At 47.3% G+C, this 136,840-nt stretch overlaps 14 protein-coding genes, 1 long non-coding RNA gene and 2 other non-coding genes across 21 annotated transcripts; 9 read left to right on the top strand and 8 right to left on the bottom strand.

Moving 5' to 3' along the window:
• Window positions 1-26,243: 26,243 nt before the first annotated feature.
• Window positions 26,244-30,372, bottom strand: LOC136493104 (ATPase GET3B-like). Of its 2 annotated transcripts, XM_066489148.1 has the most exons (11): window positions 30,227-30,372; window positions 29,720-29,928; window positions 29,578-29,637; window positions 29,169-29,267; window positions 28,639-28,704; window positions 28,488-28,556; window positions 28,331-28,396; window positions 27,468-27,530; window positions 27,282-27,380; window positions 26,887-27,021; window positions 26,244-26,646 (listed from the first exon to the last, which is right to left on the bottom strand). In XM_066489148.1, exons 1-11 carry the CDS (start codon window positions 30,342-30,344, stop codon window positions 26,509-26,511), a joined length of 1,122 nt encoding a protein of 373 aa, XP_066345245.1. In that variant the 5' UTR covers window positions 30,345-30,372; the 3' UTR covers window positions 26,244-26,508. The 2 variants fall into 2 exon arrangements, 1 of the variants encoding a protein (XP_066345245.1); XR_010768301.1 differs by lacking the exon at window positions 26,244-26,646 and having other exon boundaries at window positions 26,983-27,021; window positions 27,468-27,754.
• Window positions 30,373-30,464: 92 nt separating this feature from the next.
• On the top strand, window positions 30,465-30,545 carry TRNAL-CAG (transfer RNA leucine (anticodon CAG)). The gene has a single exon. It is a non-coding gene; the product is annotated as a tRNA-Leu (tRNA).
• A 4,173-nt stretch (window positions 30,546-34,718) lies between these two features.
• On the bottom strand, window positions 34,719-35,449 carry LOC136491144 (uncharacterized). The gene has a single exon (XM_066487375.1). It carries the CDS (start codon window positions 35,253-35,255, stop codon window positions 34,899-34,901), a length of 357 nt encoding a protein of 118 aa, XP_066343472.1. The 5' UTR covers window positions 35,256-35,449; the 3' UTR covers window positions 34,719-34,898.
• Window positions 35,450-36,898: 1,449 nt separating this feature from the next.
• Window positions 36,899-43,625, bottom strand: LOC136490714 (protease Do-like 8, chloroplastic). Its single transcript, XM_066486914.1, has 13 exons — window positions 43,365-43,625; window positions 42,787-42,911; window positions 42,553-42,635; window positions 42,359-42,457; window positions 42,148-42,214; window positions 42,000-42,075; window positions 41,843-41,909; window positions 41,108-41,325; window positions 39,962-40,029; window positions 38,272-38,351; window positions 37,624-37,710; window positions 37,409-37,516; window positions 36,899-37,301 (listed from the first exon to the last, which is right to left on the bottom strand). The coding sequence occupies exons 1-13, from the start codon at window positions 43,505-43,507 to the stop codon at window positions 37,173-37,175; spliced, it is 1,350 nt and encodes a 449-aa protein (XP_066343011.1). The 5' UTR covers window positions 43,508-43,625; the 3' UTR covers window positions 36,899-37,172.
• An 89-nt stretch (window positions 43,626-43,714) lies between these two features.
• LOC136490713 (ATP-dependent RNA helicase SUV3L, mitochondrial-like) lies at window positions 43,715-50,028 on the top strand. Its single transcript, XM_066486912.1, has 2 exons — window positions 43,715-45,952; window positions 49,164-50,028. The coding sequence occupies exons 1-2, from the start codon at window positions 43,812-43,814 to the stop codon at window positions 49,198-49,200; spliced, it is 2,178 nt and encodes a 725-aa protein (XP_066343009.1). The 5' UTR covers window positions 43,715-43,811; the 3' UTR covers window positions 49,201-50,028.
• Window positions 50,029-51,331: 1,303 nt separating this feature from the next.
• On the top strand, window positions 51,332-52,507 carry LOC136491939 (NAP1-related protein 1-like). The gene is made up of 3 exons (XM_066488132.1): window positions 51,332-51,577; window positions 52,209-52,331; window positions 52,442-52,507. The coding sequence occupies exons 1-3, from the start codon at window positions 51,446-51,448 to the stop codon at window positions 52,505-52,507; spliced, it is 321 nt and encodes a 106-aa protein (XP_066344229.1). The 5' UTR covers window positions 51,332-51,445.
• Window positions 52,508-52,694: 187 nt separating this feature from the next.
• LOC136493091 (uncharacterized) lies at window positions 52,695-54,299 on the top strand. The gene is made up of 6 exons (XR_010768299.1): window positions 52,695-52,737; window positions 52,827-52,940; window positions 53,028-53,090; window positions 53,961-54,022; window positions 54,115-54,171; window positions 54,261-54,299. It is a non-coding gene; the product is annotated as an uncharacterized lncRNA (long non-coding RNA).
• A 2,199-nt stretch (window positions 54,300-56,498) lies between these two features.
• Window positions 56,499-61,868, top strand: LOC136493090 (uncharacterized). 3 transcript variants are annotated; one of them, XM_066489133.1, is made up of 8 exons: window positions 56,499-56,774; window positions 56,859-57,003; window positions 57,270-57,471; window positions 57,598-57,756; window positions 57,869-58,024; window positions 58,127-58,284; window positions 58,411-58,528; window positions 61,327-61,868. In XM_066489133.1, the coding sequence occupies exons 3-8, from the start codon at window positions 57,340-57,342 to the stop codon at window positions 61,357-61,359; spliced, it is 756 nt and encodes a 251-aa protein (XP_066345230.1). In that variant the 5' UTR covers window positions 56,499-56,774; window positions 56,859-57,003; window positions 57,270-57,339; the 3' UTR covers window positions 61,360-61,868. The 3 variants fall into 3 exon arrangements, with proteins under 3 accessions (XP_066345230.1, XP_066345231.1, XP_066345232.1); XM_066489134.1 differs by lacking the exon at window positions 61,327-61,868 and adding an exon at window positions 58,639-59,056 and having other exon boundaries at window positions 56,499-57,003; XM_066489135.1 differs by lacking the exon at window positions 58,411-58,528 and having other exon boundaries at window positions 56,499-57,003.
• A 1,597-nt stretch (window positions 61,869-63,465) lies between these two features.
• Window positions 63,466-66,089, bottom strand: LOC136493089 (amino acid transporter AVT1I-like). Its single transcript, XM_066489132.1, has 3 exons — window positions 65,580-66,089; window positions 64,832-65,472; window positions 63,466-64,318 (listed from the first exon to the last, which is right to left on the bottom strand). Exons 1-3 carry the CDS (start codon window positions 65,773-65,775, stop codon window positions 63,779-63,781), a joined length of 1,377 nt encoding a protein of 458 aa, XP_066345229.1. The 5' UTR covers window positions 65,776-66,089; the 3' UTR covers window positions 63,466-63,778.
• A 14,142-nt stretch (window positions 66,090-80,231) lies between these two features.
• Window positions 80,232-84,362, bottom strand: LOC136493190 (ATPase GET3B-like). Its single transcript, XM_066489243.1, has 11 exons — window positions 84,217-84,362; window positions 83,709-83,917; window positions 83,567-83,626; window positions 83,158-83,256; window positions 82,628-82,693; window positions 82,477-82,545; window positions 82,320-82,385; window positions 81,456-81,518; window positions 81,270-81,368; window positions 80,875-81,009; window positions 80,232-80,634 (listed from the first exon to the last, which is right to left on the bottom strand). The coding sequence occupies exons 1-11, from the start codon at window positions 84,332-84,334 to the stop codon at window positions 80,497-80,499; spliced, it is 1,122 nt and encodes a 373-aa protein (XP_066345340.1). The 5' UTR covers window positions 84,335-84,362; the 3' UTR covers window positions 80,232-80,496.
• A 92-nt stretch (window positions 84,363-84,454) lies between these two features.
• On the top strand, window positions 84,455-84,535 carry TRNAL-CAG (transfer RNA leucine (anticodon CAG)). The gene has a single exon. It is a non-coding gene; the product is annotated as a tRNA-Leu (tRNA).
• A 4,162-nt stretch (window positions 84,536-88,697) lies between these two features.
• On the bottom strand, window positions 88,698-89,428 carry LOC136491142 (uncharacterized). Its single transcript, XM_066487374.1, has one exon. It carries the CDS (start codon window positions 89,232-89,234, stop codon window positions 88,878-88,880), a length of 357 nt encoding a protein of 118 aa, XP_066343471.1. The 5' UTR covers window positions 89,235-89,428; the 3' UTR covers window positions 88,698-88,877.
• A 1,453-nt stretch (window positions 89,429-90,881) lies between these two features.
• LOC136490711 (protease Do-like 8, chloroplastic) lies at window positions 90,882-97,608 on the bottom strand. The gene is made up of 13 exons (XM_066486910.1): window positions 97,349-97,608; window positions 96,770-96,894; window positions 96,536-96,618; window positions 96,342-96,440; window positions 96,131-96,197; window positions 95,983-96,058; window positions 95,826-95,892; window positions 95,091-95,308; window positions 93,945-94,012; window positions 92,250-92,329; window positions 91,604-91,690; window positions 91,389-91,496; window positions 90,882-91,281 (listed from the first exon to the last, which is right to left on the bottom strand). The coding sequence occupies exons 1-13, from the start codon at window positions 97,489-97,491 to the stop codon at window positions 91,153-91,155; spliced, it is 1,350 nt and encodes a 449-aa protein (XP_066343007.1). The 5' UTR covers window positions 97,492-97,608; the 3' UTR covers window positions 90,882-91,152.
• Window positions 97,609-97,698: 90 nt separating this feature from the next.
• On the top strand, window positions 97,699-103,937 carry LOC136490709 (ATP-dependent RNA helicase SUV3L, mitochondrial-like). Its single transcript, XM_066486909.1, has 2 exons — window positions 97,699-99,936; window positions 103,149-103,937. The coding sequence occupies exons 1-2, from the start codon at window positions 97,796-97,798 to the stop codon at window positions 103,183-103,185; spliced, it is 2,178 nt and encodes a 725-aa protein (XP_066343006.1). The 5' UTR covers window positions 97,699-97,795; the 3' UTR covers window positions 103,186-103,937.
• Window positions 103,938-105,329: 1,392 nt separating this feature from the next.
• LOC136493087 (NAP1-related protein 1-like) lies at window positions 105,330-108,908 on the top strand. Its single transcript, XM_066489131.1, has 10 exons — window positions 105,330-105,568; window positions 106,196-106,318; window positions 106,430-106,480; window positions 106,652-106,723; window positions 106,813-106,926; window positions 107,014-107,075; window positions 107,949-108,009; window positions 108,101-108,157; window positions 108,248-108,289; window positions 108,641-108,908. The coding sequence occupies exons 1-10, from the start codon at window positions 105,437-105,439 to the stop codon at window positions 108,686-108,688; spliced, it is 762 nt and encodes a 253-aa protein (XP_066345228.1). The 5' UTR covers window positions 105,330-105,436; the 3' UTR covers window positions 108,689-108,908.
• Window positions 108,909-128,150: 19,242 nt separating this feature from the next.
• LOC136490707 (uncharacterized) lies at window positions 128,151-132,230 on the top strand. The gene is made up of 7 exons (XM_066486908.1): window positions 128,151-128,499; window positions 129,287-129,322; window positions 129,424-129,561; window positions 129,827-129,913; window positions 130,472-130,519; window positions 130,603-130,679; window positions 131,187-132,230. Exons 1-7 carry the CDS (start codon window positions 128,425-128,427, stop codon window positions 131,332-131,334), a joined length of 609 nt encoding a protein of 202 aa, XP_066343005.1. The 5' UTR covers window positions 128,151-128,424; the 3' UTR covers window positions 131,335-132,230.
• A 3-nt stretch (window positions 132,231-132,233) lies between these two features.
• LOC136490706 (glyceraldehyde-3-phosphate dehydrogenase A, chloroplastic-like) lies at window positions 132,234-134,172 on the bottom strand. 2 transcript variants are annotated; one of them, XM_066486906.1, is made up of 4 exons: window positions 133,932-134,172; window positions 133,708-133,824; window positions 132,974-133,529; window positions 132,234-132,862 (listed from the first exon to the last, which is right to left on the bottom strand). In XM_066486906.1, the coding sequence occupies exons 1-4, from the start codon at window positions 133,974-133,976 to the stop codon at window positions 132,360-132,362; spliced, it is 1,221 nt and encodes a 406-aa protein (XP_066343003.1). In that variant the 5' UTR covers window positions 133,977-134,172; the 3' UTR covers window positions 132,234-132,359. The 2 variants fall into 2 exon arrangements, with proteins under 2 accessions (XP_066343003.1, XP_066343004.1); XM_066486907.1 differs by having other exon boundaries at window positions 133,708-133,821; window positions 133,932-134,170.
• Window positions 134,173-136,840: the final 2,668 nt, after the last annotated feature.

Below are 136,840 nucleotides of genomic sequence, written 5' to 3'. Positions count from 1 at the left end.
GGCTGGCATGGCTCTTAATTAAGATAAATGAGCTGTTTGAGCAATGCTGCTTTATTAAAAACTTTTCTAGGTAAAACTCATCTTTGTAAGAAACCCGAGAAAGGAAAAAAGAGTGTGGCATAGCTCTTAATTAAGTCTTAAACCATTGTTCAAAGGTTTCAGTCACAGATACAGATAAGATAACAGATCACTCTCAAGTCTCACAAGTCACAACTCTCAAGTCTCACACAGACACTAAGCACCAGCAGAAGCCACAGATCTAGATGTGTCAGCCCTAGATGTGTCAGCAGTAGCAGCAGACCTAGATGCATCTTCATCAAGATACAGATTCTTGAAGAAGTCTTCGAACACTTGGTTGTCAACACATGTTGTAACCTTGTTTCTCCTAACTCTCAATCCTTTATGTAAGCCAGCATCTCCATAGTTTCAGACAACAAGCATCGTCGCTGCTCTTCAATTATCATTCCTGTCAAGCTGAAACATGATTCTGAAGAGATAGTAGAAATAGGAACAGACATAATATCTCTAGCCATTATAGATAGGATATGATAGGTTAGTTTGTGGTCATGCCATCAAAGAAGTAAATCGAAGTTATCCTTATATGAAGTGACAATGTCACTGTCCAGATAAGTTGAGAGCTCAGAAGCAGCTGCAGAAGTAGATTGAGATAAAGTGTGGGCAGAGGCAGGGGAAGGACCAACAACACTAGATGATCCAGGGCCTTCAAAGATTCTTTTCCATGCCTGTTTTTTCTTACATATATGGCTTGTAGGCTGTGCAACCCTTTGAGACCTAGCTGCACCAAACTTTCTCTAATATTTGTTAAACAACTTATAAATTTTAGTTTTCACATCAGCGTAATATGAACTGTAATCACAACCAGTGTTCTCTTTAAGTATTTGCAGAGCATTAAATAAACTTCTCAACTTAGCTCTAGGATCAAGAATGAATGCAAATGAATATAATAGAGGTATATCCTGCCAGTATTTAAGAAATTTAAGCTTCATAGGATATACAACAACTATTAGATTTTGATCTTTTTTACTTGCATGCAAATGAGAAGCAATGTCTAGCAGATGATGCAGAATAAGTTAACTAGTTAAAAAGTACGCACCAGAAAAGAACAACTATGGATTCATAAAATACTTATAGGAACTCCGATACCTTTTCAGCTATATACCAATGCCTTGCAGTCAACAATATTGAGCCATAATTAACATTAATGAACACAGAAAAAACATCCTTATATGGAACCAAGTGTTTAAGCATAAGGTATGTAGCATTCCATTTAACATCCATATCTAAGCCAAACTTTCTAGGTCTAACACCCTGAGCAGTACAGTGGTTCTTAAACATAGTAATTCTTTGATTAGAAAAATTTAAGAAATTAATAGCAGCTCTAAAATCTTCTTTGTAAGGTTTGAATCCTTTTAAACCAGATTTTACAATTTTACAATTAGATTAATGATATGACAAGCACAACATTGATGCACAAGACTATACTTACGCTTATTAGGATCTAAAGGCTCTGATGAAGGATCATAACCCACATAACCAACAAACTAGGTGTCAAAGTATTCATAGCCTTAGCGTTAGAAGAAGCATTGTCTAGAGTTACAGAGAAAATCTTGTCAATCAAAGCAAATTCCTCAACTACACAAATAAAATTTTCAGCAATATTTTCACCAGTATGCTTCACCTCAATCAACCTTAGACCAATAACCTCTTTATGTAACTTTCAATCAGCACTCACATAATGAGCAACAACACTAATGTAGTTCTCTTTAGCATTACTAGACCAAATGTCTGATATTAGAGCAACAGAGAAAGCAGCAGACAACACAGAATTCTTAAGCATATTACGACGTTCAGTAAATAGCTTACTAAGATCTTTAGTGGTGGTCTGTCTAGAAACCTTAGTAAACCTAGGGTTATGAACATGAACAATGTACTCCTCCCAGACCTCTGTCTCACCAATACCCAAAGGCAAATCAAGTCTAGCAATCAAGCGACACAATTTAGATCTAGCAACATCAGGTTTATAGTTCTAGTTATGCACAGAACCATCAGGATTATAAGCAAGCCTAGACTGAACCCTAGTGTCGGTGTTTCAAACCGGAGGGTCCTCAACCAACCAGTGAATTTGAACTACGTGCCCCTAATCCCGGATGGTGATGTAAAGAGACACAAGGTTTATACTGGTTCAGGCAATCGATGCCCTACGTCCAGTCTGAGAGATCGATCTTGTATTCCTTGCACCGAAGTGCTCGTAGTAGGGGGTTATAAGCTAGGGGAGAGAGGGAGCTAGTCCCAGGTCTCGGCAAGGTGTTGTGTGGGTCATCTGAGACGTTGCTCTCAGGCAGCTGGGATGTGTGCGTGTGTTACAATGTGTTCCTCTGTCTCTAAGTGGCCCAAGTCCTCTCCTTTTATAGTTGAAGGGAAGACAAGGATAGTACATATGTTAACTATGCGACATCGTGCCAATAGGGGCGGCATGTCCAAGCCCTGTAGCCTATTCCTGTAGCGGCGTGGTCGTCAGAATGGTCCGTCCTTAGAGCACTGGGGCGGCGTGCCAGTCCCATCCGATCCTATGTGTCGTGAGAGCCCTGGGACTGCCTCGGAGTGGGTGCGGCGGTGGACGTGCAAGCCGGTGTGGACGGACTATGCGCGAGGCCGAGGCTTGGTCGGTGCCAAGGCTGCACCGCAGTGGGGGGTCTTGGCGGGCACAAACCCCGAGATAGCCGAGACCTTGGTGCACAGTGCCGAGGCCCCAAGTGGGTGGCTGACCTAGTGCGCCGGCTTGGAGGCAATGATAACCTGGGCCAAGTTGTCCATGTCGCGTTGTTTTCGAGGCAGGGATCGCGGGGCACAGTGCAGTATAGGCGTTGATCGTGGGCACAGCGTCAGAACACAGTGGCCGGTAATCCCCGCCGTGCCCTATCCCAGCCGGTATGGCGTTGATGCGACCTCAGGTCCTGTCGGCCATTCTGTGGCGTCGAGCCATCGTTCGACTGAGATTGTGGGAGTGGTTGAAGTATTAATGAGACATGACATGCTATCGGGAAGATCGGCCGAGGTGGGGGCGACGGACTATGGATAAGCTGGTCTCGCGTGATACGGGGAATGAGGCCTCGCGTGAGACAGAGAGCAGAGCCTCGCGCAGGATAGAGATCGGCTTCCTTGCTGAGGCCTTTCGTGAGAAGCCTCGCGCGATATAGAGAAGGCACCCCCCGCCGAGGCCTTCCGTGGAGAGCCTCGCGCGAAGCAGAGATCGTGTTCCCTGCCAAGGCCTTCCGTGGAGAGCCTCGTGTGAGGCAGAGATTGCGTCAGGACGCCGAGACCTCCTGCGCAAGGCTCGAGGCAAGGCGGAGGGCCTGGTGGGCTCGAATGTGGTGGGTGAGGGGCCCACGGCTTACCTTCCAGCTTTGTTTTTTGATGGGACTTAAGTGACCCCTTTGATTGTTCGCTCGGGGTACCCCGTTCTAAGGTACCCGATTGAAAGCTCTAGTTTGGTTCTGGTGAATTGATGAAACCCTAAGTGCTAACCTAGTTTATCAAGTGCTCATGACATAGGTAGCACACTTCAAGTAGAAGAAGCTAATGAAGATCATAGCATGACAATGGTGATGGCATGGCGATGATCAAGGGCTTAAACTTGAAATGAAGAAAGAGAAAAACAAAAGGCTCAAGGCAAAGGTATAAACCATAGGAGCTATTTTGTTTTGGTGATCAAGACACTTAGAGAGTATGATCACATTTAGGTTTGATAGCCGTACTATTAAGAGGGGTGAAACTTGTATAGGAATGCGGTTATCAAAGTGCCACTAGATGCTCTAACTCATTGCATATGCATTTAGGATCTAGTGGAGTGCTAACACCCTTGATAACATTTGTGAAAATATGCTAACTCATGTGCACAAGGTATTTGCAGGGTTCGACGCTTTTGGAAAAATGAAATGTCTATTTTCTATTGCGCCGGATGCAAAATTCTTGGTGGTTGGCACATTTGAGCAAGGGTGAAGAAGTTAGAGTTGAAATGGAGTTGGTCGAAATGATGCTGGCGTCGGTCTACTGACCGGACGCTGGGTCACTTAGCGACCGAACGCTGAAAGGCTGCGTCTGGTCGAGCTGTCAGACGGCACAGTGGGTAGGGTTGAGCACCGGATGCTGGTCTGCGTCTGGTCAAGGTGGACCGGACGCGTCCGGTCGAAAAAAACATGCCTCGGGGAGCTTACTGGAAACGACCGGACGCTGGGGCTTCAGCATCCGGTCAGTTTTGATCGGAGCGTCCGGTCAGCTTCGTAGCCGTTGAAATCTGACGAACAGCGTTTGAAGGGGATGACACATGGCGTCCATCGGGCGACCGGACGCTGAGGGCCAGCGTCCGGTTAGTGTGATCGGAGCGTCCGGTCAGAGCGCGTTTTGCCCAGTGAAGGGGTATAACGGCTCTATTTGATTAGGGCTCTATTTATAGCCCCATGGCCGGCTGTGGCTCATATCTTTGGCCATTTTTCATTGACATAGCAACCTTGTAAGCTAAGCCAAAGCCCTCCCACTCATCTACATCATTGATTCATCATCATAGTGAGATTGAGAGTGATCCAAGTGCATTGCTTGAGTGATTGCATCTAGAGGCACTTAGTGATCGTGTTTCGCTGTGGATTTCGCTTGTTACTCTTGGTGGTTGCCGCCACCTAGACGGCTTGGAGCAGCGAGGATCGTCGAGCGGAGGTGGTGATTGTCTCCGGCTCCGATCGTGGTGATTATGAGGGGTTCTTGACCTTTCCCCGATGGAGCGCCAAAAGGTACTCTAGTGGATTGCTCGTGGCTTGTGTGATCCTCATCTTGTGTTGGTTGTACGGCACCCTATTGAGGGTTTGGCGTGTGAAGCCAATTAGCGCGTGAACCTCCAAGTGAGTGAATCGCCACAACGAGGACTAGCTTGCCGGCAAGCAAGTGAACCTCGGTAAAAAAACATTGTGTTCATCCTTTGATTCTGAGGTGATTAGTCTCCATTGTTATTCATCCTTGTGATTGATTGGTTCACTCCTCTACACGACGGTATAACTATCCTAATCACTCTCTTTACTTTACCGCAAAATAGTTGACAAGCTCTTTAGTGTAGCTAGTTGTGAGAGCTTGCTTGCTTGGTTGGTGTGGCTCTTTAGTTAGTCTTTGAGAGCACACTAACATAGGATAGTGTCTTTGCTATTGTGTGAATAGACACTATCTAAACTAGAATTGTGGTAGGTGGTTTGCATTTTAAGTAGGCTAGCGCAACACTCGCTTCGCCACATAATTATCTAACCACTTTGTTAAGTGTTGTTGTAGAAATTTTATTTGGCTATTCATCCCCCCTCTAGCCATTAGGACCTTTCACCGATAGTAGCCCCTGAGCCTCCGGGGGAGTGCGTGCACTCTCCCTGAGGGTTTGCCGAGGCTTGGTTTATACCCGCCCCCGTAGGAGTTGGGTTTTGTTTCTTGAGGTTCTGGTGGGTGTGCGCGAGCGCACCCGCCGGGTGTAGCCCCCGAGGCCCTAGAGGAGTGGAGTTACTCCTCCAGGGGCTTTTTTCATTTTCGTGTTTAAGCAAGTAGTTTTTTATCGCATTTGCCGAGCCCATAAGCGCAAGTTCGGGTTGCGGGGGTCTCGGTGAGGCTACAGGAAAAGCCCTCTAGCCTCCGCACAGAGCGAGAGGTTCGTCAGGGGTCCCCTGACTTTGGTTACGTCCCTCATGCTTCCTTTTTGCTCGGAAGGAGGGGCGGAATGTGCTAGGCTACCCTCGATGGGCACGAGCGTGGACACTTCCGATGAGCTGTTATCGGGTGAGTCCGAGTGGAGGCCCGTACCCCATTCACTAGGGGACGGCTAGTGGTCCAGAGATGCACTCCAAGAGTACCAAAGGGTTTCTCTAGTGGGTGTCGAGGCCGTTCACTGGGCCTCGGTGGCTCAGTGCCTCCCTACGGTGGGATCCCATTCGGAGACTTCCCTACCGGTCTCGAACACAACTTAGGACACCCCGAGCGACTGTTCGCTCGGGCCTCGGCCATTCGTAGGCTCGCCTCGAAGTCGTCCTTGACTCTATTGCCCTAAGGCGGCTGTCGAAACCTCTTGGATGCCCAGCCTTCGAACCCCTGGACCGTAACAGGCTCGACGCCCTTTATCGTGTTTTGTAATGAAACCTCTAGCGTGGGCTTGGACCGTTTGTCTTGGTTTTGGGTGCAAGAGGAGCCCCCGAGCCTCCGCCTAGAGCAAGAGGGTGGTCGGGGGTCCCCTGACTTTTTCATCTGACCCTCACATATCCTTTTTGTTCGGACGAAGGGTTTGTTTGCTGAGCCCATTCTGGTCTCGGCAAGGTTGCAGGAAGAGCCCCTAGCCTCTGCATGGAGTGAGAGGGCCGTCGGGAGTTCCCCTAGCTTTTTATACGCCCCTCGCGCGTGATGGTTTGTTTGCCGAGACCCCTTTTGGGCATGAGCCCGGGTTGTGGGGTCTCGGCGTACTTGCAGGAAGAGCCCCCTAGCCTCTACACAGGATGAGAGGGCCGTCAGGAGCTCCCCTATCTTTTTGTATGACCCTCACGCTTCCTTTTCGCTTGGAAGGAGAGTTTGTTTTGCCGAGCCCCTTTGAGTGCCAGTCGGGGTCGCTGGGTCTCGCCAAGGTTGCAGGAAGAGCCCCTTAGCCTCTACATAGAGCGAGAAGGCCGTCGGGGGTTCCCCTGACTTTTTGTGCGACCCTCATGCTTCCTTTTCGCTCAGAAGGAGGGGTGGAATGTTCCTTGCTACCCTCGGTAGGCATGAGTGGTGGCACTTCCGGTGAGCTGTTATCGGGTAGTCCGAGTGGAGGCCCGAACCCCGTTCGCTAGGGGATGGCTAGCGGTCTAGAGACACACTCCAAGAGTACTAGAGGATTTCTCTAGTGGGTGCCAAGGCCATTCGCTGGGCCTCGGTGCCTCCCTACGGTGTGATCCCATTCGGAGACTTTCTTGCCGGTCTCGGACACGACTTTGGGCGTCCCAAGCGTTTCGCTTGCTTGGGCCTCGGCCCCATATAGGCTCGCCCACGGTTGTCCCTGACTCTGTTATCCTGGGGTGGCTGTCGAAACCCTTTGGGGCCCAGCCTTCGAACCCCTGAATCGTAATAGGCTCAGAGCCTGGTTCCTTCATACGAAAGGAATAGGCCATGGGGAATATCTTCCCTATTGGCTCGGCAACGGGTGGCATGCCTTTTGAGGCGGTTTTCATGGGGAGACAAAATGATGCCTGCTGCCGTAGCGGTCGAGCGTGATGCAGTGGATGGGACGTAACTATCCTCGCATTTAATCCGGGGGACATGGGCATGTGGGCCGACGAAATCGGCTCGTGGTTAACTGTGCCGGATCAGGGGGAAAACCTCCCCGATTTCATCGCCCGTTCGTTTCACCTCCTTCCTGCATAAATACCCGATGAGTCTCGCCCCTCCTCATCTTACCTTGCCTGCATTAGCACCGCCTCTGTCGAGCCGTCGCTAGAGCAGCGGGTGCCGGGAAGAAGAGGAGAGAAGAGCGAGCCTAGGGAGAAAGCGAGAAAAAAGCGAGACCGTGGGAGAGAGAGAAAAAACTCATCGCCGCACCCGATTCCTCCATCGCACCCATGGCCAGCGACATCATCGTTGTTGAGGCGAACCCCTAGGATCCATTGGACATCACCGAGGAGATGCCTCAGTTGCTTGTCGACGGTGGACTCCTTCGCCCGGTGACGGACCCCACCAGGCCAGAGTGGATTGCTCCGTACGGCGAGCCAAAGCCGAGGCCTCGCGACAGCTACGTCGTGAGCTTCGTCTCCTTTCATAAGCGCGGCCTCGGCGTCCCGGTGGACTGGTTCATGCGGGCGCTCCCGCACTACTACGGTGTGGAGCTCCACAACTTCAATCCCAACTCCATCGCTCAAGCGGCTATCTTTATTGCCGTCTACGAGGGGTATTTGGGGATTACTCCCCATTGGGAGTTGTGGCTCCACCTATTCCGGGCGGAGCATACTACCAAGCCGACGGGCACGTCAGGTAAGAGGAAGGCGACGAGGGCCGGTGGCTCCACTCTCCAAGTGCATCAGGACTGCCTGCACCTCTATATCTCGGCCCAACTCGCGTCCTCCAATCGCCGGTGGTACACGAGGTTGTTCTACCTCCACAACAACAATGGAGGACTTCCCCCCTACACTGGGCGGATCGTGGAGAGTTGCCCGGAGAGATGGAAGTACGGTGTCTCGAAGGATGACCAGCCCAAGCTGCAGCCGCTTCTAGAGGGGCTGGCGAGGCTGCAGGGCCACGGTCTCACGGTGGCTGTGGTCGTGGCCGCCTTCCACCACTGGAGGGTGCTGCCACTAATGGCTCGGCGGCGGTGGCTGTTCAAGATGAAGCCAGGTGAGCCTATTGATGGCACCCGAATGTCCTCCTCTACCCTTTCCGATGAGGAAATTCTTCGCCAGGTGGGGGAGATGGTAGAGGCGGAGCTGAGGAGTGGCAATTTGACCCCTATCGCGATGCGGCTGTCGCGGGGGTTCCTTTCGCTGGTAAGTCATGTGCCGCTGTAGCCTCCGAGCCTCCTCAATCTCCCCTTACCCCTTGTTTCCTTATGCGCGTCTGTCGTTCCTGCAGGGTATGAGGGACGTGCGCTCCTCTCCGCCACTCGTCCCCGAGGACGCGAGGCAGCGGGCGATCAACCGCGTGCATGCCAATGCATAGAAAAAGCGGAAAGACGCCAAGGCGGCAAAGCGCATGAAGCAAATCCTCACGCGCGAGGAGCTGGATAAGCGTCGCCACCAACAACGGAAGGATGGTCTCCCGTTGGAGGAATCCCCGTTGACGTCGCTGTCGACGGAGGCCTCGGATGGGGATGATGGGGGCAAGATAGGGCGAGGTCCCCTGGACCACCTTCCGGACGTAGTGGAGGTGGCGCCCAGGGCGTCGGCAAGCAGCCCAGCACTCCTAGGAGGAGGAGGAGAAGCGAACCCGGGGCCGGTGATCGCTCGCTCCGGGGCCGAGGCCGACACGCCCGAGGCGCGGGCGTTGGGCAAACGCGTCGTTAGCCCAGTGGGCTCAACGGCCATGGTGGAGCGAGTGGCGGTGGAGACGATGCCACCTCCCCCGCAGAGGACCGAAGGGGCGCCGGGGTCCATTGAGGACCGACCGGTGCCGATGGATACGGAGGCGACGCCTCTTCCGCCACCTCCGCCGTTGCGGATGAGGTTTGCCGTGGCAAAATGGTTGCCGCCCCATTCAAGGTAAGTGTATTTTTGGCGGGGTCATAGTGCATTCCGTTTGCCTTTTTGGTCTCGCGCTGACCCTGTAGGTTATTTTTCCTTAGTCGAAAGTGGCCTGCGGACGAGCTCCCCTTGGCGCCCCTTAAGGCACTTAAGGCGAGCCCCGGCTCCTCCGCCCACTGGGTGGTGGAGGCACAAGCCGCTATCCAATGCGGCGCAGCGTCGGCGAGGGTCGACCCGAAGGAGCCGGCTGCCCAAGGAGGGGCTATCGAGGCGGCCCCTACCTAGACAAGGGAGGGAGCGCTTCCGCCCAGCGGGGGCGAGGCTCATGGGTTGGATGGGGCTGGCGTGCACTTGGTTGTCGAGGCCCCCGGGGTCTCCGAGGCTGAGGCGACGGAGGACAGGGCACCCAAGACCACCGAGACCGCAGTGGCCGCGGTCGGTGTTTCTACGTCCTCCAAGGCCGCGATGGTGGAGGTTGGAGCCCCTAAGGCCACTGCGGCCATCGTAATGGCAGCGAGGTCATCTGTCCAGGAGGCGAAGATGAAGGCGGTGGAGGCTACGGTGGCGCCCTTGGTTCAGGGATCGCCGCTGTTGTGATAGAGCGCCCGGGAGGCGGAGGTCTATCCGATCTCCTCCGATGATACTTCCCGGGCGCGGGAGGTGGTCGACGCCGAGGATGCCGGTGCCATGGAACAGCCGGCGCTAGTCTTGGACGAGGGAAGCTCGGCCCTCGTGCGGGCATGACCCGAGCCTTGCGGGTGGGATCACCCGCGAGTACTGTGGCGGAGCCAGGACGATCCTAAGGGGGAGCCTCTATTCGCCCTTGAGGACGCAGCCGAGGGCAGGCGCTGGGGCACCTTCGAGCAATACCGCCAGCTGGCGGAGTGGTCGCTACGGATGGCCCTGTCCGTGGTGGCCGACGAACGGCCCGGAGTCGCCTAGGTTCGCGTTTTCCTTTCCCGCGTGATGTCGTCCTTTTCTGGTTTTGTTGCAATCAATGACCCCTATTCTGCTTCCTCAAAAGCTCGAGACCTGGTCCCTTAGGAAGTCGGTCTTTCTCCGGTGGGAGAGGGGCGTCTAGGACCAGCTTCAGCGGCAGAAGGGTCTTCTTGCCGGCACCAACGAGCTCCTGTCGGCGTGGAGCACGAAGGTAGAGGACCTCCGCCTTTGTTGTGCTGACGCGAAGGTCGAGGTGGCCATGGCCCAGACGCAACTCGCCCCTCTAGCGGCGCAGGTTAAGGAGTTGGAGGAGGAGCTCACCCGCGTGGACAGCGACCGGGATGCCTTCAGGGGCCGAGCCGTTGAAGCTACGGCCTCGGCCACGGCTCACGCGGGGCAGCTAGGGGCGGAACAGAGGGCGCACCAGCTGATGAAAGGTGCCTTGGACGAGGCCCTTGCTACAGCTGAGGCCTCACGGACCGAGGCTGTAATTTGGAGGGGGGCGGTCGAGGGTGAGTTCTAGTCCCCTCATTTTGTTTTCTTTTCCTTGTGTTCGCTCCCTAACTCCCTTGTGTGATGCAGAGCTGGGGAGCGAAGCTTCTAGGGTGGCCGAGGCTTCTCGGGTCGAGGCCCAGCGCTTGAAGGAGGAGGCCGAGGCTTCCCGGGCTGAGGCCCTGCGCTGGAAGGAGAAGACCGAGGCCTGTCAGGTCGAGACCCAACGCTGGGAGCAGAAGGCCAAGGGTGAGTTTCGTGGGCTTCCACCCCTAACTTAGGTTGTTTTTTCCCTCGCTCGACCTCATTCCATTTTCCGTGGTGCAGAGTCAGAGGCGGAGATCACTCAGGCCGCCGAGGCCTCCAGCGTGGTGCAGATGGTGCTCGAGACCAAGATTGGGGAGCACAAGGCGCTGAAATGTGCTACCCTTTCCACCTGCGAGGCCTTGGAGGTTGAAGGGGTTCAGTCAGGCAGCTCCCTGGGGAGCCGTTTGATCACGCTGAGCAACCAGATGCGCGAGCGACTCCGAGGGGCGCTACACACGGGTGTCAAGCGCGTGTTGGCCATCATCTCTTCTCACTACGTCGGCGTCGACCTCTCGGCCATCAGTGATGGGTATGTCCTACCTGATGATGACGAGGAGGCTGACGCGGCGGTCACGAAGCTGATGGAGGTGGCAGAAGGCCCTAGCACGGCGCTGGCGACGCTCTTTGAAGAGGAGGTGGTTCCTCCCCTACCACCCACCGGTGTTGAAGGCTCTGAGCCTTGATCTGGGCCCCAGGGGCTTATGTAAAAATAGAGTAGGAGTTATTTTTGTATCATAACGCTTGTGGCCATCGAGGCCTTTATTTCTGAAGTATTTGTATTTCTTATGTTTCCGAACCTCTACCCTCTGTTGCTCCTGATCAGATTTCATTTGCAAAACACCCCCTTGGGGCCTAAGCCATCCCTTGGGCGAGAGGTAGTGAGGGAGTGCCGTAGCCCGAAGGCGTAGGCCGTCTCGCAGCTCTATCGGCCTCTTGCTTAGGAAACAGACCTTGGTCCAAGGAGTTTTTACAACTGATTCGTCAGATCCTGCTAGAGTCTTGGCATAGGAATTTTTACGAAAAACAACTGAAGAATGGTGCATGGGACCTAGGGGGGAGTCCCCCATTTAGCCCCTGAGGGAGGCTTGGTTCTGCCAAGGCAGAGCCGAGTCTCCCTTGCCATGTTATCGAGTTGCCGAGACCTACGATGGGCTCGGGGGGTTTCTCAAAAAATTAGACCGACTAAAGAACGCTTTTTAATTGTATTTCGAGAAATGACATATACAAGGCTTGGAAATTTAGGGATAAAAGCAACGTAGCTGTTCTATGTTCCAAGCATTGGTGAAGACTTCGCCCTTCTCATTGGCCAGCTTGTAGGTCCCGGGCTTCAGTACTTGGGCGATGATGTACGGTCCTTCCCATGGCGGGGTCAGCTTGTGGCGGCTCTTGTTGCTCTATGCTAGCCTCAACACCAGGTCGCCTACCTTCAAGTCTCAGCCTCGGACGCGTCGGGCCTAATAGCGTCGTAGGCTCTGCTGGTATTTGGTCGAGTGTAGTAGCGCGATGTTTCAGGCTTCCTCTAGCTGATCAAGGGCGTCCTCTCGAGTGGTGTGGTTACTTTGTTTGTTATAAGCTTGTAGCCTTGGGGAACCATATTCCAAGTCGGTGGGGAGGATGGCCTTAGCCCCATAGACCAGGAAGAAAGGCGTGAACCCTGTGGCTCGGCTTGGAGTGTTCCTCAGGCTCCAGATGACCGACGGGAGTTCGGCAAGCCATTTCTTACCAAACTTTTTCAACCGGTTGTGAATTCTTAGCTTGAGGCCTTGTAGGATCATGCCGTTGGCACGCTCTACTTGGCCGTTGGTCCTTGGGTGTCCTACGGCCGACCAGGCCACACGGATGTGGTGGTCATCGCAAAACATCAGGAACTTTTTGCCGGTGAACTGTGTCCCGTTGTCGGTGATGATGGTGTTGGGGACCCCAAATCTGTGGATAATGTCAGTGAAGAACAGCACCGCCTGCTTGGATTTTATTCGATTGATCGGACGAGCCTCGATCCATTTGGAGAACTTGTCGATTGATACCAGTAGATGGGTGTAGCCCCCGGGGGCCTTCTGTAGAGGCCCGACCATGTCGAGCCCCCACACGGCGAACGGCCATATGATGGGGATAGTTTGTAGGGCTAGGGCCGGGAGATGTGTTTGGCGAGCATAGTACTGGCATCCTTCGTAGGAGCGTACTAGCTTGGTAGCGTCGGCGACCGCCGTCGGACAGTAGAACCCTTGGCGGAAAGCGTTCCCTACGAGTATCCGAGGCGCCGCATGGTGCCCGCAGGCGCCTGCGTGCAAGTCCCAAAGCAGGGCTTGGCCCGCCTCGGCAGTGATACATCGTTGGAGGACACCTAAGGGACTTCGCCTGTACAATTCGTCATTGTAGAGGGCGTAGGTCTTGGCTCGGCGCATAAGCCGTCGTGCTTCGGTTCTGTCGCCAGGAAGGTCCCCTCGATCAAGCCAATCGAGGAATAGGATTCACCAATCTGTATCCTGATCAGTCTATGGAGGCTCGGTGTTGACTTCCATGGTGTCGGACTCGGTCGAGGGGGTCCTAGCAGCAGAGGGGGCGTCGAGCTTTGCCATGGGTTCCACAGGTGGGCCCTCCTCTGTTGTGTACCCAATAGAAGGTTTGCGGAGGTCTCTAGCAAAGATGTTCGAGGGGACCGGGGCCCGTGCCAAGGCCATCTTTGCTAGCTCATCAGTGGCCTCATTGTACTTCCGCGTGACGTGATTTAGTTTGAGACCGTCGAACTTGTCTTCTAGGCGTCGTACCAACTTGTAGTAAGCCTCCATTTTGGGGTCGAGGCAATTTGACTCCTTCATCACTTGATCTATGATGAGCCGCGAGTCACCTCGGACGTCGAGGCGCCGTGCCCCAAGTTCGATGGCGACTTGTAAGCCCTTGATGAGGGCCTCATACTCTGCCATGTTGTTGGAGGTGGCGAAGTGTAGCCGCACCATGTAGCGCATGTGTACTCCGAGGGGCGAGATGAACAGCAGACCCGCGCCTACCCTGGTTTTCATCAGGGATCCATCAAAATATAGGGTCCAGCACTCCGTCTGAGTTTGAGTCAGCGGCAGTTGGGTGTCTGTCCACTCGACCATGAAATCAGCCAAGACCTGAGACTTGATCGCTTTTCGAGGCGCAAAAGTCAAAGTTTCCCCCATAAGCTCGACGGCCCACTTGGCTATCTTGCCCGAGGCCTCCTGGTTATGAACTATCTCTCCCAGGGGGAAAGATGATACCACAGTCATTGGGTGAGACTCAAAGTAGTGACGCAGTTTGCGTCGGGCCAGGACCATGGCGTAGATCAGCTTCTGGATGTGGGGGTAACGTGCTTTGGTCTTGAAGAGCACCTCGCTGATGAAATAAATAGGTCGTTGGGTGGGCAGAGTATGTCCCTCCTCTTGCTTCTCTACCACTACGGCAGCGCTGACCACTTGGGTCATTGCGGCGACGTAGAGTAAGAGGGCCTCGTCCCTGGCCGGGGGTACTAGGATGGGAGGATTTGTGAGCAGCCTCTTGAGTCTGTCGAGGGCTTCTTCAGCCTCGGGGGTCTAGGAAAAACGCTCGAATTTTCTCAAGAGTCGGTACAGAGGCAAACCTTTTTTTGCCAAGGCACGAGATGAAGCGGCTCAGGGCTGCAAGGCATCCCATGACCCTCTGTACTCCCTTGAGGTCTCTGATTGGTCCCATGCTGGTTATGGCTGAGACCTTCTCTGGGTTGGCTTCAATGCCACGCTCCAAGACTATGAATCCCAAGAGCATGCCTCGGGGGACCCCGAACACACACTTCTCGGGATTGAGCTTGATGCCCTTCTCTCTAAGGCATTTGAAGGTTATCCTCAAGTCATCGACGAGATCCTTGGCCTTTTTGGTCTTGACCACGATGTCGTCCACGTAGGCCTCGATGGTCCGCCCGATGTTGTCGCCAAAGACCTAGATCATGCACCGCTGGTACGTGGCACCTGCATTTCTGAGGCCGAAAGGCATAGTCACGTAGCAGTACATGTCGAATGGTGTGATGAAAGAAGTCGCAAGCTGGTCTGACTCTTTCATCTTGATTTGATGGTAACCAGAGTACGCATCAAGGAAAGACAAGGTCTCGCACCCTACCGTGGAATCAACGATTTGATCGATTCGGGGTAATGGAAAGGGGACTTTTGGGCAGGCTTTGTTCAAACCAGTGTAGTCCATGCACATCCTCCATTTCCCATTTTTCTTCTTGACTAACACGGGGTTAGCTAACCACTCGGGGTGGGACACTTCTTTGATGAATCCGGCCGCCAAGAGTTTCTGTATCTCCTCACCGATGGCCCTATGCTTTTCCTCGTCGAAGCGGTGCAGGTGTTGCCTCGCTGGCCTAGATCTAGCCCGGATGTCCAGGGCGTGCTCGGTGACCTCCCTTGGTATGCCTGGCATGTCTGAGGGACTCCATGCAAATATGTTGGCGTTTGCACGAAGAAAGTTGACGAGCATGACTTCCTATTTGATGTCGATGGTGGCGCTGATCCTCAGCGCTCGGTCGTCGGGGCAGGCGGGGTTGACCGGGACAAGTTTGATGGCTTTCGCGGGCTTGAACGCCCCCGCACAACGCTTGGAGTTAGGTGCCTTGCCACTGAGTTGGTCAAGGTGGGCGATGAGGGTCTCGGCCTCCACAAGAGCCTCGGCGTACTCGATGTACTCGATGTCGTAGTCGTATGCATGCTCGTACGTGGACTCAATCGTGATGATACTGCTGGGGCCTAGCATCTTGAGCTTGAGGTAGGTATAGTTGGGGACTGCCATGAACTTGGCGTAGCACAGCCGCACCAGGATGGCGTGGTAGGCTCCCCCGAACCCGACTACCTCAAAGGTAAGGACTTCCTTGCGGTAGTTGGAGGGAGTGCCAAAACAGACGGGAAGGTTGATGCGTCCGATGGGTCACGTGCGCTTCCCTGGCATGATGCCGTGGAAGGGGGCGACGTCGCCTTGGAGCCTCGACCGGTCGATCTCCAAGAGCTCCAGGGTATTGACGTAGAGGATGTTGAGGCCGCTGCCTCCGTCCATCAACACCTTGGAGAGTCGGGTGTTGCCGATGATCAGGTCGACAACCAATGGGTACTGCCCGAGATTCGGAACATGGTTAGGGTGGTCATCTCGATCGAAGGTGATCACCTCTCGAGACCAGTCGAGGTACTGGGGGGTGGCCACCTTGATCGAGAAGACCTCTTGGCGTTCCCTCTTGCGCTGCCATGCCGTAAGGCACACCGAGGGCCCACCGAAGATCATGAAGGCGTTGCGTACCTCGGGGAACCCATCGTCCTTGTCTTCGTCCCGGTCGTCGGCGCCCTTCTTCTTGGCATCATCGTCGGGGGGCCCGAGCCTAGCGTAGTAACGTCGTAGCATGGAGCAATCCTCAAGGGTGTGCTTGACCGGGCCTTGGTGATACGGGCATGGTTTCTTGAGCATGTCGTCGAAAGGCATAGGGCCTCTGGGGCCTCGAGGATTCTTGCGTTCTACGTCCCCAACCAGATCAGCCTCCAGGACCTCCTGCTTCCCTAGGTGTCCCTTTTTCTTTCTCTTAGGGAGGTGGGAGGTCGGGGCCTCGGGGGCCTCGTCCCTCCGCTTTCCCTTGGAGTCGCTGTCGGGGAAGATGGCTCCGACAGCCTCCTCGCCCGAGGCAAAGTTGGTGGCGATATCGAGGAGCATAGCAGCGGTGCGTGGTATGTTTCAACCTAACTCTCGAACCAGGTCTCGGCAGGTGGTGCTGGAGAGGAAAGCCTGGACGATCTCCGAGTCGCCGACGCTAGGCAACTCGGTGCACTATTTGGAGAAGCACCGGATAAAGTCTCGGAGAGACTCATCCGGCTTCTGGCGACAGCTTTTAAGGTCCCAGGAATTCCCAGGGCGCATGTATGTGCCTTGGAAGTTCTCAATGAAGATCCTAACCAAGTCGCGCCAGTCGTGGATTTGTGAGGGAGGAAGGTGCTCAAGCCAGGCTCGCGCTGAGTCTGACAAGAGCAAGGGGAGGTTGCGGATGATGAGCAGGTCATCATCCATGCCACCTAGCTAGCAGGCTAGGCGGTAATCGGCAAGCCAGAGTTCGAGGTTGGTCTCACCGCTATATTTCACGAGATTGGCTGGTTGCCAAAACCAGGCCAGGAAAAGGGCAGCGTGAATGGCCCTGCTGAAGACCCGAGGGCCTGGTGGTTTAGGATAAGGACTGCAGTCCTCCTCACTATCGTAGCGACCGCCTCGGTGTGGATGGTAGCCCCGAGCAGGCCCCTCATTGTCATGGCATCGTCGCCTGCTGACCACCTCATGGTCTCCCTGCACCTCGCAGTCCAAAAGCACGGGGACCCTGTGGGCTATCGACGCTCGAGCGAGCTCAGGACGAGCCAGGGCTTCCCTGTCCTGCCGAGGTGGTGCTGCGGGTAGGTTCGAGACACCCCCGTGCCATCGGGAGGCGGAACTCTCGGCCTGCTGAACTGCGGCGGTCTCTAGGAGATCCCAGAGCTCACCACGGACCCGCTGTCCCTCCGTGGTAGAAGGCTCAAGCATTGCGCGGACCAGCATTATCGCAGCCGCGACATTCTATCTAGCGCGATTGAAGACTAGGGGTTGCTCACTCCCTTCGTCGTCATGGATGCGGTGGTGCACATCATGGGCCCTCCATCGGGCTCCCCTGCCTTCGCCGCGACCTCGCTGTTCCTGTTTGAGAGTATCTCGAAGCTGCTGCAGAAGGAGTTGGTCTTGTTCGACCTTGGCCTAGAGCTCACAGAGTTGTTCCAGGTCTAGGCGTTGAGGTCGCGCAAGGGTAGGGGTCTCGTTTCATGCGACCGGTAGGACAATGCGTGGAGGTGTGGCAGCGCCTGTACCTGGGCGAAGCGGGGAATGGCTACCTGCCCCCTCGTCCTCCTCGCCCGCTCTCGGCATCCCAAGCCTGACGTGAAAACAGTCACGAGTGGGGTCATAGGTGCCTTCGTTGTCGAAGTCAAAGTAGCCTAAGCAGTAGTCGCTTGCGGCCAAGAATTGGCGCATAGCCTCAGGGTCGTGGAGTTCAGAGAAATCCACTCTGGGCCATGCCTTGTCCTCCTTCGAGGAGTCAGCATGGGTGCTTAGGTCAAGAATGAAGCGCTGGCGGCGTTCTGAGGGATCTTCGTGAGCGGCAGTGTAAGCGTAGGCGTAGGAGGCAGCGGCATTTCTCAACCCAAAGGGGTATGGGGATGGTGCTGTCGCCCGACTCTACTCCGCCGGGATCGGCTCCTTAGGGAGTGGTGGAGCGGATCTTGACAATTGGGCATCACCGCGTGCCACTGGCGATTTTTCTTTGTCCAAGCTCAGGCTAGATAGGCCCCCAGCCAGGGACCCTATGCCAACAGCTGGTCATAGGATATCGGCGAGGAGCGGCGTGCCACCTTGGATTCGCGTAGCGTCGGGGTGGTCTTGCTCGCGTCGTGCCTAGCGAGCGCGGCGAGAGTGGCCGCTCGGGCGCCGCCTGCACCTGGGCTGCCGGTGCGTGACTTCATCATCGGTTGGTGGGGCTTGAGGAGTGAGGAGTGCCATGTCATACTCATGCCCTAGGGACATGAACTCTAGGCTCCCAAACCAAACCACCGTGCCGAGACGCAATGGTCGTATGGGGTCTGCCATCTGGGACCTGTTGGGATGACGAAACTGACACACAGAGGCCCCTACCTGGCGCGCCAACTATCGGTGTTTTGGACCAGGGGGTCCTCAACCAACCAGTGAATTTGAACTGCGTGCCCCTAATCCCAGATGGTGATGCAAAGAGACATAAGGTTTATACTGGTTCAGGCAATCGATGCCCTACGTCCAGTCTGAGAGATCAATCTTGTATTCCTTGCATCGAAGTGCTCGTAGTAGGGGGTTACAAGCTAGGGGAGAGAGGGAGCTAGTCCCAGGTCTCGACAAGGTGTCGTGTGGGTCGTTTGAGACGTTGCTCTCAGGCGGCTAGGATGTGTGCGTGTGTTACAATGTGTTCCTCTGTCTCTAAGTGGCCCAAGTCCTCTCCTTTTATAGTTGAAGGAAAGACAAGGACAGTACATATGTTAACTATGCGACGTCGTGCTAATAGGGGCGGCATGTCTGAGCCCTGTGGCCTGTTCCTATGGCGGCGTGGTCGTCGGAGTGGTCCGTCCTTGGAGCACTGGGGCGGCGTGCCAGTCCCATCCGATCTTGTGCGTCGTGAGAGCCCTGGGACTGCCTCGGAGTGGGTGCGGCGGTGGACGTGCAAGCCGGTGTGGACGAACTGTGCGTGAGGCCGAGGCTTGGTCGGTGCCGAGGCTGCACCGCAGTGGGGGGTCTCGGCGGGCACAAACCCCGAGATAGCCGAGACCTTGGTGCACAGTGTCGAGGCCCCGAGTGGGCGGCTGACCTGGTGCGCCGGCTTGGAGGCGATGATAACCCGGGCCAAGTTGTCCATGTCGCGTTGTTTTCGAGGCGGGGATCGCAGGGCACAGTGCAGTGTGGGCGCTGATCATGGGCACAACGTCAGAACACAGTGGCTGGTAATCCCCGCCGTGCCCTGTCCCAACCGGTATGGCGTTGATGCGACCTCAGGTCCCGTCGGCCATTCTGTGGCGTCGAGCCATCGTCTGGCTGAGATTGCGGGAGTGGTTGAAGTATTAATGAGACATGACGTGCTGTCGGGAAGATTGGCCGAGGCGGGGGCGATGGACTATGGATAAGCTGGTCTCGCGCGATACGAGGAATGAGGCCTCGCGCGAGACGGAGAGCGGAGCCTCACGTGGGATGGAGATCGGCTTCCTTGCTGAGGCCTTTCATGAGAAGCCTCGTGCGATACGGAGAAGGCACCCCCTGCCGAGGCCTTTCGTGGAGAGCCTCGCACGAGGCGGAGATTGCGTCAGGACGCCGAGACCTCCTACGCGAGGCTCGAGGCAAGGCGGAGGGCCTGGTGGGCTCGGACGTGGTGGGTGAGGGGCCCACGACTTACCTTTCAGCTTTGTTTTTTGATGGGACTTAAGTGACCCCTTTGATTGTTCGCTCGGGGTACCCCGTTCTAAGGTACCCGACACCTAGCAACTTGATTAGTTTTATGCCTACAAGATTTCTGGTGCCTCTTCAAGTGGCCAGTGCCAGCATTAGATCTAGTAGCCAAAGTATGCTTACACATTTTATAGGTAGCTTTAGTGCAGATTTTTCTACCATTCATAGTCTCATAGATCTCATTAAAATCAGCCCACATAATAGATTTACGCTTACCAACACCAGGTCTAGAAGAGGTACCAGTACCAGCAACAGATAGAGTTGAGCCATTAGAGCAGACCGGGGTCCCAGTCACCGTCACCCCTTCACCAATGCCGCCGTCTAGATCGATCAGAGCAGTAGAGCCGCTACTGACATCGATACCGAACAAGGCATCAGCGTCCTCACGAGTGTCGTTGTCGTCCTTAGGGGCTTGGCCTGCCGTGATTAGATCATCATTGCTGGTGAGTGGCCAGATGATATCGTCATCAACAACAGCCATGGTGCCCTCGACCGTGGAGGGCTCTCCAGCACCATTCCTCAATGGTGCGTGGGGCCGCCTTGGTCACTCTATGCCATAGCTAGAGGACGACGCATCGGCTACCGACCTACGCAAAGAGATGAAGGAAGAAAAGAATAGATCAGTATAGATCAATGGAAGAAGAGGGGGGTTAGGGTTACCTGTGCAATCGGAGCCCCAGTGCCAGAGAAGACGAGGGCCACCCAGAGAAGACGACACACCGGTTAAAAGGACGGCGAGCGGCAGAGGAGGGACAGACGGGGACATAAACTCATATAATCACCGAGATCTAGAGGGGAGATAGGGAGATAGAGAAGGAAGAGGCACAGAGAGAGAGGGGGGATCAGGTAGGAGGAGAAGAGAGCGGCTCGCCCGCAGCAGGCGGATCGAGGTCACCAGAGTCGGGGAGGTCGGGCGCTAGCAGACGAGACGGCGAGGCGAGAGCGGCGCGGCGGGGGGAATGGAAATGAATTAGGGTTCAGGGGGAGGGAGAGGGCGCCGCGGCCGCTCGCTTATATACGAGGGGGGAGGCGGGGAGCCATTGGGGTTGGCTGGCTGGGCCACTGTGCCGTTGGGCCTTGGGGGACTGGGGGTACCGGGCCACTGCTGAGCCGACCATTGTAGGCCGGGCCGTGCCATGTCAGCCCACGGGCCTAAGCAGCGGCCCAGGCATGGCCTGCTCCCCCAGGCCAAGCCGGCTTGAGCCCGCTGACCATCGGGTTGTGCCGTGCTTGGGCCGGGCCAAAAATACGGGCTTCGTACCGGGCCACCGTGCCTCGGGTTGCATGGACATTTATAATGCCGGCACGCTTGCCACCGCCCGCCGAGCTGAAAGCAATGCCGGCCCTAGGGACAGAGCACGGGGTGCGACGGCCGAGGGCCCCAGCGGAGGAGGGGCCCAAGCCTAGGTATACAAACCCCTAGGCCCTATAGTCCATTAGACATCAGCAAACTACGTAATAAGAAGAGAGGCATAGAATTGGTCAACCAGCCCAAGAAGACAACGTCGGTCTTTCTGGCTTTCTTTTCTAGTTTTCACCACGGCCCTCGAGCAGAGAGGAGGCGAAGAGCTGCAACGCACCAACGCTTGATGCACATACGCGGAGCCAGCGACGAGCCACGCCGCCACGGAGAGGCGGACTGCCGGAGAACGACGAACGACGTCGGCGACTAGGCAGGGCTCCACAACGACGACATCTTGATTCTTGACTTCTTGAGAATTGCGATCACCGTTCAGTTGTTTCAGTTCATATCAAGCCCTAGATATTTTTTTCCTTGTTCATTTTTAATCCAAATTAATTATTTATACAGTATTTCAAACTTCTAGTACTTTGTACTCATATAGTCATGCTAGTTTTAAAAGTACAAATATATTACTTTTTTAATCTACGTTGTTCCTCAATAATTATCAGAGATGATGAATTAAAAATATATTATTAAATTTATTTTCACTTTGCAAGTAAAATTGATATATATATATATATTATAAGATTTTTATACACAGTCCAGAAGAACCATCCTGACGAGTTCGTCCGAGGGCTCTTAAAATCGTAGGACCGGCCCTGGCTGAAAGCATCAGATGCAAAACTCAATTTGGCCGCCATCGCCTGGTATTCGTGGACGAGGAAATCACCAAGCTAGTCAAACAACGGGTTCTTAGAGCCGAGATAGCATGTCGAATCGTCGATGAGCATGCATGACGACGGCAACGTGGCGCACTGTGGCAATAGGTCGATGTGGTCACCTCCGGCGGCCGTCCTGAGTCCTGAGAAGGGAGTGGATGGAAGGGACCGCGTCGATTGGACGTGCGGCGGCGGCTAGCCCAAAAGATGAGAACAAGCATGGAAGATTTTAAATTTGTGGCGATATGATTGTATATATATAGTTTGGGTGAACATGCAGGGTGTTATTGGAAGCTAGTAGCCAGTTTTTCTAGGGCAATAGGCCATACAAACGTTTGGCATGCAATAGGCGATGGACATTCCTGTGGCGTAAGATGTGGGCTGAAGATGAGAGAGTCTGGATTTACCTCCCAAGAAAACAGGAAGCGGCCGGTGATTCGATGAGGAAATGTTTCGGGCTTCCTAATCTTTCTCGGTTGGCAGTGGCAACAGGCGATGTCACCAGAGATCGGTCAGTGAATCAATGCAATGCAATGCAATAGGACTGGGGTAAATATGAACAATGGACCCTGACGGGCGGTCCAAGTGCTGGTGGTGGTGGACTACACCCGTAGTATCTGGGAGTCCAGCTGCAGCAAAACGTGCCAGATAGTCTTGTCTGCCGTGTTGGTCCGGTACTCCGGTGATGGGAAGTACTCGCCTACTCGGTAGCATCGCCCTACAGCTGGCTACATGTTTTCTTCCTTGTGCAGATAAGGTCAGAGGTCACAGGTGCTATGCTAGGCTACTCTAGAAATCTTGTGGACCACCGAGAGTCAAATCCTTCTTTTGGCTATTGTTATTCATAAACACACAAACATATGGTTTGCAGGATCGTGATAACTGCTTGCTTATGTGATCAAGCCCCTGAGTGGCTGAGTCTGTCGACCACCTTCTTCTTTCTTGCGCCTTCTCCAAGGTCCAAGGAACCGTGATTCTGCAATGGATTGGCCTGCTGAGCAATCTAGTGGTTGGACGATGAGAAGGTCCACTGGCTGATTATTAATTGGTGGTTAGCCAAACACAAAGCTGTGCCAAAACAAATTCACAAAAGGATTCGATGTGCTGGTGCTTCTCATGGCTTGCTAATTTTTTTACTAGTAAAGATAGAGCTTTATTAACTTTTTTTTTTTGAGCCTTAGAGCTTTATTAAGGCCCTGTTTGGCATGGCTCCAACTCTGGGTGGAGTTGCTCCACTCCAGAACTCCAGGTGGAGCCAGCTCTAGGTGGAGTCGTAGCTCTAGGTGGAGCCAGCTCTAGGTGGAGTCGGAGCTGTAAAAGAGGTGCTCCAAAACTCCACCTCCATTTGCACTACAGCTCCATGGAGTTGGCAACTCCATGGAGTTTTGGAGTTGGGGTGTTTGGCTGGAAAATTAGCTGGAGTTGCTGGAGTTCAGCTCCAGAGCCATGCCAAACACCCCCTAACTAGGCATGAAGTCGGGGGGGCGGCTATAGTTGTGCTCGAAGGAGATTGCGCTAGAACAAGCTATGCCAATCGAGGCCTAGTGTAGTCTCTATATTTTCTTTCCTTTTTTTACAATGCCCATGTGCACTGTCTCGTTATAGAGATCAAAACTTTGTTTTTTATATATAAATATTCTTTTTTTATATATAAAATAGTTAAGTCAAAACTAAAATCAGTTCGACGGTCGATACGGTCAACCAACTGCCTCAGGCCCTGTCGCGCCACCAGCAGGTAGACGTGCTAACATGCCTATGTTGTGTGCCATGACCGATCATGGGCCAGAGAAGTAGAGTGAAACCATCTAAGTCATTAGCTTTGGTTTCTGATTGACCGTTGTTTGATGGCAGGTGACGGGACCAGTGAGATGGTGACATCCGCTTCGGCTACAATAAGATCCTTCAGGCACTTCTTCACCTTGACGGCTGTCTTTGTTGACGCCCGACAGCCTAATGAGCAAAGCAAGGGTTTTGCATATCTTAAGTTTCAGGCTCTTCAGTTTAATGAGCAAAGCAAGGGTTGTGGCAATGGTAGAAATCGATCAAGCCTGTGTTATTTGGGGTGAAACTCCAATTGATTCTCTTCCAGCAGTTGCACGATCTTGTCGTCAATGGCATGTGGCTATTACGATCTTCATTTGAAGAGAAAATCTACATCTATTACCTCACCAGTATGCTTTTAAATCTCTAGCAAGCAACGTGTTTCTGAAAGAAAACAATCTCAGAAGGCCTCTTTGTATTTATTTTCTTTTTTATTATTGGTCGATGCTTGTCAAAATGTTTATTTTCCTTGATATTAATATATATCATATCCGAGACATTTTTAGTCTCTTTTCAAAAAAGAAAAAGTGTTTGACTAGAAAGAGTGTTTTTCGTGAGTTGCGTCGACGGTCCAGGCACCTCATGGGACGAGATGAGGGCAAACAGCCAACACATGAAAACTGGTACGTGTTGAGTGCGCAAAAAATGGACTTCCGTCTGGACTTCCCACATTCTTTCAAAAAGAACGACCACATGATCCTTGTGGCTTGTGAGAACTGACACAAAAAAGACCAATGCTGAGTCCATTCCATCTTATCCCTTCGCATTTCAGAGAACAAATATACTAACAAAAGTGTCAAGCCAGGATAATCCTTGGTGTGCTGGTGGTACTGATAAGATCTGTCTATCTCGTTATCACTCTCTCCCATCCTGTCCATCTCTTTACTTCCACCATTCTTCTACCATCTCTCCATCCGATCCGACAACAATTCATTAGTCTTAAGCTTCAAAATTTCATTAGCTCCACATAGCTCAGCGCACAGGGAGACATATTCCACCTCTCTTAACCTCACAAGAGATGCACATAATAGCCACCTTAAGCCAATCTCCATTTCATTTCTCATTGAAAGGATCAAGATGTCCAAGAGGGGATGTGAATTGGACTAATTCTAAATTTTTTTTGTAATAATTAAATCCTATGGATAGCCCAATTAACCCCTTGTGCCTAGAAAGGTGTTTCTATCAAACTAACGCACAAAGGACTTGCAACCTATGTTCCAAACTTACTCTAGCATGGCAATTTTATAAATGTAAAGACAAGTATTGAATTGCACAAAGTAAATACTCAAAGTAAATGCTCAAAGTAAAGAAAGAGGAACGCGGCGATGTTTTGCCGAGGTATCGGAGAGTCGCCACTCCCCACTAGTCCTCATTGGAGCACCCGCGCAAGGGTGTTGCTCCCCCTTGATCCGCGCAAGGATCAAGTGTTCTCTACGGGTTGATTCTTCGACACTCTGTCGCGACGAATCACCCAAAGCCGCTCACAACTTGAGTTGGGTCACTCACAAGCTCCGCCGGATGATCACCAAGCTCCCAATCACCACCAAGCCGTCTAGGTGATGGCGATCACCAAGAGTAACAAGCACGAACTCTCACTTGACCACGCGAAGCCTAATGAGAAGATGGATGCACACTTGGCTACTATTGATTCACTAATGAGGCTACTCTCTTGGATTCTCAAATCTCAATCGCCTCACTAGGACCTTGCTCTTCTTGGCATTCACAAACGTGTTTCTCAGCTGTTGGAATGAGCAAAAGTGACTCCACACACGAGTGGAGCTTCTATTTATAAGGCAGCCTGAAAAACGAACCGTTATGAGCTTCTGCGGGGTGACCGAACGCTCCGGTCAGTTCAACCCGCGAACCAGTAAAAATGAGTTGACCGAACGCTGGCAGGGTCCGGTCAGCACTGACCGGACGCGTCCGGTCGCATGAAACCCTTACTGGAACCTTACTGGACTCGACCGGACGCTGAACCCTCAGGGTCCGGTCAGTACTGACCGGACGCGTCCGGTCGCAGATTCCCTTCTCTAGAACCTTACTGGAGTCGACCGGACGCTGCCTTTTAGCGTCTGGTCACTTGACCTCTTCAGCGTCCGGTCGCACCGAACGCAGACTGCTGATCAAATGAACTGACCGGACCCTGCGGCTAGCGTCCGGTCAGCATTTGACCCTCCATTCACTTCCAACTCTCGAACATATGTGAATGAAGTTTGCTCCAAAGGATCTTAGGCATTCATAGGAGCTACCTAGAGCTAGTTTTAACAAGTGTGCACCACACCTAACTCACTAGACTCAACTAGATCAAGCTACCCGTTCATACCCCCCTTAATAGTACGGCCAAAGAAAAAAACAAAGTCCTATACTACTCTAAGTGTCACTCCAACTCCAATCGACACTTAGAACTAGTCGTCCTTAACCTTGTCGTCCTTCCTTTAAAAACCAAAACGATTTCCATCGTAGGGGCATGACCTCTTTGATTGCCCAATCGATCTCCATTACCATGACCTAACTTAATTGCCTCTGTAAAACACACGTTAGTCATAGTAATCTTATATTGTCATTAATCACCGAAACCCAACTAGGAGCCTCTCATAGAGACTAATCTTTTATTTCACCTAACATTTCTTATGGGCCTTAGAATTTATTCAACCTAATTGAAATATGGTTAACCACGTCATTAAATCTATCAAAGATAGCTAACTCATTATAATTAGCTCGGACAGATCCAAGTAACCACGTTACCACGCAATGAACTATGCAGGGCACGTTTGCTAGTGAGATACGGGCAACGGTTTGTACGTCGCTACTTCCACACTGAATCGCTGAGGAATCGGAGTGCAGGGACGCCTTTCACCTCCATATCAAGGAGCTGAGCCTGGATCAGCTTCAGGCCGCCAAGTTCATGGTCCTCCAGTATCGCACGGAAGGCACGTGCTTCTTCCTGAAATTGTAAGGTTTGCACTCAGACAGCTGCATCCTGATCCAAATTCAGAAAGCAAGGCTACAAGGGATGTGAATAAGCCTTCGATAATAAATAATGAAAATATATGCTACACTAATATCCATTGAAACGCAGTAGACAGTAGACTTGTGCATGGAGCCATCCTGTCCAAACCAAGTGGCTACAAGTCATGGTCTCATGGGCAACGCTGAGTAGCCAGAACAGCAGAAGTTTGCTTACCCTCCGTTTTGCAGCACAGAATCTGCAGTCGGATGCAGATGGTGGCAACACCTGATTTACGATGAGCCTTCTTGCATCCACACCATCCTTCATTAATGACGCGTGAAATCTTGATGACTCACTAACTGCCATCATCTGAGGAAACAAGCACCCACAAGATTAAACTGGCTCCTAATCTGCAGCTAACCTTATATGACTTCCATGACCTGTTGATGGTTTTTTTCTTTCTTTCTTTCTTCTGAATCAGATTGTTAATATACCAAGCAGCATAATTTCTATTGCCCATGGAAGTCTATGAATACAATAATAAACATGCCTCCAAATATCAACAGGGTAACACTACAGATAAAATAAGTAAATGTTGCTGCCATTGCAAAAATTGTGGTAGCTTTTACCGTTGGAATTGTCACAATGATGAATTCTGTTGATTGTGGATCAAACAAAATCTCACGCACTCTTGCAATTTGCTTCCTTAGTTCCTCTAGCCTGGCAGACTTGATGAAACAAGGAAGATGATAAGCTCGCAGTTTTCTTTTCAGCCCACATTAAAACAAATCAACTGGAAACTGTTGCACACTTACGATTACTTGCACGTTCTTAAGAGACATATCAGAGGATGGCATGGACAAAGCGACATTAATGCCCTGAAATAAAAATGTGCAGCACCATGCATCACACATTTGCATAACCAAAAGACAGATTCCAAGGTTCTAGAAAAACTCAAAGGGAAGAATGCAGCAAGACAAATTTCCAAGCTTGCAGAAGTTTTGTTGTACGGCCCCGTTCGCTTCGTTGAAAAAACAAGCTGAAAAGTACTGTTCGCTGATTTGTTGTGAGAGAAAAACACTGTTCCGGCTGAAAAGACAAGCTGAAAAGTACGGATTATAAGACAAGCATGTAACTTGTAGCCTTTAATGCCTAGTACACCCTATCTGTTTTGTCTCTCTTTAACAATTAAATATCCCCAACTGCATTTGCAACAAAAGTATACTACAAAATGCTATATTGAAGCGTATTGTGATTTTTGGAGCACATGCTGCATGGAATTTACTGCCCTCTAGTATGCGGATAAAGAAATTCAGTGAAGCACAATTAAAAGCATTAACTCCATAACACGATAGAGTCAAAAGGACTCATAACAGGGGAACCTAGACAAACAATTTGGTGTTACAGTCTACAGTCTCAAAGAGGCGCACTGTCCAAAACTCCAAATTGAAACCATGCGACAATTTTCGCAGTGACAGTATCTCAAGTGCATCTGCGCATGATTGTAGAAACTCCCTAATCACGTTACTGATACCACTCGTCCTTGCCACTATATCATAATAATTTATAATATCACAAGGAAAAATAAGTGTCAAGCTTAAACATATACAAATGAAATTCATGAAGGTATCATAGAAATAAAAACAGGTAAGCTAACTAGATATATTAAAGCTCTCACCTTGATGCTCAAAACGAGGAACTTTTCAATCCAATCAGAAGCTGACAGAAGCTTAAGTGTATGTCCCTATACAAGACGCATGTGGTCAAATAACTGTCAGTGGATGAAACGAAGAACATAGTCAGATTAGAACTATTGTGGTGAGAAGGGGACAAACAGTGGATGGAGCATCCAGCACTATACGCCTAAGTTTATTGGGCCCTTGCACTTCAATGGATTTTATCAGCTGCAAAGGATACACATCAAGTGATGAGTAATTTTGGAAAATGCATAAGCAAACAGTAAAGCAAGTAAATTTCGATTGATACCTCTGATAGTAAAAACGCTTCTTCAAGTCCAGGGGGCATTCCACCGAGAATCTCATTAAGCATAGACTTTGCAACCATCAAAGGACAAATGCATGCACAGGTAATGTGATCTATAAAGAATTTAAAAGAAAGAAAACTTCTTTTCTTGAGCAACAGCAAATAAATACTTTATTTGGGACAATCTCCTTGGCATTAGACAGCATCAAACCAAAAGTGTAAGTGCCATGCTGGATCAACTGACCACTAAACTACAACGCTGAAGAAATGATAAGTTGATACGTGCTAAAGAACAAAAACAAGGATATGAAGCTAATAGCCCCGTGGAAAGTTCAAGCATCTCCATTTATCTCAGGTCACAATACCAATAAAAAGAAGATCAGTGCAACAATCAATATACACTTGGTCAACAAAGAAATATAGCTTGAACTTTATAGTTGCTGCATTCACCTAGTGTGGAGATTAATAATTTATTGGAGGGCCATTCAAAAGAAAATGAAGAAGGGAAATGCAAATTTCTAGGTAGTTTATACCATAATATCAGAATGTGTTCCAAGCCCCATCTTTCCAAGTACATTGTTGATAAAAGATCCAACATCTTCTGGTTTTCCCTTTAACTTCAGATGGCCAATCTGCAAAAGAATGTGTTGCGGACAATGTAACAGATAGTTAAAGCCAAGCCAGCAGGACAAGAAAGAGATCTGTAACGTAAGAAAACACAATGCATCGTCGCCCTTGGGAGCTGTCCAGCCAGGAGTGAAATGATTTGGATGATCTTTGACCATTTCTTACAAAACCAAGCGTTTGTTTTATCATGTTACCTACCACCAAATACAATCCAAGGCTTTCATTTCCCAACCGGGCAGCACCTGCTTAATCATGATAGCACAGAGAATAAAATTTGAAGTAGAATGGCAAAAGCTCTAGCATAGCATATCCTACCTCAACTGCAAAAAGAGAGTCAAATCCATCGACGCGTACAGTTTTGCCATCACTCATGTCCTATAAACAGCACAAGCAAGACATTCAGCAAAGATACTAAAGAGACAGTTTTTTCGAGAAGGTGACAGAGGCTTTCAGATACTTGTTCAAATAAATCACCCAGTGACCGAGATGGTTCCGTCGATGCAATAAGTGTTGGTTCACCATGGTTGGCAAACTTCACAGCAAGCGACCCCGCCATGCTTGTTTTCCCCACACCACCTTTGCCTCCAAAGACATAGTACCTCTGTGTAGAGGCAAGCATCTCGCCGAATCCTCCACTCGCATCCACCAAACTAGAATTGTGTCTTTCTGTACAATATTTCAGCAAGAGCATAGTCAGCGTTTCCCTTTCTACTTCAGGGGAGCATCTCAGGTTGTGAGTAATAATCAAATAAATATGAAGCAGGAGTATCGGGGGCAGCGAGATTGTTGGGATCCCTCAAAATCTAAGATTTAGAACATTCCAGAACAATAAAACATGAACAGACCATGAATTAGCAACGATCACTGACTCTAAATCGCCAAAAGAAAAGGCTGGTTAAAGCACCCAAAAATTCGCACGCATTAGCTTAAGCTAAATGAGAAATGGATTAACAAGAGGACAAACCCTGGAAGCTAAGGTGATACATGAGGGGCAGCAGGGTCTTCTCTACCGCCGGTGTAGAAATCCGGCGGCGGCCCACGACGGCGAGTCGCCGGTACATAGGGTTTAGAAGCGCCGCCATTTTGCTCCGGCGCAGGGTTCTGCTGGCCTTCTTCTGCGCGTTTTGGCGTCCAATTGGAATCGCATAGGTCATGTCTTATACTGTAAGTTATATATAATCATTGTTTAAACACAAACATAGGTCAAGATGGCCGAGTTGGTCTAAGGCGCCAGTTTCAGGTACTGGTCCGAAAGGGCATGGGTTCGAATCCCATTCTTGACAATATTTTTGAAGTTTTTTCTATTTTTTTTTCATTTTGATTTTGAAGCATTTCTCATTCTTGACGATATATTTTTTTAATTTCTAAGTGTTTCCATTTTGAAGCACTTTTATTATCTTCTAATGGTTTTGAAGTTTTCCTATTTTTTCATTCTGATTTTGAATCATTTATATATCATTTGACAATATTTTTTTGTAAGTGTCTCCATTTTGAAGCATTTTTTATTATCTGCTCATGGTCTAATCGCCTCAGTTTTTCTTTGCCTTTATGGCGATTTAGTCCAACAATAGCAAATCGTGCAACAGAAGTTATTCCAGATAGTCTTCCGTGTTATCGCATTTTACCTCTTTTGTTGCACATGAAACATGGATAGCGTACAACAATTATATGCTGGGACGGAGATAAAAAAAAATATATGAGGACGAGAACCATTTATCCATGGCTGTTTTTTTTTAAATTACACAGTGCAATGTAGGGTCTACTTGGTTGGCTTCCAATTCTTGCTCAACCAAAATCATGGTAAGCTTTATTTTGTTTATTAAAGCTTGTTGGTGAATTGGAACAAGAATTGGTTCTAACGATAGCTTCTTTCACATTGTTGCATCATTCGCTAAGGCAAGATAGGCTCCTGATGTTACATGCAAAGCTGCAAATTTCTAGAACTTTTTTGGCTACTATAATATGAAAATGTATCCTTAGGATGTTATTGATTTATGGTGAGAATTTGTTTCTTGCTATATCCCGTTATCAATTACTTCCTCTGTCCTAAAAGAATGTAATTATGGAAAACGTGTCGGTCAAATTAGTTCAACTTTGATCAAGTTTATAGTAAATAATATTAGCATTTATGTCTCTAACTAAATTCATTATAAAAATATATTCTATAACTAATCTATTGATATTTATTTTGTTCTATGAGTATTATATATAGTGCATTTTCATATAATTTTAGTCAAAGTTTAAACTGTTTGACTCATCAAAATGCGAGAATTGCATTATTTTGTGGACAGGGGTAGTAATTCATAAAAAAGATATTGTCCATGTTTGTTTTGATATCTTGCAGATACCTCACCACAGGCCTGTTGTGTACAAAAGATCCAGATTATCCAGGAAAAGGTGGACTATGAACTGTCCATGTATGTGCGAGACCACAGCGACGAGTGAGTCGCTAGTGCGAGTTTGAGTAAAATGCACCCAGAGTCCTTAAATTTTTTGGGTTTTCCCATCTGGGTCCTCAAACTAAAAAAGCGACTATCTGGGTCCCTGAACTATTGTCACCATGCACCAATGGTCTAAAACCTGCCATGTCAGCACTAACATCTAACGTGGCAGTGCCAGAGTGACAGCTGGACGACGTGGCCATACTACCTTCTAAAACAAACCCTGCCACGTACTCTTACTCACTCCCAAGTCCCTCCTCTCCATCCGGGCGGCGTCGGGGCGGGCCACGAAGGTGCTGTCGCCCTTGCAAGGCTGCAACCATGGAAGCGTGGTCGGCGCCGACGTCTCCGGGCTGGTATCTGCCCGCGAGGGCCACGGTCATGGAGCAGAGCGGCAGCAGCGGGCATTGGCTATACAACCCGAAGACCGACACCAGCGATCCTCTCGGTGTCGGCGCTGCCGGCGTGCACACAGCGGCGTCTCCGCCTCAACGTGCCTAGGGATAGCATATGGGCTTCTCCGACTTCCGAGTTCCGACTCCATCCCGGCGTTGAGCAAGGAGCACAAGGGCAGGTTCCCGGGTAACTACTCGCATCGGGACTTCACGTTCCGATTCTTCCTGGAGAAACAAGGAGTGACCGGGTATGCCTGGTTAGTAGCCATTGGCTCCGCCTTGGTTGAAACGGCCGCCGCCGCCGGTACCCGGGTCACGGCGAGTACCTCAGGTACATCAGGGACTTCTGTGATGCGTTCGGGCTCATGAACGACGTCGTCAGGCTCAACACCAAGGTCCTGCACGTCGGCCTGGCGGCGCGGCGCATAGCTGACGATGGCATGATGCGCTGGACGGTGAGGTGCTCGTCGAGACATGGTGATTGACTGTGACGGCGAGGTGGTCATCGCGGAAGAGGTGTTCGACCCTGTCGTCATGGCCTCCGGCCAGTACGCCCAGCCAAGACTCCCAACCATCAGCGGTATGGACAAGTGGACGAGGAGGCAGCTGCATTCCCACTCGTACTGCGTCCCGGACTCCTTCAGCGTCGTCGGTCTCGGAGAGAGTGACAAGGAGATCACGCTGTAGCTCCGCGAGGTGGCGAGAGAGGTGCATATCAGCGTCAAGTTCATGGACGATGCCACCGTTGTCTCCGACATGAGGAAAGCTCTGTCCAGGAACCACAACTTGCACCTGATCTGGCTAGCATCCTGGTGTCACCTGACCTGACTAATGTGATCGATCTTTGCTTTGCATTTCGCAGATCGAGTGCTTGTGTGAGGATGGGCAGGTAACGTTCGCCGATGGCTCTCATCGCGGGCACGTTCGCCATGGTCGCTGGGCGCCATGGTCGCTGGGCGTGAGCTCACGATGTGCCACCGCCGGGCTCGAGCTCACGATTTGCCGTGGACGCCGTGGGGCGTGCGTGCCCGGGCAGCGGCACTCTGCCCGTCGCCGTGTCCCCGCAGCTACCACCTCCGTGCTGCCGGCAGCAATCTCCATGATTGTGCGTGGGCAAGCGAGCACGGGCTGGATGCCGCAGCCGCCAGGTGGGCGCACGAGCAAGTGCCGCCGCCAGGCGGGCGAGGGGCAAGGCGCCATGCCATGCGGACGAGGGAGCAACAGACGAATGAGGAGGCAGGTTTTTTTAGAAGATAGCATGGCCACGTCGTCGAGCTGCCACTGTGGCACCACCACTTTGGATGCTGTGTGCGGACGTGGCAGGTCTTGGACCATTGGTGTATGATGACAATAGTTCAGGGACCCAAATAGTCGTTTTTTAGTTTGAGGACCTAGATGGGAAGGAGGTAATAATTTAAGAACCATGGATGCATTTTACTCGCCGAGTTTTTCGGCCTCATCTTTCCTCCATGTCGGATGAAACATGATGTCAGCTAGCTACGTCGCTGATCCGTTGAGGACGCCGGAGAGTTGGAATATAACCCAGGTCGGCTGCACGCGAGAGCATGAAAGAAGTGATGGACAAAATTTGAGTGGGAGAACCTTTTAATATTAACAACATGCAGTACAATTTGATTTTTTTTAGCCTGGACTTCTAGTGTATAAATTGTAGGATCTGTACTCTACGCAACACACTCACACCGCCACACACACGCACACACCTAGAAGCTACAACCTATACACCTCAAACGTCCTTCTGGAAATCACCGAAGCTACACAAGCCTCGTAGACGACGGACACGTCGTAGTCCGCGCAACGCGAAGCTTTGCTACTGCGCTACACGCGCGTATGCAGTACAATTTGAGTTGAGTGTATGCATAAATGGCGTTATTTCAAAACTTCCTCATGCATGGGTTGTACAGATCGCCAGCCATGGGCTATGGCATGTGGCCCGTTAGCGTTTTCCACGGACTACTCCCTATGGGGCTATGGGCTACAAGGTCGATGCAACAGCAACAGGGCTCGTCGCGCTTCCTTCCGCACCACCGCATCACTCTGCCAAGTGCCAACCGCTTGACTCGCCGGTCGCCGCTCGCCGCGGCCGCGAACAACCGGCTGCACTGTCCGCAACCCACCGTCCCGATCTTACCGATTTTGCGGCGCCGACCATCGCTCTGAATCGACCCCCAACGGGGAACGGGCCTGCTGTTGTGCTGCACTGCTCCTGGTTGAGAAACGAGAACACGCGACGACGCGCGCGGGAGCATGGCCGGTTTTTGCTTGCTTCCCCGGCCCTGTCACTCTCAAGTCTCAACTAGTCAACAAGACGTACGGTACCGGAACTGTCTGTCATCAAATCAAATTGTTCATACCATGGCAAGCTGAGTTGCAGCCGGCCGGCAGGGTCGAAACTCGATCGTGTCTGATGAACTTATTAGTACACATTGTGCAAAGTGAGTAGCTCTGAGTTACACACAAGTTTACATACACACGTAGTACGTGGATCTCCACTCGCGAGCTGCGGCAGCGTGTCCATTCGACATTCACCTTTCATTGGCATGCAAGATCATGCATCTCTGTACAAGTATTTCTGTAGCACAAAATCGTTCGCACCCTAGAACAGTAGGTAGCAGAACGTGCAGCTCAAACCTCAAAGAGAGAAAAGAAAAAGTGCTAACGAAAGAAATAAAGAGAAAAAAAAAAGCGCGAGAGGAGAAGATTAAAAATCGAGAGACGAAAACAAAGCAAGAGAATTGACACTTTCGATTGCACTGGAACGCCACGGATGTACTCCGGATGATCAGCACTTGTTGTGTATGGGGTCGGAGCCTCTCCGGACGCGGCGCTTGCTCATCCTGTCGGGGTCGAACACCGTCGACGGAGGGGAGGAGGAGCCGCCGAACGACGCGGCGGCCTTCCAGCTGGACGCGTCGAGCCTGGCGCTGCTTGCATCGGCGCCGGGGGCGGCGTTATCGCCCGCCGCTTTGTTTGGTTGCTCGTCGGCCGGTGATGATGACGAGGCGCCACGCCGGCTGCTGCTCGTCTGGTCCGCGAGAGGGGCCGCCGGGACTCTGACGGCAGAAACCTCGGGGGTGGAGCTCAGAAGAACAGCGAGGACAAGAGCCGCCGCCACCAGCGCGAAGCCGACGAGTCTCATTCTCTTCTCCTCCGATCCCTCTCTCTCGCGCGCTCTTGCAATGAGAGCCGGCGGGCCGGGGGTGGATACCACCCGCTGCCTACGCGCCTATGCCACTACCAAGCTTATTAGCTTTGCGGCAGGAGTAGCGTGCGGGCAGCAGAAGCTGCGACGGCCATGTCTGTTGCTGGTTTGCAATGCCAATGCCCGGCTTGTGCGCCTTTGTTCCGGTAGATATAGGAGGCAGGAGGCCCCTCGTCCTCGTCTGGCCGCATCTGTAACAGAGACGGGTGAGGTTGAGAGCGAGCGTGAGATCTCGCGGTGGTCCAAAAGCAAAAGGAGACAAAGAGAGGGACACCCCCAACAAGGCAACACGTCGCTTTTTGCGTACTTGAGGTGGTGTAGTAGAAGTAGATTGGCATTATGTACGTAATCCCCGGGCGTGGCCTGGCTAGCTTGCTACGTACTAGTAGTAGTACAAGTGAAAATTAAAAGAAACAAAGCGTTCGTGTATCGCACACACATCAGTACATCACTGCGTAGTTACGGGAGGATTTGCACTGACGAACGTACGACAACAAGGAGAAAAAGAACAGGCATACAGGTGAGCGTGCCCGCGAAGAAAAGAAGAGAGTAGAGTGCATGCGGCTGTATCGTACTACTCGTATTACTGTGGTCTTGTCCACTGTGGGGGAGGGGTTACTGTTGAACGCTGTTTTGGAAGATTCTTCCAGGTGGAAAACAAAGCGGCCGGCACTAGCCAGCGGTACGCTTTTGGTCTTTCTAGGTTTGGATGCATCGACCGCAGATCATCCAATCCTTTCGCACCTGCGTACTCTGGCTGGCGAGCCGAGCCGAGGCTAGCGCGCGGCGTTCCCCCTGCCGCGAGAGCTAGCAGCGCCGAGAGCGCGGACGACCGAGGGGACACGCGCTCCTGTGCGCCGTGCTGGACAAAGAGAACGAGGCGAGCTCATGCTGCTTCCTGCTTTATGGATTAGTAGTACGTTGCTTCCTCTCCCCGGCTCGTTAAGTTGTTCCCCATCGACGTCGCGTGCCGTGCCGCCGTTCCTGTGCATGTGCCGCCGGCCTTGGACTGGGGTGGTGGGACCGGTGCCAAAGCTCGCTCGCCTACGGGCTACCCCGTTCAAAGATCCAAAGCGAGCAGGAAGCCGAATCCCGCCCGCCAGCCACTGCCACGCCGCGCAGCGAGAAAAGCAGCGGGGGAGGCTCTGCCACTGTTGCCGCGCGCAGGGACATTCCCCTTCTTGCCTTCTCCTTCCTCCCTTTCGCTTTCTCTGGGTAATCCCCTTCGTCCGGTTTTAACTTAAAGCGCGCCGGCGAAGCAAAAAGCACGAGCGAATCCACACTGCCCATTCGCTAAATCACCACCGTGACCGGGCGACGGCCGTGGCGTACCATCGACCATCGTGCACGCCCTTGCCCTCCGCGGGCGCGCCACCTCCGGGCCAGAGCGCGACGTGAGCTAACGCACCGCGACGTCACCTCGGCTGCGGCCTGCGGGGCTTCGGCCACGGGCTCTCTCTCCGTTGCATCCGGTGCGGACGAGCGGTCACCACAAAACACTGACTGACCGCGTGCACACCATCGCATGATCTTGCCAACCAAGAAAATGAGAACAATTCCAACCAACAGGTGAGATGAACTGATGGAAATCAGGCGATAACAAATTCAACCAACAGCTCAGACTTCCAGCGAGTTCTCTAACATGATAACATCAGGCTGGTTCAACAATAATCTTAAGATAATAACAAGCACGGGAAGTGCAGCTCATGCTCATATACATGTGCAGGGAATGTCTACAGCGAAAAGGATATCTGAATATTCCTAGTGAAATTGGGGGCATGGACAGCTTGGCCGGTGCGATAAACTTACACCGCGACAGCTTGGAATATGTGTGTTCTATTTCTCGGAAATTGATCAGACGTTTGCCTCTTCCAAAGGCAAGGTTGCCTCAAGGGTTTCAGAGCCTCGCCGGATTGTCAAGGTCACCTGATCCCCGACGCCATAGTCATCCAGAACCCTCAGCAGGTCAGATTTGCCCTTAACCTGTTCCCGAAATGACGACACAAGAAACACGAGCAAGGTTCAAAAGACTATCCGGATCTCTTAAATGCCTACACAAAGACGACCACATTAATGAAAATGGAACTCACAGGTTTGCCATCCACGGCAACGATGATATCACCGAGAACAATATTACCAGCGAAACCCCTGCCGGTCGGAGCAAGACCTGCTTTGGCTGCAGCACTGCCCCGAGGTACCTACGGAGGAACAGCCGATAGGAAAAAATGGGGATGCAAGTGCAGGCAAACATCTACAGCATCCTGTTTGGATAACAAAATAGAAGGGTACCAGTGATTCAGTTTACCTTAAGTATAAGAGCTCCGTTGCGAACATTAAGCTGATATGCAATTGGATCTGGAGCAAAGTCCACATTCAAGCCAGCACGACGAACCTTAAGAAAGAAATGTTAACCTAACTTAGGATAGGATAAAATAAAATACAGAACGTAGACAGATGTATCAGAGTTGAACAAAGCGTAACATTAAATGAGAAAAGCAACCCAATTTGCTTATCTGTGCTATAAATTTTGTGAAAAAAAAAATCCTTCAAGAGACAGCAAAATATATAGTGGACGTGATCTCGAGGGAAGGATAGTTAGTCCTAGCTAGGCAAACTGAGACCAAAATAACTTCCATTTTCACTGAAAAAAGGTTAATATACCATTCAAAGAACCTGATCAGCTGAACCTTAACCTCCTACTGCAAATTTTCCATATCTTGCATAAAAAAAAAGGAAAACGCCATATCTTACAAATAATTGCATGCTTGTTCAGAGCATCTGATCTACTGTTAGTATGTTATGCTAACCGTACATACTAGGGACAACTGGAATTAAAAAAAAATTAATAAAAGCATCTTAAACAGTAACAGTTCATTGATAAATCTCTCTCAAGGCATTGTTTAGAAAACTTTGGAGTATGAAGTTGGTAATGAAAGACATCCATGCAACATACTTTTCCGAACTGAATTAACTGAGGAGTGATTTTAAGTACAGTTGATGATGGGATAGCAAAGCCAACACCAGCAGATGTTCCTGAAACAGCGAAGAAACAGTCACATCTCAGACTAACTGTTGAAACAGCATAAACTTAAGTCATATATTGGATATGAGGCAATCTGATTTATGCACTACCAGGACAACACAAACAGAATAAAATAAACTTATGGTCTGTACAGAAGCTAGGATCTAAAGAGTATAAAACTATTACCAATCCATTTTAAAGAGAATAATGACATGTAAAAACTTAGGCCCCCTTTGGATTGAAGGATAGGAAAAATGTAGGGATAGGAAAAACATAGGAATTGATGTGCCATGTTTCTTCAATCCTATAGGATTACCAAACGCAGGAAAATAAATGAGAAGCTCTTTGGTAGCACCACAGGAAAACCAAAGGAATTCTGTACAACAGTTTGGATTTGAACAGCTAGCCATTGCATTCGAAACAGCAAACTTGCCGTTACAGTGCTTATACATATATGCAGCAGCGTTGAAGGAACTGACACATTCTTTGATTTGCCTTTGCCAGTCCTGTGCGCATGATAATTTGGTAGATAGAAGCAGCACGCTAATTAGGCTTAGGGGCGCCCCAAACTGCACCTTTTTCAGGCCTACTACTGCAATCTTTTGGGTGGATCTGAGTACTAAAATGTCGATCCTCAGTTAGGGAAAAGGAACGTACTTGGAAGCAGATGGGGAAAAGATAGCGCACCTGGACGACGGAGGAACGCGCGGATGAATGGACCCGCTGCGTTTGTGGTTGCAAGCGATGGACTAGATGGCCGGAGATGGGGTCAGGCAGATTCCGTGGTCGGCGTTGGGGCAGGCCGACTCTCCCTACATAGCTAGCGATGGGGAGGGCGTCATGCTGTCCCGTGCAGCGGTGCAGCGGTGATGCCGCGGCCGTCGCGCGAGCCGGCGATGGGGCGTCCGCCAGGTGCGCCAACGACAGGCGACCGCCGCGCGAGCCAGCGATGGGGCGGCCGTTTGTCTTTGGCGCGAGCACGAAGATGACCGAGAAAGAGCGAGGCGCGCGACAAGTCCGATTTCGCGCCAGGAAAGCTTCCAAGAGGTCTGACCTCATGTTTATTTTCCTCTGGAATCAGGCCATAGGAATGCAATCCTAAGGAATTATTCCTTTACTTTCCTGTGAACCAAAGGGCTAGATAGGAAAAAATTCCTTAGGAAGATGAATCCTCCAAAAATCCTGTGCCAATCCTTCAATCCAAAGGGGTTAGCCTCTAGGAGACTAGGATGCAAGCCAATGCCAAACTAAAGAAATGATTTTAAATACAGTAACACCAACTCAGCATTCCATCCTATATAGGAAGTCAATAAATGTCATCACTCATCACAATAATACAATGAACAAAGAAATCTAGAAAATGAATCAGAAATATATGTAGTTATTAAACTTTACGATAAGCTAGTTAAGATCATGACAACAACACTTGTGAAATATTGTTACATGTGTACTTTTCACTGATGATGGCCAGATAGCATAGATGTTGAGGTATGTGTAGCTGTTTATGCATAAAAAACAGAAACATCTGCAGCAACATCTCAGCATAAGGACTATTTTATGGATGGAGGTATCGAATCATATGTTTTGCTAGCACTGTTTTGAGAAATGGGATTAATCTTACCAGTCTGTGTGAAAATTGCTGTATTAATACCAATCATATGCCCCTTTGAGTCAAGCAAAGGACCACCACTGCATTGAGGTTCATAAAATACATGGTTAGCAAAGTGCTTTGTAGTACCTTTTCAGTTGAGGGAATCATAGTGCATCATATTTAATGAAAAAGATATGACACAGTAGAAATGCTTAACAAAGCAAGACCTAATGTATGTAAATCACTAGTTGCAATGTACTTAAGTAATCGGGTATGGATAGGATAAAGGTCGAGCTTGTATAATGAATGCAGTAGGCTAAACATCTGAGTGCAGAGAAATAGTTAACTCAAAACAGGTTATCAATTAAAGCTTGTCAGGCTCCCAACTTGACTATAGTGATCCCAAGTTCCAGAGTAGTAACATGCTAACCACTGATATAATCATTATGCAAACTGCTAGAGCAGAAATTTATCTCCAAATTCGTGCATCATAATGTTCGATGCTAGTCACTTAAATAAAGTACCAATTAATAGTCTGTATACTGATCACTGATGTAAAATCTGATTCACTATTTTGCACTTTTACAATCGGCAACGATCCTCGCTATTCTACAATGTTTGAAGTGGTATCGAGTATAAAGTATAAACCATATATGGTACTCCATCCGTCCAAGAATGACAATCATATTTTGATCAAGGAAAAATCAAAATTTACAAATTTTGGTCCACAGTTAGCCTATGAGATGATATTGATTCTCTCAACAATTGACAACATATTGTAAGAGAAATTAAGGGTCAAAATCTACTTTGTATGACATTTCCTTAGCCAAAATATTCTTAGGATTGTCTAAGTGCTAAGTTCAGTACAACAGAAGCATTAATGCTAGGTGATCTTAAGAAAAAACCATTAATGCTAAGGTGAATCCAGAATAGAGAACAATTGATGTCACTAGTGTTCAAAAGAATGATTATTGGTCTTGTTTTCTCTTAGATCAACAACAGTTTAGCCTTGTATTTAAAACTCATTGTTGTGAAGTGACAACATCAAAATAGCCTGGCTCCATCCCTGCTAGGTGCTAACAGTATCTTCGAAAGTAAGCCTGAAACCTAAGCTGCAAAATTTCGTTCGGATAAGATAATCAATGTAGAAAAGCATTTTGAGCCATATCTACAAACCTGTTACCAGGGTTAATAGCTGCATCTGTTTGAATTCCACCTCCAATTGTCACCCCAGCCTGACTGAAAATATCTCGATTTAAACCACTGATAACACCGACAGTTAGAGTATGGTCAAAACCAAAAGGATTTCCAATTGCTAAGCATTGCTGACCAACTCTTAGGGCCGAGGATTGTCCCACATTAATTGGCTTCAAGAGATCTGTAGGAGCATCAACCTATTACATGTCAATGTATTAGGTACTAAAAGAAACTGATTGACAAGACCTTTTCAAATGCAAAGGATAGTGAAAGTTAATAAACACAACTACTGCACTCAGGTGAATACCAAAAACAGACTTTGATTAAATTGGTTGGCAAACATGAGATGAAATTTTCTAGTGACAATAAAGGCTATCAAGCATTCCACCCTCTTTTCACTTTCTACCTTTTCTAAGATTGGCATTCCTTGGACCATGCCATATGCCATGTAATTAATCTAAGTAACTAGACAGATAATTCAATGGTTAGTGATAAAAATAATAGATTGAGATGCATGTAGAAGACTGAGATGATATGCAAATATGAATAACAATCATGATGACATATATTGGAATGAGACAAAGGTGAACTATGTTGACATTGAAGACTGTTCGAGAAAAATGTTGACATTGTAGACTATCTTCAATTCTTCATATACGGCATTATGAATCAAGTGCTGATACTTGACTCAGAATCAGTCAAAATACATCTTACCTTAAGAACAGCAAGATCTTTAGCACGATCTGCACCAACCAATTTGCCTTCAAAATTTTTCTGTATCCTTTCAAGTAGATACAATAGGCCATTAGTTGGCTTGCATATACAAGAATGCTGGTATCTTCGTCATACTTAATTCATCAAAATGTATTACCCTTCGGCAGCAAGAATGTTGACACGTGCAACAACATCACCAGGCTTCGGATTTTTTGAAAGAGCACTGCCAACAACTGTAAAGCACAGAAAAGATGTAAGGTAATGCTCATATACAGTAGAAATTTGATCATCTCAGATCAACATACCATGATAATTTGTAACAATATGTCCAGAATCATCCCACACTACACCAGAACCATTTCCTTCAGGGATCTAAAATGAATGAAAAGTTTCACTCAATCAAGTGCTTCTCACACCTTTATATTATTAAAAATCTGTCATTAAACGCTATCTGCAAAATATACTGATGAGAACAGAATACTCTTGAGCCTGAACTTAGAGCATGTAATTCTTTACCTCCACAACACCAGTAACATTAAGCTGTGGCCGTAGTGTTGCATCAAAAATGTTGACGACTGAGTAAGTATTTGTTTCGAATAGTTCTGCGATCCGTTTCTGCCATTCAGGAGCATGACCCAAAGAAGCGTAAAGATATCTTGAGAACAAGCTTATAGGATAAACCAAGCAAGTAGGTCCAACTGAACACTGACCTCAGTTGGAAATAATGGCCCAGATGGAAAAATCTTGGGAGTCACATCCTCGATTTTGACAGATGTATCACCCAAAGCAAGTGCTGCAGTAAGAAAACGCCAAATTAAAAGAGACCATATACCATGGACAATTAAAAAGCAACCTATTGCAAAGAGGAAATTGTCTGGTCACTGTGAAAGGTACTGAGAGTATTTCTAAGAACACCTAAATTACCGATGTCACTTGGTCCGAACCTGGAAAGTACCTTGAAGAATATAAGCTAAGACAAAAGGCTGACAAACCAATAAGCTTCCTCTTTGACACAAGCAATAAGGCTTTGCTTGACATTGCACCAAGATCACATGTTGTCCTCATTGACCTGGAAGATTCGGAAACAAAAATAAAGAGAAGAATCCAGTGACCAGCTAACAAGTAAAATCAAATGATAATAAAACTAAAGTCTATGCAAACCGTTAGCAACTGCAGAGAGTGAGAAGAAGTAGAAATGGTATGTCGAGTATTATATATATATTATATAATATAACAGAACATGAACACGCTCTTATCTTGTAGCAACCACAACCACTTAACAGATGCCAAACTTAAGTACGGAACTAGTATATGTATATCCCAGGTGGTACAGCACAGCCCACAGCACACTTTACACGGAGACGAACAAAAAGAATGAGAATTAAAAGTTGGAATGCAAACACCAAGTACAAACACGAGCAAAGTATGTAGCAACCCAGAACTGCTTGATTCTGCCGATCAAAATCTTGTTGCCCAAAAGAAGAAAAAAAACATCCTGGTGGGTGGAAACAAGTTGTCAGACCTTGGAGGCGCTTCCTCGCTGTCGTCAGTGTCGTGGGTTGCCGAGGCGACGCCCTCGACGACAACCCTCCGGCGGCTGACGCTCCTGGCCGCGGCATGCGCAGCGGGAGCGTTGGTGGACGGTCCGCAGGGTAGGCACTGCATCCCAGGCGGGGGAGGATTCGTGTCCGTGTGTGGCGCACGAGCTGCAATCTGTGGGAGTTTAGGGATAGAAGCTGGAGGGCGGCGTTTGGCACCTCTGTTCTCTTGCCTCCACGGCCCCACCGCTTGCACCTGTGGCTGATCCTGGGCTGCAATGGGCTTCTAGGCCGAGATTATTTGCTACCGTCGGATGCAAAGGATAGCATCGGACGTTCCTATGACGTAGGGAACTCAAGTTCAGAGGAACTCTGGATCCCTCTCGTTCTTCCCCCTCGCCCCCATGCCGCCGGCCTAACCGACCAACCCCATGGTCGCCGCCACCGCCATTGCCGCGGCGCTTCTCCGTCGCTCCACCTCCACCACGCACCACCGGCTCATACTCCCTCTCCTCTCTCACCTCCACCGCCCCTTGCCGCAACCCCCGTCTCCATGGCTCCCACCCCAGCACTGCTTCTTCTCCACCGGCGACGCAGCCGGCGATCCCACCCAGAAACCGCCGCCGTCTCTTGACCCGAAGCAGCTATGGCGCGAGCTATCCGCCTCGGACTCCGCCGCTGGCTCCTCCCGCCTGCCGAAGGCCACGTGGGACGCCGTGGTGGGCCTCGTCCGCGACTTCGCCAAAAGTCCGGCCATGTCCGACCAGGCGCTCGCGCTCTACGTTCCCTCATCCGCCTTCCCCTCCTACGCCCGCCGCTTCCGCGCGTTCCTCCTCCCGCGGCTCTCCCGGGAGTCCGCGGCGCACCTCCTCTCGCTCCCTGCGGAGGACGCGCACGAGCTCCTCCTCCCGGCCTTCGCGGAGTTCTGCGTCTCCAACTTCGCGGACGAGCTGAGGCAGCACAGGTCGGTCATGGCCGCGGCCGACCTCACGGCGCCGCACACCTGGTACCCCTTCGCGCGCGCCATGCGCCGCCGTATCGTGTACCACTGCGGGCCCACCAACAGCGGCAAGACGCACAACGCGCTCACCCGCTTCGCCGCAGCCAAGTCTGGGGTCTACTGCAGCCCGCTCCGTCTCCTCGCCATGGAGATCTTCGACAAGGTTAATGCCCTCGGTGTCTACTGCAGCCTGCGCACTGGACAGGAGGTTAAGGAAGTGCCTTTCGCCAACCATGTCGCCTGTACCATTGAAATGGTGTCCACTGAGGAGCTCTATGAAGTCGCCGTGGTTGATGAGATACAGATGATGGCTGACCCTGTCAGGGGCTTTGCATGGACGCGCGCTGTGCTTGGGCTCAAGGCAGATGAGATACACCTCTGCGGTGACCCTAGCGTGCTCAAGCTTGTCCGGAAGATTTGTGCATATACTGGGGATGATTTGGTGGTGCATCAATATGAGCGATTCAAGCCTCTTGTTGTTGAGGCAAAGACGCTTCTTGGGGACCTCAAGAATATCCGCTCTGGTGACTGCGTTGTTGCTTTCTCACGCAAGGAGATATTCGAGGTGAAGCTGGCAATTGAGAAGTTTACAAAGCACAAGTGTTGTGTTATTTACGGAGCTCTGCCACCAGAGACACGGCGAGAACAAGCAAAGCTGTTCAATGAGCAGGATAATGAGTATGATGTGCTTGTAGCAAGTGATGCAGTTGGTATGGGGCTGAACCTTAACATTAGGAGGGTTGTGTTCTATAGCTTGGCCAAATACAATGGGGAAAGAATGGTACCAGTTCCTGCTTCACAGGTAAAGCAGATTGCTGGTCGTGCTGGTCGGAGGGGCAGTGTTTACCCAGATGGACTCACAACAACTTTCTTGAAGGATGATTTAGATTATTTGATTCAGTGCCTGCAGCAGCCATTTGAGGAGGCACATAAAGTTGGTCTTTTTCCTTGCTTTGAGCAAGTGGAAAAGTTTGCCAGCCAATTCCCTGACCTTGCTTTCAATGATCTGTTGGATAAATTCCGTGATACTTGCCGCATGGATAAGACATACTTCATGTGCCAGCAGGACGGTATCAAGAAGGTTGCTAATATGCTTGAGAGGGTGCAGGGGCTATCCCTCAAGGATCGCTACAATTTTTGCTTTGCTCCAGTAAATATAAGGGATCCAAAAGCCATGTACCATCTTCTAAGATTTGCCACTAACTATTGCCAAAGCCGTCGTGTTAGCATCGCAATGGGAGTGCCAAGGGGTTCTGCAAGAAATGACGCTGAGCTTCTGGACCTTGAGACAAAACATCAGGTCCTATCAATGTATCTATGGTTGTCACATCATTTTGAGGAAGATAACTTCCCTCATGTGGAGCAAGCTGAGAACATGGCAATAAATATTGCTGATTTACTTGGCAAGTCACTTGCTAAAGCATGCTGGAAGCCTGAATCAAGACAGCAAGCTAGGGGGCGACGAGAAGACAAGGATGAGTACAAGGAGGAACAGGCATCAAATGACAGTGCAAAAGATGTTTCTACAGATGGTTATGAACGGCCAAGAGCCCTTGCTAAAACAACCGTAAGGTATCCAACCCATCCTAACCCCTAAATCCTGCATTAACAAGTGACTTGCCAAGTAATTCAATGTGGAAAATATACTCGTAAGTTCTCTTTCAGATATTCTGGATTTTGTTCTTCGCCTCTCCTTTGATTGGAGAATTATCTTTTGTGAACTTACCAAGTATGTTAAAATGTAGCTAGTACCCCCCTCCCCCCATCCTGACATCCCTTTTAGCTGGAAATTGTCCTTTGCCTTGCAGTATGTTCAGAGCTTGTACCTTTTATGATCCCTTGCTTGTGAAGTTGCTCAGTGCTCCCAGAAAAACAAACACTTATAACAAATTTGAGTGCATCTTTAGGTAAACGAGTTAATTTGAAGCCCACATATGTTTCTTGCCAATGCTCATGAGTTTTATTGTGGTATATAATGCATATCTTTGAGCAAGTATTGACATATTTTATAACCATTTTTTCACACCTGCAAAATAATCACACCATGAACCACCAAGAGAAGTCCATATATCCTTGTCGGCTTGTTGCTACAATATCTCACAAGGACAGACAATGTATTGATTTCATGAACCTGTATTTTTTTTGAACGTAATGGCAGGAGCTCTGCCTTTCAATTAAGATAGGAAAGAGAGGTTTATGTACAGAGCAAAAAGGGCATGGCCCCCAATAGGATTACAGAATGCCTCCCGTGATATTGCCCCCTCCCCAAGCTAAAGCCCTCTTTCTTTGCTCGATATCCTCTTTTACCCTTAAGGCCACCTGCAATGCCGACTCATGGGTGTTGTTAAAAATTCTCCTATTCCTCTCTTTCCATATGTTCCACAGCGTGTAGATCACCATTCCGTTGAAACACCTTTTTTCTTGTTTCGCTATCTTGGTTGCGGCTTCTTCCCACCATGACTTTAGGTGAAGTAGATCTTGAGTGGGTTGGATCAGCTGCACATCAAGCTCCCATGATAGAATCTGGCTTCACACTGCCTTAGTGAAAGGGCAAAGGAGTTATAGATGAAGGCATGTTTCCAAAGGTCCGTTACATAGGGCGCATTGCTCCTGATGAGGCCAACCTCTCTTCTGTAGATTATCCGCCGTTAGGATTTTTTCTTGCACCAGGACCCAAACAAACACTTTACCTTTGTTTTCCGTATGTGCTTTCCATATGAGGTCATTTCGGATTCCGCTGTAGGAACCTTTGAACTGGATCCTATATGTTGAGCGGGTGGAGTAAGAAGCATTAGCTGTCCATCTCCAAATTATAGAGTCGCGAACGCCCGGCGTCAACTAGATGTTCTGGAGCCTTATCCAAAGGGAGACAAACTCCTCAACTTGGGCGGTGGTGGTGATTCTGCCACTTAGCGATCGGATCCAACTGTTGTTTCGGAGTTCCTGCTGAACTGACTTGTTTTTCCTTCTAACCAGCTCGAACAAATGGGGTGCTAAATATTTGGGGGCCGCACCCTCCAGCCAGCTGCTGTGCCTGTGCCAGAAACGGGCCTTTGCGCCATCGCCAACTGTGACCTTGGTTGATAAGTTGAAGAGCAGCCGGTCTGTCTCATTACAAGGTAGTTCCGTGCCCGCCCAAGGTTTGGACTCCTCCACCCAATCTTGCCAAAGCCATCGTAGTCAAAGTGCTCTACCAAATTTTTCTAAATCTGGTATCCCCAAGCCGCTAAGGTCTTTGGGCCTGGCCACTAGCCAGTTCCCGAGATAGTGGCCCCCATTTGCATTTTCCTCACCTTTCCATAGGAATGGTCTCCTGATTTTGCCGATTTTCTTCCTAGCCCAAGCCGCAAGGGGGAACACTGTGAGGTGGTAGGTCGGCATGGATGAGAGGACCGAGGAGACTAGAGTGAGGCGACATGCTCTGTTTAGCCATCTCCCTTTCCACCCAGGTAGTCTTTGGCCAATATGCTCAATAAGAGGTTGCATGTGAATTTTTCGAAGTTTACGGATGTGCAGCTGCAGCCCCAAATACCGGCAAGGGAAAGCACCTCTGATTCCCTCAAAAGAAGACAGGACGTGTTCCAAGTCCCCTCACGGTGTCTTTAGATTTGTTCTGGATGGGTCATGAACTCATGATAACTGTGTATTATTATGTGACATTAATGAGCATGTCAATTCTGAAAACAGATTCAGTGGACAAGTTCAAACAGAAAAATCCTGTGCTCATCTACTGTTGTCAAACTTCAAGTTGCTAGTGTGCTAGATTTTCTTAGTGGTACTTGTCTGTAGAATGAAGTGGTGGATGAAGTGGCGGCAAGCGTCTGGTGTCCTATGTGACAAAAGGGTACCACAGAAGCTAAAAGGCAAGTTTTATAGGACGGCGATTAGACCTGCTATGTTGTATGGTGCAGAATGTTGGCCTACGAAAAGACGACATATTCAACAGCTAAGTGTCGCGGAAATGCGTATGTTGCGTTGGATTTGCGGTCATACAAGAAGGGATCGAGTTCGGAACGATGATATACGTGAGAGATTAGGGGTAGCGCCAATTGAAGAAAAGCTTGTCCAACACCGGTTGAGATGGTTTGGACATGTGCAACGGAGACCTCCAGATGCACCGGTGCGTAGTGGAATCCTAAGTCAGGATAGTAACGTGAAGAGAGGCAGAGGAAGACCGAAGTTGACTTGGGTAGAGGCAATAAAAGGAGACTTGAAAGGATGGAATATACCCAAAGACTTAGCCTTAGATAGGAGTGCTTGGAAGACAGCTATTCACGTGCCTGAACCTTGATTGTTTCTGTTGGGTTTCAACTCTAGCCTACCCCAACTTGTTTGGGACTTAAAGGCTTTGTTGTTGTTGTTGTTGTTGTACTTGTCTGTAGAATGGAGATGATTGATGATTCAGTTATTTTTGTACAGTTGTCATGCTTGTAGTATCTTAGCCAATTTATATTAGCTAATAAAATTAGTTGCAATATGCCAAATTCCCTGTCCTATACACTTTACACTTTTCAGTGTGCACCATGCAGTGGAACAGCGAACAGTTAATAAACAGGGTTATGTTTTTTTATTATTTGAAAGCTGCTTGCGGTGATTAAGCTCACTTAAGTTCTCTGATTATATTTCCCCAAAAGGAGAACATTCATTAGCATTTCCTGTGATCGTAGTTCCCTGACTAGAATAAGGTGCCTCAATATTTTGTTGTGTCGATTGTGGATGTCTTGTAGTTCCATGAGTTTTCATTGAGATATCTCAGTTATCTATGTTTTGTTCCATTTTGCAGGAAATGGCAAGATAAGGTCAACCTTGTCCTTCCTTGAACTTTGCGGCATGAAATTCTCATGGGGTGACCAAACCCAAATGGATGCTACGAAAACACCCTCTTGAGCCAAGTTAGGACAACTAGATCAACTGCAAACGCCTGGAAAGTTTAATGCTATGGCATGCCGTGGCCATTTTCTCAGATTTGACCTAAGCGAATTTTGTCTGTTCGGAGCTTGGGTTTGGCATCCTGGAAAGACACTGAAGCCTGCAAGTTGTGCTGCAGCATTTGCATCAATGGACCCTATTCCAATGGCACCACGGGAGATTTATGTTAACTTGCTGTTGTGCAAGAGTAGATTGCACGCCAATGAACAACCTGACGCAGGCCAATAAGTTAACAACAGTTAAATTAGTTTTTGTCTCTGCTAGTACATTAGATTTGTGGTATACGACAGTTTTCATTGATTATTATCCAGGATGTTTGTGGTTATGCAGTGAGCCTCGATGCTTCTTATCCTGTAACATTTGGAGAGCACAATAGTCTTATATGCCTTGCAGCATTTTCACTTGGTGTGTGTTTTTTGGATTTTATAGAAAGGGTTTTTGTAACTGTAGTTCTATATATATGGTTTTCTATAACCAATAAAACTGTCAAACTGATGGGTTTGGATGGGATCCTGCACTGTGTGCATTTAGTTGTTCGGCTTATGGTTTTTATGGTTGATAAGTAGGTTGTCGTGAGAGAAAAACACTGTACCATGGCTGATAAGCCGATCTGATGTTGTTTTGTTGTGAGATTTATTTTTCTTGTTTGTAAGGATAAATGGCATGTGTTAGGACATAATTAGTATGCATATGATGGTGTAAACCCTTGCCCATTGAGACTACAAGAAGTGATTTGACTGGAGTTTAAACTGTTTTTTTGTTGATCCGAGTTCAGTGTCTCATGGCAAGTCAATTTTTGTTTGTTTGTGAAATTCTGTCCCATGTCACTAATAGTAATACTGTAATGTTTTGAACCGAGCGTTCGTCCGTCTACGCTTTGATGCTGGTCTGCGACGCTAGCCCAACAATCCACGCTCCTTCATTTCTAAAAAAAAAAACTGCTCATCCACTCGTTCCTATTCGCTCGTTTCTCTTCCTATCGTTTTTATCCGCTCGTGTGCGGCCTTCGAGCGCACAGTCGCTGGCCTTGCTAGGCATTGCGTGCGACGGCCTCCAAGCTGCAACGCTCGCCTCCTAGCCTTGCCAGGCATGGCACGTGGCCACCTCCGAGTCATGGCGCTCGGCTACCGGCCTTAGCAAGTGCGGCGTGTGGTTGCCCTCTCCAAGTCGTGCAGTCGCGGCCTCCCTATCACTCGTGCGGCCGATGTCTCCTTTCCGCGACGTGCAACCACTGCCGTCACCCTGCCGCCTACAAGCGCTGCCGACCCGCTACCTCCGGTGAACACCACACATCGACGAGCCTCCATTCTACCGAGTAGCAAGAAGATATTGTGTTGAAAGCGCATGTTGCAAGATCATATTGCAAGAAGATGCGGCTTTTCAATGTTGCAGTACACATTTTTTATTGCAGTAGATATTTTTCATTGTCGCGGTAGATTTTTTTCGATATTGCAGTGCATGTTTTCCAACGTTGCACTACATATTTTTTCGATGTTGCAGTACATATTTTTTTTATTGTTGCAGGAGATATTTTTCGATGTTTGCAGTGCATATTTTTTGTTGTTGCAGTATTTACAACACGATGTTACACTATATAGTTTTTCTATATGTTTTTGTAATGTTACAGTAAAAGTATTTCATGATCTTTTGGGGACAGTTGTGCGGTAGGGGAACGGGGAGCCTAGCCGTCGTCGGGGTCACGACGGGGTGGGGGTGCTCCCGCGGGGACGAGGCAAACCGATGGGGCTAGGGACAAGAATGGGGATGGAGATGGAGATAAGGTTCGGGGGCGCGAGTTGCGAGCGTGTTGGGCGTGTGCGAGGGCATTCCAATAAAAATGGGCTCTCATGTATGCGTGTGGGGAACGAATTGGCTATGCACATAAAAAAACAGCAGCGCGATCGGACTTGTGGACGCTAGCAGTTCCGTATTAAAAAAACCCGCAATTAACCAGGCCACCACCAGTCCACCACCTGTCCACCCGACCCGCCTCCGCCCGCCCACCGCGCGTAGCCGCGCACGCCAGTGGCAGCAGCCTTCCCTTTTCTAAAAAAAAAACAGCCTTCCCTTTCCCTAGGACAAGGAGGGACTGAGGAAGCGCTAAAACCCTAGAGGGGGTTTTCCACTTTGCTCGCGATGCGGACCGCCGAAGAGAAGGGCAAGAAGGCGAGGACCGACGACGCTGAGGAGGACGGGGGACAGCCCATCGACCGCGCCCTCCTCCTCTCCATCGAGAAGCTCCAGGAGATCCAGGACCAGATCGAGAAGGTGAGTTGCTTCGCTTTCCAGGTGATTTGGAATTTTTCCCGCCTCGTTTGACGCGCTGTGATGGCTCAGCCATTGGCTCGCTGGGCTTCGTCAGCTGTAGGTTTTTGTTGGACTTTCGTGTGGTTCCTCTTGAAATTCAGTAGAGGTTTTGCTGCCGGTTCAAAGTGACCTGTGCGATGGTTTCGGCGTTTGGCTGTGCTGCAGCGTTGTGTATCGGGTGATTGATTGGTTGATTGCAGCCTGAGGAAGAATTGCTTGTTTTGTGGAGTTGGCACGGAAGGGGGGGGGGGGGGGGGGGGGGGGGGGGGGGGGGGTTCGCTCGAAGCCCTATTTAGTGCTGAGGATTCGATGCTTCCTCTGCTCCCTAAACAAAATTAGATCGGCACTACCCTCGTATTAATATCCAGCGGTCTCTGATGTCAGAATTGACTTGATTTTACGAGATTTCATCAGTGAATCTTAGAAGCTTCCTATTGCTAATGGTGAAATGCGATGGTGGAAACACACTGGCTAAATCTATGCTACTCATGTACAGGACGAGTGGCTAAACCATAGTGTGCATTTTTTTAAGTTGCCTGTTTCGATGTATTTTAATGTGAAGGCTGTCTCTCATAGCTTTAATTCATTACAGGTTAATGAGGAAGCAAGCAATAAAGTATTGGAGGTGGAACAGAAATACAATGAAATTCGCAGACCAGTTTATGTTCGACGTAATGAAATGATCCAGAAGATTCCAGACTTCTGGCTAACAGCGGTTTGTAATATATTCTATGGTTTATGTTACATCTCTTTTTGAGGGTTGGTGTTGCGTATGGGCTCATCCTTTAATTAGTAACGTGACAGTGCTGTGTACTGTCCCTGCAGTTTCTCAGCCATCCTATGCTTGGCGATCTTCTAACTGAGGATGATCAACAGGGTACCTTTATTTGACATGGTTTTAGCTGCTCGAACATTTGCAATAAATTTTCAGGAAGTAATAGAATCAATTAAGCAATAGACCTATATATCCTGTAATACTATCAGAAACCAATCGGTAAATTGTCATCTCTTATTAACTCAGGAACTTACAATGTTCATTCTGTTATAGATTTTTAAACACTTGGAGTCTATGTTTGTGGGATGAGTCTGAGGATATTAAATCGGGCTGCTCTATTACTCTGGTAAGATTTCTTTGAACCTGCAAGCTACAGTTTCTTCTTGATATTTTTAAAAACTTTGTTTTTACTGTCTTTTGACCTTGAATTGGTAGACATTTTCTCCCAATCCATATTTTGAAGATCAAAAGCTTACGAAGGCATATTCCATCAATGATGACGGAACAGTTACAGTAAAGGCTACCTCCATTAAGTGGAAGGCAGGAATGGTATTGTGCCTTGACTATCACACTATGTGTTTAACATACCAAGTTTTTGCTAGAGAACCTAACGATTTTTTCTAATTTGTACATTAGGATATTGTCAATGGAAAGACATGCAACAAGAAGGGGGGACAAGCGACTACTGGTTGATGAAAGGTATCTGATTTCAGGTTTCTATTTGAGCACAAAATTTTCCCATTTCTAGTTTCCTATTAGTGATGCACAATTATATAATCAGACAATCTATGCTTGCTAGCTTCTTTCTTATGTCAATGTTCTCCATGCTTTCTTTCTGTCATTCTTGTTCACTCTAGACTAGTCTACGCTACTCTATACATTCTGTTGGCTCCATTTTGATTTTACAATGTAGCACATTTCCATTTATGTCTTATTTATCAACAGTCACGAAATTGCTGAAATGTTTCAAAATGGTGTTTTTTTTAACTTAAGTCTGGCATGATTTTGCCAGAATTATATTAATAAAGAATAACAGTTTGGCCTAAATAAAGCCCAAAAAGGGAACAAAACAAAATATGTTGTATGCTAGTTCCTAGTGGTGGTTTAATGGCTCTTGGTCTTGTGATTTAGCATACAAAATATGCTTAAACTAATACCTTGACATGTTGGAGAAGGCATGGCTTTTTTAATAGCTTTTCTTTTTCCTTTTGGTACATGCATTATACTCTCTCAGGTCACAAATATATGACACTTCGACTGAAATCCAGTCAAACTTTTGAAACTTTGACCACTACTAATAGCTCTCAAAATATTTGGTTTGGAGATATAGATATGATATGGGTGGATTTGTCTTGAATAGCGCTTTCATGGCATACATTATTGGGCACTATAACTATATGTTTTAATAGAAATATTTTGGTCAAAGTCGCACCTCAAAGATCCAAAAACTCAAAATGTCATATATTGTGACTGGAGGGAGTGATGTTAATACAGTAAATACTAAATAGTAATAAATATCTCAATTGAGCTGTTGGTTGGAGGTTCTGTAAAGTTCTGTTCCTTTTGCAGTTTTTTTCACTTGGTTCAGCAATACAGAGGACAAAAGTTTCGCTCATGGTGAGATGGATCAGGTATAAACAGTTTCCAGGTCTTACAGCTGAGGTTGAGGTTGTGGCTTCAAAAATATATTCCTGTTTGTTCTCTGATGACCTCAATTACATAGGTGGCAGATGTCATCAAGGAAGACTTGTGGCCTAATCCTTTGAAGTATTTCAACAATGTTAGTTGTTCTTTTGTGATGAATGATTTTGTTCATTTATTTATAGTTTTGTACTATATTGTATTCTGTGCTGAAATCTCTCACTGCAGGAGCTAGAAGGCGAGTTTGAACTAGAGGATGATGAGGGAAGAGGTAATCCACGAATCCAGTTCTTTAATGTGCAATTTCTATTCAAGTTATTCCTTAGGTAAAAGCGCATTGCATTCTTTTCTATCCTGATGATATTGACTTTTTAGTAGCAGTAACTTTTCATGTTAATATCATGACTGTTTTGCTGCACCTAGCTTTACTGTTACTCATACTGTTTTCTGCCACGTGCTGATTGGTTTATTATTTAGGCATTTACTATGCACATTTGAATGCCAAGTCATGCACCTTGTTATTGCCCCTATTATTTGCGCACACAATTGGAGATGTACACAATTATTTCATTGTGTCCATTCTTTTCCCTCTGTTTATTTATGACCCCTGCAAATATTTTTAGGATCTGATGAGGAAGCGAAGACAAGGAGGATGAAGAGGAGACCTGAGCCTTGTTCCACTTAGGTCAGGTTTGACAAGTTGTCTGCAGAATGCGTGAGACCGAGCCTCCAGATGGCTGATGAAACAAGGCGTCCCCTTTTGCGGTGTTTCAGTACTTGACTTGGTTGGAGTTTTAGGGCCTATTTTCAGAACTTAAGTTTATGGAGTTTGGTATTTGACAGATTTCTTTATGTGCAATCCATTATGTACCGTGGAAGTTCTGCTTGGCCTGGTCGTCTGCTGTGCGTATTCTTGCAAATTCATGTCTAGTATCGTGGGTATGTTTTATGACCTGATGGCCAAGGCCTCCCAGGTTCAGTTCTGTCTGATCATTATATAGTAAAAAAATAACTTTTAAAACTTTGGATCCACTCAGCAAGAGAGACAAGAGAGACAACATGACAACATCCAAGGAGCTAACCAATAGAGATAAATAGTACTCCGTACTGAATTAACAAAAACACAGATTCCCTGATCAATTTGTCGATAATAGAACATGATAATATACAGATCAACCATCACTAACATGGTGGAAGATTTCTGGCTGTTGGACGTCGCAGATCAGATAGTCTTCAACTCCTAAGTGGGAAGCACACGCGACGAAGCCACGGTCCCACCCCTTCCCTTCCCGGCGGAGGTCTCTCGGCGGCGTGGTCACCCCGTCCTCGAAACGGTAGGCGCCGAAGCCGCGAAGGTGCTGCAAGAGGTAGTTCAGGTACACCGCGTTGGCAGCGACCTTTTTTTTTTTTTTTTCTTTTGCGGAACGGCAGCGACCTTGGGAACTCTAGTTCGGCGGCCAGCATGACGCAGCTGCGTGTCGCCGACGAACACCGAGTGGTCTCCGATGCCGCTCACGGGATCAGCCGCCTCCCGTCGACGTCCACCTCGGACACCTCCACACGCAGGGATGCACCGCGGGACATGAATGTATCTGCAGGGTACAAGCGATCATCCGTGAGCGGGAGCTTGTTGTCGCTGCGGCGCAAGACATGAATAGCGCACCATGGAGCCATCCGGCTCGTCGAGGGACCGTAACGAAGGTTAGGATGAAAGAGCAGAGCGTATGCGGGTCAGAGCGTCCTATCCCGGAGCCCCGTCTCCCTGAGCAGGTAAACGACGCGAGGGCTTCAATGTGCAGTCAGGCTGGTCCATCGGGCCCATGTCCAGCGCCATGACGTCCGTCCGCGCGGCGTCACGTCAGTAGCCGCGAATTTTTTACAATTTAGTGTTTTTTTTGTTTGAAGTTTCTCACAGAGACATACCCTGACGGAAATAATTTAGAAAATTGACCCTTAGCTCGGTCGTATTGAAACTGACGGACGAAGCTAACACGTCTCGGCGGTCAGCGTCACTAGCCGCCGAGACGTGGATGACATGGCAGGGAGCTCGGCGCCTACCTATGCTCCGCGCCTCTCTTCCTCTTTCTCTCCTCTCTCGCCCGGGCAGAGCCGAGCCGAGGTTTGCCGCCACTGCCACCGTCCGAGCCTACGCCCGCCGCCGCCTCCACCGGCTGCCACCGCCACAGCCCGCGCCGCCCCACGCCGCGCCGCGCCAGCGGCCGCGCCGCGCCACCCGCGTGCGCGTGCCCGTCGCGCCCGCGGCCACGCCACCGCGCCATCACCGCCCCACGCCGCCTCAGCGCCACGCGCGCCACCGAGCGTGCTCGCGTGCCGCGCCGCGCCCGCGCCCGAGGCCGCCTAGCGCCACCGCCACGCCCGAGGCGTCCTGCGCCTCGCCGCCGCCGCGCGCGACCATTGAGAAACCATATATTTTGATCAGATATGATGGTCAGATGTTAGCAAATAAGGAACAGATAAAATATTACCCAGATACATTTCGACTCCTGGTTGCTTGAATGTATGCAACTATCTGCGGATGCCATCTATTTGTGATTGATTTCCGTGCTGGGATTGTTGGACCCTTTTGATGTTTCATATTCACTGATCAAAGTGCACACTCGAGGAAAATATCTAGCTATATGTTTGCCTTGGCAGGCTGCAAACTACCTCGACATCAAGGGGCTGCTGAACCTGACCCGCCAGACCATTACAGACATGGTCAAGGGTAAGATGCCTGAGGAGGTCTGCAAGGTCAAAATCCAGAAAAAATTAAGCACCTCTTCCACGTCGGCCCTGACCACCACAATGTCCTCTAAGCGAAAGCAGATGGAGGCCGGATTCGACGCCTATTTGGCCCAGATAAAAGCAACTGCCATGGAACTGTTGACTGGTTTTGCTGTTCGCGGTGAAGAATGCAGAACGCTTGGTCGTCCTCCAGAACAACCACCGTTGGATATTGTTAATTACCCAGGTCCATCTCCCTGTGCTTATCCTCTCTTGGAATTGAAAGTGGAATTGGAGTTAATTGTTAACTATGCATTCCACTTGTGATTTATGATCCAATTATTTTACCTCTGTAGTTTGGTTTGTTGCTTTGTACCCTTCCAGTTCCATTTCCTGTAGCTTTTATTTCTTTATTACTATTATTGCTATGATGTCATTTCTAGTTCTCCCTAAGGTAATTAATTGCCAATTTTGCTTGCTTCTAATATATACATTGCTTGCTGTCCGGTGCAGAACTGATGAAAGAGCATGGGGGTGGGATTCGATACTGCCGTACTTTCCTGTGCATTATTGGTCCCTATACATGATTTACCTACAGGAATATTATAAGCGCAATTCTCCTGAAGTGTTGGCACGTCAAGTGGAAGCCAATGCTGCCACTGTTCCTGATCTCAATGGAGATGATGGGAATGACGTGACAACCCTGTTCAACTTGGTATCTTCCTGCCTGACTTTCTCCCTCTCTCCAAAACCTTTGTCATCCCGCTTAGCTTTTACTACATGTAGCCTGATTTCCTAATTTAATTAATATTTGCACAAACTGTGAAATGTTGGTATCAAGTGTATCAATCTGGAGGATCAACTTTTGAATACGCTGAGCTCCTGTGATAAAAAACACAATGTTGATGAGATCAGCCTGAAGGACAAGCTCACCAGCTTTGCCCATCAAACAACTATCGTGGAATATGCTGGATTTACGACCACCAGCGTTGCCTTAAAGGTGTGTCCTTCCCTGCTAACAAACGTAGCCAGACTGCCTCCTTAACTTATAGATATATTGCTCATTGAAGTTTATTAACTTTCTTGTGTCAATTGCAAACCATGGTTTCAAGTGTATTATGGCGGAGACTTATTTGTTGTTCGAGTTGCTAAAATCCAAGACTGGAATGGTACGCGAAGTCATCGTCTGCTCCAGGATTCGGAAGTTGGCCTTCGGATTTATGACCTACAAAGGACCTCGATGTGTTGAAGCTGCTGCCACCATGATGGTACAAGCTTTGGCTTTGCCAGATTGTTACCTACTTAATCTGTAGTTATATTTCTTTGATATGTGTATTTGAACTCCGTGTTGTCTGCAAACTAATCTCTAGGCCGTCACAAAGGAGGCCAAGTTGATGCGTGAGTTGCTGAAGAACAAGTGTGAGGAAAGTATTGGTCCATTTTCATGGAGCGTCTTTGTCAGGGAACGAACCTTTGATGCCATGTTCAGAATATCGAAGGAATGTTCTGTTGTGGAAGAGTCCACGGGGTATGATATGCACAACAGCAGTTTTTATCGCATACATTATTGTTTTATCTCATTATATACAAGTTTTATCTGCAAAATCAGTTTTCTTTGCTGAGAAGCTAATGCATTGTTATGCGCAATAATCAGGGGCAACACTGCTTCTAAATTGATATATGATGAATCTTTTGACAAGAATCCTTCCAAGAAGGAACTAGTTAATAAGGATAACCTGCTGCAAAGGAACAAGATGAACCAAAATACCAAGGTAGGGGGGGGGTGGGGGCTTCTCTTAAAATCAGCTGGTACCTCAAATAAGTTGGTACATTTGTTTTGCGTTTGTGGAACCCTGTACTAATGAGCATTGAATTATGACAGAGACAAGATTTGCTCTAAGGAGGAACTACCTAAAGAAAAAGCTACTGAAAGTATATACTTTACATGTTGAAAAATATTGGTCTTGTGTTTATATAATATCATGTTTCCAGATCAATGATAAATTTGATGTACTCTATTATCGCTGGAGCTATGTGCATGCACAGAATACACGTGGACCTGTAACCTGTGTATCATGGATCCCTACAGTGAGTTTTTCTTATTGCTTCTCCTAGAAGCAAGCAATATTGCTTTCTCCTATAAGCATTTACCTTAAACTATTTTCACCATGTTCAATGTTGGCATTAGTTGGCAACGATGGCGTAGTAATTGTATGGGAACTCAAGAGCCCTGAGGTACCAAACCTTCATGATCGAAACTAGGAAATCAATTATTTTTACCCTGGGCGCAAAAGCTCCATGGGTGAGGCAGCTCAAGAATTTGATGTGGCTTCAATCGAGTCAATCATGGCCACCCATAGCGATAGTCAATTATGGCCACCCAGAGTTTATGGCCACCCAGAGTGATTCTGAAGGTGAGGGCACATCTGGTGCCAATGAGGATGGTGAGATGAGGCAGAGCAGACTCCTGTGACTTCCAGAGTTCGGAAAGTTCTAGAGACGCAAGCAGACTTGCAATCTGCGATGTCTGAAGTGGTTAACAATGTCCAAGATATTATAGTAAGGTTGTTTTGCTCTAACTATAGCTGCTGATGAAGCTAACGATAAGATATCTGATTTGACTGTTGCTAGCAATGATACTAAGGAGAAGCAATAGAGACTAACAGAACTAAATTGGATTCTGTTGTTAAATAAGTTATTCTTCCTAGATTGACTACTCTTGAGGCAGCAGTGACAAAAGGTGTCCAGAAACCAGTGGACAATGCAGAAATGACACAGAAGGAGAAGCTTGAATTGCTGCTTTCCAAAGCTGATGCCATTGACAATCAGTTAAAGTCCATCGTATTTTAGTATTACAAGGTGGACACAACATTGCTCCAGAACAAAAAAAAAAATCATTTGGAACGGAGTGTCATAGATAGGATAACAAAGATGGACAACGCTATGCATTCGAAGCAAAGTGATGTGGAACAGACTCTCACAGATAGTTTGAGGCAGGCAGAGGAATGTATGCAACCATGCCTAAACGCAATTAAGAAGGAGAATCAAGAAAAACATACTGAGATGATTTCGAGGTTTGATACATTGACGAAGCTCTTGCAGAATTTGGGAAACAAAGCATGACATCCATAATGAGGTATGGAAATTTGTGAGTCAAATTTGTGAGCTACAATATGTTTGAGTCAGCAGGACTATGGTAAAGAATCTGAGGACCTTAACAAAAATCATTATGGATGTCATGCTTTGTTTCCTAAATTTTGCAAGAGCTTCGTCAATGTATCAAACCTCGAGATCATGTTAGTACGTTTTTTTTTATTCTCCTTCTCAATTGCGTTTAGGCATGGTTGCATACATTTCTCTGCCTGCCTTAACCTATCTGTGAGTCTGTTTCACATCACTTTGCTTCGAATGCACAGCGTTGTCCATCTTCGTTACCCTATCTATGATACTCCGTTTCAAATGATTTTTGTTCTGGAGCAATGTTATGTCCACCTTGTAATACTGAGATATGATGAACTTTAACTGATTGTCAATGACATCAGCTTTGGAAAGCAGCAATTCAAGCATCTCCTTCCGTGTCATGTCTGCATTGTCCACTGGTTTCTGGACACCTTGTGTCACTGCTGCCTCAAGAGTAGTCAATCTAGGAAGAATAACTTCTTTAACAACAGAATCTAATTCAGTTCTGTTAGTCTCTATTGCTGCTTCGATGGCCTGCAGTTTCTCTGAAATCTTCTCCACTGAATCTTCGATGCTTTCCAGCTTCTTCTTAGCATCATTGCTAGCAACAGTCAAATCAGATATCTTATCGTTAGCTTCATCAGCAACTATAGCTAGAGCAGACAACCTTACTATAATATCTTGGACATTGTTAACAACTTCAGACACCGTAGATTGCAAGTCTGCTTGCGTCTCTAGAACTTTCCGAACTCTGGAAGTCACAGGAGTCTGCTTTGCCTCATCCTCCATCCTCATTGGCACCAGATGTGCCCTCACCTTCAGAATCGCTCTGGGTGGCCATGATTGACTCGATTGAAGCCACATCAAATTCTTGAGCTGCCTTACCCATGGAGCTTTTGCGCTCAGGGTGAAAATAATTGATTTCCTTGATGTAGTTTCGATCATGAAGGTTTGATGCCTCAGGGCCCATGAGTTCTCATACAATTACTACGCCATCATTGCCAGCTAATGCCAACAATGAACGACGGTTCTGCAGGGAAAATAGTTTAAGGTAAATGCTTCTAGGAGGAACCAATATTGTTTGCTTTTAGGATGAACCAACAATAAGAAAAACTCACTTGCACATAGCTCCAACGATAATAGAGGACATCAAATTTATCATCGATCTGAAAACATGATATTATATAAACACAAGGACCAGTATTTTTCAACATGCAAAGTATATACTTTCAGTAGCACAGAGGTTTATTACATTTTTATCCTGTATGTGAAGTGCATGGACACACATGGTCCCCATGGTAGAACCTGGCCGCACAAGTGAAATCGTTGTAGATCGTTAAAGTTACAGAGTTTTTCAACTCCAAATTCTGCTCCGTTTCTGTGTTTGCAGGATTTGTACAAACTAGGACAATTGACCATCTGAATGTCTCAAGAGCAAGTCGAGAGCAGTAAGCAAGTTCAGTCAGAAGTTCTGCTCGGAAATTGTCATCCCACGCTTCCCAAACTTGAAAACAGCACCCTGACCTTCCGAACCCTTCCCCCTCATCAGCGCCACAGCCCTTGACTTTTCTGCTTTAATTCCCCATCCCCAGCTCCCAAATCCTTCATCTCGTCGTCTGCACACGCAACAGCATCCAAGCAGAGAAGCTAGAGAGCAACTGGCAGCGAGGACAGGAGGCAAGAAGCGGCAGCGGCGGCGGCATGAACCGGAACCTGAGCGGGTTCCTGATCGGTGCGTGGGCACCGCCGTGACGCTGCTGGCGTACCAGCAGACGGTGGTGACCAGCACTTCGCCGCGGGCTTCGTCGTCCTCCTCTTCGTCAAGGAAGGATTCCTCTCTGAACCTTTGGTGCGCCTGAGGCCTGAGCCATGCGTGAGGCATCATAGCCCCTTCCTCTCCGCTGCTTGTATTTCTGCTGCTTGCTAGTTCAGTCCCGCAGCTGCCGCTGTGTGTGCTGCTCAGGTTCTTGGAAAACACCGTAATAAGTACTGTAGTAACTTTTATGTAGTGCATGGTTGAGTCATGTGACACGGATGATTGTTGCTGGTTGAAGGGTCTACTCTGTCGGAATCGATGTACTATCTTAATTCTTACTAGTATGTACCTGAAGAACAGCAGACTGCAGACCAGCGTAGTTCTTGCTTGCCTTCTTTAGCTAATTATTGAAGAAAAGTTCAAATTTACACGAATCCTGATTGTGTTGAGCCTTGTGTTGCCGTTGTTCCTTTCTTACTGACACTTTGGCTTGCCAGTTCATCTATATTTTTACTTTATATAGGAGTACAAGTATTAGTAACTGCTTGTAAGTCAGTGAGTTTGTTCTCCCTTGTTGAGCTAATAAAATTGGCATGAATTCAACCAAAAAGATTGATGCTGTTTCCCACAAGCTTTTAGACTCAGCTACAGGAACCAGGGAGCGACTGCAGTTCTTCTCACAACTCCAATGAAACAAAGTTTCTCAGTTTTTCTTTTTTTTAAGGTCGTTTCTCAGTTTACCTACTTACCTGTCGCAGCTAGCAGCAGATTCGTTTGAAGTGTCCTACGCAAAATGACTGCATCCTTCTCTTAGAGGGTGGTTGGTTCATGAAATGAGATAGTCTATCATACAACTCAGTTTTTATTAGGTTTATGAAATAAAATGAGTTGATCTACGACAACTTCATTCCTCATAAGTTAATAATTAGTACAAATACGAGAAATGTCTCGTTCTTATAAAGCTAATAATTAATACTAGTATAAGTAATAAAGTGATTTCACTAAATTTAAGACTTTGTTACTATGCTTGGGAGCAACCATCAGTTCCTCTTCGTAAACTCTCCCCTAAGACTAAAGGGTAGTTTAGTATTTTTCGTTTTCTCTTCTTCCAAACATACAGATACTCACGAATAGGAAGTAATTCGCCGGCGACGGCCACCCGCCGCCCCGTTAAATCGCCGGCGACCGGCGCCCACTGCCCGTCGTAATCCAACCAAGGGGAATAGGAGTTCGTTGCTGCTCGTGCGCGATCTGCAAGTATGCTGCTGCTCTCCTCGCCACCAACCACCTCCCCGTATCTGCAAAAGGCATGCATTCAGCCATTCAGGAAGCCATTCGGTGGAGCCGATTCATACATCTGGACACGACCTGCGCGGCTGCGCCTAGAATCCGATTGGAAGTGCCGCTGGCCTGCTGACTGCCGCCCACTGCCGGAGCCCGCCGGCCTCCCACAGTGCGCCCCGGCTGCCGGTTCCTTGCCTCGGCTGCCGTCGTTTTGTCTCGAACAGTCGAACTCTGAACCAGGGGTTGCGGAGCCCACCGGCGCTAGGAAAGGGAGGCAACTGCAGGAGAGGAAGAGAGCGGTAAAGTTACCTTGCTGCCCTTCGAATTTATTTTGAAATTAGTTCCTAACCCACATATTTTAGGTTCGTGTCCACAACTTAAGTTCTTTTGTAAGTTCTTCCTATTTTGTAACCATTAGATCTATCTAAACGGGGATGGCTCTCTCTTTTTTTGCAAGCACTTTAAAATTTCTCAATTTAAGATATTGACTCGTGATGCATTACCTCGCCTAGAATGGGTTGATTCCCTGAATCAAATACTCTGTTACAAAAGAAGTCAATTGCTAATGCTCAGTCATACATGCCTCATGATAAAATAGTAGCACACGCCCATATATAAACAGAACACCCTATGATCTTGTCAGTACACCACTGCTTCCTCCATCTCCTTGCCTCGTCTACCAACATCACCTTCTAAATGGTTCAAACTAATCTGCTGATGTTGAGACATAGTTCTGCTGATCGTGGCGAAAGAACGCTGACTCGGACACTGGCACCGACATTTTCAGACGTGCATCTCTTCTTCAGTAGTCGAGAACAATCTTCTTCACAGAAGCGTACGTGCCAGTCGCAGCAACCACGGAACCCAGAACAATAATGGTGGCGATGAGCGCGACCTCCGCCCTGCTGCAGCGCGCCACGCCGAAGATCTTGAGGTAGAAGATGCAGGGGAGCAGCATCGCGGCCATGACGCTGAGGAGTGAGCCGACGAGCGCCATGAGGTGTCCAAAGAAGGGCACCGCGAGCGCGACGACGACCGTGCTGACGACCAGCAGGGTCCTGACCAGCACGTTGATGGACCTCTTGCTGCTGCCGCGGCCAGAGCCGGAGCCGGCGGCGAGCAGCAGCCTCTCCTCCACCGCCGTCGCGAGCGGCGTCACCATCAGGGCGTACTTGGAGAAGGGGCTGATCAGCGTGGTGTAGATCGCTAGCTTCGAGCCTATCTTGCCCTCGGGCAGGTTCAGCGTCACCTGGGACTTGACGTCGTCGCCGTACATGAGGTAGCCGAGGATCGCCATGGATCCGTAGTTGAAAGTGCACAAGACGAAGCATATGACAAGCACCTATATGCAAGCAAAAGAGACACGTACAGACTTCAGTCTAGTCTTGCATACTGTAATGTATAACTGCATATGCATAGGGATAAAGTATACTACTGTCCAGTCACTATCATATATTTTTACGCCTCCTATTGTTTAATAGTGAACCATTGTGGTAGAAGACAAAGCATTTGACGCATCAGTTTGGAACCACACATTGAGATGGCAGCGCAGCTGACTCCGAGGCACCAGATGCAGTATCATACTCGGCCATGACAGCTGCTACTGAAGGCTAGTGTTTGTTTTTCTAAGGAAACCTATACTGATTGTTACTTCACAGCCAGTCAGTCAGGCATTGAGTTCCCTCTTTTGGTATCTGGAACTTTTGCTCAGGACAAATGTTAATTTCACTTTCAACACAAAAAATGCAGTAGTGGAAGACTGGAAGTAGAATGAACTAAGGAAGCAAGCATTCTGTTTTCAGTTATGTCTTAATCTTTGGTGCCATGACCATGAGAATAATGCACAGCTACTCACCCTGGAGAACCTTTTCTTCTCCTTCATGGAGTTGCAGAGCGTCGGGAAAATGGCATGGCCGCAGTAGCAGAAGGTGTAGAGGCCCAGAGCAGTGGGGAGGCCACTGACGTTGAGCATCCTCCCCTTCGCGCGGAACCCGACGCCGTCGGCCACCGCGGTCCACAGCACGCAGACGACGACGACGGCCGATGCGAGCACGCCGCTGGCGGACACGTAGGCGAGCACGCCGAGGCTCCGGAGCCACGTGGTGGGCAGGATGACGAGGGCGACGAGCACGACGAAGAGCTGCTTCCCGGAGACCACGAGGGTTGCGGCGCCACCGCCGTCGCCGCCGCGGCCGAGGCCGAGGCTGATGCTGGTGCCCGGGAACAGCTTGTCCAGGTTGTCCCCTTCCAGGATGAGGAAGCCGATGGCGACGAGGTAGAGCTCGGCGTAGAGGAACGCGGACGCGGCGAGGCGGCCGCCGCGCCCGAACGCGAGCGCGCCGATGTCCGGGTAGCCCCGCACGGCCGGGGACGCGTCCATGCACCGCTGCAGGAGCAGGCCCGTGTAGCAGCACGCCGTCGCGACGACGAGCAGCAGCGCCAGGCTCAGCCACCCGCCCTCCGACAGCGCGTACGGGATGGACAGCAGCCCGACGCCTGAGAGAAACCAAGAACAACCAACATTGGCATGGCAACGCCCTGTATAACTCCAGTAGAAACGAAGCTGGCAACGCAGGCCACAAACGCGACGTGTACACACTCACCGGAGAGGCCGTTGAGGCCATTGAAGGAGGTCCACACGAAGCTCGCGCCGCCGTCGGGCTCCGCCGGGCCGAAGCCGCGCGCCTCCGGGTCCTTGCGCGCCTCGTAGGCGTGGAGGAGGGGCTGCTGCACCAGGCCCCGCAGCGCGGCCGGCGAGCCGTCGGGCGGGCCGCGCGACGCCGTCCCACCATTGGCCATATCTTATCCGGCTGCCTCCGCTGCAGCTAGCAAGCTGGCGCCGCGCGTGCACGCACGCACACGCACCCGATGGAGCAGAAGCGAACCGAGCACAGAGCAGAGCAGAGCACCGCCGCGCGAGCCGTAAATAACAAGCCTGCGTTGTTTATGGGGAAAGCTAACGGCTCGTTTTTCTGCCCGTGGCCGTGGCCCGTGGGCACGGTGCCACGGTGACGACTGACGAGACGAGCACGGCGCCACGAGTTGGCTGCGTCTGGTAACAACTCAGTCTCCCCTAATACGTCATCTATATTGTTGCTTCTCATATCCTCACTTTGCGACCAACTTTACCATCCTGCTGCTGCTAATAGCTCTGCAGGCGCGGCCTCACCGTCTCACATCGTACAGGCACCACCCATCGGCCATCGTTGTGCCGCGACCACCGCTCTAAACCTCTCCTCTAGGCTTTGCCAGGTGACACGAAGGCACTAAAAACTCTTGAACCCTAGTCATAGACCTAACCCAACGCCCTCTCACCTTCTTCTCCGATGCCCCTCAAACTCTTCTTTGATGCCCCTAAAATCTGTTTTCTTTGAAAAGATATTTAGTTATGGTTGTGACTAATAAGATATACTACTACAATAATACTACAACGAGAACGATCATGGTGGAGACTGGAGAGTCGGCGTCGTCCTTGCCTTTGAGTTTGCGGGCGGCCATGTGCTCGGCGAGAGGCCGAGAGAGAGAGAGTCAATCCAGATCCCCTGGTCGGATTGGCTGTTCCACGAATCATAGTGTTTCGTCGCGATCGCCCCACATAACGCAGATGTTTTGTCTACGAACGAGATCCATGTGGTATACTGGTAGTTTTTATACCTATCTACTGTACAAAAAAATGTTTATTCACGACGCACGGAGCTCGATGGAGACTGTTGAGAAGAACCCAAGTGTACGTGAATGAAGACACTGCTGCCTGCTGGAGAGTGTAGGGCGGCGACCTCACGTGGTGCCACTGCCACCTCAGTCCTCATCCAATCCATTTCCACACTCCACAGTCGCATACTCGCATGTGGTAGATAGAGAGCGAGGAAGAAAAGACGGGAACTGCTTCGCTTACAAGCACAAACCATTTGTCTGCAACCACATCCCTATCGGTTGTAAATTGTAGCCGGCCTGATGTACGTCTTGGGCCCAAGAGACCTGGCCCTGTTCTGCTTCGGTGAGCTCGGCCCGAAGGCCCAACCACCAAAAGCATTGCAGCCTGTTACGCTAACAGAGAGGAGTCGATCGACCAGCAGGCGTCCAGTCGAGATCGCCGGCTAGTCCCGTCCGTCAGCCAGGTCAAAGAGGTCTGGCGGCTAGAGGCTAGAGCCTAGAGGCGGGCAGGCAGCCAACACGCGAGGCCACGTTGATCGTACGAGACTGAATCCTTTGGTTCCTTTGGTTCTTGTGGAGTTGTACAGTAGATGGCACAACCAAAAGCTTTCCAGGCTCTTAGGCTCTCCCACGTCAACCCCTAAAAAAAACATATTCGTCCATTGTGTAGCGCTACAGACAAAGGGTTCAATACATATTCGATATCTTCTCCAACAACAGGACACAAAAGAGAATCATTTCTGCAAATGAGTTTCCAGAAGAGAGGATGCCCATATTTGGGTTGTGCCTCTCAGACAACCTAAAATAGGTCTCTCGTATATGTACTCTGTTGGAGGCAGATTTTAGATCTCTTACTACTCATTTTAGGTTTGGGTGTCCATATAGGTTTTTTTTGTTGGAGACAGTCTTAGCAATCGGCAAACCGATAATGCCGATTATAGGTGGCCATCGGGCTAGCATGGCCCGCCCGGCACGCCGTGCCTCTCCAGGTCTCGTGCCTGGCCTTCAGTCCAAGCACGGTACTATGGGCCAAAATTCGTACCGTGCCGGCCCGCTAAGCACGTCCAAATCCGTGGGCCATGCCAGCTCATAGCCCGGTGACCTTAAGACACCTCAAACTGCTTCTCTCATCCAATATTTCTTCATTTTCACAATCACAATCACAATCACAATTCATTCACATTTCACAATCACAATTCACAAGTAATAAATTGATCATCACAGATTCTAATTTCTAACAAAAGCCACCTAAGGCGATAAAAGAATTAAGATAAATGAGCTATTTGAGCAATGCTGCCTCATTAAAAATATTTCTATGTAAAACTCATCCTTATGAGAAACCCGAGAAAGGGAAAAAGAGTGCGGCATAGCTCTTAATTAAGTCTTAAACCATTGTGAAAGGATCAAGATGTCCAAGAGGAAGGTGAATTGAGCTAATTCTAAATTTTTTTGCAATAATTAAACTCTACGGTTAGCCCAATTAACCCCTTGTGCCTAGAAAGTGTTTCTATTGATCTAACGCACAAAAGTTTAGCACCCTAAGTTCCAATCCTACTCTAGCATGATAATTCTAGGAATGTAAAAGACAAGAATTGAATTGCTCAAAGTAAAGAGAGAAGGAGGAACGCGACGATGTTTTGCCGAGGTATCAGAGAGTCGCCACTCCCCACTAGTCTTTGTTGGAGTACCCGCGCAAGGGTGTAGCTCTCCCTTGATCCGCGCAAGGATCAAGTGCTCTCTACGGGTTGATTCTTCGACACTCCATCACGGTGAATCACCCACAACCGCTCACAACTTTAGTTGGGTCATCTACAAGCTCCGCCGGATGATCACCAAGTTCTCCAATCATCACCAAGCCGTCTAGGTGATGGCGATCACCAAGAGTAACAAGCACGACCTCTCACTTGACCACGACAAGCCTAATGAGAAGGGTGGATGCACACTTTGCTACTCTTGATCTCACTAATGAGGGCTCTGAAGGGTCGAGATGGCGGACTAGAGGGGGGTGAATAGTCTTTTCTAAAATTAATCGTGTCGGCTAACCGAAACAAGTGCGTAATTATAACTATCGGTCTAGCCAAGACTACACCCCTCTATATATGTTCACTAGCACCTTGCAAAGATAACAATTATGCAACAAAGGTGCCGGACTAGTTAGAGCTCTCCTAAACAATTCTAGGAGCAAGGTTACACAAACCTATGCCACTAGTACTTTAAGCAACAAGGGAGCTCCTACACATGCTAGTAAGCAAAAGCACAAAGCTAACAAAGCTCACTAGCAATGCTCAATAACAAGGCAACCAATGCCTAATTAGAGAGCGCAAATATTTAGCTACACAAACTAAACAATATGACTAACAAGGTTACTAAAACCAAATTAGCCATGCAAGGGAGCCACTTCTATGCACAAGCAAGAAGATAATTAGCAAGCTACACAAACTAACTAATTACTAAAGCAACAACACAAGCTCAATGTATATGAAAGTAATTGCAAGCTTGTGTAACGGAGATGCAAACCAACGGGAAGAACAAAGGTTGACATGATGATTTTTCTCCCGAGGTTCACGTGTTTGCCAACACGCTAGTCCCCGTTGTGTCGACCGCTCACTTGGTGGTTTGGCGGCTAATTAGCATCACCCGCTAAGCCCGCACGTCGGGCGCCACAAGAACCTACCCCTTGAGTGAGGGTAGCTCAATGACACGCTTTACTAGAGTTGCTCTTCGCGGCTCCCACGGGGCGAGCACAATGCCCCTCACAAGCACTTCTCCGGAGCGCCGCACAAGCTTCTTGCGCGCTTCGACGGAGACCACCAAGCCATCTAGGAGGTGGCAACCTCCAAGAGTAACAAGCACCACCAGCTTGCAACTCGATCACCTAGTGCCACTCAATGCAACCTTATGATGCAATCGCACTAGAATCGCTCACTCACACAATCGAATAATCACTATCAAGTATATGTGTGATGGAGGGCTCCCAAGCACTCACAAGCATGGACACTAAGTCCCTTGAGGTGCTCCACACCAGCCATGGCCGAAGGCCACTTCTATTTATAGCCCCAAGGGCTAAACTAGCCGTTACCCCTTCACTAGGCAACGGTCGGGCCGATCGGACGCTCCGGTCGTGTTGACCGGACGCTGGACCTCAGCGTCCGGTCGCTCACAGACAACCATGTGTCCCGATTCCAATGGTCACTTGTCTTGACTGGACGCAGCAGCACTCAACTGACCGGACGCTGAACCCCTAGTGTCCGGTCGTTTCCAGTAAGGTACCGACCTCGACCGGACGCGTCCGGTCATACTTGATCGGATGCAGCCAGCGTCCGGTCACACTCCAACTTCTGCGTCATCGTACGTCAGCCTGACCGGACATAGCCTGCCAGTGTCCGGTGCATTCAGATCCAGCGTCCGGTCAGTTGACCGACGCTAGCATCTTTACGACCAACGCGTTTTCACTTCTAACATCTTCACCCTTACTCCAATGATATAACCACCAAGAATTTGCATCCGGCGCAATAGAAAATAGGCATTCCATTTTCCCGAAAGCGCCGAATCCCACCGAGAGGGACCCAAACCCATCTCAATTCTGCAAACACCACCTCCTTTATAAATGTGCCAACACCACCAAGTGTACACCATCATGTGTATGTGTGTTGGTATTTTCACAATCATTTCCCAAAGGATGTTAGCCACTCAACCTGCCACGCCACTCGATCCTAGCGACAATGCAAAGTTATATCACTCGAGTGGCACTAGATGACCGATATGCAAACAAGTTTGCCCCTCTTGATAGTACGGCCATCTATCCTAAACCCGGTCATAAACTTCTCTACACACCTATGACCAGTGAAATGAAATACCCTAGGTTATACCTTTGCCTTGTGCATTCCACTCCATCTCCTTCAATGTCGATGCAACACATACACCAACACAATCAATAATGATATGATCCACTTCATATCATCACATGATCATATTGGTTCATCGATCTTGACTCTACTTGCTCTTCACTGTTGCCATCGTCCATCAGCGCCAAGTCTTGCTCAAGCTTCACCGCCACGTGGTCCATCATTCCAAAGCCTTTGACTTGCCCTTCACGCTTGCAACCGGTCCATCAAGCCAAGTCTTGTCTTGATCTTCTTCACCTTGATCACATGACTCAATATCATGTCTCATGTGCATTTAAGCTCCTTCATCATCACATGTGTGCGCTTTGCAACATCTCTAAGCTATTTTCACCTTCATGGCATATGTTGCTCACACACATATATCTATGGACTAATCACCTGTGTATCTCACATAAATACAATTAGTCCACCTAGGTTGTCACTCAATTACCAAAACCAAGCAAGGACCTTTTAGGCTCTCTTTAGGATTCTCAAATCACAATCATCTCACTAGGACCTTGCTCTTCTTGGCACTCTCAAAGATGTTTCTCAGCTATTTGAATGAGCAAAAGTACCCCCACACACGAATGGAGAAAGTATTTATAATATGGGCTGAAAATGAACCGTTATGTGCCTCTATGGGGTGATCGGACGCACCGATTAGTTCACCCTGAACTCCAGTGTTTACAGTGTGACCGAACGCTGGCCAGCATTCGGTCAGCACTAACCGGACGCGTTCGGTCATGATTTTCTCTCTCTAGAACCTTACTAGAGTTGATCGGACGCTGGCTCTCAGCGTCCGATTGCACTAGACAAAAATATCTCAGTCAAATGAACTGACCAGGCCCTGAGCCAGCATCTGGCCACACCAGAGCCAGCGTCTGGTCAGTATTTGACCCTTCATTCATTTTCAACTCTCGAACGTACGTGAATGAAGTTTGCTCCATTGGATCTAAGGGCTATTTTGGAGCTACCTAGTGCTAGATTTAACAAGTGTGCACCACACCTAACTCACTAGACTCACCTAGGTCAAGCTACCCGTCCATACCCCCTTAATAGTACGGTCAAAGAAAAAACAAAGTCCTAAACTACTCTAAGTGTCTCTTCAACTCCAAACGACACTTAGAATTAGTCCATCCTTAACCTTGTCGTCCATCCTTTGAAAACTAAAATGATTTTCATCGTAGGGGCATGACCACCATGATTGCCCAATAGATCTCCATTACCGTAACCTAACTTAATTGCCTCTACAAAACATACGTTAGTTATAGTAATCGCGTATTGTCATTAATCACCGAAATCCAACTAGGGGCTTAGATGCTTTCACATTGTTCAAAGGTTTTAGTCACAGATACAGATAAGATAATAGATCACTCTCAAGTCTCTCAAGTCTCACACAGACACTAAGTACCAGCAGAAGCCACAGATCCAGATGTGCCAGCCCCAGATGTGTCAGCAGCAGCAGACCTAGATGCATCTTCATCAAGATACAAATTCTTGAAGAAGTCTTCGAACACTTGGTTGTCAACACATGTTGTAACCTTGTTTCTCCTAACTCTCAATCCTTTATGTAAGCCAGCATCTCCATAGTTTCAGACAACAAGCATCGTCGCTGCTCTTCAATTATCATTCCTGTCAAGCTGAAACATGATTCTGAAGAGATAGTAGAAATAGGAACAGACATAATATCTCTAGCCATTATAGATAGGATATGATAGGTTAGTTTGTGGTCACGCCATCAAAGAAGTAAATCGAAGTTATCCTCATATGAAGTGACAATGTCATTGTCCAGATAAGTTGAGAGCTCAGAAGCAGCAGCAGAAGCAGATTGAGATAAAGTGTGGGCAGAGGCAGGGGAAGGACCAACAACACCAGATGATCTAGGGCCTTCAAAGATTCTTTTTCATGCCTGTTTTTTCTTACCTGTATGGCTTGCAGGCTGTGCAGCCCTTTAAGACCTAGCTACACCAAACTTTCTCTAATATTTGTTAAATAACTTGTAAATTTTAGTTTTCACATCAGCATAATATGAACTGTAATCACAACCAGTGTTCTCTTTAAGTATTTGCATAGCATTAAATAAACTTCTCAACTTAGCTCTAGGATCAAGAATGAATGCAAATGAATATAACCGAGGTATATCCTACCAGTATTTAAGGAATTTAAGTTTTATAGGATATACAACATCTATTAGATTTTGATCTTCTTCACCTACATGCAAATGAGAAGCAATGTCTAGCAGATGATACAGAATAAGTTAACTAGTTGGAAAGTAAGCACCAGAAAAGAACAACTATGAATTCATAAAATACTTATAGGAACTCTAATATCTTTTCAGCTATATACCAATGCCTTGCAGTCAACAATATTGAGCCATAATTGGCATTAATGAACGTAGAAAAAACATCCTTATGTGGAACCAAGTGTTTAAGCATAAGGTATGTAGCATTCCATTTAACATCCATATCTAAGCCAAACTTTCTAGGTCTAACACCCTGAGCAGTACAGTAGTTCTTAAACATAGTAATTCTTTGATTAGAAAAAATTAAGAAATTAATAGCGGCTCTAAAATCTTCTTTGTAAGGTTTGAATCTTTTTAAACCAGATTTTACAATCAGATTAATGATATGACAAGCACAACATTGATGCACAAGACTATACTTACGCTTATTAGGATCTAAAGGCTCAGATGAAGGATTACAACCCACATAACCAACAAACATAGGTGTCAAAGTATTCATAGCCTTAGCATTAGAAGAAGCATTGTCTAGAGTTACAGAGAAAATCTTGTCAATAAAAGCAAATTCCTCAACTACACAAATAAAAATTTCAGCAATATTTTCACCAGTATGCTTCACCTCAATCAACCTTAGACCAATAACCTCTTTCTGTAACTTTCAATCAGCACTCACATAATGAGCAACCACACTAATGTAGTTCTCCTTAGCATTACCAGACCAAATGTCTGATATCAGAGCAACAGAGGAAGCAGCAGACAACATAGAATTCTTAAGCATATTACGACATTTAGTAAATAGCTTACTAAGATCTTTAGTGGTGGTCTGTCTAGAAACCTTAGTAAACCTAGGGTTATGAACACGAACAATGTACTCCTCCTAGAACTCTGTCTCACCAATACCTAAAGGCAAATCAAGTCTAGCAATCAAGCGACACAATTTAGATCCAGCAACATCAGGTTTATAGTTCTAGTTATGCACAGAACCATCAGGATTATAAGCAAGCCTAAACTGAACCCTAGCAGCTTGATCAGTTTTATGCCTACAAGATTTCTGGTGCCTCTTCAAGTGGCCAGTGCCAGCATTAGATCTAGCAGCCAAAGTATGCTTACACATTTTATATGTAGCTTTAGTGCATATTTTTCTACCATTCACAGTCTCATAGATCTCATCAAAATCAGCCCACACAATAGATTTACGCTTGCCAACACCAGGTCCAGAAGAGGTACCAGTACCAGCAATAGATGGAGTTGAGCCATTAGAGCAGACCGGGGTCCCAGTCACCATCACCCCTTCACCAATGCCGCCGTCTAGATCGATCAGAGCAGTAGAGCCGCTACTGACATCGATACCGAACAAGGCATCAGCGTCCTCACGAGTGTCGTTGTCGTCCTTAGGGGCTTGGCCTGCCGTGATTAGATCATCATTGCTGGTGAGTGGCCAGATGATATCGTCATCAACAACAGCCATGGTGCCCTCGACCGTGGAGGGCTCTCCAGCACCATTCCTCAATGGTGCGTGGGGCCGCCTTGGTCACTCTATGCCATAGCTAGAGGACGACGCATCGGCTACCGACCTACGCAAAGAGATGAAGGAAGAAAAGAATAGATCAGTATAGATCAATGGAAGAAGAGGGGGGTTAGGGTTACCTGTGCAATCGGAGCCCCAGTGCCAGAGAAGACGAGGGCCACCCAGAGAAGACGACACACCGGTTAAAAGGACGGCGAGCGGCAGAGGAGGGACAGACGGGGACATAAACTCATATAATCACCGAGATCTAGAGGGGAGATAGGGAGATAGAGAAGGAAGAGGCACAGAGAGAGAGGGGGGATCAGGTAGGAGGAGAAGAGAGCGGCTCGCCCGCAGCAGGCGGATCGAGGTCACCAGAGTCGGGGAGGTCGGGCTGCTAGCAGACGAGACGGCGAGGCGAGAGCGGCGCGGCGGGGGGAATGGAAATGAATTAGGGTTCAGGGGGAGGGAGAGGGCGCCGCGGCCGCTCGCTTATATACGAGGGGGGAGGCGGGGAGCCATTGGGGTTGGCTGGCTGGGCCACTGTGCCGTTGGGCCTTGGGGGACTAGGGGGTACCGGGCCACTGCTGAGCCGACCATTGTAGGCCGGGCCGTGCCATGTCAGCCCACGGGCCTAAGCAGCGGCCCAGGCATGGCCTGCTCCCCCAGGCCAAGCCGGCTTGAGCCCGCTGACCATCGGGTTGTGCCGTGCTTGGGCCGGGCCAAAAATACGGGCTTCGTACCGGGCCACCGTGCCTCGGGTTGCATGGACATTTATAATGCCGGCACGCTTGCCACCGCCCGCCGAGCTGAAAGCAATGCCGGCCCTAGGGACAGAGCACGGGGTGCGACGGCCGAGGGCCCCAGCGGAGGAGGGGCCCAAGCCTAGGTATACAAACCCCTAGGCCCTATAGTCCATTAGACATCAGCAAACTACGTAATAAGAAGAGAGGCATAGAATTGGTCAACCAGCCCAAGAAGACAACGTCGGTCTTTCTGGCTTTCTTTCCTAGTTTTCACCACGGCCCTCGAGCAGAGAGGAGGCGAAGAGCTTGCAACGCACCAACGCTTGATGCACATACGCGGAGCCAGCGACGAGCCACGCCGCCACGGAGAGGCGGACTGCCGGAGAAAGGACGAACGACGTCGGCGACTAGGCAGGGCTCCACAACGACGACATCTTGATTCTTGACTTCTTGAGAATTGCGATCACCGATCAGTTGTTTCAGTTCATATCAAGCCCTAGATATTTTTTTCCTTGTTCATTTTTAATCTAAATTAATTATTTATATAGTATTCCAGGCTTCTAGTACTTTGTACTCATATAGTCATGCTAGTTTTAAAAGTACAAATATATTGCTTTTTTAATCTATGTTGTTCCTCGATAATTATCAGAGATGATAAATTAAAAATATATTATTGAATTTGTTTTCACTTTGCAAGTAAAATTGATATCTATATATATTATAAGATTTTTATACACCGTCCTGAAGAACCATCCTGACGAGTTCGCCCGAGGGCTCTTAGAATCGTAGGACCGGCCCTGGCTGAAAGCATCAGATGCAAAACTCAATTTGGCCGCCATCGCCTGGTATTCGTGGAGGAGGAAATCACCAAGCTAGTCAAACAACGGGTTCTTGGAGCCGAGATAGCATGTCGAATCGTCGATGAGCATGCATGACGACGGCAACGTCGCGCACTGTGGCAATAGGTCGATGTGGTCACCTCCGGCGGCCGTCCTGAGTCCTGATAAGGGAGTGGATGGAAGGGACCGCGTCGATTGGACGTGCGGCGGCGGCTAGCCCAAAAGATGAGAACAAGCATGGAAGATTTTAAATTTGTGGCGATATGATTGTATATATATAGTTTGGGTGAACATGCAGGGTGTTATTGGAAGCTAGTAGCCAGTTTTTCTAGGGCAATAGGCCATACAAACGTTTGGCATGCAATAGGCGATGGACATTCCTGTGGCGTAAGATGTGGACTGAAGATGAGAGAGTCTGGATTGACCTCCCAAGAAAACAGGAAGCGGCCGGTGATTCGATGAGGAAATGTTTCGGGCTTCCTAATCTTTCTCGGTTGGCAGTGGCAACAGGCGATGTCACCAGAGATCGGTCAGTGAATCAATGCAATGCAATGCAATAGGACTGGGGTAAATATGAACAATGGACCCTGACGGGCGGTTCAAGTGCTGGTGGTGGTGGACTACACCCGTAGTATCTGGGAGTCCAGCTGCAGCAAAACGTGCCAGATAGTCTTGTCTGCCGTGTTGGTCCGGTACTCCGGTGATGGGAAGTACTCGCCTACTCGGTAGCATCGCCCTACAGCTGGCTACATGTTTTCTTCCTTGTGCAGATAAGGTCAGAGGTCACAGGTGCTATGCTAGGCTACTCTAGAAATCTTGTGGACCACCGAGAGTCAAATCCTTCTTTTGGCTATTGTTATTCATAAACACACAAACATATGGTTTGCAGGATCGTGATAACTGCTTGCTTATGTGATCAAGCCCCTGAGTGGCTGAGTCTGTCGACCACCTTCTTCTTTCTTGCGCCTTCTCCAAGGTCCAAGGAACCGTGATTCTGCAATGGATTGGCCTGCTGAGCAATCTAGTGGTTGGACGATGAGAAGGTCCACTGGCTGATTATTAATTGGTGGTTAGCCAAACACAAAGCTGTGCCAAAACAAATTCACAAAAGGATTCGATGTGCTGGTGCTTCTCATGGCTTGCTAATTTTTTTACTAGTAAAGATAGAGCTTTATTAACTTTTTTTTTTTGAGCCTTAGAGCTTTATTAAGGCCCTGTTTGGCATGGCTCCAACTCTGGGTGGAGTTGCTCCACTCCAGAACTCCAGGTGGAGCCAGCTCTAGGTGGAGTCGTAGCTCTAGGTGGAGCCAGCTCTAGGTGGAGTCGGAGCTGTAAAAGAGGTGCTCCAAAACTCCACCTCCATTTGCACTACAGCTCCATGGAGTTGGCAACTCCATGGAGTTTTGGAGTTGGGGTGTTTGGCTGGAAAATTAGCTGGAGTTGCTGGAGTTCAGCTCCAGAGCCATGCCAAACACCCCCTAACTAGGCATGAAGTCGGGGGGGCGGCTATAGTTGTGCTCGAAGGAGATTGCGCTAGAACAAGCTATGCCAATCGAGGCCTAGTGTAGTCTCTATATTTTCTTTCCTTTTTTTACAATGCCCATGTGCACTGTCTCGTTATAGAGATCAAAACTTTGTTTTTTATATATAAATATTCTTTTTTTATATATAAAATAGTTAAGTCAAAACTAAAATCAGTTCGACGGTCGATACGGTCAACCAACTGCCTAAGGCCCTGTCGCGCCACCAGCAGGTAGACGTGCTAACATGGCTATGTTGTGTGCCATGACCGATCATGGGCCAGAGAAGTAGAGTGAAACCATCTAAGTCATTAGCTTTGGTTTCTGATTGACCGTTGTTTGATGGCAGGTGACGGGACCAGTGAGATGGTGACATCCGCTTCGGCTACAATAAGATCCTTCAGGCACTTCTTCACCTTGACGGCTGTCTTTGTTGACGCCCGACAGCCTAATGAGCAAAGCAAGGGTTTTGCATATCTTAAGTTTCAGGCTCTTCAGTTTAATGAGCAAAGCAAGGGTTGTGGCAATGGTAGAAATCGATCAAGCCTGTGTTATTTGGGGTGAAACTCCAATTGATTCTCTTCCAGCAGTTGCACGATCTTGTCGTCAATGGCATGTGGCTATTACGATCTTCATTTGAAGAGAAAATCTACATCTATTACCTCACCAGTATGCTTTTAAATCTCTAGCAAGCAACGTGTTTCTGAAAGAAAACAATCTCAGAAGGCCTCTTTGTATTTATTTTCTTTTTTATTATTGGTCGATGCTTGTCAAAATGTTTATTTTCCTTGATATTAATATATATCATATCCGAGACATTTTTAGTCTCTTTTCAAAAAAGAAAAAGTGTTTGACTAGAAAGAGTGTTTTTCGTGAGTTGCGTCGACGGTCCAGGCACCTCATGGGACGAGATGAGGGCAAACAGCCAACACATGAAAACTGGTACGTGTTGAGTGCGCAAAAAATGGACTTCCGTCTGGACTTCCCACATTCTTTCAAAAAGAACGACCACATGATCCTTGTGGCTTGTGAGAACTGACACAAAAAAGACCAATGCTGAGTCCATTCCATCTTATCCCTTCGCATTTCAGAGAACAAATATACTAACAAAAGTGTCAAGCCAGGATAATCCTTGGTGTGCTGGTGGTACTGATAAGATCTGTCTATCTCGTTATCACTCTCTCCCATCCTGTCCATCTCTTTACTTCCACCATTCTTCTACCATCTCTCCATCCGATCCGACAACAATTCATTAGTCTTAAGCTTCAAAATTTCATTAGCTCCACATAGCTCAGCGCACAGGGAGACATATTCCACCTCTCTTAACCTCACAAGAGATGCACATAATAGCCACCTTAAGCCAATCTCCATTTCATTTCTCATTGAAAGGATCAAGATGTCCAAGAGGGGATGTGAATTGGACTAATTCTAAATTTTTTTGTAATAATTAAATCCTATGGATAGCCCAATTAACCCCTTGTGCCTAGAAAGGTGTTTCTATCAAACTAACGCACAAAGGACTTGCAACCTATGTTCCAAACTTACTCTAGCATGGCAATTCTATGAATGTAAAGACAAGTATTGAATTGCACAAAGTAAATACTCAAAGTAAATGCTCAAAGTAAAGAAAGAGAGGAACGCAGGCGATGTTTTGCCGAGGTATCGGAGAGTCGCCACTCCCCACTAGTCCTCATTGGAGCACCCGCGCAAGGGTGTTGCTCCCCCTTGATCCGCGCAAGGATCAAGTGTTCTCTACGGGTTGATTCTTCGACACTCTGTCGCGACGAATCACCCAAAGCCGCTCACAACTTGAGTTGGGTCACTCACAAGCTCCGCCGGATGATCACCAAGCTCCCAATCACCACCAAGCCGTCTAGGTGATGGCGATCACCAAGAGTAACAAGCACGAACTCTCACTTGACCACGCGAAGCCTAATGAGAAGATGGATGCACACTTGGCTACTATTGATTCACTAATGAGGCTACTCTCTTGGATTCTCAAATCTCAATCGCCTCACTAGGACCTTGCTCTTCTTGGCATTCACAAACGTGTTTCTCAGCTGTTGGAATGAGCAAAAGTGACTCCACACACGAGTGGAGCTTCTATTTATAAGGCAGCCTGAAAAACGAACCGTTATGAGCTTCTGCGGGGTGACCGAACGCTCCGGTCAGTTCAACCCGCGAACCAGTAAAAATGAGTTGACCGAACGCTGGCAGGGTCCGGTCAGCACTGACCGGACGCGTCCGGTCGCATGAAACCCTTACTGGAACCTTACTGGACTCGACCGGACGCTGAACCCTCAGGGTCCGGTCAGTACTGACCGGACGCGTCCGGTCGCAGATTCCCTTCTCTAGAACCTTACTGGAGTCGACCGGACGCTGCCTTTTAGCGTCTGGTCACTTGACCTCTTCAGCGTCCGGTCGCACCGAACGCAGACTGCTGATCAAATGAACTGACCGGACCCTGCGGCTAGCGTCCGGTCAGCATTTGACCCTCCATTCACTTCCAACTCTCGAACATATGTGAATGAAGTTTGCTCCAAAGGATCTTAGGCATTCATAGGAGCTACCTAGAGCTAGTTTTAACAAGTGTGCACCACACCTAACTCACTAGACTCAACTAGGATCAAGCTACCTGTTCATACCCCCCTTAATAGTACGGCCAAAGGAAAAAAACAAAGTCCTATACTACTCTAAGTGTCACTCCAACTCCAATCGACACTTAGAACTAGTCGTCCTTAACCTTGTCGTCCTTCCTTTAAAAACCGAAAACGATTTCCATCGTAGGGGCATGACCTCTTTGATTGTCCCAATCGATCTCCATTACCATGACCTAACTTAATTGCCTCTGTAAAACACACGTTAGTCATAGTAATCTTATATTGTCATTAATCACCGAAACCCAACTAGGAGCCTCTCATAGAGACTAATCTTTTATTTCACCTAACATTTCTTATGGGCCTTAGAATTTATTCAACCTAATTGAAATATGGTTAACCACGTCATTAAATCTATCAAAGATAGCTAACTCATTATAATTAGCTCGGACAGATCCAAGTAACCACGTTACCACGCAATGAACTATGCAGGGCACGTTTGCTAGTGAGATACGGGCAACGGTTTGTACGTCGCTACTTCCACACTGAATCGCTGAGGAATCGGAGTGCAGGGACGCCTTTCACCTCCATATCAAGGAGCTGAGCCTGGATCAGCTTCAGGCCGCCAAGTTCATGGTCCTCCAGTATCGCACGGAAGGCACGTGCTTCTTCCTGAAATTGTAAGGTTTGCACTCAGACAGCTGCATCCTGATCCAAATTCAGAAAGCAAGGCTACAAGGGATGTGAATAAGCCTTCGATAATAAATAATGAAAATATATGCTACACTAATATCCATTGAAACGCAGTAGACAGTAGACTTGTGCATGGAGCCATCCTGTCCAAACCAAGTGGCTACAAGTCATGGTCTCATGGGCAACGCTGAGTAGCCAGAACAGCAGAAGTTTGCTTACCCTCCGTTTTGCAGCACAGAATCTGCAGTCGGATGCAGATGGTGGCAACACCTGATTTACGATGAGCCTTCTTGCATCCACACCATCCTTCATTAATGACGCGTGAAATCTTGATGACTCACTAACTGCCATCATCTGAGGAAACAAGCACCCACAAGATTAAACTGGCTCCTAATCTGCAGCTAACCTTATATGACTTCCATGACCTGTTGATGGTTTTTTTCTTTCTTTCTTTCTTCTGAATCAGATTGTTAATATACCAAGCAGCATAATTTCTATTGCCCATGGAAGTCTATGAATACAATAATAAACATGCCTCCAAATATCAACAGGGTAACACTACAGATAAAATAAGTAAATGTTGCTGCCATTGCAAAAATTGTGGTAGCTTTTACCGTTGGAATTGTCACAATGATGAATTCTGTTGATTGTGGATCAAACAAAATCTCACGCACTCTTGCAATCTGCTTCCTTAGTTCCTCTAGCCTGGCAGACTTGATGAAACAAGGAAGATGATAAGCTCGCAGTTTTCTTTTCAGCCCACATTAAAACAAATCAACTGGAAACTGTTGCACACTTACGATTACTTGCACGTTCTTAAGAGACATATCAGAGGATGGCATGGACAAAGCGACATTAATGCCCTGAAATAAAAATGTGCAGCACCATGCATCACACATTTGCATAACCAAAAGACAGATTCCAAGGTTCTAGAAAAACTCAAAGGGAAGAATGCAGCAAGACAAATTTCCAAGCTTGCAGAAGTTTTGTTGTACGGCCCCGTTCGCTTCGCTTGAAAAAACAAGCTGAAAAGTACTGTTCGCTGATTTGTTGTGAGAGAAAAACACTGTTCCGGCTGAAAAGACAAGCTGAAAAGTACGGATTATAAGACAAGCATGTAACTTGTAGCCTTTAATGCCTAGTACACCCTATCTGTTTTGTCTCTCTTTAACAATTAAATATCCCCAACTGCATTTGCAACAAAAGTATACTACAAAATGCTATATTGAAGCGTATTGTGATTTTTGGAGCACATGCTGCATGGAATTTACTGCCCTCTAGTATGCGGATAAAGAAATTCAGTGAAGCACAATTAAAAGCATTAACTCCATAACACGATAGAGTCAAAAGGACTCATAACAGGGGAACCTAGACAAACAATTTGGTGTTACAGTCTACAGTCTCAAAGAGGCGCACTGTCCAAAACTCCAAATTGAAACCATGCGACAATTTTCGCAGTGACAGTATCTCAAGTGCATCTGCGCATGATTGTAGAAACTCCCTAATCACGTTACTGATACCACTCGTCCTTGCCACTATATCATAATAATTTATAATATCACAAGGAAAAATAAGTGTCAAGCTTAAACATATACAAATGAAATTCATGAAGGTATCATAGAAATAAAAACAGGTAAGCTAACTAGATATATTAAAGCTCTCACCTTGATGCTCAAAACGAGGAACTTTTCAATCCAATCAGAAGCTGACAGAAGCTTAAGTGTATGTCCCTATACAAGACGCATGTGGTCAAATAACTGTCAGTGGATGAAACGAAGAACATAGTCAGATTAGAACTATTGTGGTGAGAAGGGGACAAACAGTGGATGGAGCATCCAGCACTATACGCCTAAGTTTATTGGGCCCTTGCACTTCAATGGATTTTATCAGCTGCAAAGGATACACATCAAGTGATGAGTAATTTTGGAAAATGCATAAGCAAACAGTAAAGCAAGTAAATTTCGATTGATACCTCTGATAGTAAAAACGCTTCTTCAAGTCCAGGGGGCATTCCACCGAGAATCTCATTAAGCATAGACTTTGCAACCATCAAAGGACAAATGCATGCACAGGTAATGTGATCTATAAAGAATTTAAAAGAAAGAAAACTTCTTTTCTTGAGCAACAGCAAATAAATACTTTATTTGGGACAATCTCCTTGGCATTAGACAGCATCAAACCAAAAGTGTAAGTGCCATGCTGGATCAACTGACCACTAAACTACAACGCTGAAGAAATGATAAGTTGATACGTGCTAAAGAACAAAAACAAGGATATGAAGCTAATAGCCCCGTGGAAAGTTCAAGCATCTCCATTTATCTCAGGTCACAATACCAATAAAAAGAAGATCAGTGCAACAATCAATATACACTTAGTCAACAAAGAAATATAGCTTGAACTTTATAGTTGCTGCATTCACCTAGTGTGGAGATTAATAATTTATTGGAGGGCCATTCAAAAGAAAATGAAGAAGGGAAATGCAAATTTCTAGGTAGTTTATACCATAATATCAGAATGTGTTCCAAGCCCCATCTTTCCAAGTACATTGTTGATAAAAGATCCAACATCTTCTGGTTTTCCCTTTAACTTCAGATGGCCAATCTGCAAAAGAATGTGTTGCGGACAATGTAACAGATAGTTAAAGCCAAGCCAGCAGGACAAGAAAGAGATCTGTAACGTAAGAAAACACAATGCATCGTCGCCCTTGGGAGCTGTCCAGCCAGGAGTGAAATGATTTGGATGATCTTTGACCATTTCTTACAAAACCAAGCGTTTGTTTTATCATGTTACCTACCACCAAATACAATCCAAGGCTTTCATTTCCCAACCGGGCAGCACCTGCTTAATCATGATAGCACAGAGAATAAAATTTGAAGTAGAATGGCAAAAGCTCTAGCATAGCATATCCTACCTCAACTGCAAAAAGAGAGTCAAATCCATCGACGCGTACAGTTTTGCCATCACTCATGTCCTATAAACAGCACAAGCAAGACATTCAGCAAAGATACTAAAGAGACAGTTTTTTCGAGAAGGTGACAGAGGCTTTCAGATACTTGTTCAAATAAATCACCCAGTGACCGAGATGGTTCCGTCGATGCAATAAGTGTTGGTTCACCATGGTTGGCAAACTTCACAGCAAGCGACCCCGCCATGCTTGTTTTCCCCACACCACCTTTGCCTCCAAAGACATAGTACCTCTGTGTAGAGGCAAGCATCTCGCCGAATCCTCCACTCGCATCCACCAAACTAGAATTGTGTCTTTCTGTACAATATTTCAGCAAGAGCATAGTCAGCGTTTCCCTTTCTACTTCAGGGGAGCATCTCAGGTTGTGAGTAATAATCAAATAAATATGAAGCAGGAGTATCGGGGGCAGCGAGATTGTTGGGATCCCTCAAAATCCTAAGATTTAGAACATTCCAGAACAATAAAACATGAACAGACCATGAATTAGCAACGATCACTGACTCTAAATCGCCAAAAGAAAAGGCTGGTTAAAGCACCCAAAAATTCGCACGCATTAGCTTAAGCTAAATGAGAAATGGATTAACAAGAGGACAAACCCTGGAAGCTAAGGTGATACATGAGGGGCAGCAGGGTCTTCTCTACCGCCGGTGTAGAAATCCGGCGGCGGCCCACGACGGCGAGTCGCCGGTACATAGGGTTTAGAAGCGCCGCCATTTTGCTCCGGCGCAGGGTTCTGCTGGCCTTCTTCTGCGCGTTTTGGCGTCCAATTGGAATCGCATAGGTCATGTCTTATACTGTAAGTTATATATAATCATTGTATAAACACAAACATAGGTCAAGATGGCCGAGTTGGTCTAAGGCGCCAGTTTCAGGTACTGGTCCGAAAGGGCATGGGTTCGAATCCCATTCTTGACAATATTTTGAAGTTTTTTCTATTTTTTTTTCATTTTGATTTTGAAGCATTTCTCATTCTTGACGATATATTTTTTTAATTTCTAAGTGTTTCCATTTTGAAGCACTTTTATTATCTTCTAATGGTTTTGAAGTTTTCCTATTTTTTCATTCTGATTTTGAATCATTTATATATCATTCTTGACAATATTTTTTTGTAAGTGTCTCCATTTTGAAGCATTTTTTATTATCTGCTCATGGTCTAATCGCCTCAGTTTTTATTTGCCTTTATGGCGATTTAGTCCAACAATAGCAAATCGTGCAACAGAAGTTATTCCAGATAGTCTTCCGTGTTATCGCATTTTACCTCTTTTGTTGCACATGAAACATGGATAGCGTACAACAATTATATGCTGGGACGGAGATAAAAAAAATATATGAGGACGAGAACCATTTATCCATGGCTGTTTTTTTTTAAATTACACAGTGCAATGTAGGGTCTACTTGGTTGGCTTCCAATTCTTGCTCAACCAAAATCATGGTAAGCTTTATTTTGTTTATTAAAGCTTGTTGGTGAATTGGAACAAGAATTGGTTCTAACGATAGCTTCTTTCACATTGTTGCATCATTCGCTAAGGCAAGATAGGCTCCTGATGTTACATGCAAAGCTGCAAATTTCTAGAACTTTTTTGGCTACTATAATATGAAAATGTATCCTTAGGATGTTATTGATTTATGGTGAGAATTTGTTTCTTGCTATATCCCGTTATCAATTACTTCCTCTGTCCTAAAAGAATGTAATTATGGAAAACGTGTCGGTCAAATTAGTTCAACTTTGATCAAGTTTATAGTAAATAATATTAGCATTTATGTCTCTAACTAAATTCATTATAAAAATATATTCTATAACTAATCTATTGATATTTATTTTGTTCTATGAGTATTATATATAGTGCATTTTCATATAATTTTAGTCAAAGTTTAAACTGTTTGACTCATCAAAATGCGAGAATTGCATTATTTTGTGGACAGGGGTAGTAATTCATAAAAAAGATATTGTCCATGTTTGTTTTGATATCTTGCAGATACCTCACCACAGGCCTGTTGTGTACAAAAGATCCAGATTATCCAGGAAAAGGTGGACTATGAACTGTCCATGTATGTGCGAGACCACAGCGACGAGTGAGTCGCTAGTGCCGAGTTTGAGTAAAATGCACCCAGAGTCCTTAATTTTTTGGGTTTTCCTATCTGGGTCCTCAAACTAAAAAAGCGACTATCTGGGTCCCTGAACTATTGTCACCATGCACCAATGGTCTAAAACCTGCCATGTCAGCACTAACATCTAACGTGGCAGTGCCAGAGTGACAGCTGGACGACGTGGCCATACTACCTTCTAAAACAAACCCTGCCACGTACTCTTACTCACTCCCAAGTCCCTCCTCTCCATCCGGGCGGCGTCGGGGCGGGCCACGAAGGTGCTGTCGCCCTTGCAAGGCTGCAACCATGGAAGCGTGGTCGGCGCCGACGTCTCCGGGCTGGTATCTGCCCGCGAGGGCCACGGTCATGGAGCAGAGCGGCAGCAGCGGGCATTGGCTATACAACCCGAAGACCGACACCAGCGATCCTCTCGGTGTCGGCGCTGCCGGCGTGCACACAGCGGCGTCTCCGCCTCAACGTGCCTAGGGATAGCATATGGGCTTCTCCGACTTCCGAGTTCCGACTCCATCCCGGCGTTGAGCAAGGAGCACAAGGGCAGGTTCCCGGGTAACTACTCGCATCGGGACTTCACGTTCCGATTCTTCCTGGAGAAACAAGGAGTGACCGGGTATGCCTGGTTAGTAGCCATTGGCTCCGCCTTGGTTGAAACGGCCGCCGCCGCCGGTACCCGGGTCACGGCGAGTACCTCAGGTACATCAGGGACTTCTGTGATGCGTTCGGGCTCATGAACGACGTCGTCAGGCTCAACACCAAGGTCCTGCACGTCGGCCTGGCGGCGCGGCGCATAGCTGACGATGGCATGATGCGCTGGACGGTGAGGTGCTCGTCGAGACATGGTGATTGACTGTGACGGCGAGGTGGTCATCGCGGAAGAGGTGTTCGACCCTGTCGTCATGGCCTCCGGCCAGTACGCCCAGCCAAGACTCCCAACCATCAGCGGTATGGACAAGTGGACGAGGAGGCAGCTGCATTCCCACTCGTACTGCGTCCCGGACTCCTTCAGCGTCGTCGGTCTCGGAGAGAGTGACAAGGAGATCACGCTGTAGCTCCGTGAGGTGGCGAGAGAGGTGCATATCAGCGTCAAGTTCATGGACGATGCCACCGTTGTCTCCGACATGAGGAAAGCTCTGTCCAGGAACCACAACCTTGCACCTGATCTGGCTAGCATCCTGGTGTCACCTGACCTGACTAATGTGATCGATCTTTGCTTTGCATTTCGCAGATCGAGTGCTTGTGTGAGGATGGGCAGGTAACGTTCGCCGATGGCTCTCATCGCGGGCACGTTCGCCATGGTCGCTGGGCGCGAGCTCACGATGTGCCACCGCCGGGCTCGAGCTCACGATTTGCCGTGGACGCCGTGGGGCGTGCGTGCCCGGGCAGCGGCACTCTGCCCGTCGCCGTGTCCCCGCAGCTACCACCTCCGTGCTGCCGGCAGCAATCTCCATGATTGTGCGTGGGCAAGCGAGCACGGGCTGGATGCCGCAGCCGCCAGGTGGGCGCACGAGCAAGTGCCGCCGCCAGGCGGGCGAGGGGCAAGGCGCCATGCCATGCGGACGAGGGAGCAACAGACGAATGAGGAGGCAGGTTTTTTTAGAAGATAGCATGGCCACGTCGTCGAGCTTGCCACTGTGGCACCACCACTTTGGATGCTGTGTGCGGACGTGGCAGGTCTTGGACCATTGGTGTATGATGACAATAGTTCAGGGACCCAAATAGTCGCTTTTTTAGTTTGAGGACCTAGATGGGAAGGAGGTAATAATTTAAGGAACCATAGATGCATTTTACTCGCCGAGTTTTTCGGCCTCATCTTTCCTCCATGTCGGATGAAACATGATGTCAGCTAGCTACGTCGCTGATCCGTTGAGGACGCCGGAGAGTTGGAATATAACCCAGGTCGGCTGCACGCGAGAGCATGAAAGAAGTGATGGACAAAATTTGAGTGGGAGAACCTTTTAATATTAACAACATGCAGTACAATTTGATTTTTTTTAGCCTGGACTTCTAGTGTATAAAGTTGTAGGATCTGTACTCTACGCAACACACTCACACCGCCACACACACGCACACACCTAGAAGCTACAACCTATACACCTCAAACGTCCTTCTGGAAATCACCGAAGCTACACAAGCCTCGTAGACGACGGACACGTCGTAGTCCGCGCAACGCGAAGCTTTGCTACTGCGCTACACGCGCGTATGCAGTACAATTTGAGTTGAGTGTATGCATAAATGGCGTTATTTCAAAACTTCCTCATGCATGGGTTGTACAGATCGCCAGCCATGGGCTATGGCATGTGGCCCGTTAGCGTTTTCCACGGACTACTCCCTATGGGGCTATGGGCTACAAGGTCGATGCAACAGCAACAGGGCTCGTCGCGCTTCCTTCCGCACCACCGCATCACTCTGCCAAGTGCCAACCGCTTGACTCGCCGGTCGCCGCTCGCCGCGGCCGCGAACAACCGGCTGCACTGTCCGCAACCCACCGTCCCGATCTTACCGATTTTGCGGCGCCGACCATCGCTCTGAATCGACCCCCAACGGGGAACGGGCCTGCTGTTGTGCTGCACTGCTCCTGGTTGAGAAACGAGAACACGCGACGACGCGCGCGGGAGCATGGCCGGTTTTTGCTTGCTTCCCCGGCCCTGTCACTCTCAAGTCTCAACTAGTCAACAAGACGTACGGTACCGGAACTGTCTGTCATCAAATCAAATTGTTCATACCATGGCAAGCTGAGTTGCAGCCGGCCGGCAGGGTCGAAACTCGATCGTGTCTGATGAACTTATTAGTACACATTGTGCAAAGTGAGTAGCTCTGAGTTACACACAAGTTTACATACACACGTAGTACGTGGATCTCCACTCGCGAGCTGCGGCAGCGTGTCCATTCGACATTCACCTTTCATTGGCATGCAAGATCATGCATCTCTGTACAAGTATTTCTGTAGCACAAAATCGTTCGCACCCTAGAACAGTAGGTAGCAGAACGTGCAGCTCAAACCTCAAAGAGAGAAAAGAAAAAGTGCTAACGAAAGAAATAAAGAGAAAAAAAAAAGCGCGAGAGGAGAAGATTAAAAATCGAGAGACGAAAACAAAGCAAGAGAATTGACACTTTCGATTGCACTGGAACGCCACGGATGTACTCCGGATGATCAGCACTTGTTGTGTATGGGGTCGGAGCCTCTCCGGACGCGGCGCTTGCTCATCCTGTCGGGGTCGAACACCGTCGACGGAGGGGAGGAGGAGCCGCCGAACGACGCGGCGGCCTTCCAGCTGGACGCGTCGAGCCTGGCGCTGCTTGCATCGGCGCCGGGGGCGGCGTTATCGCCCGCCGCTTTGTTTGGTTGCTCGTCGGCCGGTGATGATGACGAGGCGCCACGCCGGCTGCTGCTCGTCTGGTCCGCGAGAGGGGCCGCCGGGACTCTGACGGCAGAAACCTCGGGGGTGGAGCTCAGAAGAACAGCGAGGACAAGAGCCGCCGCCACCAGCGCGAAGCCGACGAGTCTCATTCTCTTCTCCTCCGATCCCTCTCTCTCGCGCGCTCTTGCAATGAGAGCCGGCGGGCCGGGGGTGGATACCACCCGCTGCCTACGCGCCTATGCCACTACCAAGCTTATTAGCTTTGCGGCAGGAGTAGCGTGCGGGCAGCAGAAGCTGCGACGGCCATGTCTGTTGCTGGTTTGCAATGCCAATGCCCGGCTTGTGCGCCTTTGTTCCGGTAGATATAGGAGGCAGGAGGCCCCTCGTCCTCGTCTGGCCGCATCTGTAACAGAGACGGGTGAGGTTGAGAGCGAGCGTGAGATCTCGCGGTGGTCCAAAAGCAAAAGGAGACAAAGAGAGGGACACCCCCAACAAGGCAACACGTCGCTTTTTGCGTACTTGAGGTGGTGTAGTAGAAGTAGATTGGCATTATGTACGTAATCCCCGGGCGTGGCCTGGCTAGCTTGCTACGTACTAGTAGTAGTACAAGTGAAAATTAAAAGAAACAAAGCGTTCGTGTATCGCACACACATCAGTACATCACTGCGTAGTTACGGGAGGATTTGCACTGACGAACGTACGACAACAAGGAGAAAAAGAACAGGCATACAGGTGAGCGTGCCCGCGAAGAAAAGAAGAGAGTAGAGTGCATGCGGCTGTATCGTACTACTCGTATTACTGTGGTCTTGTCCACTGTGGGGGAGGGGTTACTGTTGAACGCTGTTTTGGAAGATTCTTCCAGGTGGAAAACAAAGCGGCCGGCACTAGCCAGCGGTACGCTTTTGGTCTTTCTAGGTTTGGATGCATCGACCGCAGATCATCCAATCCTTTCGCACCTGCGTACTCTGGCTGGCGAGCCGAGCCGAGGCTAGCGCGCGGCGTTCCCCCTGCCGCGAGAGCTAGCAGCGCCGAGAGCGCGGACGACCGAGGGGACACGCGCTCCTGTGCGCCGTGCTGGACAAAGAGAACGAGGCGAGCTCATGCTGCTTCCTGCTTTATGGATTAGTAGTACGTTGCTTCCTCTCCCCGGCTCGTTAAGTTGTTCCCCATCGACGTCGCGTGCCGTGCCGCCGTTCCTGTGCATGTGCCGCCGGCCTTGGACTGGGGTGGTGGGACCGGTGCCAAAGCTCGCTCGCCTACGGGCTACCCCGTTCAAAGATCCAAAGCGAGCAGGAAGCCGAATCCCGCCCGCCAGCCACTGCCACGCCGCGCAGCGAGAAAAGCAGCGGGGGAGGCTCTGCCACTGTTGCCGCGCGCAGGGACATTCCCCTTCTTGCCTTCTCCTTCCTCCCTTTCGCTTTCTCTGGGTAATCCCCTTCGTCCGGTTTTAACTTAAAGCGCGCCGGCGAAGCAAAAAGCACGAGCGAATCCACACTGCCCATTCGCCTAAATCACCACCGTGACCGGGCGACGGCCGTGGCGTACCATCGACCATCGTGCACGCCCTTGCCCTCCGCGGGCGCGCCACCTCCGGGCCAGAGCGCGACGTGAGCTAACGCACCGCGACGTCACCTCGGCTGCGGCCTGCGGGGCTTCGGCCACGGGCTCTCTCTCCGTTGCATCCGGTGCGGACGAGCGGTCACCACAAAACACTGACTGATCGCGTGCACACCATCGCATGATCTTGCCAACCAAGAAAATGAGAACAATTCCAACCAACAGGTGAGATGAACTGATGGAAATCAGGCGATAACAAATTCAACCAACAGCTCAGACTTCCAGAGAGTTCTCTAACATGATAACATCAGGCTGGTTCAACAATAATCTTAAGATAATAACAAGCACGGGAAGTGCAGCTCATGCTCATATACATGTGCAGGGAATGTCTACAGCGAAAAGGATATCTGAATATTCCTAGTGAAATTGGGGGCATGGACAGCTTGGCCGGTGCGATAAACTTACACCGCGACAGCTTGGAATATGTGTGTTCTATTTCTCGGAAATTGATCAGACGTTTGCCTCTTCCAAAGGCAAGGTTGCCTCAAGGGTTTCAGAGCCTCGCCGGATTGTCAAGGTCACCTGATCCCCGACGCCATAGTCATCCAGAACCCTCAGCAGGTCAGATTTGCCCTTAACCTGTTCCCGAAATGACGACACAAGAAACACGAGCAAGGTTCAAAAGACTATCCGGATCTCTTAAATGCCTACACAAAGACGACCACATTAATGAAAATGGAACTCACAGGTTTGCCATCCACGGCAACGATGATATCACCGAGAACAATATTACCAGCGAAACCCCTGCCGGTCGGAGCAAGACCTGCTTTGGCTGCAGCACTGCCCCGAGGTACCTACGGAGGAACAGCCGATAGGAAAAAATGGGGATGCAAGTGCAGGCAAACATCTACAGCATCCTGTTTGGATAACAAAATAGAAGGGTACCAGTGATTCAGTTTACCTTAAGTATAAGAGCTCCGTTGCGAACATTAAGCTGATATGCAATTGGATCTGGAGCAAAGTCCACATTCAAGCCAGCACGACGAACCTTAAGAAAGAAATGTTAACCTAACTTAGGATAGGATAAAATAAAATACAGAACGTAGACAGATGTATCAGAGTTGAACAAAGCGTAACATTAAATGAGAAAAGCAACCCAATTTGCTTATCTGTGCTATAAATTTTGTGAAAAAAAAATCCTTCAAGAGACAGCAAAATATATAGTGGACGTGATCTCGAGGGAAGGATAGTTAGTCCTAGCTAGGCAAACTGAGACCAAAATAACTTCCATTTTCACTGAAAAAAGGTTAATATACCATTCAAAGAACCTGATCAGCTGAACCTTAACCTCCTACTGCAAATTTTCCATATCTTGCATAAAAAAAAGGAAAACGCCATATCTTACAAATAATTGCATGCTTGTTCAGAGCATCTGATCTACTGTTAGTATGTTATGCTAACCGTACATACTAGGGACAACTGGAATTAAAAAAAAATTAATAAAAGCATCTTAAACAGTAACAGTTCATTGATAAATCTCTCTCAAGGCATTGTTTAGAAAACTTTGGAGTATGAAGTTGGTAATGAAAGACATCCATGCAACATACTTTTCCGAACTGAATTAACTGAGGAGTGATTTTAAGTACAGTTGATGATGGGATAGCAAAGCCAACACCAGCAGATGTTCCTGAAACAGCGAAGAAACAGTCACATCTCAGACTAACTGTTGAAACAAGCATAAACTTAAGTCATATATTGGATATGAGGCAATCTGATTTATGCACTACCAGGACAACACAAACAGAATAAAATAAACTTATGGTCTGTACAGAAGCTAGGATCTAAAGAGTATAAAACTATTACCAATCCATTTTAAAGAGAATAATGACATGTAAAAACTTAGGCCCCCTTTGGATTGAAGGATAGGAAAAATGTAGGGATAGGAAAAACATAGGAATTGATGTGCCATGTTTCTTCAATCCTATAGGATTACCAAACGCAGGAAAATAAATGAGAAGCTCTTTGGTAGCACCACAGGAAAACCAAAGGAATTCTGTACAACAGTTTGGATTTGAACAGCTAGCCATTGCATTCGAAACAGCAAACTTGCCGTTACAGTGCTTATACATATATGCAGCAGCGTTGAAGGAACTGACACATTCTTTGATTTGCCTTTGCCAGTCCTGTGCGCATGATAATTTGGTAGATAGAAGCAGCACGCTAATTAGGCTTAGGGGCGCCCCAAACCTGCACCTTTTTCAGGCCTACTACTGCAATCTTTTGGGTGGATCTGAGTACTAAAATGTCGATCCTCAGTTAGGGAAAAGGAACGTACTTGGAAGCAGATGGGGAAAAGATAGCGCACCTGGACGACGGAGGAACGCGCGGATGAATGGACCCGCTGCGTTTGTGGTTGCAAGCGATGGACTAGATGGCCGGAGATGGGGTCAGGCAGATTCCGTGGTCGGCGTTGGGGCAGGCCGTACTCTCCCTACATAGCTAGCGATGGGGAGGGCGTCATGCTGTCCCGTGCAGCGGTGCAGCGGTGATGCCGCGGCCGTCAGCGCGAGCCGGCGATGGGGCGTCCGCCAGGTGCGCCAACGACAGGCGACCGCCGCGCGAGCCAGCGATGGGGCGGCCGTTTGTCTTTGGCGCGAGCACGAAGATGACCGAGAAAGAGCGAGGCGCGCGACAAGTCCGATTTCGCGCCAGGAAAGCTTCCAAGAGGTCTGACCTCATGTTTATTTTCCTCTGGAATCAGGCCATAGGAATGCAATCCTAAGGAATTATTCCTTTACTTTCCTGTGAACCAAAGGGCTAGATAGGAAAAAATTCCTTAGGAAGATGAATCCTCCAAAAATCCTGTGCCAATCCTTCAATCCAAAGGGGTTAGCCTCTAGGAGACTAGGATGCAAGCCAATGCCAAACTAAAGAAATGATTTTAAATACAGTAACACCAACTCAGCATTCCATCCTATATAGGAAGTCACTAAATGTCATCACTCATCACAATAATACAATGAACAAAGAAATCTAGAAAATGAATCAGAAATATATGTAGTTATTAAACTTTAGCGATAAGCTAGTTAAGATCATGACAACAACACTTGTGAAATATTGTTACATGTGTACTTTTCACTGATGATGGCCAGATAGCATAGATGTTGAGGTATGTGTAGCTGTTTATGCATAAAAAACAGAAACATCTGCAGCAACATCTCAGCATAAGGACTATTTTATGGATGGAGGTATCGAATCATATGTTTTGCTAGCACTGTTTTGAGAAATGGGATTAATCTTACCAGTCTGTGTGAAAATTGCTGTATTAATACCAATCATATGCCCCTTTGAGTCAAGCAAAGGACCACCACTGCATTGAGGTTCATAAAATACATGGTTAGCAAAGTGCTTTGTAGTACCTTTTCAGTTGAGGGAATCATAGTGCATCATATTTAATGAAAAAGATATGACACAGTAGAAATGCTTAACAAAGCAAGACCTAATGTATGTAAATCACTAGTTGCAATGTACTTAAGTAATCGGGTATGGATAGGATAAAGGTCGAGCTTGTATAATGAATGCAGTAGGCTAAACATCTGAGTGCAGAGAAATAGTTAACTCAAAACAGGTTATCAATTAAAGCTTGTCAGGCTCCCAACTTGACTATAGTGATCCCAAGTTCCAGAGTAGTAACATGCTAACCACTGATATAATCATTATGCAAACTGCTAGAGCAGAAATTTATCTCCAAATTCGTGCATCATAATGTTCGATGCTAGTCACTTAAATAAAGTACCAATTAATAGTCTGTATACTGATCACTGATGTAAAATCTGATTCACTATTTTGCACTTTTACAATCGGCAACGATCCTCGCTATTCTACAATGTTTGAAGTGGTATCGAGTATAAAGTATAAACCATATATGGTACTCCATCCGTCCAAGAATGACAATCATATTTTGATCAAGGAAAAATCAAAATTTACAAATTTTGGTCCACAGTTAGCCTATGAGATGATATTGATTCTCTCAACAATTGACAACATATTGTAAGAGAAATTAAGGGTCAAAATCTACTTTGTATGACATTTCCTTAGCCAAAATATTCTTAGGATTGTCTAAGTGCTAAGTTCAGTACAACAGAAGCATTAATGCTAGGTGATCTTAAGAAAAAACCATTAATGCTAAGGTGAATCCAGAATAGAGAACAATTGATGTCACTAGTGTTCAAAAGAATGATTATTGGTCTTGTTTTCTCTTAGATCAACAACAGTTTAGCCTTGTATTTAAAACTCATTGTTGTGAAGTGACAACATCAAAATAGCCTGGCTCCATCCCTGCTAGGTGCTAACAGTATCTTCGAAAGTAAGCCTGAAACCTAAGCTGCAAAATTTCGTTCGGATAAGATAATCAATGTAGAAAAGCATTTTGAGCCATATCTACAAACCTGTTACCAGGGTTAATAGCTGCATCTGTTTGAATTCCACCTCCAATTGTCACCCCAGCCTGACTGAAAATATCTCGATTTAAACCACTGATAACACCGACAGTTAGAGTATGGTCAAAACCAAAAGGATTTCCAATTGCTAAGCATTGCTGACCAACTCTTAGGGCCGAGGATTGTCCCACATTAATTGGCTTCAAGAGATCTGTAGGAGCATCAACCTATTACATGTCAATGTATTAGGTACTAAAAGAAACTGATTGACAAGACCTTTTCAAATGCAAAGGATAGTGAAAGTTAATAAACACAACTACTGCACTCAGGTGAATACCAAAAACAGACTTTGATTAAATTGGTTGGCAAACATGAGATGAAATTTTCTAGTGACAATAAAGGCTATCAAGCATTCCACCCTCTTTTCACTTTCTACCTTTTCTAAGATTGGCATTCCTTGGACCATGCCATATGCCATGTAATTAATCTAAGTAACTAGACAGATAATTCAATGGTTAGTGATAAAAATAATAGATTGAGATGCATGTAGAAGACTGAGATGATATGCAAATATGAATAACAATCATGATGACATATATTGGAATGAGACAAAGGTGAACTATGTTGACATTGAAGACTGTTCGAGAAAAATGTTGACATTGTAGACTATCTTCAATTCTTCATATACGGCATTATGAATCAAGTGCTGATACTTGACTCAGAATCAGTCAAAATACATCTTACCTTAAGAACAGCAAGATCTTTAGCACGATCTGCACCAACCAATTTGCCTTCAAAATTTTTCTGTATCCTTTCAAGTAGATACAATAGGCCATTAGTTGGCTTGCATATACAAGAATGCTGGTATCTTCGTCATACTTAATTCATCAAAATGTATTACCCTTCGGCAGCAAGAATGTTGACACGTGCAACAACATCACCAGGCTTCGGATTTTTTGAAAGAGCACTGCCAACAACTGTAAAGCACAGAAAAGATGTAAGGTAATGCTCATATACAGTAGAAATTTGATCATCTCAGATCAACATACCATGATAATTTGTAACAATATGTCCAGAATCATCCCACACTACACCAGAACCATTTCCTTCAGGGATCTAAAATGAATGAAAAGTTTCACTCAATCAAGTGCTTCTCACACCTTTATATTATTAAAAATCTGTCATTAAACGCTATCTGCAAAATATACTGATGAGAACAGAATACTCTTGAGCCTGAACTTAGAGCATGTAATTCTTTACCTCCACAACACCAGTAACATTAAGCTGTGGCCGTAGTGTTGCATCAAAAATGTTGACGACTGAGTAAGTATTTGTTTCGAATAGTTCTGCGATCCGTTTCTGCCATTCAGGAGCATGACCCAAAGAAGTGTAAAGATATCTTGAGAACAAGCTTATAGGATAAACCAAGCAAGTAGGTCCAACTGAACACTGACCTCAGTTGGAAATAATGGCCCAGATGGAAAAATCTTGGGAGTCACATCCTCGATTTTGACAGATGTATCACCCAAAGCAAGTGCTGCAGTAAGAAAACGCCAAATTAAAAGAGACCATATACCATGGACAATTAAAAAGCAACCTATTGCAAAGAGGAAATTGTCTGGTCACTGTGAAAGGTACTGAGAGTATTTCTAAGAACACCTAAATTACCGATGTCACTTGGTCCGAACCTGGAAAGTACCTTGAAGAATATAAGCTAAGACAAAAGGCTGACAAACCAATAAGCTTCCTCTTTGACACAAGCAATAAGGCTTTGCTTGACATTGCACCAAGATCACATGTTGTCCTCATTGACCTGGAAGATTCGGAAACAAAAATAAAGAGAAGAATCCAGTGACCAGCTAACAAGTAAAATCAAATGATAATAAAACTAAAGTCTATGCAAACCGTTAGCAACTGCAGAGAGTGAGAAGAAGTAGAAATGGTATGTCGAGTATTATATATATATTATATAATATAACAGAACATGAACACGCTCTTATCTTGTAGCAACCACAACCACTTAACAGATGCCAAACTTAAGTACGGAACTAGTATATGTATATCCCAGGTGGTACAGCACAGCCCACAGCACACTTTACACGGAGACGAACAAAAAGAATGAGAATTAAAAGTTGGAATGCAAACACCAAGTACAAACACGAGCAAAGTATGTAGCAACCCAGAACTGCTTGATTCTGCCGATCAAAATCTTGTTGGCCCAAAAGAAAAAAAAAAACATCCTGGTGGGTGGAAACAAGTTGTCAGACCTTGGAGGCGCTTCCTCGCTGTCGTCAGTGTCGTGGGTTGCCGAGGCGACGCCCTCGACGACAACCCTCCGGCGGCTGACGCTCCTGGCCGCGGCATGCGCAGCGGGAGCGTTGGTGGACGGTCCGCAGGGTAGGCACTGCATCCCAGGCGGGGGAGGATTCGTGTCCGTGTGTGGCGCACGAGCTGCAATCTGTGGGAGTTTAGGGATAGAAGCTGGAGGGCGGCGTTTGGCACCTCTGTTCTCTTGCCTCCACGGCCCCACCGCTTGCACCTGTGGCTGATCCTGGGCTGCAATGGGCTTCTAGGCCGAGATTATTTGCTACCGTCGGATGCAAAGGATAGCATCGGACGTTCCTATGACGTAGGGAACTCAAGTTCAGAGGAACTCTGGATCCCTCTCGTTCTTCCCCCTCGCCCCCATGCCGCCGGCCTAACCGACCAACCCCATGGTCGCCGCCACCGCCATTGCCGCGGCGCTTCTCCGTCGCTCCACCTCCACCACGCACCACCGGCTCATACTCCCTCTCCTCTCTCACCTCCACCGCCCCTTGCCGCAACCCCCGTCTCCATGGCTCCCACCCCAGCACTGCTTCTTCTCCACCGGCGACGCAGCCGGCGATCCCACCCAGAAACCGCCGCCGTCTCTTGACCCGAAGCAGCTATGGCGCGAGCTATCCGCCTCGGACTCCGCCGCTGGCTCCTCCCGCCTGCCGAAGGCCACGTGGGACGCCGTGGTGGGCCTCGTCCGCGACTTCGCCAAAAGTCCGGCCATGTCCGACCAGGCGCTCGCGCTCTACGTTCCCTCATCCGCCTTCCCCTCCTACGCCCGCCGCTTCCGCGCGTTCCTCCTCCCGCGGCTCTCCCGGGAGTCCGCGGCGCACCTCCTCTCGCTCCCTGCGGAGGACGCGCACGAGCTCCTCCTCCCGGCCTTCGCGGAGTTCTGCGTCTCCAACTTCGCGGACGAGCTGAGGCAGCACAGGTCGGTCATGGCCGCGGCCGACCTCACGGCGCCGCACACCTGGTACCCCTTCGCGCGCGCCATGCGCCGCCGTATCGTGTACCACTGCGGGCCCACCAACAGCGGCAAGACGCACAACGCGCTCACCCGCTTCGCCGCAGCCAAGTCTGGGGTCTACTGCAGCCCGCTCCGTCTCCTCGCCATGGAGATCTTCGACAAGGTTAATGCCCTCGGTGTCTACTGCAGCCTGCGCACTGGACAGGAGGTTAAGGAAGTGCCTTTCGCCAACCATGTCGCCTGTACCATTGAAATGGTGTCCACTGAGGAGCTCTATGAAGTCGCCGTGGTTGATGAGATACAGATGATGGCTGACCCTGTCAGGGGCTTTGCATGGACGCGCGCTGTGCTTGGGCTCAAGGCAGATGAGATACACCTCTGCGGTGACCCTAGCGTGCTCAAGCTTGTCCGGAAGATTTGTGCATATACTGGGGATGATTTGGTGGTGCATCAATATGAGCGATTCAAGCCTCTTGTTGTTGAGGCAAAGACGCTTCTTGGGGACCTCAAGAATATCCGCTCTGGTGACTGCGTTGTTGCTTTCTCACGCAAGGAGATATTCGAGGTGAAGCTGGCAATTGAGAAGTTTACAAAGCACAAGTGTTGTGTTATTTACGGAGCTCTGCCACCAGAGACACGGCGAGAACAAGCAAAGCTGTTCAATGAGCAGGATAATGAGTATGATGTGCTTGTAGCAAGTGATGCAGTTGGTATGGGGCTGAACCTTAACATTAGGAGGGTTGTGTTCTATAGCTTGGCCAAATACAATGGGGAAAGAATGGTACCAGTTCCTGCTTCACAGGTAAAGCAGATTGCTGGTCGTGCTGGTCGGAGGGGCAGTGTTTACCCAGATGGACTCACAACAACTTTCTTGAAGGATGATTTAGATTATTTGATTCAGTGCCTGCAGCAGCCATTTGAGGAGGCACATAAAGTTGGTCTTTTTCCTTGCTTTGAGCAAGTGGAAAAGTTTGCCAGCCAATTCCCTGACCTTGCTTTCAATGATCTGTTGGATAAATTCCGTGATACTTGCCGCATGGATAAGACATACTTCATGTGCCAGCAGGACGGTATCAAGAAGGTTGCTAATATGCTTGAGAGGGTGCAGGGGCTATCCCTCAAGGATCGCTACAATTTTTGCTTTGCTCCAGTAAATATAAGGGATCCAAAAGCCATGTACCATCTTCTAAGATTTGCCACTAACTATTGCCAAAGCCGTCGTGTTAGCATCGCAATGGGAGTGCCAAGGGGTTCTGCAAGAAATGACGCTGAGCTTCTGGACCTTGAGACAAAACATCAGGTCCTATCAATGTATCTATGGTTGTCACATCATTTTGAGGAAGATAACTTCCCTCATGTGGAGCAAGCTGAGAACATGGCAATAAATATTGCTGATTTACTTGGCAAGTCACTTGCTAAAGCATGCTGGAAGCCTGAATCAAGACAGCAAGCTAGGGGGCGACGAGAAGACAAGGATGAGTACAAGGAGGAACAGGCATCAAATGACAGTGCAAAAGATGTTTCTACAGATGGTTATGAACGGCCAAGAGCCCTTGCTAAAACAACCGTAAGGTATCCAACCCATCCTAACCCCTAAATCCTGCATTAACAAGTGACTTGCCAAGTAATTCAATGTGGAAAATATACTCGTAAGTTCTCTTTCAGATATTCTGGATTTTGTTCTTCGCCTCTCCTTTGATTGGAGAATTATCTTTTGTGAACTTACCAAGTATGTTAAAATGTAGCTAGTACCCCCCTCCCCCCATCCTGACATCCCTTTTAGCTGGAAATTGTCCTTTGCCTTGCAGTATGTTCAGAGCTTGTACCTTTTATGATCCCTTGCTTGTGAAGTTGCTCAGTGCTCCCAGAAAAACAAACACTTATAACAAATTTGAGTGCATCTTTAGGTAAACGAGTTAATTTGAAGCCCACATATGTTTCTTGCCAATGCTCATGAGTTTTATTGTGGTATATAATGCATATCTTTGAGCAAGTATTGACATATTTTATAACCATTTTTTCACACCTGCAAAATAATCACACCATGAACCACCAAGAGAAGTCCATATATCCTTGTCGGCTTGTTGCTACAATATCTCACAAGGACAGACAATGTATTGATTTCATGAACCTGTATTTTTTTTGAACGTAATGGCAGGAGCTCTGCCTTTCAATTAAGATAGGAAAGAGAGGTTTATGTACAGAGCAAAAAGGGCATGGCCCCCAATAGGATTACAGAATGCCTCCCGTGATATTGCCCCCTCCCCAAGCTAAAGCCCTCTTTCTTTGCTCGATATCCTCTTTTACCCTTAAGGCCACCTGCAATGCCGACTCATGGGTGTTGTTAAAAATTCTCCTATTCCTCTCTTTCCATATGTTCCACAGCGTGTAGATCACCATTCCGTTGAAACACCTTTTTTCTTGTTTCGCTATCTTGGTTGCGGCTTCTTCCCACCATGACTTTAGGTGAAGTAGATCTTGAGTGGGTTGGATCAGCTGCACATCAAGCTCCCATGATAGAATCTGGCTTCACACTGCCTTAGGTGAAAGGGCAAAGGAGTTATAGATGAAGGCATGTTTCCAAAGGTCCGTTACATAGGGCGCATTGCTCCTGATGAGGCCAACCTCTCTTCTGTAGATTATCCGCCGTTAGGATTTTTTCTTGCACCAGGACCCAAACAAACACTTTACCTTTGTTTTCCGTATGTGCTTTCCATATGAGGTCATTTCGGATTCCGCTGTAGGAACCTTTGAACTGGATCCTATATGTTGAGCGGGTGGAGTAAGAAGCATTAGCTGTCCATCTCCAAATTATAGAGTCGCGAACGCCCGGCGTCAACTAGATGTTCTGGAGCCTTATCCAAAGGGAGACAAACTCCTCAACTTGGGCGGTGGTGGTGATTCTGCCACTTAGCGATCGGATCCAACTGTTGTTTCGGAGTTCCTGCTGAACTGACTTGTTTTTCCTTCTAACCAGCTCGAACAAATGGGGTGCTAAATATTTGGGGGCCGCACCCTCCAGCCAGCTGCTGTGCCTGTGCCAGAAACGGGCCTTTGCGCCATCGCCAACTGTGACCTTGGTTGATAAGTTGAAGAGCAGCCGGTCTGTCTCATTACAAGGTAGTTCCGTGCCCGCCCAAGGTTTGGACTCCTCCACCCAATCTTGCCAAAGCCATCGTAGTCAAAGTGCTCTACCAAATTTTTCTAAATCTGGTATCCCCAAGCCGCTAAGGTCTTTGGGCCTGGCCACTAGCCAGTTCCCGAGATAGTGGCCCCCATTTGCATTTTCCTCACCTTTCCATAGGAATGGTCTCCTGATTTTGCCGATTTTCTTCCTAGCCCAAGCCGCAAGGGGGAACACTGTGAGGTGGTAGGTCGGCATGGATGAGAGGACCGAGGAGACTAGAGTGAGGCGACATGCTCTGTTTAGCCATCTCCCTTTCCACCCAGGTAGTCTTTGGCCAATATGCTCAATAAGAGGTTGCATGTGAATTTTTCGAAGTTTACGGATGTGCAGCTGCAGCCCCAAATACCGGCAAGGGAAAGCACCTCTGATTCCCTCAAAAGAAGACAGGACGTGTTCCAAGTCCCCTCACGGTGTCTTTAGATTTGTTCTGGATGGGTCATGAACTCATGATAACTGTGTATTATTATGTGACATTAATGAGCATGTCAATTCTGAAAACAGATTCAGTGGACAAGTTCAAACAGAAAAATCCTGTGCTCATCTACTGTTGTCAAACTTCAAGTTGCTAGTGTGCTAGATTTTCTTAGTGGTACTTGTCTGTAGAATGAAGTGGTGGATGAAGTGGCGGCAAGCGTCTGGTGTCCTATGTGACAAAAGGGTACCACAGAAGCTAAAAGGCAAGTTTTATAGGACGGCGATTAGACCTGCTATGTTGTATGGTGCAGAATGTTGGCCTACGAAAAGACGACATATTCAACAGCTAAGTGTCGCGGAAATGCGTATGTTGCGTTGGATTTGCGGTCATACAAGAAGGGATCGAGTTCGGAACGATGATATACGTGAGAGATTAGGGGTAGCGCCAATTGAAGAAAAGCTTGTCCAACACCGGTTGAGATGGTTTGGACATGTGCAACGGAGACCTCCAGATGCACCGGTGCGTAGTGGAATCCTAAGTCAGGATAGTAACGTGAAGAGAGGCAGAGGAAGACCGAAGTTGACTTGGGTAGAGGCAATAAAAGGAGACTTGAAAGGATGGAATATACCCAAAGACTTAGCCTTAGATAGGAGTGCTTGGAAGACAGCTATTCACGTGCCTGAACCTTGATTGTTTCTGTTGGGTTTCAACTCTAGCCTACCCCAACTTGTTTGGGACTTAAAGGCTTTGTTGTTGTTGTTGTTGTTGTACTTGTCTGTAGAATGGAGATGATTGATGATTCAGTTATTTTTGTACAGTTGTCATGCTTGTAGTATCTTAGCCAATTTATATTAGCTAATAAAATTAGTTGCAATATGCCAAATTCCCTGTCCTATACACTTTACACTTTTCAGTGTGCACCATGCAGTGGAACAGCGAACAGTTAATAAACAGGGTTATGTTTTTTTATTATTTGAAAGCTGCTTGCGGTGATTAAGCTCACTTAAGTTCTCTGATTATATTTCCCCAAAAGGAGAACATTCATTAGCATTTCCTGTGATCGTAGTTCCCTGACTAGAATAAGGTGCCTCAATATTTTGTTGTGTCGATTGTGGATGTCTTGTAGTTCCATGAGTTTTCATTGAGATATCTCAGTTATCTATGTTTTGTTCCATTTTGCAGGAAATGGCAAGATAAGGTCAACCTTGTCCTTCCTTGAACTTTGCGGCATGAAATTCTCATGGGGTGACCAAACCCAAATGGATGCTACGAAAACACCCTCTTGAGCCAAGTTAGGACAACTAGATCAACTGCAAACGCCTGGAAAGTTTAATGCTATGGCATGCCGTGGCCATTTTCTCAGATTTGACCTAAGCGAATTTTGTCTGTTCGGAGCTTGGGTTTGGCATCCTGGAAAGACACTGAAGCCTGCAAGTTGTGCTGCAGCATTTGCATCAATGGACCCTATTCCAATGGCACCACGGGAGATTTATGTTAACTTGCTGTTGTGCAAGAGTAGATTGCACGCCAATGAACAACCTGACGCAGGCCAATAAGTTAACAACAGTTAAATTAGTTTTTGTCTCTGCTAGTACATTAGATTTGTGGTATACGACAGTTTTCATTGATTATTATCCAGGATGTTTGTGGTTATGCAGTGAGCCTCGATGCTTCTTATCCTGTAACATTTGGAGAGCACAATAGTCTTATATGCCTTGCAGCATTTTCACTTGGTGTGTGTTTTTTGGATTTTATAGAAAGGGTTTTTGTAACTGTAGTTCTATATATATGGTTTTCTATAACCAATAAAACTGTCAAACTGATGGGTTTGGATGGGGATCCTGCACTGTGTGCATTTAGTTGTTCGGCTTATGGTTTTTATGGTTGATAAGTAGGTTGTCGTGAGAGAAAAACACTGTACCATGGCTGATAAGCCGATCTGATGTTGTTTTGTTGTGAGATTTATTTTTCTTGTTTGTAAGGATAAATGGCATGTGTTAGGACTATAATTAGTATGCATATGATGGTGTAAACCCTTGCCCATTGAGACTACAAGAAGTGATTTGACTGGAGTTTAAACTGTTTTTTGTTGATCCGAGTTCAGTGTCTCATGGCAAGTCAATTTTTGTTTTGTTTGTGAAATTCTGTCCCATGTCACTAATAGTAATACTGTAATGTTTTGAACCGAGCGTTCGTCCGTCTACGCTTTGATGCTGGTCTGCGACGCTAGCCCAACAATCCACGCTCCTTCATTTCTAAAAAAAAAAACTGCTCATCCACTCGTTCCTATTCGCTCGTTTCTCTTCCTATCGTTTTTATCCGCTCGTGTGCGGCCTTCGAGCGCACAGTCGCTGGCCTTGCTAGGCATTGCGTGCGACGGCCTCCAAGCTGCAACGCTCGCCTCCTAGCCTTGCCAGGCATGGCACGTGGCCACCTCCGAGTCATGGCGCTCGGCTACCGGCCTTAGCAAGTGCGGCGTGTGGTTGCCCTCTCCAAGTCGTGCAGTCGCGGCCTCCCTATCACTCGTGCGGCCGATGTCTCCCTTTCCGCGACGTGCAACCACTGCCGTCACCCTGCCGCCTACAAGCGCTGCCGACCCGCTACCTCCGGTGAACACCACACATCGACGAGCCTCCATTCTACCGAGTAGCAAGAAGATATTGTGTTGAAAGCGCATGTTGCAAGATCATATTGCAAGAAGATGCGGCTTTTCAATGTTGCAGTACACATTTTTTATTGCAGTAGATATTTTTCATTGTCGCGGTAGATTTTTTTTCGATATTGCAGTGCATGTTTTCCAACGTTGCACTACATATTTTTTCGATGTTGCAGTACATATTTTTTTTATTGTTGCAGGAGATATTTTTCGATGTTTGCAGTGCATATTTTTTGTTGTTGCAGTATTTACAACACGATGTTACACTATATAGTTTTTCTATATGTTTTTGTAATGTTACAGTAAAAGTATTTCATGATCTTTTGGGGACAGTTGTGCGGTAGGGGAACGGGGAGCCTAGCCGTCGTCGGGGTCACGACGGGGTGGGGGTGCTCCCGCGGGGACGAGGCAAACCGATGGGGCTAGGGACAAGAATGGGGATGGAGATGGAGATAAGGTTCGGGGGCGCGAGTTGCGAGCGTGTTGGGCGTGTGCGAGGGCATTCCAATAAAAATGGGCTCTCATGTATGCGTGTGGGGAACGAATTGGCTATGCACATAAAAAAACAGCAGCGCGATCGGACTTGTGGACGCTAGCAGTTCCGTATTAAAAAAACCCGCAATTAACCAGGCCACCACCAGTCCACCACCTGTCCACCCGACCCGCCTCCGCCCGCCCACCGCGCGTAGCCGCGCACGCCAGTGGCAGCAGCCTTCCCTTTTCTAAAAAAAAAAAACAGCCTTCCCTTTCCCTAGGACAAGGAGGGACTGAGGAAGCGCTAAAACCCTAGAGGGGGTTTTCCACTTTGCTCGCGATGCGGACCGCCGAAGAGAAGGGCAAGAAGGCGAGGACCGACGACGCTGAGGAGGACGGGGGACAGCCCATCGACCGCGCCCTCCTCCTCTCCATCGAGAAGCTCCAGGAGATCCAGGACCAGATCGAGAAGGTGAGTTGCTTCGCTTTCCAGGTGATTTGGAATTTTTCCCGCCTCGTTTGACGCGCTGTGATGGCTCAGCCATTGGCTCGCTGGGCTTCGTCAGCTGTAGGTTTTTGTTGGACTTTCGTGTGGTTCCTCTTGAAATTCAGTAGAGGTTTTGCTGCCGGTTCAAAGTGACCTGTGCGATGGTTTCGGCGTTTGGCTGTGCTGCAGCGTTGTGTATCGGGTGATTGATTGGTTGATTGCAGCCTGAGGAAGAATTGCTTGTTTTGTGGAGTTGGCACGGAAGGGGGGGGGGGGGGGGGGGGGGGGGGGGGGGTTCGCTCGAAGCCCTATTTAGTGCTGAGGATTCGATGCTTCCTCTGCTCCCTAAACAAAATTAGATCGGCACTACCCTCGTATTAATATCCAGCGGTCTCTGATGTCAGAATTGACTTGATTTTACGAGATTTCATCAGTGAATCTTAGAAGCTTCCTATTGCTAATGGTGAAATGCGATGGTGGAAACACACTGGCTAAATCTATGCTACTCATGTACAGGACGAGTGGCTAAACCATAGTGTGCATTTTTTTAAGTTGCCTGTTTCGATGTATTTTAATGTGAAGGCTGTCTCTCATAGCTTTAATTCATTACAGGTTAATGAGGAAGCAAGCAATAAAGTATTGGAGGTGGAACAGAAATACAATGAAATTCGCAGACCAGTTTATGTTCGACGTAATGAAATGATCCAGAAGATTCCAGACTTCTGGCTAACAGCGGTTTGTAATATATTCTATGGTTTATGTTACATCTCTTTTTTGAGGGTTGGTGTTGCGTATGGGCTCATCCTTTAATTAGTAACGTGACAGTGCTGTGTACTGTCCCTGCAGTTTCTCAGCCATCCTATGCTTGGCGATCTTCTAACTGAGGATGATCAACAGGTACCTTTATTTGACATGGTTTTAGCTGCTCGAACATTTGCAATAAATTTTCAGGAAGTAATAGAATCAATTAAGCAATAGACCTATATATCCTGTAATACTATCAGAAACCAATCGGTAAATTGTCATCTCTTATTAACTCAGGAACTTACAATGTTCATTCTGTTATAGATTTTTAAACACTTGGAGTCTATGTTTGTGGATGAGTCTGAGGATATTAAATCGGGCTGCTCTATTACTCTGGTAAGATTTCTTTGAACCTGCAAGCTACAGTTTCTTCTTGATATTTTTAAAAACTTTGTTTTTACTGTCTTTTGACCTTGAATTGGTAGACATTTTCTCCCAATCCATATTTTGAAGATCAAAAGCTTACGAAGGCATATTCCATCAATGATGACGGAACAGTTACAGTAAAGGCTACCTCCATTAAGTGGAAGGCAGGAATGGTATTGTGCCTTGACTATCACACTATGTGTTTAACATACCAAGTTTTTGCTAGAGAACCTAACGATTTTTTCTAATTTGTACATTAGGATATTGTCAATGGAAAGACATGCAACAAGAAGGGGGACAAGCGACTACTGGTTGATGAAAGGTATCTGATTTCAGGTTTCTATTTGAGCACAAAATTTTCCCATTTCTAGTTTCCTATTAGTGATGCACAATTATATAATCAGACAATCTATGCTTGCTAGCTTCTTTTCTTATGTCAATGTTCTCCATGCTTTCTTTCTGTCATTCTTGTTCACTCTAGACTAGTCTACGCTACTCTATACATTCTGTTGGCTCCATTTTGATTTTACAATGTAGCACATTTCCATTTATGTCTTATTTTATCAACAGTCACGAAATTGCTGAAATGTTTCAAAATGGTGTTTTTTTTAACTTAAGTCTGGCATGATTTTGCCAGAATTATATTAATAAAGAATAACAGTTTGGCCTAAATAAAGCCCAAAAAGGGAACAAAACAAAATATGTTGTATGCTAGTTCCTAGTGGTGGTTTAATGGCTCTTGGTCTTGTGATTTAGCATACAAAATATGCTTAAACTAATACCTTGACATGTTGGAGAAGGCATGGCTTTTTTAATAGCTTTTCTTTTTCCTTTTGGTACATGCATTATACTCTCTCAGGTCACAAATATATGACACTTCGACTGAAATCCAGTCAAACTTTTGAAACTTTGACCACTACTAATAGCTCTCAAAATATTTGGTTTGGAGATATAGATATGATATGGGTGGATTTGTCTTGAATAGCGCTTTCATGGCATACATTATTGGGCACTATAACTATATGTTTTAATAGAAATATTTTGGTCAAAGTCGCACCTCAAAGATCCAAAAACTCAAAAATGTCATATATTGTGACTGGAGGGAGTGATGTTAATACAGTAAATACTAAATAGTAATAAATATCTCAATTGAGCTGTTGGTTGGAGGTTCTGTAAAGTTCTGTTCCTTTTGCAGTTTTTTCACTTGGTTCAGCAATACAGAGGACAAAAGTTTCGCTCATGGTGAGATGGATCAGGTATAACAGTTTCCAGGTCTTACAGCTGAGGTTGAGGTTGTGGCTTCAAAAATATATTCCTGTTTGTTCTCTGATGACCTCAATTACATAGGTGGCAGATGTCATCAAGGAAGACTTGTGGCCTAATCCTTTGAAGTATTTCAACAATGTTAGTTGTTCTTTTGTGATGAATGATTTTGTTCATTTATTTTATAGTTTTGTACTATATTGTATTCTGTGCTGAAATCTCTCACTGCAGGAGCTAGAAGGCGAGTTTGAACTAGAGGATGATGAGGAAGAGGTAATCCACGAATCCAGTTCTTTAATGTGCAATTCTATTCAAGTTATTCCTTAGGTAAAAGCGCATTGCATTCTTTTCTATCCTGATGATATTGACTTTTTAGTAGCAGTAACTTTTTCATGTTAATATCATGACTGTTTTGCTGCACCTAGCTTTACTGTTAATCATACTGTTTTCTGCCACGTGCTGATTGGTTTATTATTTAGGCATTTACTATGCACATTTGAATGCCAAGTCATGCACCTTGTTATGCCCCTATTATTTGCGCACACAAATTGGAGATGTACACAATTATTTCATTGTGTCCATTCTTTTCCTCTGTTTATTTATGACCCCTGCAAATATTTTTAGGGATCTGATGAGGAAGCCGAAGACAAGGAGGATGAAGAGGAGACCTGAGCCTTGTTCCACTTAGGTCAGGTTTGACAAGTTGTCTGCAGAATGCGTGAGACCGAGCCTCCAGATGGCTGATGAAACAAGGCGTCCCCTTTTGCGGTGTTTCAGTACTTGACTTGGTTGGAGTTTTAGGGCCTATTTTCAGAACTTAAGTTTATGGAGTTTGGTATTTGACAGATTTCTTTATGTGCAATCCATTATGTACCGTGGAAGTTCTGCTTGGCCTGGTCGTCTGCTGTGCGTATTCTTGCAAATTCATGTCTAGTATTCGTGGGTAGTGTTTATGACCTGATGGCCAAGCCTCCCAGGTTCAGTTCTGTCTGATCATTATATAGTAAAAAAATAACTTTTAAAACTTTGGATCCACTCAGCAAGAGAGACAAGAGAGACAACATGACAACATCCAAGGAGCTAACCAATAGAGATAAATAGTACTCCGTACTGAATTAACAAAAACACAGATTCCCTGATCAATTTGTCGATAAATAGAACATGATAATATACAGATCAACCATCACTAACATGGTGGAAGATTTCTGGCTGTTGGACGTCGCAGATCAGATAGTCTTCAAACTCCTAAGTGGGAAGCACACGCGACGAAGCCACGGTCCCACCCCTTCCCTTCCCGGCGGAGGTCTCTCGGCGGCGTGGTCACCCCGTCCTCGAAACGGTAGGCGCCGAAGCCGCGAAGGTGCTGCAAAGAGGTAGTTCAGGTACACCGCGTTGGCAGCGACCTTTTTTTTTTTTTTTTCTTTTGCGGAACGGCAGCGACCTTGGGGAACTTGTCGGCGGCCAGCATGACGCAGTGCGTGTCGCCGACGAACACCGAGTGGTCTCCGATGCCGCTCAACGGGATCAGCCGCCTCCCGTCGACGTCCACCTCGGACACCTCCACACGGCAGGGAGCACCGCGGGACATGAATGTATCTGCCGGGTTACAGCGCTCATCCGTGAGCGGGAGCTTGTTGTCGCTGCGGCGCAAGAATGAATAGCGCACCATGAGCATCCGGCCGTCGAGGGACCGGACGAGGTAGGAGAAAGCCAGAGCGTACTTTCCGAGCCCCGTCTCCCTGAGCAGGTAAACGACGCGAGGCTTCAATGGCAGTCGGCTGGTCATCGGGCCCATGTCCAGCGCCATGACGTCGCCGCGCGGCGTCGTCAAGTAGCCCGAATTTTTTACAATTTAGTCTTTTTTTTTTGTTTTGAAAGTTTCTCACAGATAAATCCCTGACGGAAATAATTTAGAAAATTGACCCTTAGCTCGGCGTTATTGAAACTGACGCCGAGCTAACACGTCTCGGCGTCAGCGTCCCTAGCGCCGAGACGTGGATGACATGGCAGGGAGCTCGGCGCCTACCTATGCTCCGCGCCTCTCTTCCTCTCTTTCTCTCCCTCTCTCGCCCGGGCAGAGCCGAGCCGAGGTTTGCCGCCACTGCCACCGTCCGAGCCTACGCCCGCCGCCGCCTCCACCGGCTGCCACCGCCACAGCCCGCGCCGCCCCACCGCTCGCGCCGCGCCAGCGGCCGCGCCCGCGCCACCGCGCGTGCTCGCGTGCCCGTCGCGCCCGCGGCCACGCCACCGCGCCATCACCGCCCCACCGCCGCCTCAGCGCCCACGCCGCGCCACCGCGCGTGCTCGCGTGCCCGCGCCGCGCCCGCGCCCCGAGGCCGCCTAGCGCCACCGCCACCGCCCCGAGGCCGTCCTGCGCCTCGCCGCCGCCGCCGCGCCGCGACCATTGCGCCTCCACCCGCGCCCCGGTCCCCTCGTCGGTTCCTGCTCCCGCGCCGCGCCCTCTCCTCGCCTTGGCCTCGCCCCGCGGCCACCGTGGATCCTACACCTGTTTGCCTACGTTCTCTTCCCCGACGCCACGGGTGACAGTGCGTCATGGATGTGGATCCACTGCCTCAGTGACTGGGACCAGGCGGGTCACTACAGCTGGGGCTCCGTAGTCTTGTGTTTTCTATACCGGCAGCTGTGCGAGGGGTGTCGTCGGTCTTCGTCCAACCCGTCACTTGGTGGATGCGTGTACCTGTTACAGCTATGGATGTGGGCTCGTCTTCCAGTTGGCCGTCCTGAGGTTCTGGTTCGTCGTGAGTGGTTCCAAGGTCAGCCTCCAAGACGGCAGCCAATGTGGGCGTACCTTTGGGACCAGGCCAGGGTTCCGTACGCGAGGTTAGACCGGGCGTACATTGAGTTCAACAACGAGCTAGACACGCTGACGACATCTAGTGTAAGTAAATTTTATTTCCCATGCTGGTTTGAAAATGATTAATATACCATCTAACATCTTGTTTCCACATGTTGCAGGTGGAGTGGGAGCCGTACGGTGGAGAGGACGCACTTCCTTTTCAGCTGAGCAACGTTTGTGGGGCCGACAACGACTTCTATAGGATGAGGTGCCCTCTAATATGCTTCTATGCTGTTGAGTTCCACCTGCCAGATAGGGTTGTACGCCAATTTGGAGTGAGACAGCTTTGGCCTATGGCTCTGTTCTCGACTGGCGTTGACTTACACAAGTAAGTGTTTTGATATTTTAAATGTCTCATGATGATGGTCTATTTCTATTAATATGGTGACATATACATGGATTCAAGTAACGATGACATACGTGCAGGTTGGATCATCAGAGGAACAAGAAGATTTTTGACTGGGAGAGGCACCACCAGTCCTTCATTGAGGAATGGGAGGAGATGCACGACAATGTGGACGACAACAACGAGCCACACACGAACCATGAGTTCAGGCGGTACCAAGCTTGGTACCAGCATGCGACACGTTGCAGGCTGAGGGTACAGTGGACCGAAGCTGACTACGCCAACATCGAGTCCTCCGACGATGAAGACACGATGTACGACCAGTCGACTCATGCAGGAAGGCAGGTGGAGACAGGACCGATCTTGAACAGAGTGGTAAGCCAATTGCCTTATTTTTGTACGTTAAGTTGCATAACAATACATTAGGCATTCTTGGACCGACATTAGGAGTTATCTATTGTAGTTAGTGCCACCTTCGAATCGTATCACCCTTATAATACGTTAGATTCTTTGTTGCAGGGCAATACACTCAAATGCTCAGTTGAAGAGATCGAGCGCGTTCGGCCGAGAGTCAATGACGACTACATACTTGGCTTTTTGGACGTAAGATTAAAAATATTCTTTCAAGCATATCATTAATACGTTAGATTCTTTCAGTTAACATAGTTTTGTACAACAGAGGCTGTCATGTCGTCTATACCATGCGACTGGTCGTTGTGGTTGCAGGACAGACACGACGCAAGACATGTACGTTCCTTCCACAGGCAGAGGAGGCATGAGTTCCTCTAGTCAAGCAGCTACAGGAGACAGGGACGAGAATGAGGAAGACGACGACGACGACGTGGACAAGAGGCACGAGGAGCTTGGCCCCTCTTAGCTCCATGACGCTCCCTTGACTCATCCTACACCGCCTCTAGTCACTAGGCGACGCCGTCCGCGTGACCCTTACACTCTAGGTACGAGCGCTCTCGGTTACAAGGGTAAGGGCAAGAGTAGGAGGCAGTGAGGGATGTGGTAGTTGTTAGTGTGCACTATTATGGATTTTGTATTTACTTTTCTGTAACTATTTGGGACTGTATGAACATTGTAGACTATTTGGACTGCATAGGACATATTATGTTGGTTGTGATGTTCGTTGTGGTTGCATTTTGCTCCTTAGATGATTAAATATTTGGAATATATAATGATGTCTCTGTTTGTAACCGTGGATGCTCCTAAAACAAGGGAAACTCTTGCGAATTTTTTTTGTGAAACAATAATCATACTACACTGCTAAAAAGGCACAAATGTAGTACATAGATTAACTATAAATTTATTAGAAAATGTATAATCCAAACGTATCGTACATACGCTTTGTAGATGAATGTAGGGTTACCAAGCAACAGTGAACGATTTTATGCTTTTCAGATAATAAAAATATACTTTTTAGATACAGGGACGGCAACGATTTATCATATCACTGACATAGTACTAGCATGCAAGGAAGCACAACTCCACTCTATCTCCACCATCCATTTTATGACTGTTTGATCCAAGGGCTTAGGTGAAGAGGCACATGGATCGCTGACATGGCACACTGAGAGGCCTCCATTCCTCCTCTCAACCTATAAATAACCACTCACTCCCTCTCATTCACACACACAAGGAAGAAGAACACTCCTCAACATTTTCTTTCGTTGTAGTACCAATGTCTGGAGGGTCGTCCAGAGGAAGAGGAAAGGGGAAGGGAACTACCTGGGGGTGGGAGGGTCCTCTTGGTCCTGATTTCTTTGAGGAAGCTCTTTATGAGAGGTTTCCAGTGGAGAGCAAAAGTGATTTCACCAAAGAGGCACCACTGAGAGGATATGATGAAAGAAAAGAAGAGTGGTCAAAATGCATGCATGGTGAGGACTGCCTAGTGTAGATGTTCACCGAGAGAATAGATGGAGGTCGTCATTTCTTCAAATGCCCACGAAGCATGGGTAATTGCTATTACTATTTGTTTCTTCAATATGTTTGTCTTGTATATAACTTACACGACATACTTATTGTAGTCTTTCTTGGCCAAAGAAAACTATGGGTTCAGTAGGTGGGTCGATCCTCGACCTATTTATCTACATGTGGAGTATATCTACTACCTATAGGACCTTATCTTCGATCTAGAAAGGGAAGTTAGCAGCGGTTATAAGGACGACGGATAGGACGATAACAACAATGGTGCCGATTCATAGGAGGCACTCTGCAATAATCCATATTGCACCTGTCCTAACCACAACAATAAGGGGCCTCCCCATCACCTTGGCCACCACCAACAACAACAACGGGAGGCTACTATAGAGAATGTGCAACACAATTTGCTTTGTGGCCACACTACTAGGATGACTTTATCTTTTTCACATACCATATCTATGTGTTTGTTGTTTGATTTAATTACCTAAGGTATGTTAGGTTTAGTCGAAGGAAACTCTATACCCAGGTTCGGTACATGTAGTCACATGCCATTTCATGTGTTTCGTGTGTTGATTTATATAATGCCGCACGTCGTTAGTTTTTTTTGCAGCAAGTGTTCACATTTTAATACGTTCGTATCATTAAGCGGAATATTAAGACCATAAATAATGAAAACAACCACATAATGAAAAGTTCAATACTATGCCACATTACACAACATATTAATACTAGAAATACGTGCCGATAGTAGACATAGGGGCAAATGCACGTCCAAATCCTCAGTCTGAAACGTACTGAGTAAGCAACTCATCATCCGAGTATCAGTCCTCTACCACAACCGTGTTGCTGTGGCTAGGCTCACCTACGTTGCTCTGACCTGCCTGTTGCCTGTAGTAAGCGACCTCCGCTTCATCTACGGCCACTGTGGCTTGAGTGAAGAATGCGTCGTCATCCTCCTCTGCCTGTAAGCCCTGCCTCTGCTACAGCGATGAGCTCGCTCAGTCTGCTAGTGTCGTCTTCAGCCTCCTTCGCCTGCATGCCCGCCTCTGCTAGAGCGATGAGCCCGCTCAGTCTGCCAGTGTCGTCCTCAGCCTCTTACGCCTACATGCCCATCTCTGCTAGAGCAATGAGCTCACTTAGTCTGCCAGTGTCGTCCTCATCCTCGTCCCCCTCATCAGACAATACAATCGGTGATTGAACGGTGCGACCAGCTCGCGATCTATGCTCATCTAACTTATTCTCCTCATACCTTACATGAGCCACCTCTACATCATGTTCCTCGCTGCAACCAATCCTTTCATGTATAAAATACAATCAGTTACCAACACGATTATATTATATTTAAAATCAGGCAATGAAAAAGGCTTTCAAGCACTCACTGGCACATAATATAGCAACATACTCGTTCAAGACCTGCATGTGTACTCTTGTCTCCTCCCTTACCTCATTCCTTGCCCTCTCCTCCTCTAACGTCATCCGCCTCTCCAATCCCCATTTGTTAAGTCCAACATCGATCATGTTATAAATATCGCGCTGTCTAGTAAACTCACGCATCTTTTCTTTGTGATGTTTAACGAATAGGTTGACGTAGTCAGGTCTATATTCCCTCTTTTGTGCAATTAGTTGCCTCTTCTTCAGTTCATCCAAGAACTTAGCTTGACCATCATAACATTCCCACCTGCATTTCCTAGTGCTCTGTTTAAAAGAAATATTATATCATATATGTCTTAGCAAAAGAAATAAAATATGATTTCATGTTTACCACAAAAATAACGAACCTCATCATACTCAATCATATGGCCGCAATAATGGCCTATTCCAAGCTCCGAAGGGACTAGGCCATAGTTGGATTTAACACCACATTTGCACATGACAGGAGGTGCTTTGTAGATTACCCTTTCTTTCTTCTTTTCCTTAACCCTCCGTGGTTCTTCTAGCCATTGGTTCTTATGACCATATAACCATTCCTTGAAACGACACTTCACCATTGAAAACACCTAAATAATGAGACATTAGTACATGAACACATATAGCTCAAGATTTGAACACATACACTTTGCACTTACTTCATGCTTGTTTGGACACACAAACTCCAACGTATTCTCAGGGTTTATCACAGCTCGATCTCCACAATCGCACAGAGGAGGTTCCTCGAGTCATCTAACTGCGGCTAGGTGCTTCTCCTTAGCCGTCATTAGCGGAGGGTTAGGGGGGTGGAACCCACCGCTTGAAGTGCTCACGTGGATGTCTCCCTCTAAACCAATTGTCGAAAAGGAGGTACCTAGGATCAAACTTGTCTGCACCATCCATCAACTGAAAGAAAAAACACCTCTCATGGTCCTACACAACGAGATTCCAATAAAATATTAGTAGCATACTTACACAAGTAAAAAAAGGATAGTGGAAACAATTTCTTACATTAAAACGACTGCATGTGTAGAAGCAATGCGCCGTTGTGTCCGGATGTTTCGATTGAAAAACATGGACCGGGAAACCACAGTCACAGTTAGGGATAGGGAGATCAGGAGGGACGGGGGCATCTTTGCTAGACGCATCAGGGTATAATTCTCGAGGATGACCCCATTTTCGCTAAAACTCCTCTCGAAACATTTCTTGCATCTAACAAAACAGATGTAATTTAACAAACGAAAATCAAAACATCACAAATAAATGTCAATGAGAACCATAACTATAATACAACCAATTTTGTTTTAAGAACCGAAAGCAGTTAACATTAAACCCTAAACCTAGGGTTTCTTATTTGATGGACAACAATGAACCAATAACATAACTATATGCGCCTAGGTTTGCTAGCTTTTTTATGCCTTGGCATCATCCTATGGTTGTATAATACATATATTGAGGGATAGAATGAAACCCTAAGTGATGACGATTATTACGTTAAAAATCCAACTAATATATACTAAATCGATGCGAAAAAACTAGGAGGGGAGAGAGAGGATACCTTGCTCTCAAAGATCTATGGATCAAATCAAGGTTTTCAAGGTCCAATATGTCGATTCATGAAGTGGGGAGAGAAAAAACCTGAGAGGGAGGAGAAAGAAGAGTAAAAACGCTCGGGTAGAAAGGTTGGGCCGAGGTTAAATGGCAGGGAGCTCGGCGTCAAGATCTACGGTGTTGAGCTCAGCGCCAGAGTCACTGCCGCCAAGCTCACTGCCATGTCATCTACCATGCCTAGAAGCTCGACGCCAGAGACGTTGACGCCGAGACGTGTTAACTCGGTGCCAGCATCAATGTCGCCAAACTAAGAGTCCATTTTCTAAATTCTTTCCATTATGGGTCTATTTATGAGAAACTTTTTTTAAAAAAAGACTAAATTATAAAAAAATTGATCAAGTAGTAGCACCCCCTGAAGGACAGTAGGGACCTGAACATGATCTGCCCGAGGCAGCTCACGCGAGAAATGAACTGCTCACTACGGTGCACGAACACCCAGTGTGGGTCGCCTGGCTTGGCGCAGACGATGCGGGACAGCGGCTTCCTTAGGCAGAGCACGAGGGTGGGCAGGGAGGTGGAATCCTCGATGCCAGTGCCCTTGATGGGGGGCGGGTTGGGACTTGGACCTTTTGGGAACCTAGTTGTAAGGGCTAGGTAACCCTTGCCTCAAACGTGGCAACCAAGGCCTGCACGTCGCTGATGGCGGGGTACTCGGTGAGCGCACCGGTGAGCGGGTTCAGGAGGCAGATGGCGGCGATGGCCTTGTCGCACAGGACGAGGAGGCCCTCCGTCGAGCCCAAGTGGTGGTGGGTGCAGAGCTCCGGTAAGTCGGCGTCCACACGGGCGTAGGTGGCCACGTTGATGAGGGTGCAGCGCGATGGCAGGGCGCATTGGAGCATCGCGAGGGTGGAAGTGGCTGTCAAGGCCACTCTGCATGCGTGCCAGGGCTTGCACGCCGTGTGGATGTAGAGATACTCGGCCACGTCGATGGCGAGCAGCCGACCAGCGACATCCTAGACGATGCCGGGCTCTAGGTTGGCCCAGTCCCTCCTGCAAGAGGATTATCAGATTGAGCCGCCATGGAGAACGAGCTCTGGCTCGATTGGCAAGCGGTGCAGTTGAGCACGCTGCCCGCCCGCGTTCGAAGCCTGGCTTCGACGCCGGTGTCTCACTCGGTGAAAGCTCTAGTTTGTTTTGGTGAATTGATGAAACCCTAAGTGCTAACCTAGTTTATCAAGTGATCATGATATAGGTAGCACACTCCAAGTTGCAAAGCAAACAAAGATCATAGCATGATGAAGATGATGCCATGGTGATGATCAAGTGCTTGGACTTGGAAAGAAGAAAGAGAAAAACAAAAAGCTCAAGGCAAAGGTATAAACCATAGGAGCTATTTTGTTTTAATGATCAAAACACTTAGAGAGTGTGATCACATTTAGGTTTGATAGCCGTACTATTGAGAGGGGTGAAACTCAGTATCAGAATGCAGTTATCAAAGTGCCACTAGATGCTCTAACTCATTGCATATGCATTTAGGATCTAGTGGAGTGCTAACACCCTTGAAAATGTTTATGAAAACACTGCTAACACATGTGCACAAGGTGATACACTTGGTGGTTGGCACATTTGATCAAGGGTGGTGAAGTTTAGGTGCAAGGGTAAGTAACTCCACCGGTGCCCTAGACAGAAAAGACGGAGGTCACTAGGAGTGACCGGACGCTGGCCACGGTTAGACCGGTGCGTCCGGTCAGGTGTAACAGCAAAGATGCTGGCGTCGGTCAAATGACCGGACTGCTAGGGTCGCTCTACGACCAGACGCTAGGCAGGGTGCGTCCGATCAGTGCTGACGTACGCTGACAGTAAGGCGCACAAGAGGAGACATCATCTGACCGACGCTGGTAGGGTCTGGTCAAGCATGACCGGACACGTCCGGTCAGCAAAAACATGTTTTGGACCCTTACTGTAAATGACCAGGACGCTGAGGGTCCAGCGTCCTGGTCAGCTCTGTCAGAGCGTCCGATCAACATTTCGACCGTTGAGATTAAACGATCACCGTTGAACGCAGGAGACACGTGGCCGCCATCGGGCGACCGGACGCTGAGGAGCAGTGTTCGGTGAGTAGGACCGGAGCGTCCGGTCACCCCGATCAGTACCCAGTGAAGGGGTACAATAACTCTATTTCATGGGGGCTTTTATTTAAGCCCTATGGCCGGCTCAAGCTCACTCTCTTGGCTATTTGCATTGACATAGCAACCTTATGAGCTTAGCCAAAGCCCTCCCACTCATCTCCATCATTGATTCATCATCTTTGTGAGATTGAGAGAGAATCCAAGTGCATTGCTTGAGTGTTTGCATCTAGAGGCACTTGGTGTTCATGTTTTGTTGTGGATTTCGCTTGTTACTCTTGGTGGTTGCCTGCCACCTAGATGGCTTAGGAGTAGCGAGGATCGTTGAGCGGAGGGTGGTGATTGTCTCTGGCTCCTGATCGTGGTGATTGTGAGGGGTTCTTGACCTTTCCCTCGACAGAGAGCCAAAAGGTACTCTAGTGGATTGCTCATGGCTTGTGTGATCCTCATCTTGTGTTGGTTGTGCGGCATCCCTATCGAGGGTTGGCATGTGAAGCCAATTAGCAGCGTGAACCTCCAAGTGAGTGAATCGCCACAACGAGGACTAGCTTGCCGGCAAGCAAGTGAACCTCGATAAAAAATCATTGTATTCATCATTGATTCCGAGGTGATTGGTCTTCATTATTATTCATCCTTAGTGATTGATTGGTTCTCTCATCTACACGGTGGATATAACCCTCTTGATCACTCTCTTTACTTTACCGCAAACTAGTTGACAAGCTCTTTAGTGTAGCTAGTTGTGAGAGCTTGCTTGCTTGGTTGGTGTGGCTCTTTAGTTAGCCTTTGAGAGCACACTAACATAGGGTAGTGTCATAGCTATTGTGTGAATCAACACTATCTAAACTAGAATTATGGTAGGTGGCTTGCATTTTGAGTAGGCTAGCGTAACACTTGCTTCACCTCATAATTATCTAACTATTTTGTTAAGTATTGTTGTAGAAATTTTATTAGGCTATTCACCCCTCTCTCTAGCCATTATGACCTTTCAAGTGGTATCGGAGCCGAGGTCACCGTGATTTGAGGCTTAACAACCTTTGGTGTAAAAATAGCTCAAATCAACAATACCAAGAAGCCACCCTAATTTGATGGCACAAATTATCCTTATTGGAAGTCAAAGATGACCACACATATCAAGTCAATCAATAGAAAGGTGTGGAAGGTGATAGAAACCAAAATTGAGATTGAAGATTCGGAGAATCCCACCACGGCCAAAGAAGTGCTTCTCCAAAACAATGATATTACTCTAAGTGCCATTCATGATGCAATTAATGAAAGAATATTTGAGCAAATCAAGAATATTGAGATGGCACATGAAGCTTGGAAGAAGTTGGAAGAATCATTTAAGGGCACTCAAGCTGTAAAGGGTGCTAAGGCATACATCCTCAAAGAAAAGTTTGCAAGCTTTAAGATGAAGGAGGATGAGAGTGTGCCAGAGATGTTCCATAGGCTTCAAGTGCTTGTCAATGATCTCAAAGCACTTGGAGAAGAGGTGAAGGACAATGACTTCTCCCATAAGTTCTTGAGGTGCTTACCTTTAAGATTTGGCACATTGGTCACCATTCTAGTAAGAAGCGGTTTGGTCACCATGATACCAAACTAAGTATTGGGAGATATAATGACCGATGATACTTATAGAGATGATGATAAGGAAGAAAAGAAGGAGAAGAAAGATGACAAAAAGGATGACAAGAATAAGATCATGGCATTCAAAGGCCACATCATCAAAGGGCAAAGCTAAGCAAGAGACATCAAGTGAGGAAGATGAATCTTGGGATCATGATGATGATGAGAAGATGGCTCTCTTTGTCAAAAGATTTGGTAAGTTTATGGTGAAGAAGGGCTACCGTGCTAGAAGGAAGAAGTCTTCATCCAAGAACAAAGAAGAGTCAAGAAGGTGCTTCAAGTGTGGAAGCAAAGATCATCTTGTTGCTCAATGCCCATACAATAGCGACAATGATGATGACAACAAGAAGAACAAGAAGGACAAGAAGGAAAAGAAAGAGAAGAAGGACAAGATGGCATTCAAGAAGAAGAAGGGTGGTTCATATGTAGTCACGTGGGATAGTGATGCTTTCTTAGGTGATGATGATGATGATAGTGATGATAATAAGACCACCAAGAAGAAGGTTCTTGCAAGCATTGCTATCAATGAGAAGCCTTCTCTCTTTGAATCTTCATCATGCTTCATGGCTAAGGCCACTAAGGTACAATCTTGTGATGATGAAAGTGATGAAGAACATATTGATGATAATGAACATGAAAATGAAAATGATAGTGATAGTGATGATGATGAACCTACTAAGGATGAATTATTTGACATGCTAGAAAATGCTAAAGAACACTTTAACATTAAGAGAAGGGAATGTAAGAGCTTGAATAAGGAGGTAAAAGCCCTTAAGCAAGCTCTTGATGAGCTCAAAGCAACTCATGAGAAGCTAGAGAAAGCCCATGAGAAGCTTAGCAAAGCTCACAAAAAGCTTGAAAAAGCTCATTCTTCTTCACTTAAAGAGCAAAATAAAAAGAAGCATGTTAAAACTTATAATGTAGGTTTAACTTGTGATATAATTGATGAATCATTATCTATGCCTATCATTGTTGCTCCTACTAACCCTTCTTGTAGTACATCTACTTCCACCTTATCTAGTAGTGATGGTCTCACTTGTGATGCCTCACTAATAGTTGAGAATGAGAACCTCAAGAAGGAGGTCACTAAGCTCACTCATACCTTAGCTAAGGCTTATGATAGTGAGGACCGCTTGCTTATGTGCTTAGGTAGCCAAAGAGCTTCTCTCTATAAAGAGGAATTGTGCTATACCCCCAAGAAAGGCAAGGTGGTCTTTGCTCCTCATAAGACTAGTTTTGTGAAGAACAGTGGTCGATTTTACACTAGTTGCAAGCAAGTTGGTCATAAAGAGCATGAATGCAAAAACAAGAGCAAAAATACTAATGTACCCTCCATTAAGCTTGATTCATGCTATATGCTTACTAAGGGCATAAATGGTGTGAAGGCTAAGTTCATTGGTAAACCATGGATGGGCTCAAAGAAGAAAGCTATTTGGGTACCAAAGAGCTTAGTGACTAACCTTCAAGGACCTAAACAAGTTTGGGTACCTAAAAAGAATTGATCTTCTTTTGCAGATTAATTATAAAGCCAGAGGAAGGCATTGGGTTCTTGATAGTGGATGCACTCAACACATGACCGGTGATGCAAGAATGTTCAACTCAATCAACACCAATGACAATGATGGCTATGATAGTATCATATTTGGTGACAATGGCAAAGGCAAGGTCAAAGAGCTTGGTAAGATTGCAATATCCAATGACATGAGCATATCCAATATGTTGCTAGTAGAGAGCTTGAATTTCAACTTGTTATCCGTGGCTCAATTGTGTGATCTTGGATTTAAATGCATATTTGGAGTAGATGATGTAGATATCATAAGTGTAGATGGCTCTAACTTGATCTTCAAAGGTTTTAGATATGAAAATCTATACTTGGTTGATTTCAATGCTATTGAAGCTAAATTATCTACATGCTTATTCACTAAGTCTAGCATGGGTTGGTTATGGCATAGAAGGCTTGGTCATGTTGGAATGAAACAATTGAATAGATTGGTTAAGCATGACTTGGTTAGAGGCTTGAAAGATGTATTTGAAAAGGATAAGCTTTGTAGCTCTTATTAAGCCGGCAAACAAGTTAGAAACACCCATCCTAAGAAAAGCATGATGAGCACTAGTAAAGTATTTGAGTTATTGCACATAGATTTGTTTGGGCCAACACAATACACTAGCATCGATGAAAACAAATATGGATTTGTGATAGTGGATGACTACACTAGATACACATGGGTATTCTTTCTAGTGGACAAAAGTGATGTATTTACAATATTCAAATCATTTGTTAAGGGCATTCATAATGAGTTTGAAACAACCATCAAGAGAGTTAGAAGTGACAATGGTAGTTGGTTCAAGAACACTAGAATTGATGAATTGTATGATGAATTTAGAATTAGACATCAATTCTTGGCCAAGTATACACCTTAATCAAATGGCCTTATTGAGAGAAAAAATAGAACACTCATTGATATGGCAAGGTCTATGCTTATTGAGTACAATGTGAGTCAATCCTTTTAGGCCGAAGCTATCAACATGGCTTGCTATTGTAGCAACCGCCTCTATTGTCACCGATTCAAAGAAAAGACACCATATAAGCTCTTGAATGGTAGAAAGCCCAATATTACATATTTTCGAGTCTTTAGTTGCAAATGCTATATCTTGAAGAAAGGCACAAGATTGGGCAAGTTTGACAAGAAATATGATGAAGGATTCCTACTTGGCTATTCCACCACAAGCAAAGCATATAGAGTATAGAATTTGGATAGTGGTACTCTTGAGGAAGTTTATAATGTTGAATTTGATAAAACCAAGGGTTCACAAGTAAAGAATGAGAACTTAGAAGATGTTAGAGGCATTCAACTTTTAAATGCCATGAAGAACATGGATGTTGGTGAATTGAGGCATAGGCAAGTGAATGATGATGAAGATGATCAAGTGCAAGTGCTCTCTATCTCAAATGTGCAAGATGATACAAATCAAGTTAGTGCAAGTGGATCTCATGACAATGAACAAGATCAAGTGGTTAGTACATCATCTCAACCTAAGCAAGTGCAAGCAATCAAGTTCCAATCCTCCAACCAACCAATGTTGCAAGAGATCATCCATTGGACACTATCATTAGTGATATTTCTAGAGGTGTACAAACAAGATCAAGATTGGCATCATTTTGTGAGAATTTCTTATTTGTGTCATCCATTGAACCAAAGAAGATAGATGAAGCATTGAAGGATGTTAATTGGGTGAATGCTATGCATGAAGAATTGAATAACTTCACAAGAAATCAAGTATGGGAGTTAGTAGAAAGACCAAAGGGACACAATGTGATTGGAACCAAATGAGTCTTTAAAAACAAGCAAGATCAAGATGGGATAGTAGTAAGGAACAAAGCAAGATTGATAGCACAAGGCTATACTCAAGTTGAAGATCTTGACTTTGGAGAAACATATGCCCCGGTTACTAGATTGGAAGCAATTAGAATCTTGCTAGCCTATACTTGTGCCCACAACATCAAGCTCTATCAAATGGATGTTAAGAGTACATTTCTCAATGGCTACATCAATGAAGAAGTATATGTAGAGCAACCTCCCAGGTTTTGAAGATGAATAAGAAGCCCAACCATGTATACAAATTGAAGAAGGCATTGTATGGCTTGAAGCAAGCACCTAGAGCATGGTATGAGAGATTGAGGGACTTCCTCCTCTCTAAAGGGTTCACGATGGGCAAAGTTGACACCACTCTTTTCATCAAGAAGATTGAAAAAGATCTATTTATATTGCAAATCTATGTTAATGACATCATATTTGGATCAACCAATCAAGACTTTTGTGATGAATTTGGAAAGATAATGGCTAATGAGTTTGAGATGTCCATGATTGAAGAATTGAGTTACTTCCTTAGTCTTCAAATCAAGCAATTAAAGAATGGTACATTTGTGAGTCAAGGTAAGTACATTAAGGACATGATCAAGAAGTTTGGCATGATTGATAGCAAAGTCATTAGCACACCAATAGAAACAAATGGCAACTTAAATAGTAATGCAAATAGAAATATGGTGGATCAAAAATTATATCAGTCTATGATTGGAAGCCTACTCTATGTGACCGCATCAAGGCCGGATGTCATGTTTAGTGTATGTATGTGTGTAAGATTTCAAGCCTCACCAAGAGAAAGTCATTTGAAGGCTACAAAGAGGATATTGAGGTACTTGAAGCATACACCAAATGTTGGTTTGTGGTATCCCAAAGGAGCAAAGTTTGAGCTAGTTGATTACTCTGACTCGGACTATGCGGGATGCAAGGTTGAAAGGAAGAGCACCTCAGGCATATGCCAATTGTTGAGAAGATCATTTATTTTATGGTCATCAAAGAAGCAAAATAATGTTGCATTATCAACCGCCGAAGCTGAATACATATCCACCGGTAGTTGTTGTGCACAAATACTTTGGATGAAGGCCACTTTATGTGACTTTGGAATCAAGTTCAAAAAGGTGCCATTGCTATATGACAATGAGAGTGCAATCAAGCTAACCAACAATCCGGTTCAATATGCAAGAACAAAGCACATTGATGTCCGCCATCATTTTATAAGAGATCACTAACAAAAAGAAGACATTTACATTGAGAGTGTAGGCACCGAAGATCAACTTACCGATATATTCACCAAGCCATTGGATGAGAAAAGGTTTTGCAAGCTAAGGAATGAGTTGAACATATTAGATTTCTCAAATATGTGTTGATGCACCCCCCACTTATATGACATGCCTCTCCTTCGAGCAATCAAAGGTAAAAGTTAATTGGCATGGCATACATCCTTGCTAAGGACATGTTTAGTGCATCTAGTCATTTCTTCATTTTATTAGGCTAATTCATGAAAATCAAATGAATTTGATGTTTATATAGTATCACTATTGCTTCTATGTTTGACTTGATCTAGTGATAGCATATGCCATGTTTGTGGGCTTGTAAGCCTAGTGTTTAATCTAGAAAATGAGCTCTAAGTGTTTAACTCAATATGGTACAAGATAACCCTCATTTGAGGTGTGAAGAAGCTTGTCCTTAGATCAAACCGAGTTAAATATCTTTGGCATATATTCTAGTTTGAACCAAATTCGGAACTTTAATCATCATCCCATTGATTGACATTGATAATCTCGACCTTACAAGTAATACTATCTATATTTTGAACTTTTGTGGTCATTGATGACAAAGGGGGAGAGAAACAAAGATATGTAGTAAAGATAGTGAAAAAGGGGGAGAAATATCATAAAGAGAGATATATGACAAAGGAAAGGGATCAACTAAAATTTTGAGCACACAAGTAGGGGGAGCAAGCTCATGAACTTATTTGGTGCATTTGAATGTGTATTTCATATGTTTGCTTGCATGGCACAAGTTTTAAAATTCAATATCCATGCTTATGTGGTGTATGCTAGTTGTCGGTTTGAATGATAAAATGAAAACTAGCATGCATAGGATATCTAGTGATTTCACTTCCAAATATTTCCAAAGTGGTATTAAGCTAACCATGGTGCTAAGAAAGGTATAATGATACACTCCGATTGGTATCACGCTTCAAAGGTCTATCTTTTATACTTTAGCATCATTTGGTAGACATTGACTCCTATATTTTCTATCTAATCATATGTGCAAGCTACAATCTAAACTCTTAACACATATGTAGGGGGAGCAATTGCTACCATATGGAGTTCATAAAACTTGTTCATATCCTTTTACACATGGTAAATATGCTTGGACAAGCAACATGGATTCAATTGAATTTTAACTCATATCTTTGTATAAGGGTTGTCATCAATTACTAAAAAGGGGGAGATTGAAAGCTCTAGTTTGGTTTTGGTGAATTGATGAAACCTTAAGTGCTAACCTAGTTTATCAAGTGATCATGAGATAGGTAGCACACTCCAAGTTACAAAGCAAACAAAGATCATAGCATGATGAAGATGATGCCATGATGATGATCAGTGCTTGGACTTAGAAAGAAGAAAAAGAAAAACAAAAAGTTCAAGGCAAAGGTATAAACCATATGAGCTATTTTGTTTTAGTGATCAAGACACTTAGAGAGTGTGATCATATTTAGGTTTGATAGCCGTACTATTAAGAGGGATGAAACTCGTATCGGAATACGGTTATCAAAGTGCCACTAGATGCTCTAACTCATTGCATATGCATTTAGGATCTAGTGGAGTGCTAACACCCTTGAAAATGTTTGTGAAAACACGCTAACACATGTGTACAAGGTGATACACTTGGTGGTTGGTATATTTGATCAAGGGTGGTAAAGTTTAGGTGCAAGGGTAAGTAACTCCACCGATAAAGTATCCGTCCATAGAGTACGGACGGTCCGACGGTGCCACCGGCGCCTTAGACAAAAAAGATAGAGGTCACTGGGAGTGACCGGACGCTGGCCACGGTTGGACCGGCGTGTCCGGTCAGGTGTAACAGCGAAGATGCTGGCGTTGGTCAAATGTCCGGACGTTGGCAGGGTGCATCTGGTCAGTGCTGACGTACGCTGACGTAAGGTGCACAGAGGAGACATCATCTGACCGGACGCTGGTAGGGTCCGGTCAAGCATGACCGGACGTGTCCGATCGATAAAAACATGTTTTGGACCCTTACTGTAAACGATCGGACGCTGAGGGTCCAGCGTTCGGTCAGCTCTGTTGGAGCGTCCGGTCAACATTTCGACCGTTGAGATCAAACGATCACCGTTGAACGCACGAGACACGTTGCCGCCATCGGGTGACCGGACGCTGAGGAGCAGCGTCCGGTGAGTAGGACCGGAGCGTCCGGTCACCCCGATCAGTACCCAGTGAAGGGGTACAACGGCTCTATTTCGTGGGGGCTTCTATTTAAGCTCTATGGTCGGCTCAAGCTCACTCTCTTGGCCATTTATATTGACATAGCAACATTGTGAGTTTAGCCAAAGCCCTCTCACTCATCTCCATCATTGATTCATCATCTTTGTGAGATTGAGAGAGAATCCAAGTGCATTGCTTGAGTGTTTGCATCTAGAGGCACTTGGTGTTCGTGTTTCGTTGCGGATTTCGCTTGTTACTCTTGGTGGTTGCCGCCACCTAGACGGCTTAAAGCAGCGAGGATTGTTGAGCGGAGGGTGGTGATCGTCTCCGACTTCGATCGTGGTGATTGTGAGGGGTTCTTGACCTTTTTTCGACGGAGAGCCAAAATGTATTCTAGTGGATTGCTCGTGGATTGTATGATCCTCATCTTGTGTTGGTTGTGCGGCACCCTATCGAGGGTTTGGCGTGTGAAGCCAATTAGCGCGTGAACCTCCGAATGAGTGAATCGCCACAACGAGGACTAACTTGCCGGCAAGCTAGTGAACCTCGATAAAAAATTATTGTATTCATCATTGATTCCAAGATGATTGGTCTTCATTATTATTCATCCTTGTGATTGAATGGTTCTCTTATCTACATGGCGGTATAACCCTCTTGATTACTCTTTTTACTTTACCGCAAACTAGTTGACAAGCTCTTTAGTGTTGCTAGTTGTGAGAGCTTGCTTGTTTGGTTGGTGTGGCTCTTTAGTTAGCCTTTGAGAGTACACTAACATAGGATAGTGTCATAGCTATTGTGTGAATCGACACTATCTAAACTAGAATTGTGGTAGATGGCTTGTATTTTGAGTAAGCTAGCGCAACACTTGCTTCGCCTCATAATTGTCTAACTATTTTGTTAAGTGTTGTTGTAGAAATTTTATTAGGCTATTCATCCTCCTCTAGCCATTAGGACATTTCACCCGAGAACAGTAGTTCCCTAAATAATTTTAGTGTCATCTCGCGCAGATATGCCACAATGGTCAAGTGACGTGCCCGCCACGCTCGGAGTCTGTTGATCTTCGAGTACCTCTCAGCTGTGTTCGTTGTTTAGGTATAGTTGTATGTTTGTTTGTATACCGTGTGTGTGTGAGGTGTGCGCGTGTGTGGTGGTGTGTGTCTGTATCCGAACAGATTCTACAGCTGTATTTAAGATGAGAGGAAAAAAAAAGATTGAGCCGCCGTGGCGAAGAAGAAAAAAAAAACGGAATCACCATTCGATCCCTCCTTGTGCTTTGGTATAATCCGTCGGCGAGAGAAGTGTCGTCGGTACAGGATCCCGTCGGATCGGCAGATGTCCGCCGCGCCCGCTTCTTCCAGCAGTCGGATTGGGCGCAGTAGCCCATTCCCTTGATTTCCTCAGATGAACGCGCACTCCCTCTTCGCCCACACCCCATCCTCGTAGCGCCCATTTTTGTATACAGTCTGGGCCTCGGCCCGCCTACGTAACTCGGCCCACACAGATCGCTTGCCCGCCCGCCGGCCGCCCTGCCGCAACCGGCGACCGGAGCAAATGCGCCTAAACGGAAGCGGCCGCGGCGTGCGTGCCTTCCACGCGGGGCCGTTGCTGCGGCGCTGCGTCAGATCGACGCGCGGCGCTTCCGCCCCCAACCCTCCCGCCGCATGTTTCCCCACGCTCTGGAAGCTGTTTTCCCTTTCTCGACTCTTGAGAGTTCATTTAAAAAAAAAAAAGACCTCGAGAGTTTAGAAAGCTGGCGCAGAGATGGCCGCGGAGAGCTGCGTCCCTCGACCCCTGTTCGGCGGCGCCATCTCCACCACCTTCCCCGCCCGCTTCCAGGTACGAGGCTCCCTCCGCCTGCCCCCGCAACCTCCTTGCCCTCCGAGGTCTAGCTTCCTTTTTTTCCTCGTCCGTGTGTGCTTACGCTTCGTTTGGACGGTCTGCTCGCATGCTCGGCACTCCTAAAGCCTGATGGCGCACAGGCACCACGCGGGCGGCGGCGGGCAGCTCCCCCCCTCCCGGCCTCTTGCTTCTGCTTCTCAGAGTCCCGGGGCAGCGGCCCGCGCGTCAAGCCAGCAGCGGCAGCCGTCGCTACGGCCGATGGCTCTGCCTGGCTGGCGGCTGCTCGGTTTCGCCCGGCGCCCGGCAGGCCGGCAGCGGCAGCCGTGGTCTGTGGCTGCGCGCGGCGGCCTGCCGCCCTGCCCGGATGCCCCTGTGCGCTGCTGCCTGAGTGTTTGCTGCGCTCGGCGCCTCTGCATCAATGCCTTTGCTGACTGCTGTGATGATTTCTGATTCAGTGCCTTTGCTGACTGCTGCGACATTGCAAATTTTGGCTCTGATGAGTCGTCAATCGATTAAAAGATAGATATAATGTATTATGTCATTGCAAATTTTCGCTTTGATGAGTTGTCAATCGATTAAATAGATAGATATCGGTTACTTATTAATCAATTCAACGATTATGCAGATCTGAAAAGTTTCTTTAGTACTAGTGTATACCTTTACCGTTCTACAATTGTTGTTCATGATGATATTGTCAGTTTTAGCTAAATTTTTGAGATCTAAGTTCGCCCTACCTCAATTTTTGGGCTGGATCCTCCACTGACCCTCGTTCTGATTTGTGCAGGACGTGAGCAACATCCGGGAGGTCCCTGACCATCAGGTTCGTAAGATCCTCGCTTCCGAGTTCTTATCTACATGGATACGTGTGCGTGTTGTTTAGAGAATTTGTTTGAATTTACTCTGATGGGCTGTGGTGCGCAGGAGGTTCTCTTTGATCCATCCCGCGACGAGAGCCTCGTCTTCGAGCTACTTGACCTCAAGGGCGAGGTGGACGACGCCGGCAGCGCACTCTGGTTCCTGCGAGACATCGCCAAAGAGCAAGACGCCGGGGACAACTTGGTTGGTAACAATAGTCAATAGTCCCTTGACTTGCCTATACTGTTTAATGACTGATCAGCTACCACCTGCCATAAGCTGTCTGCTACTCTAGTTGCAATGTAATTGTCCATGCAATACAGCCAATACTAACTCATTTGGCGAATTAACAATCTGTTCCGAAACTATGTGTGTGCGTACCGTGCCTTGGATGGCAATGTTACCTGATTGTACTACATTGACGAACAAAAGAGGCCTGTTGGTAAAATTTTGCTGGTTTGTTTGCTAGGTGGTGGAGCATTCCGGGACACTTGAGCTAGCTGCTTTGCGTCTCGGAGAAGCCCCTGTAGTGGCTGCAACCGCAGTTGGCCAGATGGTAAGCTCATTTACTGTTCAAATATGTTGTGCCACCCTGATGGTCAATCTATCTCCCACTGGTTGGTGTTTTTCAGTGCTTCTTTGGATAGGATTGTGGAAAATTTCTGATCTTGTAGAGATGTAATGTTATGTTGTTGTGATGCATAGAATAAACTAGTTTTCAGTAGCAATTTGACATCCTATTCTCTTAAAAAAGTTTGACATCCTTGAGAACGGTAACTATGAATCTACATCAGTTAGTTTGCTCAAATATTCATATATGGTACCTGCATATTCAGAAATTAGATGTGATCAGGACATGTATAACTACATCATTCTCATCTCATGTTTGGAGCGAGAGAAAGAAACAATCTTTAGTCTTCATTTGGGAGAAGTGGTCATCCAGGAAACGCTGTGAGATATATGTTTCAACTGTGTATATGAATGATTATGTTAGCAGTTCTAATTCAATTTATCGATATGCATTTGAAATGATCTAGAATTAGCACTGAATAAGTAAGAGGTGTAAAAAAAATGCATTGTAGGATCTCATGCTACCTTTTCATTGTTTACATAGGCCGTCTCAAAAGGGAGGCAGGGCAGAGAAGCACAGAACAGTGTTCGAGTGAGTATACCGACCCTTAATGAGTAAAGTTAAGTGGTAAATTTAGTCACTCTTCAAACTGAATTCCTTGTTTCCCTTTACAGCTTTACCTGGCAAACATACGCCTCAAGAATGCAGCAACAGATGTACTTATCATCGCATATGAGCCGCTGTTCATAAAGTAAGCCCTCTCGATCACTATCACAGCACTTTCCATTATTAATTGTATTTTATTCTAGAACAAAATATTTTCAACATTATTAAACGTATGCAACATTATGAGCTGCTGGGATTCTTGCATGCGTTTAACATTTTGATGCATCTTGATCCATTTAGTAATAGTAATAAACTAAATGTTGTTCTTGTCAAACATGCCATTTTGTTGCAAGTTACTATCAGCTTTGCACTTCAGATACATGAATTTCTTTCAACTTTGTACCTTGACATGCCAAATTCTAGTGTACTAGGATTGTGGGAGAACCAAAATACAAATTCAATAAGTATAATTTTAAGTATTGTAAGAAACATGATTGATAGAGGTCCAAAACATGAGCACATCCAACATATCTAAGTTCAAGACACCATCCTAGAATTACCAAGGCCTTGATATATTTAGTAAATTAAGAGATTGTTGTTTTGCAGTGTTACTAGCAGCCGTAATTGATTTATGCTGTCTGATTCATTTCAGCCCCCTGAGTGAAAGTGCTGCGGCAGTTGCAGCTGGTCCGGCAATACCTGCTGAACAAGCAGGATGCTTGCCAATGTCTGAGATCTTCAAACTTGCAGTGATGAATTTCAATGTGCATGATTGGAACCTTTTCAATGGTGGCCCTTGAACCAGAGTGGATAGTATCTCCAAAATCCGATGGAGAGCATCTGATTGACATACAAAAGACTATTACCTGTTTTCTAGATCTACAGTTTGTTATGCCAGAAGTTATGTTATCTAGACATTTGTTGGATTTGTCATGGTAGATTCTAGTGGACTGTACTACGCAGATGGTCCATGACACTTCATCAGTAAAGCCAAGTCTGTTCTTTCCTGTTAAACACAGGCCATTTAAATTTAGGAATCAGAATTTAAGCTATCAAAATTCCAAATAGAACCATGCTTTCAGTTTTCTGAAATTTTTTATAAGGGAAGGATGCCATCCTTACATTTCATTGTATGGCCTGACAATCTTTGTCCTACGTGATACCATATATTCTTCATCACTCACTGCAACTGGCTTACTGGCACCAAGGATCCTGGATGACGAGCATGTGAACTATGGAGTCTAAGGAAGATATGATGTGACAAAAGTTGGGAGTGGCTCAGGATGTGGACCATCCCAGCGTGCAATTGGACTCTGCAAACGTAACAATGTCAGCACTCAGCGCCTTGAAAGATGTTGGGGATTCAAGTTATGAACACTTGGTTGAGTTGCAATTCAGGATTTCTGATTATATATATCTCGTGGACATGTTACCTAACTTACCTTAATGGAGAACAATTGAATGTTTGTATCCTGAATTACCCTGAAAAAATAGGTCGGATCCAATTTTGGTAATTCTGTCATGCATCTCTGAATAAAGAGGTGCTATGTACACGAGAACCTGCGACCAATAGTATATATTACAAATCCACATTATACAACGTTGCCATTTCCTTTTGCCGGAAGTACATTATAATCTGCCCCTCGACAATGAATAATCAGATAAGGGAGAAAAAAGAAAGAAAAAAAAAAAGAAACTGTTTGGAGTTTGAGGCCTCGATTTCTCATTATTACAAATTATCACCATCATCATTCATCAGGGAAGAGCCTGGGGAAAATTTTGAAGTCGAGGGTGAGCTACAAATTTTGGAGTACAATGCTACGCCTCACTTCCACTTGATGGCGCAAATGTCAGCGAGGTCGACGACCCTCTGCGAGTACCCCCACTCGTTGTCGTACCAGGAGATGACCTTGACCATGTCGTCTCCCATGACCATGGTGAGGGAGGCGTCGATGGTGGAGGAGACGTCGGAGCACCTGAAGTCGACGGACACGAGCGGCACGTCGCAGACCTCGAGGATGCCGATGAGCTCGTTGGCGGCGGCGTCGCGGAACGCCTGGTTCACCTCCTCGGCGAGGGTCTTCTTGGAGACCTGCACGACGAGGTCGACGACGGAGACGTTCGGGGTGGGCACCCGGAGCGCGATCCCGTTGAGCTTGCCCTTGAGGTTGGGGAGCACCAGCGAGACGGCCTTGGCGGCGCCCGTGGAGGTGGGCACGATGTTGAGCGCGGCGGCGCGGGCGCGGCGCAGGTCGCGGTGGCTCGCGTCCAGCAGCCTCTGGTCGCCGGTGTAGGAGTGGGTGGTGGTCATGGTGCCTTTGATGATGCCTGTTATTCGGGCATGCGTGCATGCGCCGTTATAGCTAGTTTGCTTCGATTTGCAATACTAAGAAGGAGCATCAAGTTTGACTACTGAATGAAGAAGAGATATATACGCACCGAACTTTTGGTCAAGCACCTTGACGAATGGCGCGAGGCAGTTGGTGGTGCAGGAGGCGTTGCTAATGATGGGCTCGTCGGGGTTGTACTGGTCGGCATTGACGCCGACGACGTAGGTGGGGATGTCTCCCTTCCCGGGCGCCGTGATGAGCACCTTCTTGGCCCCCGCCTGGATGTGCTTCCCGGCCCCCTCGCGGTCGACGAAGACGCCCGTGCCCTCGATGACGAGGTCGACCCCGAGCTCCCCCCACGGCAGGTTGCTGGGGTTGCGGTTCGACACGACCTTGATGACCTTGCCGTCGACGGAGATGGCGTTGTCGCCGACGGGCTTGACGTCGGCGTCGAAGATGCCGAGCGTGGAGTCGTACTTGAGCAGGTGCGACGCCTGCTTGACGCCTCCGGTGTCGTTGATGGCGATGACTTCGAGTGGCGACGCGTCGCCCCGGCCGTGCCAGCACCGCAGGAAGTTGCGCCCGATCCGGCCGAACCCGTTGATCGCCACCTTCAGCTTCGCCTCCGTCGGCGCCCGCCTCGGCCCGCCGCCGCTCGTGCCGACCTGGTTGATGTGATGTGATGATGCACAAGCAAGCAGGCCAGCAGCAGCGCAGACATGTGAATCGATCGGAATCCCCAAGCCGTGTCGTGCTACGACAAAACTACTACTAACACATTCCTAGGTTGCATGCAGCACGACTGCGTACGGATCGATCGGGCGGGGCAGGCAAGGCACTTACCGCGTGGGTCCTGAAGGAGACGGCGGACATGAAGTCGTCGGAGGTGGCATTCCGGCGCATCGGCAGCGACGCGGAGCTCCTGAGCCCGGAGAACTCGGACAGGCCGGCGGCCCCCTGCTGGACACATAACAAAACCATCACTCGCTTCGCTTATCCGGTGGAGCTAGCTAGAGTGCAAGCAAACGATCCTACGTACGTCGCATGGCGGGAGAGGGCATGCATACCTGGAGTGGCACGGTGGTGGCGGAGAGCATGGACGACGACGCCATGGCCACGGACCAGAGGGCAGAGAGGATCAAGACAAGATGACGATGCTAGCCAACAAGCGGGCGCGTATATACGAATGAGTTGGCGGATTGGGGGGCGCGCGCGTTTGTGGTGCGCGGGGCCGCCAACGGAGATCGTGAGGTCGGGATTCGGGGAGGGATCAGATTTCGGATAGCACGCCCCACGAATGGCTGTCGATGCCCGCCCTCCTGCTCGATCGATTTGTGGCCATTTTTCCGGGCCCGCCCCTCTCCTGTTACGACTTGTGTGACTTGTGCGTGCCCGTGGCTTCGCTTCGATTTTCTTCGCCCCACACTCGTTCCACCGGCTCCTTGCGCGCGCGACCGACATTGCTGCGGTAGTATTCTTGTTACAGACAGACAGGGAGCAGGGAGAGCCGCGCCGGTGCTGAAACGGAGCTGTGAAAGCAATGCCATGTTGATGGATATTCGGTCGCGTTGTGCTCGCCGTTGCACGTCGTTTCGGTAGCAGAGCGCCCCTCGTGGCTGGGTGGCTCGCCCTCCCCGGCCTCCCAATTTTGTGAGGCGGTCGTGTTCGTGAACGGGATGACAGGATTTCTGGGCTGTGGTGTGTGGTCGACCACTCCGGGTCCGGGGTGAGCCTTTTGGCGCTGCACTGCAGCTCACACTGACCGCTAGTTTTCTTGGGGAGAGGATGCGGCAAAGCGTCGTTCTCCGCCTGCTCTGTGCCGTTGTCGCACGGTTGGAACAGCTCGCCCTGTTGGTGCCGAGTGTGGCCAGCTTGTACGCTCTCTCCTTGTCTCCACTGTAGCTGGTACCCAGCCAATGCCAATTCTGGTTGGTGTCTTCGGTATCTCCTATAGCCATCCTCCCAGCATATTCCCTGCAGTTCGCATCACCACCTTCACATCACGCCAACACTCTCCTTTAGAAACAAATAGAATTTTGTGTTTTCCATAAGCTCTATAAGGTTTTGTTCGGCTTACCTTATAATCTACACTATTCAGCTTGTTTTTTCAGCCGGAACAACAATTCAGTCAGAACAGTGTTTTTCAACCAATTTAGCCAAGTTTCAGCAAACCGAACGAGGCCTAAAAATGGTAAAATTGCAAGCGTTGATCACTGCATTTTTATTATTAGAAATCCACCATCTGGCAACTAATTCAATTCAAAGTCACTACCAATCTGTATCTATAAAATATCAGACATTAAACACCAAATCTCAGTTGCTACACAACATTGAAAAATCAGATGATGCACGGATTTAGCTTCCTCACAAAACATGCATTCTTTATTATTCAGTTCTTTTATCTTCAGCCAAGTTGTCTCTTGTTAGCAACTTGTTATTATACAAAATCCATAGAAAGATACAAAGGCCCTGTTTAGTAGCAAATTTAGAACCGCTTCACGTGTAGCTTCGCCACTTTGCCTACCAAATGGATCAGAGGCCTCCGCTCCTCCATCCAGGCACGTGGGGCCTCCCAAAAATGCCCCAGCTTCGCGCGGGTGCAAGGCCAAACAACGGTCGAGAGGCGGGCGTCAGAGCTCAGGGGCAAGGGCGTGGAAGGCGCCGTCAGGAAGGACGACGTTGGGGCTCCGGGGCGGGTGCTGGAGCTCAGGTGGTGGCATTGAAGCTGACGACACGAGCTTGGGGTGGGGCGTTAAGGGCCTCCCCAACGCTCCACCATGGCTAGGAGTCTCAGCCTCCACATAAGCATGCAATGTCCAAATAATGTAGATTGGTGGTCTCATACCCTGTCATAGCCAGGTTTTTTTATCGGCCGAAATTCACGAAAATTTTCAAAATTTCCTTTCTATCCACAGGGTCCGATAAAATTTGACATCGGCCAATTTTTTTCATTCTTTCCTACTTCCACACAGACAACCCAAATTCAGCCGTGCGACAATCCCACACTATAATGTTTTATTCTTATTTTTATCTGTGAACAAGTGATATTTAATACCATAGGAATAGTTTCAAGTCAAATTCTACGGATTTTTTTAAAACAATTTAAATTTTTTTTTGAATTTGGTCCGATATTTCTGATATATCTTGCTTATCCTATTTATCCATGACCTCCGATAAATTTTTATTTCCGATAATAAAAACCTTGGTCATAGCAGCCTGCAGAGGAACCAATGCTTCGTCTGACAAAAAGTTCACGCTCCTATTGTTTAGCGCGTTGGGGAAAACAATAGCTCACTCTGTCTAACAAAATCTGGTAAAGTTGAGCTATCTGAGAGGAAAAGAGGAAGGACCGGCAAAGGAATAGGTAAAAGGCCAAATAAACTTTTCTTACGTCACTGGTAGCTTGTGTTGTGAGATTATTAACCCTGTTGTTCTCTCAGTAGTTTTGAGTTGAGGCCAACAATCTTGTTAGCTTGCGTTGGCCCTGCCCTAATGGCGGCGTCGAGGCGCGCGATGCCGGAGAGGTTGTGATGCGAGATTGGACGTTGATTGAGAAGAATAATGTCGTATTTGGCTGGCTTTTTGCCAACGCTGCAGCTGCTGAAACACTCAGTACTTTTGTGCCTCGAACTGGCAGTAGCAATAGCCTAAACAAACGGCTTTATGTCTAGTCGAACATGCCTTAATTAAATAGAAGAGTAGAGAAAGAAAAGAAAAAGATATTATATTTATTTTATTCTTTTCATCTACTATGAGAAACGGTTTTACCAAACAGTTTATCATAACAACTTTAACTCTGCTAGTGAAACAGTACCAAACGAGCCCAAATTCTTGAAGGAATACTTGACTTCTATAAATCAAATATATAAATGTAAAATGTAAATAAGTGAATATTCATGTAATTCAGTTCTTTCTATAGGAATCGAAAGACTTCCCGCCGTGGCCTCTAGCGTGACTCAAAGGGCTATTTTCTAGA

The sequence above is a fragment of the Miscanthus floridulus genome, chromosome 11 (genome assembly GCF_019320115.1).
Source record: "Miscanthus floridulus cultivar M001 chromosome 11, ASM1932011v1, whole genome shotgun sequence".
NCBI classification, from domain to species: Eukaryota; Viridiplantae; Streptophyta; class Magnoliopsida; order Poales; family Poaceae; genus Miscanthus; species Miscanthus floridulus.
Note: the sequence above shows the minus strand (reverse complement) of the source record. Positions and strands in the feature narration are given on the sequence as shown.

Excerpts from the sequence above, each read along its gene's own strand:
- LOC136493104 (XM_066489148.1), bottom strand. The coding sequence starts at position 30,344 with ATGGCGGCGCTTCTAAACCCTATGTACCGGCGACTCGCCGTCGTGGGC. Across the intron at positions 27,381-27,467 it reads TTAAGAACGTGCAAGTAATC|TCTGCCAGGCTAGAGGAACT; the intron begins GTAAGTGTGCAA and ends TGTTTCATCAAG. Across the intron at positions 27,022-27,281 it reads TCATTGTGACAATTCCAACG|ATGATGGCAGTTAGTGAGTC; the intron begins GTAAAAGCTACC and ends TTGTTTCCTCAG.
- LOC136491144 (XM_066487375.1), bottom strand. The coding sequence starts at position 35,255 with ATGAGACTCGTCGGCTTCGCGCTGGTGGCGGCGGCTCTTGTCCTCGCT.
- LOC136490714 (XM_066486914.1), bottom strand. The coding sequence starts at position 43,507 with ATGCAGTGCCTACCCTGCGGACCGTCCACCAACGCTCCCGCTGCGCAT. Across the intron at positions 42,636-42,786 it reads TTCTTCAAGGTACTTTCCAG|CACTTGCTTTGGGTGATACA; the intron begins GTTCGGACCAAG and ends TTCTTACTGCAG. Across the intron at positions 41,326-41,842 it reads AAGATCTTGCTGTTCTTAAG|GTTGATGCTCCTACAGATCT; the intron begins GTAAGATGTATT and ends GACATGTAATAG.
- LOC136490713 (XM_066486912.1), top strand. The coding sequence starts at position 43,812 with ATGGTCGCCGCCACCGCCATTGCCGCGGCGCTTCTCCGTCGCTCCACC. Across the intron at positions 45,953-49,163 it reads CTTGCTAAAACAACCGTAAG|GAAATGGCAAGATAAGGTCA; the intron begins GTATCCAACCCA and ends TCCATTTTGCAG.
- LOC136491939 (XM_066488132.1), top strand. The coding sequence starts at position 51,446 with ATGCGGACCGCCGAAGAGAAGGGCAAGAAGGCGAGGACCGACGACGCT. Across the intron at positions 51,578-52,208 it reads TCCAGGACCAGATCGAGAAG|GTTAATGAGGAAGCAAGCAA; the intron begins GTGAGTTGCTTC and ends AATTCATTACAG. Across the intron at positions 52,332-52,441 it reads CAGACTTCTGGCTAACAGCG|TTTCTCAGCCATCCTATGCT; the intron begins GTTTGTAATATA and ends CTGTCCCTGCAG.
- LOC136493090 (XM_066489133.1), top strand. The coding sequence starts at position 57,340 with ATGATTTACCTACAGGAATATTATAAGCGCAATTCTCCTGAAGTGTTG. Across the intron at positions 57,472-57,597 it reads TGACAACCCTGTTCAACTTG|TGTATCAATCTGGAGGATCA; the intron begins GTATCTTCCTGC and ends GTTGGTATCAAG. Across the intron at positions 58,285-58,410 it reads GTTGTGGAAGAGTCCACGGG|GGGCAACACTGCTTCTAAAT; the intron begins GTATGATATGCA and ends CGCAATAATCAG.
- LOC136493089 (XM_066489132.1), bottom strand. The coding sequence starts at position 65,775 with ATGGCCAATGGTGGGACGGCGTCGCGCGGCCCGCCCGACGGCTCGCCG. Across the intron at positions 65,473-65,579 it reads TGGCCTCAACGGCCTCTCCG|GCGTCGGGCTGCTGTCCATC; the intron begins GTGAGTGTGTAC and ends GGTTTCTCTCAG. Across the intron at positions 64,319-64,831 it reads AGAAGAAAAGGTTCTCCAGG|GTGCTTGTCATATGCTTCGT; the intron begins GTGAGTAGCTGT and ends GCTTGCATATAG.
- LOC136493190 (XM_066489243.1), bottom strand. The coding sequence starts at position 84,334 with ATGGCGGCGCTTCTAAACCCTATGTACCGGCGACTCGCCGTCGTGGGC. Across the intron at positions 83,918-84,216 it reads GTATCACCTTAGCTTCCAGG|AAAGACACAATTCTAGTTTG; the intron begins GTTTGTCCTCTT and ends AATATTGTACAG. Across the intron at positions 82,546-82,627 it reads AAGCGTTTTTACTATCAGAG|CTGATAAAATCCATTGAAGT; the intron begins GTATCAATCGAA and ends TATCCTTTGCAG.
- LOC136491142 (XM_066487374.1), bottom strand. The coding sequence starts at position 89,234 with ATGAGACTCGTCGGCTTCGCGCTGGTGGCGGCGGCTCTTGTCCTCGCT.
- LOC136490711 (XM_066486910.1), bottom strand. The coding sequence starts at position 97,491 with ATGCAGTGCCTACCCTGCGGACCGTCCACCAACGCTCCCGCTGCGCAT. Across the intron at positions 95,893-95,982 it reads AACATTCTTGCTGCCGAAGG|GATACAGAAAAATTTTGAAG; the intron begins GTAATACATTTT and ends TCTACTTGAAAG. Across the intron at positions 95,309-95,825 it reads AAGATCTTGCTGTTCTTAAG|GTTGATGCTCCTACAGATCT; the intron begins GTAAGATGTATT and ends GACATGTAATAG.
- LOC136490709 (XM_066486909.1), top strand. The coding sequence starts at position 97,796 with ATGGTCGCCGCCACCGCCATTGCCGCGGCGCTTCTCCGTCGCTCCACC. Across the intron at positions 99,937-103,148 it reads CTTGCTAAAACAACCGTAAG|GAAATGGCAAGATAAGGTCA; the intron begins GTATCCAACCCA and ends TCCATTTTGCAG.
- LOC136493087 (XM_066489131.1), top strand. The coding sequence starts at position 105,437 with ATGCGGACCGCCGAAGAGAAGGGCAAGAAGGCGAGGACCGACGACGCT. Across the intron at positions 106,319-106,429 it reads CAGACTTCTGGCTAACAGCG|TTTCTCAGCCATCCTATGCT; the intron begins GTTTGTAATATA and ends CTGTCCCTGCAG. Across the intron at positions 108,010-108,100 it reads CTCATGGTGAGATGGATCAG|GTGGCAGATGTCATCAAGGA; the intron begins GTATAACAGTTT and ends TCAATTACATAG.
- LOC136490707 (XM_066486908.1), top strand. The coding sequence starts at position 128,425 with ATGGCCGCGGAGAGCTGCGTCCCTCGACCCCTGTTCGGCGGCGCCATC. Across the intron at positions 128,500-129,286 it reads CCTTCCCCGCCCGCTTCCAG|GACGTGAGCAACATCCGGGA; the intron begins GTACGAGGCTCC and ends TGATTTGTGCAG. Across the intron at positions 129,323-129,423 it reads GGGAGGTCCCTGACCATCAG|GAGGTTCTCTTTGATCCATC; the intron begins GTTCGTAAGATC and ends TGTGGTGCGCAG.
- LOC136490706 (XM_066486906.1), bottom strand. The coding sequence starts at position 133,976 with ATGGCGTCGTCGTCCATGCTCTCCGCCACCACCGTGCCACTCCAG. Across the intron at positions 133,825-133,931 it reads CCACCACCGTGCCACTCCAG|CAGGGGGCCGCCGGCCTGTC; the intron begins GTATGCATGCCC and ends TTATGTGTCCAG. Across the intron at positions 132,863-132,973 it reads GGTGCTTGACCAAAAGTTCG|GCATCATCAAAGGCACCATG; the intron begins GTGCGTATATAT and ends CCCGAATAACAG.